Source organism: Mustelus asterias, chromosome 4 (genome assembly GCF_964213995.1).
Source record: "Mustelus asterias chromosome 4, sMusAst1.hap1.1, whole genome shotgun sequence".
NCBI lineage: Eukaryota > Metazoa > Chordata > Chondrichthyes > Carcharhiniformes > Triakidae > Mustelus > Mustelus asterias.
This window is the reverse complement of record NC_135804.1, coordinates 119,393,394-119,537,572: the sequence shown is the minus strand read 5'-3', so window position 1 is coordinate 119,537,572 and position 144,179 is coordinate 119,393,394.

The following is a 144,179-nucleotide window of genomic DNA, read 5'->3' as shown; positions in this document are numbered from 1 at the left end:
GATAATCACTTATTACAGGTAATTAATTAATCATAACTTTCATAACTGTAATCATTTGTCATAAAACAAATTACCTATTTGACATTATAGTCTATTAATTTGCCTGTAAACAACACCTGTATGATCTAATCTGTATGAAGGAACATTTGGAGATATGTTGCATGTTGATTATAATTTAAGCTGCATGAGGGAGTTGATGCATGGATTATGTAAGCCTCAAGTACTGTACACCCTGAGGGGGTTTGTGTAAATATTTTATGTGGCTGAACAAAAAAAACATATTTTATAACTGAAGCAGCATCCATGTTCTCAGAAGAACTCTACTGGAATGATGGAAAATAGATTCATCAAGGTTCATGATTCCGACACCAGAATCTTTACAGTGAGGGAGGTTGAGTAGCCAATCTGTAGCCCACCTTCCCTCATTCTGTCAGACAGACTGCATTGAACATATTTTTTCATGACTTGTGGTGGAATTATCCAATGTGTATCGTGTTTCCGTGCTATTGCCATTCTGAAAAATATGCTTCATTTTTCTAGAAAACCTATTTTGACTGTGATTGCTGCGGCTTTGTGAATTAATCTGCTGGTGAGCACAGCCACCCATGTTGAAAACAAGTAAGTAAACCAATTAACAGATAGAAAGAGTTAAATTAAGCCCTGTAATGATTGTATATCACTTTTTTTTCCACAAGTGCTCAGTCAATTCCTCTGCTTTTCAGAAAAACGTCTCGTCGCGAATTTGCCATAAATCATCTTGTTATTTTTGAAAGTACTGTGATTTGTGGAACTATTGGAATCCATTAGTAATGACTGTGATGTAGTGACAGTTATAGAATTTCTAAACAATGCTTGCTTCGTACAAATTTCATAGAATCATTGTTATATTACATTGTCCTTGAAGACCCCAAAGTAGATTAGTGTCCTTTGCTGCCAAAGTGACTGCTTGTCCAATATTAAGTCTTGGATAAGCTGAAATTTCCTGGCTAATATTTGCAAATCTGAAGCCTTTCTCTTTGTTGTGGGTATTTGGAATGATGACCAAGTGTAGTCTTTAAGTGAATGATAAGGGGGTGAGCAAGGTCTTGTGGCACAGTGGGTGGTACCCCTGCCTCTGAGTGAAAGGTTCTGTGTTCAAGTTCAACTCCAGGAGCTGATGACCAAGGAAGCTGCCTTGATCAGGCGGCCAAACAGGAAGAGTGGCACTCTGCAAATCCTTCATATGCCAATAACTGGCAGTAAGAGTGGGAGATGTTGCTGGTCATCCATATAATGGAAAGAAAATTAAGGTCTCTACCATCACTATTTATAGCTCTGAACTAAGTTGCCACCAATTCTTGCAGTCCTTGAGGCAGACAGTTAGTTTGGTTGACGAGATGGCAGGTGTGAATGGCAGCAGTGGATTTTATCCCCTTTCTGGTTGGGTTGATTTGGGATCTGCATCCCTCTTCTATCTGTGGTAGAGATTGTGGCACTGTGGGCCGGACCTATCTCCGAGCAGAGAACTGAAGAAGAAGCAGAAGGGAGATAATTGGATCAGGACAGCAAATATAATGATATCCTTATATTAATGTCATGTGTCCTGGTTTATTTGGTGTATTTTTTCATTATAAATTCCCAAGTCTACATTTATATCGAAAACGCACTTTATAAACTTATTGGCTGGGATCCTCCGACCTCGTCCATGGCTGGGCCCATTGCAAGCAAGTACGGAAAAATTGACATTCTAGACGAAACTCCAATCACTGTTAGCAGCACCGGAAAATCCCAGCCACCAATGAGGACAGAAGATTTCAGCCGTTGCATTTTTGTTACACTTTACTGCCACTGGCAGCTCTGCAGTACCTCCACTGTAAGAAGTCTCACAACACCAGGTTAAAGTCCAACAGATTTATTTGGTAGCAAATACCATAAGCTTTCGGAGCACTGCTCCTTCATCAGATGGAGTGGAAATGTGCTCTCAAACAGTGCACAGACACAGAAATCAAGTTACAGAATACTAATTAGAATGCAAATCTCTACAGCCAATGTGGGTGGAGGGAGCATTCAACACAGGTTAAAGAGATGTGTATTGTCTCCAGACAGAACAGCCAGTGAGATTCTGCAAGACCAGGGGCAAGCTGTGGGGGTTACTGATAATGTGACATAAATCCAACATCCCGGTTTGGGCCGTCCTCATGTGTGCGGAACTTGGCTATCAGTTTCTGCTCAGCGACTCTCCGCTGTCGTGTGTCATGAAGGCCGCCTTGGAGAACGCTTACCTGAAGATCCAAGGCTGAATGCCCGTGACCTGTACCTTTAAGACCTGGCTGGCTGTAGAGATTTGCATTCTAATTAGTATTCTGTAACTTGATTTCTGTGTCTGTGCCCTGTTTGAGAGCACATTTCCACTCCATCTGATGAAGGAGCAGTGCTCCGAAAGCTTATGGTATTTGCTACCAAATAAATCTGTTGGACTTTAACCTGGTGTTGTGAGACTTCTTACTGTGTTTACCCCAGTCCAACGCCGGCATCTCTACATCATGAGTACCTCTACTGATCAGACAATACAACACATCGGAATGTTACTGCTGTTCGTGCCGGCGGGATTTTCCCATCCTGCTGCAGTGAACAGAGATTTGGCTGGGCGCCAAATTCTCAGATATCGCTGCAGCGGGAGCAAGGCATGAGCGGTCGGTAAGATCATGCCCATCAAGTTTACGTCTGCTTCTACGACAGGGATTTATAATGGAAATGTTGAATGGAAGCACATGCAGATACAACATTTAATTATATTTGGCATAGATTTCTGCTTGCATACCAGTATCTGTGGTTTTTCCTTTAATAGTGGGGCCGATTTTACCAAATCGGCTCTAAGTGCCGGGTGCGGTCGTAAATCAGACCCGCGCCCGGCAGCCACGCTCCAGCGCCCCCATACGTCTTTTTTCGGTGGGGGTCCAGTGGGTGGGGCCTAGAGCATTTGCATCTGTCGGAGCACCGAACTGCGCATGCGCAGTTCGAAGTCGACAGCACTCAGCGCACCCGAGCGCGAAAGTCAAAGGCAGCGCAGACAGCACTGGTGGTGGTGGTGGTGGTGGTGGTGGGGGGGGTAAGGGGGGGTGGGATGTGATGTGACGTCTCTTCCCTGGGGGGGGGGGGGGGGGGGGGATGGGGGGGATCTGACATCTCTTCCTTGAAGGGGGGGGTGGGGGGGGGTGGGGGGGGGGGATGTGACGTCTCTTCCCTGAGGGGGGGGTAAGGGGGGATCTGACATATCTTCCCTGAGGGGAAGGGGGGGATAGGGGGATGTGTGACATCTCTTCCCTGAGGGGGGGTGGGTAGGGGGGGGGATGTGATGTCTCTTCCCTGGGGGGGGGCGGGCAGGGGGGGGATATGACGTCTCTTCCCTGAGGGAGGTAGGGGGATATGTGACGTCTCTGCCCCTCCGTCACATTCCCCCCCCCTCAGGGAAGAGACGTCATATCCCCCCTGCCCCCCCCCCCCCCAGGGAAGAGACATCACATCCCCCCCCTACCCACCCCCCCTCAGGGAAGAGATGTCACATCCCCCCCTACCCCGCGCCCCCCACAGGGAAGAGACATCATCCTACCCATCAGGACCCCCGGAGCAAGGCCAGGATCCAGGATCGCAAGATGCTTTCGACGGACCCCAGCGATAAAGGTAGGTTGAGGGCCCGGAGGTCCGATCCCGGTGGGGATGGGGATGGGGGGGGGGTGCTGCTGGCGGGGCCTGCGTCCCAGGGTGGTCCGATCGGGGTGGGGGGGGGGGGGGTTCGCAGAGGCGGTCCGCGAAGGGTGGTCGGGGGCGGTTCAGTGGTTCAGTTGCTGAGTTGAACCCCTATCGGACTTGAATTCAGCAACACGGTAAATGCGTGGGCGCCGATCGGATCGGAGCCTCGTAAAGTGGGAATCCTTGGGTAAGTTGGGCGTGCGCTTCATTATGCCGATTTAAATGCATGCAAATGCATTTAATCAGCCTGCTGGCCGATTTGGGCGTGCGCCGGAATGGCGCCCGGATCGGCCGTTGGTAAAGGCGCGATTGGCCTTGGGTCGGGTCTGGACCGCGTTTTAGGCCCGATGCCCAACTTTACCACGGTTTCATGCCCAAAAACGGGCGCAAAATTTTGGTAAAATCGGGCCCAGTATCTTGCATGCTGTTCTATCTTTGTCGCCATTCAGAATCAGTTAATTCATTTTACAGTGTTAACTGATTGATTTGCACAATTAAACCTCGCTTTCTGTTGGATGGCGAAACGACCACAGACAGTAAATCTAGATGTAGAAATGTAGTAAATTGCCCACTGCTACTTGGTTTCTTACTGAATATTTAACTCAAAAGTGTATTGTGGATACAAACAAAAGATAGGATTCTAAGATTAACTGAAGAGTGCACTTATTTTGTATCTGTTTGATACCTGTAAAATGAGTTGCAAATTTAGTGGTATTGAACAAAAAAAAATCTCTCAGCAACTTCAATGTTTCTCCTATTTGGCGAAAGCTCAGTACATGTATCTTACAATGCATGTGCCAAGTTCTGCCTTGGACAGGACAATTAGAATGCAAGCCAGACTGGAGTCAAGTAACAGACTGGTTGAAACCCAAACTGTAACTCCTCATTTGAGAGGGAATGCTAGAATATAAAATAAAACCTTGTTGATTCACGAAGCAGTGTTTTATGTTATAGATTTCTTCCCTCCAATGTTCATCATTAAATGGTTTTATGTATTCCTGTAAATCTCTAGTACTTTGCACAAGTGATCTTCCCTCTTGAATGAGTTCAGACGGTGAATTTTCAAAGGCATTTTAACCATGGTATCCAAAATAGCAATGCCCTCATTGAGCAATCACACACAATCCCTACGTTAAAGTTCACCAGACAACAGACAGGATCAGAAACCCATGGCAGATTGTAAAACCTGGGTGGTGAGGCTAATTATAGCTTCCACACTAAGTTGAGATAACTTTGCACACATTGGGACTTGGACAGGCTCCTTCTAGACTGCATAGCATGATGCGTGTGCAGCACGGTAGCACAGTGGTTAGCACTGCTGCTTCACAGCTCCAGGGTCCCGGGTTCGATTCCGGCTCGGGTCACTGTCTGTGTGGAGTTTGCACATTCTCCTCGTGTCTGCGTGGGTTTCCTCCGGGTGCTCTGGTTTCCTCCCACAGTCCAAAGATGTGCGGGTTAGGTTGATTGGCCAGGTTAAAAAGTTGCTCCTTAGAGTCCTGGGATGTGTAGATTAGCGGGTAAAATATGTGGGGGTAGGGCCTGGGTGGGATTGTGGTCGGTGCAGACTCGATGGGCCGAATAGCCTCCTTCTGCACTGTCGGGTTTCTATGATTAGAAATTATCTTTACCAAATTAACCACTGGGGAGACAATGGTGCTCTTCTGAATTTTATTTGTACCTTGTTGCCCAGTTTTAGGAACAATTTCAGGCTATGATTTTCCTCATTAGGTACCCAAGTACCCACTGGAAGTTGCAACTGGTTAACAGAAACTCTAATTATATTTTAGAGAGTTTCCACAAATCTATTGTCTTCTGACTAGAAAAAGGAACCATCTTGTAAATACAGAAGGTTTGGAAATCATAGAATCCCTACAGTGCAGAAGGAGACCATTTGGCCCATCGAGCCTGTACCTACAACAATCCCATCCATGCCTTACCTCCGTAACCCCAAGTATTTACTCTGCTAATCCCCCTGACACGAAGGGGCAATTTAGCCTGGCCAATCAATCTAATCCACACATCTTTGGAGTGTAGGAGGAAACTGGAGCACCCAGAGGAAACCTACACAAACATGGGGAGAACGTGCAAACTCCACACAGTCACCCAAGGCTGGAATTGAACACGAGTCCCTGGCACTGTGAGGCAGCAATGCTAAACACTTTGCTACCCTGCCGTCGTATCCTGTGTTTGAATACCTGTGTAACAATGCATACAGTGAGAGTAGCTGGTCACATGCCCTGTAGCATACGACTATGAAAATGGTAACATTGGTTTTTGGTATTAACCTTGTAACATCAAGGTCCATATGAAGATTTTATTTGCTGTGGAATGTCACAAGAGAGAACCATACATCTGATCCAGGTTCACACTAGGACTTCATTAGGCGAAAAATAGAGGGAAATAGAAAAGTTATTTTTAAGTCTTTTCCTTCATCTTTAGAGATAACATCAAAGAGAAAGCTTTTTTGTGCACCAAAAGTATTATGCTTTATCTTTGCTCTTTTCCCAGAAGCACAACAACTCACACGCTTGAGTTAACTTTTATTATTCTTGGTTAAGAGAAAACATTTCATTGCATTTCCCAGGTGGCACTTTATGTGTATGTAAAAACACAACCGGAGAGAAAGTGGCAACATTCAGTGACCATAAAAATAGAGGTTACGTACAGTGGCTTTGAGCCTCATTGAAAAAAATAAGCCGGAATGACATTTTACCATACAGGACAAGTGCCTGAAGCATTAGTAAATTATGTGGGCCAGCTCAAGCGGCAGTTCATTTTTCCTCAAACCAGTAAGTCTTGTATCCTTTGTTTAATCACAAGTAGCCTCGGTTCAACCTTTCTGAAGAAAAATATTCTTTTTTAAATCTGATTTTTAAAAATTCTCTACTTGGAAATCCTTTGAGCTCTGGATAGTATTGGCCCGCACTCAGTTGATCTTGTGTGAGAGTTATCGAGGATTCTCATCCAGGTCAGACTGTAATAGGCATTAAGTTGTGAAGAAATGGCAACCTGGTTAAATAGAAGAAGTGATGTGGAGCTGCCGTCCCATTGTATTGGGCAATGGGACCCTGTGCGAGAACCTCTCCGGCTATGTCGAGGGCATCCTGAAACCCATTGTACAAAGAACCCCCAGCTTTTGTCGCGACACGACGGACTTCCTACAGAAACTCGGCACACATGGAGCAGTTGAACCAGGAGCACTCCTCGTCACAATGGATGTCTCGGCACTCTACACCAGCATCCCCCATGACGATGGCATTGCTGCAACGGCCTCAGTGCTCAGCGCCGACAACTGCCAGTTTCCAGATGCAATTTACAACTCATCCGCTTCATCCTGGACCACAATATCTTCACCTTCAACAACCAGTTCTTCACCCAGACACACGGAACAGCCCTGGGGACCAAATTCACACCTCAATATGCCAACATCTTTATGCACAGGTTTGAACAAGACTTCTTCACCGCACGGGACCTTCAAACGATGCTATACACTAGATACATCGATGACATTTTCTTCCTTTGGACTCATGGTGAACAATCACTGAAACAACTCTATGATGACATCAACAAGTTCCATCCCACCATCAGACTCACCATGGACTACTCTCCGGAATTGGTTGCATTCTTGGACACACGCATCTCCATTAAGGACGGTCACCTCAGCACCTCACTGTACCGCAAGCCCACGGATAACCTCACGATGCCCCACTTCTCCAGCTTCCACCCTAAACACGTTAAAGAAGCCATCCCCTACGGACAAGCCCTCCGAAAACACAGGATCTGCTCGGATGAGGAGGATCGCAACAGACACCTCCAGACGCTGAAAGATGCCCTCATAAGAACAGGATATAGCGCGCAACTCATTGATCAACAGTTCCAACGCGCCACAGCGAAAAACCGCACCAACCTCCCCAGAAGAAAAACACGGGACACAGTGGACAGAGTACCCTTCGTCGTCCAGTACTTCCCCGGAGCGGAGAAGCTACGGCATCTCCTCCGGAGCCTTCAATATGTCATTGATGAAGACGAACATCTCGCCAAGGCCATCCCCACACCCCCACTTCTTGCCTTCAAACAACCGCACAACCTCAAACAGACCATTGTCCGCAGCAAACTACCCAGCCTTCAGGAGAACAGTGCCCACGACATCACACAACCCTGCCACAGCAACCTCTGCAAGACGTGCCGGATCATCGACACAGGTGCCATAATCTCACGTGAGAACACCATCCACCAGGTACACGGTACATACTCTTGCAACTCGGCCAACATTGTCTACCTGATACGCTGCAGGAAAGGATGTCCCAAGGCATGGTACATTGGGGAAACTATGCAGACGCTGCGACAACGGATGAATGAACACCGCTCGACAATCACCAGGCAAGACTGTTCTCTTCCTGTTGGGGAGCACTTCAGCGGTCACGGGCATTCGGCCTCTGATATTCGGGTAAGCGTTCTCCAAGGCGGCCTTCATGACACACGACGGCGCAGAGTCGCTGAGCAGAAACTGAGAGCCAAGTTCCGCACACACGAGGACGGCCTCAACCGGGATATTGGGTTCATGTCACACTATTTGTAACCCCCACAGCTTGCCTGGACCTGCAGAGTTTCACTGGCTGTCTTGTCTGGAGACAATACACATCTTTTTAGCCTGTCTTGATGCTCTCTCCACTCACGTTGTTTGTATCTTAAAGATTTGATTAGCTGTAAGTATTCGCATTCCAACCATTATTCATGTAAATTGAGTTTGTGTCTTTATATGCCCTGTTTGTGAACAGAATTCCCACTCACCTGAAGAAGGGGCTTGGAGTTCCGAAAACTTGTGTGGCTTTTGCTACCAAATAAACCTGTTGGACTTTAACCTGGTGTTGTTAAACTTCTTACTAAATAGAAGAATGCAGATTACAAAAGAATGAACAAATATAATGATTTAGCACCTGAGGACTTACAACCTAATATCAAGAGAGAGAAAAGATAACAGCAAAAGAAAAGATATGTGATGGCCGAGATAGTGCAATAATGGACAGTTTCACCTGTGATAGCAGTAAAATTTGGTATCATGACAGTGTACAGGGAAGAGTAACTATTCAACTCAGGAGTAAGTTGATAGCTGGGTATAGAACTTCATTCGGCGAAAAATAGATGTCCCCATTGGGAAAAAACATCTTTAAAAGTTACTGCCAACTCCATGGATAATTCCTTTCTTTCCTATACTCATTTGCTCTTTTTATTGCTCTTGCTTTGAAAGAAAAAAGATAATTCTGAGATGTTTGAATTGTTGGCTGTGTCAGGATGTGTCTATTTAGGCAGTGGAGAAGAATAAAAGGCAGAGATGGACAGAACACTTGTCCTCAAGTATTCTACTTCTTCGGTGTTATTCGTGGTCAGTGAACTATGTGTAAGAACTGACTATTGGGATTACGCTCATCGCAGCAACATAGATATGCAAAGGTCTGGAAATCATATTTAACCTTAACAGTTGTTGGCGCTATAATCCCAAAAACTGAAAAAATAGATTTCAGCGTTTGGAAAGGGGTGAACAATTTTTTCTTCCAATTCCACCATTTTAAGTAATTATATCTTTTTAAATGTTGACTTCTTCTTCCAGGTGATTGGAGTAAATCTATAAGAGAAGGCATGCTTTTGTGAAGTGGGGTATGTCAAGGTAACCTTTGGGTTACTGACAACCTGGTTGATCTGTTGAAGATCCAAATGTCACTTAATGTCACCGGCAAGTTTGATTAACAATGGAAGCACATTACGCACTCAAATTCATCATTTTACTCTCAGCTTCATGACTGCAGACATTTCAGTTGAAATAGGTACAGAAAAGTTGGAAGAAAAATTTAAGTATCTCATGAATTTATATTTGACCACATATAATGCAAAAAATTGATAACGCTATCAGTTATTGTGTCTGAGTTGAAATATGATGTGCTCTTTTAAAACAATCATAATGAATATGGTACTATTAATACAAAATTATCTCTTTGTTCTGCTTATTAACTTCTTATGGATGAACGGTTTCTGTTAGCTAGAATGCATGCAAACCAGCCCCTTATCTTCCTTTGGACTCCTGCCGTTACTGAGTGAAGTGCTAAGTTGCCTAATGGTTTCATAAAGAACAATCAACTGTCACCCCAGTGGAAATTGCATTGAGCAGATTTTGGGAAGGAGGGACAGTACATCTTTTTTTTTTAACAAAAGTGGAGTTTGCACATTCTCCCTGTGTCTGCGTGGGTTTCCTCTGGATTTCCTCAGATTAGTCAAGTAAAAACAATGACAAAAACTTGTATTTATATAGTCCCTTTAATATAGTAAAGCATTCCAAGTTGCTCCACAGGGGTATTATCAAACTGAATTTGATACCAATCCATTTAAGGTAATTTTAGGACTGATGACAAAAGGCTTGACGAAATATGCACCTGAAAGTGAGAAAGAGAGATGCAAAGGTTTTGGAGAGATTTCCAGAGCTTAGGGCTTGACAACCTGTAACATAATGGCCCAGTATATCCCACACTCTATCATTGCCATCAAGCCAGATGATCAACTGGGGTTCAATGGAGAATCTTGAATAGCCTGCACTTGAAAATGAAGTCACAACCTATCTAGTCCTACAACACAGGACTACATACATGTCAAACAGTGGAAACAACATGTTATAAGCAGAGCTGAAGAATCTGTACAACAAACACATCAGGTCAAAGCAGTGCAGTCCTGTCATCTTCACTTGTGAATGGTGGTCAGCAATTCTACAGATAGCCAGGGGAGGAGGTTCCATGAACATCCTCTGTTCTAATCCTGAAAGAAGCCTAATCGTTGGAGAAAATCTCCATTACAAAGGAGGAAGTGTTAGGTTTGTTAGAGAATATAAAGACTGACAAATCCCCAGGGCCTGATGGAATCTATCCAAGGCTGCTCAGGGAGGCGAGAAGTGAAATCGTTGGGTCTCTGACGCAAATCTTTGTCTCGTCACTGGACACGGGTGAGGTCCCAGAGGATTGGAGGATAGCCAATGTGGTCCCGTTATTTAAAAAGGGTAGGAAGGATAACCCGGGTAATTATAGGCCGGTGAGCTTGACGTCCGTGGTGGGGAAGTTGTTGGAGAAGATTCTTAAAGATAGGATGTATGCGCATTTAGAAAGGAATAAACTCATTAACGATAGTCAACATGGTTTTGTGAGAGGGAGGTCATGCCTCACTAACCTGGTGGTGTTTTTTGAAGAAGTGACCAAAATGGTTGACGAAGGAAGGGTCGTGGATGTTGTCTATATGGACTTTAGTAAAGCGTTTGACAAAGTCCCTCATGGTAGGCTAGTGAAAAAGGTTGGATCCCATGGGATAAAGGGGGAGGTGGCTAGATGGGTGGAGAACTGGCTTGGTCATAGAAGACAGAGGGTGGTAGTGGAAGGGTCTTTTTCCGGCTGGAGGCCTGTGACTAGTGGTGTACCGCAGGGCTCTGTATTGGGACCTCTGCTGTTTGTGATTTATATAAATGATCTGGAAGAAGGAGTAACTGGGGTGATCAGTAAGTTTGCGGACGACACAAAACTGGCAGGACTTGCAGACAATGAGGAACATAGTCAGAGGCTACAGAAGGATATAGATAGGCTGGAAATTTGGGCAAGGAAATGGCAGATGGAGTTCAATCCTGATAAATGCGAAGTGATGCATTTTGGTGGGAATAATGTAGGGAGGAGCTACACGATAAATGGAAGAACCATAAAGGGTGTAGAGACGCAGAGGGACCTGGGTGTGCAAGTCCACAGATCTTTGAAGGTGACGTCACAGGTGGAGAAGGTGGTGAAGAAGGCATATGGCATGCTTGCCTTTATAGGACGGGGCATAGAGTATAAAAGTTGGGGTCTGATGTTGCAGATGTATAGAACGTTGGTTCGGCCGCATTTGGAATACTGCGTCCAGTTCTGGTCGCCACACTACCAGAAGGACGTGGAGGCTTTGGAGAGAGTACAGAGGAGGTTTACCAGGATGTTGCCTGGTATGGAGGGGCTTGGTTATGAGGAGAGATTGGGGAAACTGGGGTTGTTCTCCTTGGAAAGACGGAGGATGAGGGGAGACTTAATAGAGGTGTATAAAATTATGAAAGGCATGGATAGGGTGAACGGTGGGAAGCTTTTCCCCGGGTCGGTGGTGAAATTCACGAGGGGTCATAGGTTCAAGGTGAAGGGGGGGAGGTTTAACACAGATATCAGAAGGACATATTTCACACAGAGGGTCGTGGGGGCCTGGAATGTGTTGCCGGGCAAGGTGGTGGAGGCGGACACACTGGGAACGTTTAAGACTTATCTAGACAGCTATATGAACGGAGTGGGAATGGAGGGATACAAAAGAGTTGTCTAGTTTGGACCAGGGAGCGGCGCGGGCTAATTGTTCCTTGTTTCTCGTTTTAAGGCTTCATTCTATGATCATCTTGCTGGTGCCAGTACAGAGCGAGACTGCGGATAGTTGGGAACCTGTCTCGGGGGCAAGGAATTCATATGGTGATCGTGGAAGTGGAAATGACTAGGGTTGGGAAGCATTTTCCGATCAGGGCCATTGTGATCTCCTGGACTCGTTTCGATCGCCTCAGGGGGTCGGAGAGGAATTTCCCAGATTTTTTTTTCCCCATATTGGCCCTGGGGTTTTTCACTCTGGGTTTTCGCCTCTCCCTGGAGATCACATGGTCTGGAATGGGGGGGTGGGGGTGAGTTAATAGGTGTAATGAACAAAGCATCGTAGCTGTGAGGGACAGCTCGGTGGATAGGATATTGGTATGTAGATAGGCTGGAAAATTGGGCGGGGATCCTGGATTCAGGATTCATTCCTGGACCGGGGAGCGGCGCGGGCTTGGAGGGCCGAAGGGCCTGTTCCTGTGCTGTATTGTTCTTTGTTCTTTGTTAAAGAAACCATCCCCTACGGACAAGCCCTCCGAATACACAGGATCTGCTCGGATGAGGAGGATCGCAACAGACACCTCCAGACGCTGAAAGATGCCCTCATAAGAACAAGATATGGCGCTCGACTCATCGATCGACAGCTCCGACGCGCCACAGCGAAAAACCGCATCGACCTCCTCAGAAGACAAACACGGGACACGGTGGACAGAGTACCCTTCGTCGTCCAGTACTTCCCCGGAGCGGAGAAGCTACAGCATCTCCTCCGGAGCCTACAACATGTCATTGATGAAGATGAACATCTCGCCAAGGCCATCCCCACACCCCCACTTTTTGCCTTCAAACAACCGCACAACCTCAAACAGACCATTGTCCGCAGCAAACTACCCAGCCTTCAGGAGAACAGTGACCACGACACCACACAACCCTGCCACAGCAACCTCTGCAAGACGTGCCGGATCATTGACACAGATGCCATCATCTCACGTGAGAACACCATCCACCAGGTACACGGTACATACTCTTGCAACTCAGCCAACGTTGTCTACCTGATACGCTTCAGGAAAGGATGTCCCGAGGCATGGTACATTGGGGAAACTATGCAGACGCTGCGACAACGGATGAATGAACACCGCTCGACAATCACCAGGCAAGACTGTTCTCTTCCTGTTGGGGAGCACTTCAGCGGTCACGTGCATTCGGCCTCTGATATTCGGGTAAGCGTTCTCCAAGGCGGCCTTCACGACACACGACGGCGCAGAGTCGCTGAGCAGAAACTGATAGCCAAGTTCCGCACACATGAGGACAGCCCTCAACCGGGATATTGGGTTCATGTCACACTATCTGTAACCCCCACAGCTTGTCTGGACTTGCAGAGTCTCACTGGCTGTCCTGTCTGGAGACAATACACATCTCTTTAACCTGTCTTAGTGCTCTCTCCACTTACATTGTTTGTACCTTAAAGACTTGATTTGCTGTAAGTATTCGCATTCCAACCATTATTCTGTAAATTGAGTCTGTGTCTTTATATGCCCTGTTTGTGAACAGAATTCCCACTCACCTGAAGAAGGAGCTTAAGGCTCCGAAAGCTTGTGTGGCTTTTGCTACCAAATAAACCTGTTGGGCTTTAACCTGGTATTGTTAAACTTCTTACTGTGCTAATCCTGAAAGCCAGTTCGTGAAGGATAAAATCAGAGCCAAACTTTGCACACTTCTATATTTATTTATGGATTTATATGTTGCAAGCATAAACCTCCAGTCCAACAACATTGTTTGAAATTGTGTCTGTTGAAGTAGGGTTGAAGTGAATCCCCAGTTTATGCCCACAACCTGCATACAATTAAACACAATTATTCTACATTATTATCCCATCCTCAACAATGAAGCCCAGCACTTCATTGCAAATTATTAGGCTGAAGAGTTCACAGCCATCTTCAAACAAGATGGATAGATGAACCATCCAGGCCTCCACCTGAACATCTAGATAACAAAGATACCTATGTCAGACTCCTATTTATCGACCACAGTTCAGTCTTCAACACCATTATTCCTACAAAACTCATCTCCAAACTCCATGGCCTGGGGCTCAGCTCCTCCCTCTGCGACTGGATCCTGAACTTCCTAACCCACAGACTGCAATCAGTAAGGATAGGCAACAACACCTCCTCCATGATCAGCCTCAACAGCGGTGCCTCATAAGGCTGTGTCCTCAGCCCCCTACTGTACTCCTTATACACCTATGATTGTGTGGCTAAATTCCGCTGCAACTCGATTTTCAGTTTTGCTGATGACACAACCAAAGTGAGTTGGATCTCAAACAATGATGAGTCGGATTACAGGAAAGGGATAGAGAATCTGGTGAACTGGTGTGATGACAAAAATCTCTCCCTCAATGTCAACAAAATGAAGAAGATAGTCATCGACTTCAGGAAGTGTAGTGTAGGACATGCCACATGTCTCCATCAATGGGGACAAAGTAGAAATGGTCGAGAGCTTCCAGTTTTTAGGTGTCCAGATCATCAACAATCTGTTCTGGTCCCTCCATGCCGATGCTATAGTTAAGAAAGAGCACCAACATCTCTACTTTCTCAGAAATCTAAGGAAATTTGGCATGTCCGCTATGACTCTCACCAACCTTTACAGATGCACCATAGAAAGCATTCTTTCTGGTTGTATCACAGCTTGGGATGGCTCCTACTCTGTCCAAGACCGCAAGAAACTACAAAAAGTTGTGAACGAAGCCCAGTCCAATCACTCAAACCAGCTTACCACTGATTGACACTTTCAACACTTCCCGCTGCCTCGGGAAAACAGCCACGCACCCCAGGCATACTCTCTTCCACCTTCTTCCATCGGGAAAGAGATACAAAGGTTTGAGGACACGTATCAACCGACTCAAGAACAGCTTCTTCCCTGCTGCCATCTGACATTTGAATGGACCAACCTCACATTAAGTTGATCTTTCTCTACACCCTGGCTCTGACTGTATCACTACATTCTGCACTCTCTCCTTTACTTCTCTATGTATGGTATGCTTTGTCTGTATAGCGTGCAAGAAACAATACTTTTCACTGTATACTAATACATCTGATAATAATAAATCAAATCCAATCAAATCAAATCAGGTCCCAACCATCAGAGAATACAATTTTCAGCTAATTTCGATTCACTGCATGTTATATCAAGAAAGATTGAGAACATTGGGTACAATAAATGCTATGAGCCTGAACACCACCCCAGCTATAGTGTGTTGAGGATTTCTGCTGTTGAACTAGCTTCACTTCCAGCTAAGCTGTTACAATGCAACTACAACATTGGCACCTAATCAACAAACTAGGGGATTGCCCAGATATGTCGGCCAAAATTCTCCAGCTGGCAGGATTCTCCGGTCCCGCAGGCAGCGCACCCCCACCCGTGGGTTTCCCGCCAGTGTGGGGGTGACGTCAATGGGAATTCCCACTGATAGTGGCGGGACCAGAAAATCCCGTTGCCAGCCAAACAACGTGCCATTTCCCACCGGCAGGAAACACGTGATTGGGAAGCGGGACAATCTCGCCCGTTCTGTCTGGAAAAAACAGGATTAGTCCAAACAGCCAATTAGCATCTCATCAACTTACTCTCAATCATCAGTAAAGCAATGGAACGTGTTGTTGACAGTGTTATCAAGTAACACTTACTTATCAATAACCTGCTTCCTGCTGCCCAGTTTGGATTCCATTCAGTCTGAGACCAATAGCCTCACCTCACCTCACCCTCACATATTTCACATTGCTGCAAGCCTCTCACCCACATCTCACAGTTCGCTATCCAACCTGCATAGCCACTTCACCCAAACATGTTTCACCACACTCACTGGCACACTTTTTTAGTGATTCTTTCCTGATTTCTAAAATCTGTCCAATTTTCAGGCTTACAGAATCTTCTCTGTGTGGTAAAGTCAAAGTTAAAATTTATTTATTAGTCACAAGTAGGCTTGCATTCACACTGTGATGAAGTTACTGTGAAAATCCCCTAGTCGCCACACTCTGGCGCCTGTTAGGGTACACTGAGGGAGAATTTAGCATGGTCAATCCACCTAACCTGCACATCTTTGGACTGTGGGAGGAAACCGGAGTACCCGGAGATAATACACACATACAGGGGGCGAGAATGTACAAACTCCACACAGACAGTGACCCAAGCCAGGAATCGAACCCAGGTCTCTGGTGCTGCGAGGCAGCTTTGCTAACCACTGTGCCACCGTGCTGCCCCGACACTTTTTTCTTTCAATTTGATCCTGTGCTTAACTTCCTTAATTAGCCATGGATGGTGCATCCTTCTCACAGAGCATTTCTTTCTTAATTGAATATATATTTGTTGGCAATTACAAAATGTCTGCTTTATAGTCTGCCACAGCTGCTCTGCTGTCCTATCTTTAACGGGTTTTTTTTGCCAGTTGGCTTTATCCAGCTTTGCCTTCATACCCTTGCAATTGTCTTCATTTGAGCTTCAGACACATGGGAGACAGGAACAAAGTGGTAATATCAGTTTATTGGTAATCTAGTGACCCTGGCTAATATTCTGGAGACATGAGATTAAATCAAAACATGCAACTGATGGAATTTAAATTCAACTAATAAAACTGGAGTTTGACGTATGATTGACTTGGCATAATTTGAAAGGAGCCCAAAGTTGGCTGAATAGAGTATGACCCAGATTCGTAGAGCTCGTGGTAATGTACAGCAGGATAAGACAGAAGAAAATGGAATGAAGAATGAGGAAGAAAAACAGAAGAAGGTAGAGGGAAGTATTTTCGCAAGCACAGGGTCTATTGAATACCCTTTCAAGCTGGAGTTGTAAAGCATCATGAAATACTGGGCAGAATTCTCCCGTTTTCAGACTAAGTGCCTACACTGGTGGGAAAACGGGAGTGTTTCCCATTGGTGTTGGCAGTATCTGTCAGGCTGGATTCACCCACCTGAAAGATACTAATGAGCGCATCTTGGGAAACCTGCTATCCAGCCCCGCTGTTCAGACATGGGGGTGCCATTTTTCACCCGATCGCTGTGCTTGGAGAAAGCTCCCCCCCCCCAAAATGGTGCCTCCCCAACCCCTCACCCCACTGACCAGGGGGGTTGGTGGCCTATGATTTGAGTGGTGGGGGGAAAGGAAGACCCTCTATTCTGAGGGAGTTGGTGGTGTTCCTCTAGACACTCGGGGTCCAGCAAGCCCTGTCCCCGCTTGTAATTAGCAACATCAAAGCCCACTGGTGTTGTTCCTGCTGAGTGCATTGTGGGCAGTTGGTGAATGGGCCATCAAATCCACTAATTGTGTTACGAATCGCGGGTTTGCATAATTATTGGGTTGCCACCCAGTCTGGGCAGGAACCCAATTGGGGCTGGCGAACGGATCGGGCGAATGCGGATTGTCTTGACACCTGTCGGGAATCCAGAATTTTGGCCAACACCCCATTCTGCTAGGCATCAGGATTCCAGTGGGCCGTCTGCCGAGATTGGAGAATCCTGCCCAGTGCATTTCTATCAGAATTCATCAGACATTTTCAATCATTTTTTCAATAAGTCCATAAGAACATCAGAAATCAGAGCCTTCAAACCTGCTCCACCATCAATAAGTTCATGGTTGATCTGGACATGGCCTCAACTCAACATTCCTGCTTCCACCCTTTTCTCCCACCCCACTATAATCAAAAATCAGGGATCAAAAATCTGGTTAACTGAACCCATTAACCAATTGAAATCCTACCTGTATTGCTGTTTCTATGTAACATGCTACAAAGATAATCCTGCACCTTTGGGTAGCTGACATTGTCTTGCAGGAATTGGGACATGTTTCTGGGAGCATGTTTGTATTTGAGGACATCTCAGAGATGTGGCAGTAGTTTGAATAGTTTGCAACATTCAAACACTTTGAACACCATTGCTTTGTGCATTGCGATACAGCAGTTATATCTATATTTCATGAAAAACTGAGTGATGTATAAACATTTACACCTACAGCAGCCATTTGAGTAGAATCAGACAAATGCCTGGTGCATTGAGGAAGTCCATATGCTGCAAATAAAATCATAATACGCAGATTGTTAAAATAATGAAATAGCTACTACATAACAACTCCAACAGTGGTACAAAATAGCTTTGTTAGTAGAATCACTTGGTCACTGTGATCAGTCAGGGTATGTTTTTTGTCCATCGTCGTCGATGAAGACCTCGACACCCTTAGTCATTATGAGGCTGGATGCGGTGTGTCCGAAGATGACTGATCAGGCCAATTCAGGCACGGAATGTCCTGGCACATATTGGGCAAACTTGTGCAGGCACTGTAGTTGTTGCGCTGGTGGCTCTGGACTTGCGCAGCTCGCGCTTAAGTTGTGCTTCAGCATTGCACCTTGCTTCGTAAGCTTGACAGTCCTTGTGGATGAGGCAGCGCCAGGTTGGGTGGTTTTGTGCCAGCGTTTCCCAGGTGGTCGTGTCAATGTCAAGCGACTTCAGGGAGGCCTTGAGTGTGTCTTTGTAACATTTCTTCTGCCCTCCATGCGAGCGTCTTCCAGCAGAGAGTTCCCCAAAAAGGAGCTGCTTGGGTATGCGCTCGTCTGGCATACGGATGACATGACCTGCCCACCGGGTCTGTGCTCACATCAGCAGTGTGTGGACTGATGGTAGACTTGCTCTAGAGAGAACTTCAGTGTCTGGTACTTTGTCTTGCCATCTGATGCGTAATATTCAGCAAAGACAAGTCATGTGGAAATGATTGAGCTGTCTTGCATGCCTTCGATACACAGTCCACGTTTCACAGGCATACAGGAGGGTAGTGAGTACCACGGCGCTGTAGACCTTCAGTTTTGTTGCTGGGCTGATTCCTCGATGTTCCCATACAGTGGAACGCAGTCTACCGAAAGCAGAACTTGCCTTTGCTATTCTGCAGTTAACTTCTATATCAATAGTCACTGCTCGGGAGAGAGTGCTGCCAAGATAAGTGAACTGGTCCACTGCCTGTAGTTTCTGCCTTTTGATTGTGATTATGGGTTCTGTGTACGGTTCATGAGGAGCAGGCTGGTGCATGACTTTGGTCTTTTTACAGTTGATGGTTAGTTGTCACAAGCCTTGGAAAATTTGTCCATACCGACTTGCATCTCTGGCTCTGAGCCTGTATACAGGGCACAGTCATCAGCAAAGAGGAAGTCTCTCAGAACAATTTCCTTCACTTTGGTAATAGCTTGAAGTCTCCTCAGGTTGAAGAGCTTCCCATCCACTCTGTATTGAAGGCTGATTCCAGCAACACTGTCCTGGAAGGCATCATTCAGCATGGCAGTAAACATCATGCTGAACAGTGTGGGTGCGAGCACACAACCCTGTTTGACACCATTGGTGACTGGGAATGCCTCAGAGGATTCTCTGCCGTCCAGTACTCTGGCCATCTTGCCATCATGGAACTGGCGTACCATCTGAATGAATTTGGGGGGGGCAGCCAAACTTTGACATGATCCTCCACAGGCCTTGTCGGCTGACAGTGTCGAAGGCTTTTACACCTACAGCAGCCATTTGAGTAGAATCAGACAAATGCCTGATGCATTGAGGAAGTCCATATGCTACAAATAAAATCATAATACGCAGATTGTTAAAATAATGAAATACCTGCTACATAATAACTCCAACAGTGGTACAAAATAGCTTAGTTAGTAGAATCACTTGGTCACTGTGATCAGTCAGGGTATAAATACCAGCTGGACAGCTTCTTTAACTTTAAGGTCTAGATATGTGGTGTCTCAGGGAAAACAACTTATTTGCCTGAAGCAGTTACAAACAAGTTATTTTTCTGCCCTCTGTTTTGTGCTTATACACACCATGGTAAAAATTGAACCCAACTGTGCTTTGTATCCACGGCCAGCTGATACCACATAAATCCTATCCAAAGGATTGCAACCTATTTTCACAAACACCTCCTCACTTCCAATACAGCACTGATTTCAGTGAGCATTTCCTGCCTCTCAAATCCACTGTCTGTCTGCGCTCAGCATGCTACGTTCAGTCACCAAAAAGATTTAGGGCAATTTTGTGCCGCAGGCAGATTCATTCTCTGCGCTTAAACACAGCAGTCAGCCTGCACCTCAAGCTGAGATCCTGCAAGCCCCCCTCTAATAAGGCTTACTGATAACTTCAGCAAGCGTGTTTATACCAGTTATAAAAATTGTTATCTAATTGCCATTTAAATAGAATCCTTTCAGCATCTCAAAAACATCCTGTTTGAGTCATTAATGCAGAGGCCACCTATCAAGTGAAATGTAACTTGTGTATAGTCAGGCTAGCAGGAATCCTCAGTACAATTTACTTTGGCCACCCATGATTTACGAATGATGGCAGATAGATTCCAAGACCTTTTTATGTTGTGCCCAATCTATAATAGTTTCTGATGGGAAATTACAGCCACTTCTAAAGTTGTTTTCACGAACCAACAATTTTAAAGCCGATGTATTTTGACTTTTTGGGAACAATTAATAGCTAGATTGTTATGAATAAAGCATAGAATCATAGAAGCCATTCAGCCTATCATGCCTGTGCCAGCTCTTTGAAAGAGCTTACTTCTATTTGTCTATTCTTTCTCCATGCATTTCCATTCAATTATTAATTCAATTCTCTTCATATTTTTGAAATAGCTTCCACCATCCTTTCAAACAGTACATTCCCAATCATAACAACTCATCATGACTTTTTTCCTTATGTTGCTTCTAATTATTTTGCTGATTATCTTAGTTCCATTTCCTTTCATCACCAACCCTTCACCACTGGAAATAGCTTTTTCTTATTTACTTTATCAAAAGGATTTATAATAGAAAAGTTTGAGATCCAAACTCCCCTCAACCACCTCTGCAGCTAAAAACTGAAAAACTCCAATTTCTTCAGACAAGAAGTTAAAATATGCACCCATTTCAGGAGAACAGTTATATAGTGACATTGTCTTTTTTTTACTCCTTTTAAAGGCCATCCCTCATTTATTCAATTTTGATGTGGGGATGGATAGGAGTCAGAAACACTGCAGCATGATGATTCAATTGATGATTCAATGTTTTTAAGGCAAGGATAGATACATTTTTGAACAGTAAAGGAATTAAGGGTTATGGTGAGCGGGCGGGTAAATGGAGCTGAGTCCACAAAAAGATCAGCCATGATCTTATTGAATGGCGGAGCAGGCTCGAAGGGCCAGATGGCCTACTCCTGCTCCTAGTTCTTATGTTCTTATGTTCTTAATTTGAAGGGCGCAATCTTACCGGCCTTTCAAGCCACGCTCCCGTTATAGCGAGGTCGGAGAATTTGGTGCCCAGCCAAATCTCCATTCACTGCAGCAGGATGGGAATATCCCACTGGCATGAACGGTCATAACATTCCACCCCAAATATCTTGTGCAATATGATGACCAAAAAAGCAAGAAAAGAAATTGTTATTCATTTTAAAGATGGTTCGGGGGGGAGGAGTGGGTCAGGGTGTTGACTGATGGAGGCATGTTGGCTAGGACAATGGGAGAACTTAATACTCTTTGTCAATATGAAATATTCACCGCACACTTTCAACCTTGTCCGCAGCTGGGTTTCTCCGGTGCCGCTGCAGTGAATGGAGTTTTGGCTGAGCGCCAAATTCTCCATTCTCACGGGCAGGGCGAACTGAATCGGAGAATCCCACCCATTATATTTTGAGTTAAATCACTGTCCAAATATTTTGTTCGAAGTATAAGATGTCAAGCAGTGAACCCTCGTGCAATATTGGAACTGCACAGCATCAGAGGTACATTGCTGAAATTCTGGTATCGGGCTTAAATCCACAAACTTTGACTCAGAGGTAAGGGTGCTATTATTGAGCCCATCTAGCACTGGATAATTACTCAGTACTGCTATCACATTTGAGTGGCGTAGACAGAATATTGGCCAATAACATGACATCATTGCAAACTAAAGAAAGCTGGAGAACATGAAGATTATGAGATAACTTTACTCAGTAAAATATTTCTAATAAACAGAAACAATATAACTTTTATGCATTTTTTAGGGCCACACCAACCCAAGCTACTTTGGCTTCTGTTACAGACAGTAATGCCCTTTTCTGGATCTCCCATTGCCATGATCAGTTATGTAAGGAACGAGAGGGTAAACAGCACAACTTCTGCAGTGGTGGAAAAAAGGAAGCAACTACTAAAAACAACGAGCACTAACATTTTCTGTGTTATTCCCTGAAGTGAGTTAATTTAAAGGCATCATTCACTATTGAGAAACAAGCTTGTTGTACGATTATTCATTTTAGAAGAAGTTTTGCAATGGGCTGACTTACCAGTCTATTTTAATATAGAACACATGCTAGGATTAAAAAAACAATATCCTCTGGTAGATGCTTTTGAAATAGTAAAACAAAATTCGAAATGACGGGATTCATACAATCCACTACGAAGCATCTATTTCGTAAATAGCTATCAGGCACAATAAATAGCACCTAACTAGCATTTGAACCTACCGACAGCAATTAAGCATCAATACTGGAGTTTTATTTGAAGGCATATCAATATGACAGCACATTATGTGCATGTACTTAAACAGAGTCAATAATACTGGATGTCTCATATCTCTGGTACAACTTATACAACATGGGCTGAATTTTCCCAGTCCTTTGGAGCTGGGTTGGCAGACAGGAAAGCTGGCAATATGGTGGGGGAAGGTAGCAAGAGGGGAGCCAGATATCCTCTCACCATCATGACATATTGCCAGGGGTAGAAGCCTCAGGAATGCACCAGTCTGCCAGGTGACCAACTGAGGCAATGAATTCCCAACTAATGGCCATCACCCACTGTGTCAGTATTTTGTCCATGTTTGGAGAGTCCTCCTCCACTTCATGAGGAAACCACCCAGTGAACCAGGTGAAGGGGTTTTCCTTGGGCCAAGGGCTGCTCCCATGCTCAAAGCAATGCCGCCAGCATAGCTCCCCACCCCCCATCATTGGAGCCTGCCTGCTTGGTAACTCCTTTAAAGGATCTCTTCACTCATCATCAAGGCCGTCTCAGCATTTAGACCCTTCTCCTTCATGCAGCCTCAGTAGATGCCATCGTTTGTGATGATGGTGCTGCCAAGGCTGCTGAGCTGCTAGCCATCTGATTGGACTGGCAAATCTTGCGGCGTGGGGTGGAGTGTGGAATTCCATCTTAAATTAACAGGCCCTTGCTGGCAAAATGCTGGTCCAGTGACTCCATGCCCACCCAGAATGAGGGATTGGGGGAGGGTTTGCGAGGGCTGGTTCCTGCTCCTGCTTTTGGCCCCAATCACCAGACCAGATCCCTTGTGAAAAATTCACCCCGATATTTCTGTATATCAAATTTACAAAATCATTCATTTGGTTCCCATAAATCATTCAAAAACATCAAACTTTTTCATTGTGAACGCTGATCTAATTGTGTTTTATAAAGGGTAGAGGTAAAGGAAAATTGGATATTCAAGCTACATGGATGCAGTAACTAGCCCATTAGAAACGGGTTGGAAAAACTGGAAAAATAGTGGTGAGATGCATTGGTAGGGGTGTCCTATATCTTTCCATAACCACGGGATATTACCAGAAACAGAAGTGGCCAATTAAGCCAGTTAGATGCCTAACCAAGGGCCATTTCGCTCCATCAGCAATTTACTAGCATCAGGAAGTACTGCCACTGCCTGGGGATGGTAAATGCTGACAGCCTTCCAATAGGTTCATGGTGAGCAAAGGTCCCTCCTATATGGCCCATAAGGGACTCCCTGGCAGCAATGACCGCCTACCCCAGCAGCTGCATTGCCACTTATGAAGGTTGTAACACCCCCTCCCCCCCAACAACCCCCAACCATCTAATACCCACCCCACTCTGCACTTAAATTGGCAGGGCCTGCCTGTCTGACCCATCACAATAGTTTAAACAATTTCAAAAGTATCTATTCATGTAGATGCCCTCAACCTCTTCCTGCAGCATTTGGAATGGTCAGCTCTATGGGTGGTGCTTTCTTGTAAATAGTCTTCACTGGTAAAATGGATGCCAGGCTCCCGTTAACAGTCCGTGCTGTCAAATTCTGCTTTCAGTCCTGATGGTGGGACTATTTACTTCTTGAGTAAATTCAGACCACAGCATCTGTCACAGAAATCACTTTCCCTTTATGATGAAAGATGTGGTGAAAATATCTGTCAGACATGAAGGTATGAAACGATGCATCATATCTCCCTGGCAATGATACAAAGATAGTTTGTTATATCATCGGTGAGGCTACATCGAGAGATCAAATGGTTCTCCTAATCTAACTGATGGAATCCGATAAGCTGGTTTCCAATTAACCATGAAGGCACTCTGTTTCATTTTAACTATTTCACTGTTCAGCACCCAATTTAACCATTGAATGTATAAGCTGTAGGAGGCATGTTATTTAATGTAATTGAACATAATCTAATCATACTGATATTTAGTTACAGAGTTCAATTATCCAACTGTGAGTGTGTGTGTTTTTGACCTGGTCTTTGTCATGGAGCAGTTTGATGACTTAACTGGGGATTTTACCAAGTTAATAGTCTCAGAAAACAAATGAGTTAAGTATTTTACAGATTTACTCAATTATCGTCATCTTAAAAGCCAGTCAAATGGTTGAACATTATCATTTGTCGCAGGGTTTCTTCCAACTAATGAGCCACTGATAAGAGACAGAGGTAATAATTGGCAGCATTCATGATATATTTTGTAAACTACATACAATTATAATCTAGAGAATGAGGGAAATTAGTGGATGCAGTCTATTTGCATTTTCAAAGCAAGTTGATAAAATTCCTTCTGGGGTCCAGAAAGGAAAACTAAAGTTCAAGCAATAGTTAACAAAATGTTTGGACAATTGAGACCTTACTTATTAGCAATAAGCAGAGGGTGGTTTTCCATGAAAAACAACCATGGAGTTCCAGAGCAATCTATTCTCGTACTTCTGCTGTTTATAATATTTGTGAATTGTATGGAATAGGGTGTCTTTAAGTTAGCATTAAATTTGTTGATAATGTAAAATTATATGGATACATGAAAGGACATTGAATGTACCCTTTTGAAAGAATCTAGAGGTCAAAGAGCAGACTTGGTGATGAAGGGAGAAATCATTTTAACAATTTAAAATGATTTAACAATTCATTTTTGAACAATTCATTTGTGGCGTCACTGGTTAGCCCAGCATTTATTGCCCATCACTAACTGCCCTTGAAAATCTGGTGGTGTGTTGCCTTCTTGAACCCTATGGTGTTGGTACACCCATAGTGTTGTTAGGGAGGGAGTTCCAAGATAATGATAAATAAACAAATAGTGGAGACTTTATGGGTAAAACTTTAAAAAATACAGTAAAACATTTAAGATTAATAGGAGTTGTGTATCGGCCCCTCATGAAATTTGCGAAGTGGTAGATTGCATAATACAGAGATTAGGCAAGCATACAGCTGTTGGAGTGAAGTCAAAGTAAAGGACACAAAATGGTTACCTGGCACAAAATGGACTCTGGGAAAGGACATTAAGAGTCACTGACTTTGGGCACAGACATTACATAAAGAGTTAAAACCTGTAGTGTTTAAATTACTGCAGGAAACAGGTCAGACCTTGAGGCACCTTAAATTTGAGATAAAAGCAGACCCAAAACAATGAGTTTGATAACGAGATCAGCCACTGATGGGGTACATAAATGCATAAATGTATATAACAAGATCAACCATTGATAGGGGACATAACTGCATAAATGTATCTACTCTATGTACAATGATGTGATAACTGTCGATGTCCGTACTTGTCTACTCAACTTGTAATGATGTGCTAACAGCTAATGTCCATACTGTCTATTATCTAACAATGTATAAAAGATGCTCAACTACCATTGTGTAGTTGAGAAGGTGACTGCCTGTACTGCGGAGTGCCAGCGCTTCTCCCAAAGCTTTGTCCAAATAAAACTGTTTGTTGAACCTCCAAGTCTGACTCCAAAGTGGTGACTTTCCCACAACACAGCAATGGCAGGATTTTAACTTTCACATGGATTGAGATACACAGATTAGATCATATTAGGAAGGTCGTGATTTTCTTAAGTGTGTCCAAGATGGTTTTCTGCAACAATAAGTTTTAAAGTTAACAAGGGAACAGGGCACATTAGATACAGTAATAATTAATGAACCAAATTTATTTAAGAGTCTACCAGTGTGTTTATCATTGATCGATTGGCAATCATATAATCAAGTTGAATGTGTTGAAAGGAAGGAATATGGAGCAGCTGCTAAACTTTAGATTCAAGCAAGGCTGAATTTAATGGGATGAGCCTGTCCACAGCATACTGGTGAATCTGTCATTGGGTAAATTGACAGAAAGTCAGCGAGAAGTTGTTCAAAAACTAATTTCAAGTGATGCAAAACCGGTTTATGTCTTTAAGGTGCAAGAACTCTACTTGCTAAAAATAGATAGCAACTAAAGAGGTGAGAGACAATCCAGAGTTAAAAGAAAAATCAAGCACAAATTCACAAAGAAACTGGTAACTGTGAAAGATAAAACAAAGCAACAAAAGATAACAAAATAGACAGAGGGAAATTCGAGAGATTTGCGTGCAAGTGGGATATTAAATTACCTTAAAAATGACATTGGGATGAGGATCCTAACATCTGCTTTAACCTTCAATTCTGGATTTCCCAGCTAGGGCAGTTGTTTCCTGACCTGTCAGCAACTTGCCAGTGTCACCAAGGTGAGTGCATAGCAGGAAGAGCCTTTTCAGTGAAAGTGACAAGTTGGGAAGGCTTTGGTTAGTGAAAGTGAAGAGCTCAACCCTTGGGCATTGAGAGTTTGCTGTTCAAAACATGTCTTCCTTCAGAGAGTGATATCACTGCGCGACAGGTGATGGCCAACTCCTTGAATGTCAGCGCATTTGATTAGCACTTCAATCACCTTCAGCTGCACTTCTCTGCTGCCTATCTTAAACAGTGCATGTGAGCACCACTGCCAAAACCTCCAGTATCAAAAGAAACATCACCACCAGCTGTCTTCCCTCAACTATCTGCACTCCAAAGGTCAGAAAGGATGGGCAAAAAGGCCCGAATGGCAGGAAGTGAGGTCATAAATATAGGGTCCACGAGCAGAGCATCACCTGAGCATCAGTGCCTCAAGACATTTAGGATCTCATGGCTGATTAGGCAGCTTAGAACTAGGGAAACAATCTAGAAATTAGATCCAAGCCTTTCAGGAGTGAGGTGCGGGAACACTTTTGCACACAAAATGGTGGTAGAAGTCTGTACCCATTTTGGCAAACAGCAATTGATGCAAGCTCAATTGTTAATTTTCATTCAGAGATTGTTAGATTTAATCATCCAAAAATACTGAAGGATAGGGAGGAAAGGTGGGTTAGGTCATTAATCAGCCACAATCTGATGATTGCAGAGAGAACAGACTCAAGGGACTAAATGGCAGTGTCCTATTTCTATTTTTCGCAAGAGAAAATAGCAGAGGCTCCAACTTCAATTTTCAAATCTTACTTGTAGAATTCTTTGATCACTTTAAATATCTTGATTAGAGCATCCCACAATCTTTTAAATTCAAGAGAATACAAGCCAAATGGTGAATCAGCTCTGTACCAATTGCCCAGGTCAATGTATCTTTCTCAAAACTGAGTGAAGTACCCAAGATGGGGTCTAAACACCGCTCTTTATATCGGGCCATTATTTCTTTTTGAATTCCAACACCATTCATATCAAGGCCAAAGTCCCACTTAGTCTTTTTGGCTATGTTTTGTATCTGTGGAGTAACTTTCAGTGATTCGTGGACACCTAAAACTTCTCCAAAGTTCCTAGTGTATCCATTAATAAAATATTCCAATCTGACTTTCTCAAATCCAAATGAGAAGCCAATACTCTGTCCCTCACTGAACTCCATCTTCTGTTGTTTAACCTACTTCCTTTGTCTGTTTACTTTTTAATTTTCCTCTTTTCCCATTCACACAGCTTACAGTTCTCCTAACTTTTGTTTACAAAGGACAAATTGAATGTGAAAAAAAATCAAGATTATGGGAAGACATCAAGTTACTGGCATGAATTTGGATTGTTCAAGTAAATGACAACCTCAAATTTGATGGGTCAAATAGCTACCATCTATGGTGTAGATGCATATAATTCTATGACTATTTTCCCCACAATAGCCTGATTAGGTAGAACAATTCTGAGATAAATGGCTCTGAGTAAGCTATTTTCGAAATGGTGATTCTCACTACAGGAAAGAAGATCAACTTAGCATCAATAACAATGTGTGCAGCTCATTCAACATATTTAGGGTGAATTCCAGAGAACCTTGAAATAAATTAAGAATCTCAAATGGTACATATTGGCATGAAGAGACACAGATTATCTCATATAAATTAGTACGTAAGCTTTTACTTGACCTTGAATGGTGTATTATTGCTGCACCAGACTGTGGGATCAGTTCTCCCAATACCATTTCTCTCCATATGTCCTATAAATTCCTCTATTTGCTTTGTGAAAGAAAAAATGCTGATATAAATGGGAAACTTTTCCTTATACTTAAGCTGACTTGTGTTGCTCAAATAGTAGCAAATGTTGCAAATATCTGTCTCCACCTTATATATTCTGGAGTTTGGTGATCAATACTTTATAATTTCCCATCTCTTCCTACATACATCATATCAGCCCACAGTGTTGCACATTCTACTTAGTCATGTTTTCCATTGGATGCCTCTAGATCAATTAATGTCAATTATTTTAGAGAATAATAACTTCAACTATTTTCCCCGTATCTCATGAATAATCGACCCGCACTATGTAATCTTCTTGTCATAATCAGCCTTATAAGTTCTCTCTTTTCTTGTTGTAGTTCAAAGATCCTGCCATTAGTCATTGTTCTTGTCTTAATAATGTTCAGCATGTGTCTTTATTATTGTATCTTAATTGTTCCCAGAAATCCTCTTACTTCAGTGTAGTGGGTCCAATTTTCACATTAGATATTGAGGATAAGAACAAAGCATTATATTTCCAATCATCATTTGATGCATGGTTATGACAAAGTTTCTTCATGGTGTTCAACTCCTTTTTTGCAATTAATAAGCCATTTAACCAGTTTTTCAGCCATCAATAGAGATGCTAAGTAAATATTTTTATCTACCTGCTCAATTCATTGTACTTACTTGAAGGTCAATATTTAGAAAATTACCATTGCCATCATCATTCTTCGCTTTTATGTTTAATCAATGTTTCAAATTTATTTGATATATATTCATCTTCACAAAAATCTCTTGGAATCTCATTTTCACTGCAATCATTGCTGTATTTTTGATGTGGCTCAGTTTGGCTATCAACTTTGCATTATTCATTGATAGAGATGAAAGACTGGCTCTTGGGATTACTTCAACATTTCTGAGTGGTACTTTGGAGAACCTTGGAATAGAGGTGACCTCTTTCTGAGACTATTCGAGTTATATCATTATCCTTGGATACATATTTCCCAAATGCCTCATTCTAATCAGCATATTGTACATTTTTCGATCGAAAAATACCTTAAGTAGGATTGATCAAAACTTTCTTTGACCCTTCAGCACCCCACTGATGCACGACCAAGTGCTCACTATCTCAGTGCTAGCAGGTAAGTGTGGGTGGGCTGAAAGGAGGAAGATGGATAAAGGGGACTTAGAAGAGGGGACTTGGCTCAGCACTCATTGGCTGCAATTTTACCAGCTCATCCCACCCATCGATGGTCGGAGCAAGACAGTAAAATCGTGCGAGAGCCGTGAAATCAGGATCATGCCCGGTTTCTCGGCTCTCGCGATCTTACCGGCACAGGATATCCATCGTGATCAGCCTCTCACCCATTTCCAGTGAGAGGCTGACTGCAACAGCAGAGGCCTGATAGGTCTCTCTCTGTCAGGCGTCTGCTGTTGCAATTATGCATCTGCTGTTTGATCCGCTGGCTGGCGAGTTAAGCCCCACCCACTGCCTCTAGTGGCTAGAAACAATCTAGCCCATTTTTTCATGCGTTAAGTGCATAAGATTGGAAGTAAAGACTCGCCCATGAATTGGATCTGAAACTCTCCCATTTTCATGCTAGCTGGACACTTAGGGGCAGATTTTCCCATTCCGCCCACCACGGGAATCAGAGTAGGTGAGAGGCAGACCATGGAAAGGTCCATTGACCTCGGGTGGGATTTCCAGTTTTGGGGCGAGCATGGCTGGAAAATCCCGCTCTGAGAATTTTTCTCGTAAAATCACTCCCATTGACCCCGTCCTCCCACCCTCAGTCAATGCGCAACAAGATTCCATGTCTCCCAATTGTAGAATCTGCCCTGCAGTGCAGGATGGGGCAGCCTTTGGTGGTGTCCTTACGGGCTTCAACAAAGAGAGAAATTTGGCTAAGAGCACCTGAAGAGTCAAAGCAGGAAAATGAATAGTCTGCCATTGGCACTGCTGAAATCACAGGGTGGTACCATGTAGGAACATCAGAAAAAAAAGAAAGTGACATGATGTAGTTGTACAAAGATATACACATGGGCATTGAGCACAATGTTTGATTGTTAAGTTTCAGTTCATTTTTTTGAGTTTGCACTATTTTCCCATATTGCTCATTTATGCTTATAGTCAGGCAAGTGACTTTTGTGCTTGTGATGAACACTTGAGGCTGAGCAATGTCTGTGAGAGGGATGCTTTGTTGATTGTAGCACTGCTTTGTGGCGGAGGAAGGGAAGGGTGCCAACCGGTACAAATGTGGCTTCCAGATGGGCGCAACCTGAGGACATCCCAAGAGTCCTGGACAGCAATGTACACCTCTGGTGGTGGCATGGCCACACCACGTAGTTCTTCATCCTTTTTCCTCAGCCTCCAATTTCTTCTCTCTGGTTGACAGACTGCAATATCCTGCAGATTTCTCCTGCAGATTTGTGGAAGGCACCAATGGTAATGAAATTAAAGGTGGCAATCAATTTGAATGCGACTGGCAAAGCACGGTTACCAAGTCCAATTGGCATCTTCCCAGAGTCCGCTAATGCTTGTGATGACCTGACAAGTTACCTTCCTGAGGCACTGATATTTAGACATGTCAAGGAAGCTGATCATCTACCGATGAACCCTGTATTGGAAGTATTACCTCCTGTGAACTGCACCTCTGTGAGCATCCCTCGCTCCTTGGAGCAGAAGGTTGGTGGGGAGAAGTTTGCTACTGTTTCTGTTGTTGTTGCTTGTGCTGTTGCTGCTGCTTAACCTGGTCCTCATCTGAAATAAAACAACATAAGGGACACCAAAGCTGATCTGATGCATGAGGGATGGAAAGTGGAAACCAGGCACTCAAACATCCAAAGTAGCGAAAGTGCCTCCATTGTAGTGAAAGCATAGTCTCAGCACAAATACTATGAGCCAAAGCTTTTCATTCAGGCAAGCTGGCAGCTTTGAGGTCCTTGTATGTATGAGAATTTCTGCCTGACATTTGTTCTTCTTTATCTTCCTCTACTTTTGGCTTCTCCCAGATTACTTGGGGTCACCATAATGCTGCTTGATCACCCTTCTCTATTGTCTCCTGTCAGTCATCCATCCTTCTTCCAATCCCATTGTGTTTAAGTCTCTAATCACCACATCTTTCCATCTGGTCTTCTAGGTCTTCCTCTTCCTGGCAGTCCCAACTTCGTCACTCACCTCACCACACTTCCTTGCTCTCTTTGCAACAGATGACCATACCATTTCAATCTCTTTTTTTTGCCTGAAATCTCTTCATTCCCCCTCAATCCTCACAGTGCTCTCACCTCGCTTTTTCTGGCAAGATCCAGGAAACATGGCAAACCAATGCACCTCCAGCTAAAGTTAAAAAAACACTATTAAGTGACTGTTAATGAGCTATTAACGTATTAAATTGGCAACCCAATTCTCCTGAAAAGGATGTTTGTATGCAGCTGAATGCACTGCAGTTAAATACAGAAACCAACTTCCTGATATGTTGTTGATTTTAGTGCTGTTAATTGCTCATTCTTTCCCAAACTTGAATGTGAGGTTGGCTGGCATTTATTAGTTAAAACTGTCCCGTCCCATTGTGTGCCTTCAGGAGGGACATTGAAAGGTTATCAAACATCTGGGGCGGGATTTTAACAGCTCCGAAAACGTAAGATCTCACCCGAGGTCAATGGACCTTTCCATGCTCCACCCCCGACCCGCCCTGATTCCTGGTATGGGTGAGGCGGTAAAATTCCAGCTCTGTTATTTTTGGGTCTATAACCTTGGGCACAATACCTGAACAGGCGCAATAGTTAGCACTGCCAGGCACCCAGGTTCAATTCCAGTCTCGGGTCACTGTCTGTGTGGAGTTTGCACATTCTCCCCTGATCAGTGTGGGTTTCCTTCAGGTGTTCCGGTTTCCTCCCACAGTCCAAAGATGTGCGGTTTAGGTTGATGGGCCATGCTAAATTGACCTTAGTGTCAAGAGGATTAGCAGGGTAAATATGTGGGGTTATGGGGATAGGGTCTGGGTGGGATTGTGGTCAGTGCAGACTCGATGGGCTGAATGGCCTCCTTCGGCACTGTAGGGATTCTATGATTCTATTCTATGCAGATCGTAGTTTAAGTTCAAGTTCATTTCTTAGTGTCAGAAGTAGGCTTACATTAACACTGCAATGAAGTTGCTGTGAAAGTCCCCTAGTCACCACACTCCGGCGCCTGTTCAGGTACACAGAATTTAGCATGGCCAATGCCCCTAACCAGCATGTCTTTCGGACTGTGGGAGGAAACTGGAGCACCAGAGGAAACCCATGCAGACACAGGGGGAACATGCAGACTCCACACAGACAGTGACCCAAGCCGAGAATCAAACCCAGGTCCCTGGCGCTGTGAGGCAGCAGTACTAACCAATGTGACACCGTGCTGCCCACAGAGAAATGCACATCATTTTCCAAGAGAGATTTAGAATAACAGAATTGAACAAAAGCCAAGATTTTGAAGTAATACGAGAACAGTATAGTCCCACATATTTATCAAGATCAATATGGTTGATCTGGGACAATAAGATTGCAGTTTTATTTCTGCTTTGCCTGATGATATTATAACAACAAAACAGAGTAGATCTTATGAAGGCTTGCTGCCTTTTACTACCTTATTCTCCAGCCAGAAATCACCTCAATATCTCGAGGTAGATACAAATAATTTTAAAATAATGGGGGTATTTTAAACTTTTAAGCCAAAGATAAATTGGGTAAGATTGTACATAGAACACCCAGAAGGAGGAACTTTCCCACGTGCTGTGGAGATTTAATCAGGGTGGTGGGGGTCCATTCCAGGTCAGAGGGTTTCCAAGGCTTTAGTGGGGGAGTGTGATTGGGATGGTCAGAGGCCTTAGACGAGGTGGGGGAGGGTTGGAAACCTCGGGGTGAGGGTTAGTGGATTGGGGGCCTTGCTAGAGGGAGGCAGAGGTCTTGGGTGGGAGAGAATTGAAGGCTATGGGGTGGACAATTCATAGGCTGTGTTATGGTAGGGGTTGAGGAATCAGAAGCTGAAGGCATTGGGGCAATGATTGGATGTTGAGGGCCTTGGAGGGGGTAATAGAGGGAGATTAGAGATATTGAGGGAGAGGTTATCTAATAAGGAGGAGGGTGTGCCAAAACTGGGGAAAAACTAGTCGTCCAGAGTGTAATTTAAAACGGCACATAAATATGAGGCTCATAGCCTCAGCATGAAATTGAAATTGCCTCTTGGGTGCACATTTGTAGCCTACCTCACGTCCTGCCTCCAGTAAAACCCAAAGTGGTTGGACATGTATTGGAATTGCAATTCAGCTTCTTAACACTTTAATCTTCCAAGTACCAAACCTACCTATTTTATTGGGGTTGAAATTCTGCCCAATGAAAGTGTAGATTGAGGAAGCTATAAAATGGTGGCAATGCGGCAATTGATTCTGCCTTCCCATAGGAATGCAAGAAACATCATGAAGTTGGTAAGGTCAAAATATTTAACATAATCTTCCATTTTGAAAATGTAACAATTTAAATACACTAAGGGATTACACTTGTTTTGTAATGAACACAGTATTTAATTTAAGTGCACATCTATTTTAATTTATATATTGTCAATACTAAAAGGTCAACATTGGAATTTTTCATGATCAATAATTGTGACAGTAATTGATGTCCTGAATATCCATGATGGTTTTTCATGTAAATGTGAACCGACAGTAATGTTCTACTGAGTACTATTATCTCAGATGCAGGATGCTGGATATTATGAAGATAGATAGCTGTTTTTACACACATCTGTAGTTTCTTTGTAAGCTGGTTAATGGAAACAAGTTCATCTGGTAGATGAAACAAATATCTCAGTCAAATAAATTACCTTCCTTCTTACTTCCTTCCGATCTCCTGAGTTGGAACAGAATAGGTGAATTTTGAGCACTACAAGAGGTCTTAGTTGCAAGCTGGTCAGAATTAATTTCTGGACTAACATTAGGAACCGTTTCTTCACACAGAATAGTGATCCATTTGGGAGACGGCACCTTGAATTATGAGCCAAGTAGTAATATATCTGGAATAGCTTGCACTCCTTAGGGAACATCAAGGCACTCCAGGGTTGAATAGTAACAAAGGTATTTATTGGTAAAGTGAAATTAGGTACAGGGCATGTGCAGCCCATGGCTACTTTGGGGCAGAGCCCAGTTCTTACATGATTACTACATGGCTGCTCGATGATTCTGCCCGAGAAAGAACTCCACCCCCTAGGGCAATCACCCGCTTTCTGTTCCCATTGGTCCCTCAAGCTAGGTGACCCTCTTCGGCTGTGCTATCTTAAAGAGACAGGCACCACAATCATCACAATCATGAAATGGAGCTCAAATGAGGAATGCTATTCGACCCAAAATACAAGGGCTGTACCTCACCTGGCAGCAGCTGGCAAAAGTCTAATGACCCTCAGCTGCTAATATCTTGAAATGGGGACTGCCGAGTAGGATTGTCACACAATCTTGCCAGTTTCCTGTCAGGAGATGACATTGCCTCTTCTGTGCTGCGAATCACGCGAGAGGAATAGAAACATGAGGTAGTATCCATGGTAAAAATCCATTGATTGGCAGCCTATCCACCAACATAAACATTCACCATCTCCACCACCGACACACAGTGGCAGCAGTGTGTAGATACACGGCAGCAACTCACCATGCTTCCTTCAAACTCACGACTTCTACTACTTGGATGGGAACACCACCATCTGTACATTTCCCTTCAAGTCACACATCATCCTAACTATATCATTGTTCTTTCACTGTCGCTGGGCCAAAATCCTGGAACTGCCTCGCTAACAGCACTGTAGGTGTACCCTCACCACGTGGACTGCAGCGGTTCAAAAAGGCACATTCTCAAGGGCAAGTTGGGATGGGCAATGAATCCAGATCTAACCAGTGATGCCTACATCCTGTGAATGAATATGGAAAAGAAAATAATCCAAACCAGGAGGAGTCCACACCTTCAGGAGGGGATAGGAAGCAGAGATACTTAGCAAAAAAAATAACCGAAATGGGTTAAAACACAAACACTAATTCCCAATGATATGACAGATCTATTATCATCTTAGCATGCATTTCTTTGCTACCTTCAGGAACTAATATTGAAAGCCTAAAGTGCTGTGAAATGTTCTCTATAGTATAAATAGAGTTTCAAATTGCTTTTGCTCCCCAATGGTAACTATTGATTTATTCAGGAATAGCAGGCAACACCCTGGGCACAGGGATTTCAAGATCTATGAATTATTCTCTTTCACTACGTACTGGAAAACCTATGACAAGATGAAAATGAGATTTCTTCGCTTTGTGCACCTGCACTTTGCTTCTGAAACCACTTGTGTCAACATACTGCATAAAATCTTGACAGCTGCTGCAAAGTTGGACTAACCTTCAAATAAACTGAAGCCTTTCCAGGGGAGGACTGCATTAATATCCTGTGTTTGCACAGGATTCAGCATAATTGCCAAAGACATTAGTTTGTTCTTTATTGCTGTAATAAAAGAAAAGGAAAAGGATAGTTGAAAAGTAAAAATAACGGGAAAGGATGCACAGTTTCCAACAAGAATAAACTTCTTGCTTTAACATTTAGTTGGTTGTATTTTGGGGCGAACTGCATGTGCCAAAGGTCTCCACCACCATCCTCCCTCCCACCCCCAAAAACCATCTGCCATGGTATTCCTCCACCACCCCTCGACCCCTCACTCACATGGGATTCCCCAACCTGTTAGCCAGACTCGAATGATTCTCATTTCCAAATCGAGACCCCAATCTGGCTGGATCACATCCCTCTCCCCACCTACCTGACCCCCTCAACACAACTGGACCCACCACACGACCTGACCCCCCATGCCGCGGACCCTATCCACCACCCTCCAACCAATGGCCTACACCCTCAGCTCTGCTGACATCTGACTCTCCACCCCCCTCCAATATCTGAACAACCCCCCACTCCCTGCACCTTAAGTCTCCTGATTCCCCCCGCCCCCCACCCCCCCCACCACCACCCCCCCCCCCAACCACCCCCCCCCCCCCCCCCCCCACGACCTCCGTTAATCCTATCCACTTATCTTAGAAACTCACCTCCTCCTTGCCTTGTCATTATCAATCAGGCCTTTAAACTTACCTGCTTTACGACAGCGAGTACAGTAAAAAAGGGAATGTGTCCTCCTTCATTCGGGTTCTGTCAGCCTTCAACACTGGGCTACTTAGTCAGCTGCGCTGCTTACATCTCAGCTGGCCTGAGTCAGCAAAGTCAGGAGAGATAAGTGTGAAAGACATTTGGGGCAGGTATGTGGGCATGGAGTGGCAATTCAATGATGATTGGCATTCTGAGGAAATGCCAATGGGCCCTGTTTTACCATTTTGATTCTAAGTGCTGGGCGGACTTGAAACTGGGGTGTTTCAGATCCGACTTTTAGACCCGTTCTCAGGTGCCCCCATACACACTCTGTCTGCAAAAATATAAGCGATTCCGAATTGCCCTGCAGAAGCCTTAATGCACCCGAAACCCTGCAGCTCCGATCGACTCCTCCAACTGCACATGCGCAGAAGCAAAATGATAGAATGCCACTCCCCTGCCACATCCCTCCTGGGCCAGATAATGCCTCTCCCTAGCCCCCACAGACATTGCCCCACCCCCACAACATTACTGACCCTCTTACCCCCCCCTTCCCCCCCACTGATCTCAGGTGCAGTGGCAGCGGACCCCCCTTATCCCCCCCACCAACTGATCTCAAGCAGAGAACCGTTGGATCCTAGGCACTCACCTCCTCACTAACTGGAGTGCCCAAATCAAACTTTTATGGAGTAGGTCTGTTTCGTGCCAATTCTGGATTGACGAATGTAGTGGTACAGGGGGAAGCACCAGTAAGGTTGGGTGTGCAGCCCATTAAGTCAATTTAAATGCAAGCAAATGTATTTAAATGGCCATCGCACCGGTTTCGGGTGTGGTCCCGATCGTGACAATTTTCGGGTCTTGGAAAGGGGGAACCAGCGTGGAGGCAGGCGGAGCATGCTACTCGCCTCACGCTTGACTTTACCCAATTTTTGCACCCAAAAATGGGTGCAACACGATGGTAAAATTGGGCCCCCGATGCTTCACGTTGATGACATTTCATACGAATGGACTTTAGGGTTCTGATTTTGCGCCTTTGTTTATCAATAAAGATTTCACTTCAAAATAAATTATATATTTCCCTGATTTTTAAAGTTTATTTATTAGTGTCACAAGTAAACATACATTAACACTGCAATGGAGTTACTGTGAAAATCCCCTAGTCACCACACTCCAATGCCTGTTTGGGTACACTGAGGGAGAATTTAGCATGGCCAATGCACCTAACCAGCACGTCTTTCAGACTTTGGGAGGAAACCAGAGCACCCAGAGGAAAGCCATGCAGACTCCGCACAGTGATCTAAGCCGGGAATCAAACCTGGCTCCCTGGTGCTGTGAGGCAACAATGCTAACCACTGTGCCTCTGTGTTGCATTGACCGCTCAATGTGTATTTGAGAAATATAATCCAGGAAAATCCCAAGTTCCAGCCCTGCCCTCTTTTGACTTTTAGCTGATCTCAGCCAGGTCGGTCGTAGTTGACGTTGTCGATTTGTCTGTGTGATTGTTGGGTTAGGGATGAAGTATTGTCCAGTCTTGCTGCTCTCGATTACTCTCCATCATCTGTTTCCTCTGGGTGAGCACTCTTGATGAGGATCATCAATTTTAAACTGTCACTATAGGAGGGAAGAGAAACATTTTTTTATAGCGAGCTGTTGGAGAATGAAACACTGTGATATCTATGGCAGAAAATGTGGCATAGTGATGTCTGTGGCAGAAACCAACATATCTATATGGGGAAAGTGGATAAACATTCAAAACTGAGGAACAGATGACCATTCAGAAAGGACAAGGTGGTGAGATTTTTGGATGCAGAGTGAGGAGATACTTGATTAAACTGTTTTTAAAAAAAGATAAAAATTGAGAAGCTGCGAGGAAAAGTTATATGGAATCAAAATGTTACTGTTTCCCTCTTCACAGATGCTGCCAGATCTGCTGAGTTTTTCCAGAATTTTCTGTTTTTTTGTTTTTAATTTGAGACTCACGTCTGCACCATTTTTCTCCATAAACTATGATAGATGGGGTTCTAGGTTTTGGACCTAGTCACAGTGAAAGAATAATCATATAAACCTAAGTCAGGAGGGTGTGTGGCTTGGAGGGGAACTTGCAGGTGACGAGTGTGGTATATGTCGGCTGGGGTGCGCACTGCCCTTTTAACAGTGTGGGTCAGGCTGACACCAGGGAGCTTGCTTCACCCAGGGTGGATCTTGGGGAGTCAGTCTAGGACTGGCTGTGAAGCTGTGGAGATCTTAAATATGGTGCTCCCTTGTTAAGTGCTACAGGTCTCCCTCGTGGTGTTTTCCACACCCCACAAAATGAGACTCAGACATAATAGTGGTGGTCCCATCTGCCTGCCACCCACATGGTAGAAGTAATGGATTTGGAAGGTGCTGTTGAAAGAGGCTTGATGCTGCCTTGCGCCTTGCAGATTTTATGCACTGCTGTTGGAAATTTACAACCCCTCCAGCTGGTGAGATTTTTCATTCCCGCAAAAATTAATGGAATTTTGAATGCCTGCCACATTTAACAGCCTCACCCTTGCCATAATGGAGCTGTAAAGGTGGTGTTGGGCTTCAAAATATGTTACACATCATATGGAGAATCTAACATTTTAAAGTGTTAATCCCAGGATTAGCAGCATCAAGTTGGCAACATAAAATGGTGGAATTGGCATTAAAAATTACCAACCTAAAATGGCTGGTAACCTGAATGTTTTGCCAGTGTACATATTAAACAAAAGGAGCCTTAAGACAGTGAGAAATTTGAATGCAGCCAGAGTAGACACCTGCACTTGGAGTTGATATCCTTTTTAAATAATTTTTTCTTTGAACATGAAATCACTTCAGATAACAATAATTAAAAGCATAGTCCAATAAACGACAGTTTGCTGATAGCCTTGAAGTAAATCTAACTTCTGGGAGGAAACCAATTTTCTTTTGGAAGGTAGCCAACCAGCCAGCCATTTCAAAGCACACAATTACACAGGTCAGAAAGAAAATACATGTCTTCACTAATTCTTGAATTGATAAGACTTATTCATAAATTAGACAATGGAAGTCTGTTTTTTTACTGAGGAGAGTTCCTTTAAAAACACACACATTGGCTGAGTGATTTCAGTCAGCCATTTTTGGAATGCAAGGGGTTGAGTTCCCTTTAAAGAATTCCTCCTGGTTTGAGACTGAATTACTTCAAATGCTAATACAACCATAGTGGATTTGTGAATATGATTTTTTGATGACTGTTCCAACAAAGTTTGCTGATGAGATGGAGTTAGAAATTTTGTGTACTTAGATTACTCTGAAATTCTCCCACCCTGGGACAAGTCAGGAACGTGGAGTGTTTCCTGATGTGGGGGCCGGCAGGAAAGCATGCCGAATTTTCCAGCCCTGATCTCATTCGTCATGCACCTGCGGGTTTTGCACCATTTTCCACAGTGGGGCTGGCCTGATGGTACATAGTCCACCATCCTGTCTGGGCATCATACTGAAGAGGAGTCCAACATCACTGCCCTGCTATTGAAGAAAGAAAGTGAACTTCCTGAATATGAAGATGGATCGCCAGGAACATCCTGAGGCTGGAAAATGGTCATCGTCCAGGACACCAAGGGGATGATTCTCCCAAAGGTGCTGAATTGGTGGGAAAACTGTTCGAGATCACGACTGTTTTTTCAGCGCAGCTTCAGACCTGTGCAATGCAGAGGTCACAATCGTGAATCTCATTAAAACCCGGGGTGGGGTGGTGGGACCGATTCACATCGGAGTCTGACAGCTCTGGAACTCTGCGCATGCGCAGTGGTCCCGATCTATCAGTCTTCCTGTTTGCTGGCCAGCTCAATCGCTGGCCAGCCAAGGACCACCACAGTGTTGCCCCACCAACCCCCCTCCCACGGCCCGATCATGGCCTCCACAACAATTCTCAGGCCAGCCCCGACCCCGTCCCGGAGCGCCCCGATGTCCAGCCCACCCCCCCCAACAGTGGCGATACCCCCACCCCCTTCTCCCTGGCAGACCGCCCCCCCCCCCCCCCCCCCCCCCCGCCGTGAACCCGAACTCCCCCCCCTGGGGTCAGACACCCCCCGAGGTCAGAACCGCTCCCCACCCCCCCCGCCCCCCTGCCCCCCTCCCGCCCCGGGAGGCAGACTCCCACCCCGTCAGACCACCCCCCATCCCGCCCCAATCACTGACCTCCCTCTAGCCCAGACCCATCCCAATGCAGAGTGGCAGCAGGACCCCACCCCCCCCACCGATTGCCCCGAGGACCCCTCCCACAATAGGCCCCCTTGACACTGCCCAATGCCCAATGGGCAGTGCCAAGGTGTCCCCGGGCATGGGCAGTTTGCCCCTTGGGCAGTGCCATAGGGCACAGGTTGGCACTGTCAGTGTGCCCATGGTAAGAGTTTTAACAACACCAGGTTAAAGTCCAACAGGTTTATTTGGTAGCAAATACCATTAGCTTTCGGAGCGCTGCTCCTTCGTCAGTTGGAGTGGAAATCTGCTCTCAAACAGGGCACAGAGACACAAACTCAAGTTACAGAATACCGTGCCCATGCCCAGGGGACACCATCCTCCTGCCGCCTGACCCCCTGGGGGGCCCCGATTGCCCCCCCTGCATTCTGGCAGGGTCTCCCGCTAGCTCCCCGAATGTGGGGAGCTACCCTAAACCCTGCCGAAATGTAATACTCCTGGAGGCGTGGGAGGTGCTATCGGGCCCAGCAAGTTCCGTGACAGGCCCAATAATCACATGTGAAATATATTTAAACTACATTAAAAAAGAATTCAAATTACTTACCTCTCTTCCCCCTGCCGGTTTCCAGCGCGGTCTCGATTGCAACTGTTCTCCGGCTCTGGGAGATGCGCGTGCATTCCCGATGCATGCGTGAATCCGGCGAAACAGCCGACACGCGATTCTCCTGACTGGACCCGCCAGAAAAGTTGTGGGTCGCAATGGGAGAATCGGGCCCCAAATGCGGAAGGACCACTTTCAGATGCTTTCCTCACTCACTGCTGTGGTATTCCGAGGTCCAGGGCTGTTGACAGTCTCTATCCTGCACTCCAGAGACAGCCCTATGCATTGCTTGGGTGAGTCCCAACATTTGCACACTACATCTTCCAAATGTGTTTTACACCGGCATGTTTTCCCACTGGCGCCACAGAGAATTGGGCATGCGTGCTCGGGCTTTCATTGACACCCCATTAAACAAGATGCAAATGAGTTTCATGCTGGTTTCCAACACTGGCGGCATCAGCAGAAGAACCTGCAGGAAGTTCACTCCAGCATAAAACCACATTTTTGGGGCTATCGCCAAAATCTTCCCTCCAACTGCCATTGAACCCACTGACAGGGGTTTGGGTTAATTCTGCCATACATTATTGACATGTTTTGATTAACTTTAGTTACAATTTATAACTTCATTTATAAGCTGTAACTTATAATGGGCTTCAATAAAATGTAGATATTTTTGAAGCACGTAGGACATGTCCTCTGAAATATTTATTACCTTGAGAATCCAGATAAGCATATTAACATGGACATCTCAGTGAGACTTCTAAGTGCTGATATTGGTGACCTTTTAAATAATTTGGTCTACTAATACGTGCCTCAATGTATATCCTTACCTAAGATAATTTTGTTGGCATTGAGACTCCTGGAAGAGAGGACTTGTAGTTGAGTACCCAATCTAAGACTATGTTCTTTGCTTAGAAATCTCATTTAGTTGAATCTTTAACAATGATTTTGAGGGAATTGGCTTACCTTGCTGGGGGGAGGGGTGGGAGCCAGCAAAGATATCAGAATCATTAATACTTGTGTTCTTGGAGCTGCAGTCATCCAGGCAAAGTGGAGAATATTCAGTTTAAAGTTTATTTATTCGTATCACAAGAAGGCTTACTGCAATGAAGTTGCTGTGAAAATTTCCTAGTTGCCACACTCCAGCACCTGTTCGGGTACACAGAGGGAGAATTTAGCTAACCAATGCACCTAACCAGCACGTCGTTTGGACTATGGGAGGAAACCGGAGCACCCGGAGGAAATCCACGCAGACACGGGGAGAACGTGCGGACTCCGCACAGACGGTGACCCAAGCCGGGAATCAAACCCAGGTCCCTGGCACTGTGAGGCAGCAGTGCTAACCACTGTGCCACCGTGTCACCCTAATTCTAACATACTCGTTACATCCATGTGTTCAGGCAGGGCTTCCCCAATTGTGGGTCCGCTTTGTGGAGCCGAAAAATGAGATTTTGTGGTTATGAGCTCAGAGGCAGCAATAGCTCCTGTGGAACTTGGAGTGAATGCTCAGGCTCAGGCCCCATTCCATCCTCACCTTTTTCTCTACATGTGGGTGTGGCCTAAAGGACAGATTTTTGAGGCTTGATTGCTGTTGCAAAAAATGCCAGTGAAAAGGCTGGCGTTCGTATTTATAACAATAGAACCTGTCTCACTATGCTGAATTTCTCCGCCAGCCCCTCCACCCCACTGACCTCACACCTTTGCTTAAGAGCTAACTCACCTCCCCCTACCCTTCCCTCGACTGAGTAGTTGAAGATAGCTACACTCCCCCAATGTCACATTAAAATGGGGTCACATGGGGATCAGGCTTGGCAAATGCCATCTTCAGGAACATCAACATTTCCCACATACATTGGAGGGAATTTTCCCATCACACTCGCCACTGCAATTGTAGCGGACAATGTGAGGGTCCATCGACAGTCAGGCCGGAATTTCTGACTTTTAGACTGGCGCGGCCGGAGAATTTCACCCATGATCTCCACAAGTGGCAAAGGTAGCAATACGTGAAACATCATCACCCTAACCCCAAACCCTCTGCTCCATACACCATCTAACTGGGACATATGCCCTGTTTCTTCATCATTGCTGAGTCGAATCCTGGAACTCCGCACAAGGCAGCACTGTGGGAGCATCATCACCACTTGTGCTGCAGTGATTCGAAAAGAGGACTCACCACTACCTTCTCAAAGGACACTAAATAAATGCTAGCCTTGTCAGTTATGCCCACATCCCAAGTATAAATATACATTATATATAGATCATATCCACACACCCACATATATATATATCATACATATCATGTATATTTAAATGTGGGAATCAATTGCTTCACCAACGTTTTTATAAATCAAAAACCTTCTTCATTAGAGCCTTGAAAGACTCCTAACTAGTTCATTTTGAAATGCTGAGCTTGGAGCAGGACCCCTACATATTTCAGGTGGAACTACCTAGACATTAGTGGCAGAATTTTCTGGTGCCACCCGCCCCAGGACTGGAAATTCCCACCCAAGGTCAATGGACCATTCAATGATCTGTCAAATTGTCTGTCCCTCCCGCGACGATTCCCGTAGTGGGCAGGACTGGAAAATTTATTCCTTATCTTCACCTCACAATCTGTGCAATTATCTATTCAGAAATTTGAAGGAAAGCAACAAGGGAATTAAAGATATGCTCACACACAAAAACAGAGTCCTGAGATGAGAGATATGACAAAAGCCTCTGTGAACGCACCCACGGTCAGGATTCTCCAGTGCTGCTGTACAGTTTTGGTTGAGCGCCAAATTTTTGCATTCTCACTAGCACCAGGGCAGCCACAGATGAGATCAGAGAATCCCACCTATTGGGCAGAATTCTCCGGCCGCGCTGGTCTAAAAGCTAGAAATTCCCACCTAATTATCATTGGGGTTTCACATTGTCTGCAACCTGCCCGCTAAAGTTCCAGTGATGGGCAGGATAGGAGAATTCCAGCCATTATCTCAGAATATAAACTAGCAGTAGAATAACTGGATTTAGTATCTTGAACAATGGAAAATGTGATAATGGGGAGTCTCCTATGCTTGATATTTTTATGTTAAAATGAAAATCTGGGTTAGCAACTCTATTCATTGGGAACAGCTACAAAATAGTTGCTGCTTTGGAAGCAAGTGCTAAGATCAAGTGTGTCTTCATCTGGAACTGACTGGAATAACATATTAAGTTATTTTGTTTGCCTCTGTTTGTGAAATTTCTCTCAGTTATATATGTATTTTCCAGGTAAAAGCCCCAGTACTGTGTTAATATTATTGACACCATCTAGGTACATGGGCAAAATGGAACTGGAGGATGAAGGAGCAGGTTGGAAATGTTTCTAACTCAAGGTGAGCCATTTTGTTTTTCACCAGGCTCCTTTTTCTTTACAAAGAATTATTAAATGTTGGCTGTAATAGGTTCATGAAAGCCTTTTGAGCTAAAGATGTGCTGAGGGATTCACCGGAATCACTGAGTGGTATTTAAAATGGATACTGTGGGATAGAGAAAATAAATCAGCTATTTTTGTGAGGGCACTTTTAATGGTGAGTGCTATCTGTAATGTGAAAAATTAGTCTTGGCCTGACCCCACCTTGGTTTGCAGCTTCAGATCCTTGCAACTTGGAGTAGTTTTCATGGCCTCCATGTGCTTCTGAAACAGATTTTCTCACTGACAGCATTGAGTAGTCAGGAGCAGGGGAGCAAAAAGTTGGACACCGTTTGAGGCTGACAGCAGCAGCAATGGCCGATGGTTCTTTAGGTTCTTTCAACAGTTGACAGAAAGTTTCTAACCACAGTCCCTGCCCTGGAATCCTGAGATAAATGCAGTGACTTTTCTTTTTGGGCCCTTTGGTTTTATTGCTTTTCTTGAGTCCAGCCTTTAAGCTGAGCTTACGCCACTTCTAAATCACTCCCATATAAACAAGTTTTCAGTAAGAAAATTCATCCAACCATTTAGAGGCCATTTTCAAGTCATTTTCATCAACTATTTTTTCTCACTGCCATTTAGGTTCTCATGAGCCATTGTACCATTTTTGTTGTTATGTCCAACATAACTGCGGGACATCAATGGGTTTCCTGTTGTGAATGTCCCTTATTGAGGAGCTTTTGATAGACAAAGATGACGATGCAAAGAGATAACAGGTGGACCAATGTGCAAAACTGATGTGCTGTGTCCACGCAACAATACCTAAACATGAAAACACATTTTGGCAGAAGATTAGTGTATGTAGAGACTTCAGGTGGATTATGACATCGGCCTAACAGGGGTACACATTAGGATCTTGCTAACTATGATGCCCCCAAACCATATTGGCTCAATCCTTTCTGTAAAAGTAAGAGTTTGCTAATGACACAGGGTGCTGTTAGCGCACAAATCACCTATCAATTTCAGAGGATGAAGAGATACGCCATGAGTTGTGCATCTCTGCCACTTGGTGGCCAATTCATCACAGAATGAAAGGATTGGTGGATAGCTAATGTGATCCCGTTATTTAAGAAGGGTAGGAAGGATAACCCGGGAAGTTATAGGCCAGTGAGCTTGACGTCCGTGGTAGGGAAGTTGTTGGAGAGGATTCTTAGATGTAGGATGTATGCGCATTGAGAAAGGAATGAACTCATTAACGATAGTCAGCATGGTTTTGTGAGAGGGAGGTCATGCCTCACTAACCTGGTGGAGTTTTTTGAAGAAGTGACTAGAATGGTTGACGAGAGAAGGGCTGTGGATGTCGTCTATATGGACTTTAGTAAAGCGTTTGACAAAGTCCCTCATGGTAGGTTGGTGCAAAAGGTTGGATCTCATGGGATAAAGGGGGAGGTGGCTAGATGGGTGGAGAACTGGCTTGGTCACAGAAGACAGAAGGTGGTAGTGGAAGGGTCTTTTTCCGGCTGGATGCCTGTGACTAGTGGTGTTCCGCAGGGCTCTGTATTGGGACTCTGCTGTTTGTGATTTATATAAATGATCTGGAAGAAGGTGTAACTGGGGTGATCAGTAAGTTTGCGGACGACACCAAAATGGCTGGACTTGCAGATAGTGAGGAACATTGTCAGAGGCTACAGAAGGATATAGATAGGCTGGAAATTTGGGCAACAAAATGGCAGATGGAGTTCAATCCTGATGAATGCAAAGTGATGCATTTTGGTAGAACTAACGTAGGGGAGAGCTATACGATAAATGGCAGAACCATAAAGGGTGTAGATACGCAGAGGGACCTGGGTGTGCAAGTCCACAGATCCTTGAAGGTGACGTCACAGGTGGAGAAGGTGGTGAATAGGGCATATGGCATGCTTGCCTTTATAGGACGGGGCATAGAGTATAAAAGTTGGGGTCTGATGTTGCAGTTGTATAGAACGTTGGTTCGGCCGCATTTGGAATACTGCGCCCAGTTCTGGTCGCCACACTACCAGAAGGATGTGGAGGCTTTGGAGAGAGTACAGAGGAGGTTTACCAGGATGTTGCCTGGTATGGAGGGGCTTAGTTATGAGGAGAGATTGGGTAAACTGGGGTTATTCTCACTGGAAAGACAGAGGATGAGGGGTGACCTAATAGAGGTGTATAAAATTATGAAAGGCATAGATAGGGTGAATGGTGGGAAGCTTTTTCCCAGATCGGTGGTGACGTTCACGAGGGGGGTCATAGGTTCAAGGTGAAAGGGGGGAGGTTTAACGCGGATATCAGAAGTACGTATTTTACACAGAGGGTGGTGGGGGCCTGGAATGCGCTGCCGGGCAAGGTGGTGGAGGCGGACACACTGGGAACGTTTAAGACTTATCTAGATAGCCACATGAATGGAGTGGGAATGGAGGGATACAAAAGAATGGTCTAGTTTGGACCAGGGAGTGGCACGGGCTTGGAGGGCCGAAGGGCCTGTTCCTGTGCTGTATTGTTCTTTGTTCTCTTTCTTAGAATCACAGAATTGTTACAGTGCAGAAGGAGGCCAGTTGGCCCATCGTGTCTGTACCAGCTCTCCAAATCCACTTAGTACCATTTTCCAACCTTAGCCCCACAACAGTCTAATTCCCTTCTGAATCTTTCAATTGAAGCTGCCTCCATCACATTCTCAGGCAGCACATTCCAGACCTTAACTCTTGCTGCATGAACAAGTTTTTCTTCCCCTATCACTTTTGCTTCTTGTGCCAATTACTTTGAATCTGTATTAATGTTCTTCCACTGTTTGCTTGCCATAAATGGAATCTCACTCTTCACCTCCACAAGGGGAAAGAGGAGAGCGCTGGAGTTTTGCGTTGAGATAGAGGATAAGCCATGATCACGTTGAAGCAGGTTCAAAAGGCCAAATGACCTTCTATTTTCTCTTTCTACGTTTCTACCCCCACTATTTTTAAGGATTTTCATATTCATGAAGCAACGAATAAACTGCAGTAAGTTGATTTGCATGATGGACCAAATGGTCTCTTTCTGCACTGTAACAATTCTGTGATCCTGTGATAAATTGGCCACCAAGTATCAAAGATTCACAACTCTCTGCATTCTCTGAAATTGATAGGTGGTTTGTGCACTAAGTCATAATTGACAATGCCAGTATGTTTTTTTTACAAAATTATGATTGCTAATGCAATGATAGTCAATCTCTCTGGTCCAGTACAGGAACATTTGAAACTGTTGGGGCACTTTTTTTGCATATGTAGTAATTATATATTTTGAGATTTTAAAAAATCTTGAACTTAAAGTATTTTTAATTTGCTTTTCCTATCTGACTCATTCGTACTGTCTCCCTTAATCTACCTTTTTCCCTCTATTTCTTTTTCTGCATCTGATTCGACTCCTTGGGGGCAATTGTCCCATTGCGACCCGCAGATTTTCAGGCGGGTCGGGTTGGGAGATGCACGTTCCGGTCATTTCGCGGGATTCCCGCATGCGTCGGAAAACAGGCGCAGTCAGGACCGCACTGGAAACCGGCAGGAAGACAGGTAAGTGATTATAATCGTTTTAAAATGTATTTTAAATCTATTTTAAATTATCAGGCCCGGTACAGAACTTGCCAGCTCTGATAGCATCTCCCACTCCGCCAGGAGCATCTCATTCCGGCGGGGTTTAGAGTAGCTCCCCACGTTCGGGGAACTAGCAAGAGACCCCGCACATGGGGCTCCCCAGGGGTCAGGCAGCGGGGAGGGCGGTGCCCCCTGGGCATGGGCACACTGGCAATGCCAGCCTGTGCCCCAGGCACTGCCCAAGGGGCAAAGTGCCCATGCCCAGGGGTCACCTTGGCACTGCCCAGCACGCATCGGGCAGTTCCAATGGGGATAAACCTATTTTGGGTGGGGCCTAGGGGGCAATCGGTGGGGGAGGGAGGGGTCCCGCTGCCACTCTGCATGGGGATCGATCTACGCTGGAGGGACGCCAGCAATCGGGGCGGGCTGGGGGTAGTGGTGGTCTTGCAGTGGGGTCTGCCTCCTGTCCGGGGGGGGGGGGGGTGGGGGGGGGGTTTGCCTCCGAGGGGAGGGATGGTCAGCAGCGGGGGGTCTGCCGGAGTGAGAGGGTTGGGGGGATCGCCACTGCTGGGTGCGGGGGGCTGGGCATCAGGGCGCTCCAGGATGGGTGGGGGGTTGGGGCCCAGGAATTCTCGTGGAGGCCGCAATCAGGCCATGGGAGTGCTGAAGGGGCAGGACTGCCAGGGTCCTGAGCTGGCCAGCGATCGAGTTGGCCAGCAAACAGGGAGACTGACAGATCGCGACCACAGCGCAGAGTTCCGGAGCTGTCAGACTCTGGCGTGAATAGAGCCCCTCCTCCCCGGGTTTTTAATGATATTCACAATTGTGACCTCTGCATTGCGCAGAGTGGGGAGATTCGAGTCTGAAGCTGCACTGAAAAAACAGTCGTGATCTAGACCAGTTTTCTCACCAATTCAGCACTTTTGGAAGAATTGCCCCTCCCTTAGCTCGAGACTTCGGGGACAGGTCTTAACAATGATGCTGTCTGTCGATGAAAATTTCAACAAGTATGTGGCAAGGATTATACCCTCAGGCATACCTGCTGCCTATTCCTCACCTCCTTAAGTTAATTAGTAGTGGTTGTGTTGTCATTTGCTGTCAAGAGCTTTCGACGAATAGGCTACTGTCGCTGAAAGAAAAGAATATTGGTGCCTACAATTTCTTAAAAGACTCCTTACCAACCACTTGCAGATGACTAACTTGAGGGGAAAAGAAAACGCATGAGCCAAAATATTTCAGTTTCAGTCAAGTGTTCCAATTCGATCTGCTGAAAATTGCGTTTTTAAAACCAGTTTCGAACAGTACACACAGCCGACCCAAATCATTTCATTCTCAAACAAATTGTAATTAAAAAATGTAAAATGTTCATTGTTTGTTCTCAAAGATGATAGTTGTTTCGAATTAATAGATGTTTGGTTGCTGTAACATCATTTGGGATTCCCTATCATTTTCATTGTCCAAAAACATCTGGCAAACAGTTGCAAAATTCAAAATCAACCACCCGTCCTGAATTGGAGCTGATTTCAGAGGAATCTATCAATACGTGAGGTAGTAAATAAAAAATTAATTACTTCTAAGTAAAGATGGTAAGAGAGAAACTAATGGAAAGAACAGACATCAGTATATTTTCCATTCTGTAGTTATTTTGCAAAGTAATTGGAGCATTTTAAGTGCAATCAGATGACATTCTTTTCTTACAGAAATCATTTGTTCAGGGATAAAGGGGCTAAATTGCAGTTTTGTTCTGAAATAATTGGTGAGCTTAATCCTCGAGAAAGAATAGTCTAAACACAATGATACTGTCAAATGGATCAATGCACTTAAAATGTTTGCATAATACGGTTCCCTTCTAAGTGCGGCAAATAAAAATAAATGGCTGCTCGGAATCTATAAAGAGACAGACCTGTGAATGCCTTCACCACAAGCACACTAAAATAATATAACATAGAAATATTAAATGAAAATCATCGCCACCCACGTGACAAGCTCCTTGCACCAACCTCTGCTGGTGAGCATTTCAGCAACTCCAGAACTGCAGTCATTTTGTTTCAGAGAGGTGGTCACTGCCATTATTGCAATGGGGCTTACCCAGAGGATTGGCAATGGACTCTCCACAAGCCTTCCCATCCCAAATTTCATACAGGGGGATAGTGGATGGGGGGAAGTGCAGGAAGGAAGGTGGTGGGATCTCCAACCTGCACTTTTCCACCCAATCACATGCTCTTTGCCACCAAAGTTGCCACCAGGAGGGCAATTAGATAATCCTTTGAGTACAACTTGAAACAAATGGCTTAATTAAACAATGAATGCATTCAATTAAAGTGATAGGCTCTTAAAGGGGTATCCCCTATTTGTATTATCTAAATAAACAAAAATATCAATAAATTAAACAGAAAAGACATGGGTGACGGTCCCTGGTGGAGCACTGTAACTGAAACAAAAGCTCAAAGGAAACTTAATTGACTAAATCGAAGTATCACTCCAGGGGGTCATGATGCACCCCAGTCCCTACGGCACAGAACGGTCACAGACAACTTTTCGGTGGACACCACGTGCTTCCTCTCCAGTGACGCCTGGCTGTGAATGTAGCCACAGGAGAGTAGCAGACAGTTGGGTCAGAAAACCCCTCTTGACTGCCCACTACCTAGACCTGTTAATAGGCAGCTTTGCCAGGGTCCAGAGTTTATGTATGCTTAATGTTGTTATACATTTTAAGGAAAGTACCAATGCAAATTAATATTCTTGTCGAATTCACTCAGCTCAAGTGATTTGCAAATTGCCAATTTGCAGAGAATTGGATTAAAGGAGCTTCAAGCTGTTTTATTTACCCACAAATAGGATAAGCACCACAGTACAACATTATCGATTTTACTTCCGACTACGCAGCTTTTCTTTCTACAATGCCCACACAACAGCAGGGAAAGAAATACCTATCAACTCCGAGTCAGTAGGAGATGGTAGCTCCATAATCGGACAATTATATCGCTTGTCATGAGACTTGGATGGGGCAGACAGCAGAAAATTAAGTCCAATACCAACAAGTCAAACCTTGTTTGTCAATGGAAAAAGTTGCACAGGACCTATTTGGTTTCTTGTTCATTTTAGATTCACCTCAACATCATTCAAGCATGCATGTCTCTTTGACTGTCTTGGGTGGTAGATTCTCCTGTCAGGTGAATATGTCCTTATCTCTGGTTGCTTGGGTCAACAGAGCAGCAACACCAAGATAGATGGATTCCCTGATGCACTGAGTTCATTGCGTATGTGTGGTTTTCAATCCACCTGTCAACAAAATAAACATCATTCAGCAAGTACTGCTTTTATGAATAGTAGAAATATGTAGGATGTCATGTTTGAATTCCTAGACTAACCCAATGGTGTATGGTGTGCAGGAGGTGAAGTATAGGACTGGAGCTTAATCTTGACACAATGTATGAGCTTTTACTGACAAAGATACATATTACAAACATGCAACTCCAAACCCAACCATCACAGTTTCAGCCTGTTCCTATATATAGGAATACCAGTTAATGCCCACCACTTTAATACAATGAAACACTCAATTAACATACAATTAACACTTCTGGTACATTTGTCCAATCTTTAGCTTTCTGTACTATGGATTGTGACATCTCCAGCTCCTGATTTATGCCTCTCACACACAGAGTCACTGTTAAATTTACTTTGAATGTCAAAACTTGAAGTCTGTTTTTGAACACTGGAGGCTGTTTGTTTCTCAATTTGGTTTGATTTGATTGAATTTATTATTATCACATGTATTAGCATACAGTGAAAAGTATTGTTTCTTGCGCACTATACACAGAGCATGCCATTCGTAGAGAAGGAAACGAGAGAGTGCAGAATGAAGTGTTACACTCATTGTTAGGGTGTAGAGAAAGATAAACTTAATGCAAGGCAGGTCTATTCAAAAGTCTGATAGCAGCAGAGAAGAAGCTGTTCTTGAGTTGGTTGATACATGACTTCAGACTTTTGTATCTTTTTCCCGAAGGAAGAAGGTGGAAGAGAGAATGTCCGGGGTGTGTTAGTCATTGTTTAGGTTTTTACGCTTTTGCCATATATTGTGCTCAGGATTACATACCACTCATTAAACAAGCCTCACTGCCTGCGAGTATTACCACAATACTGGGTTTGTAACATTGTCTGGGAGTCTAACAGAAACTCTTCCATTTGACATAGGCCCTGTCCTGATCATTCAAACAAGGTAGTGAGGAAATAAACACACCATCAGATGCAGCCTGGATTCCCTTCACCCCCACCCAACCCAGCGTATTTTCCTACAGCGAGATGGATCGCCATTAGTCCCCTGCCCACTTAAGGACTTCAACTGGCACACTGACAGGAGAGCCACCCGATGCAACCTTCATCACTGGTATTTGAATTTTTTGATGCCGTAACAGAGAAAGCTGGTGAATTAAATGCAATGAATGCTGTCTGTATTGATTTTAAGAAAGTGTTTGACAATGTAGTGCATAAAAGGTTGGTTAAGCAAATTAAGGCTCAGTGAATAGAAAGGTCAGTGTTTACTTGGATAAAGGAAATTGGCTGAAGGACATAAAACAGTGAGTCGTGATAAATGTCTGCTTTTCAGACTGGAGGTCTTGGACAATGGTGAATTCCAATGGGCTTTTCATGATATATATAAATGGCAGAGTGCAGAGCCGAGTGGGTTGATGGCAGGCTGGAAGGCTGCCCGCTGAATTTATACAAGCCCCCTTCTGCCTTCACTGTCTGTGTGGAGTTTGCACATTCTCCCCGTGTCTGAGTGGGTTTCCTCCGGGTGCTCTGGTTTCCTCCCACATTCTGAAAGACGTGCTAGTTAGGTGCATTGACCTGAACAGGCGCTGGACTGTGGCGATGAGGGGAAATTCACATTAACTTCATTGCAGTGTTAATGTAAGCCTTACTTGTGACTAATAAGTAAACTTTTTTAAAAATTCGCCAAAGGAGAGTGTAAAATCTAGCTCATAGAATCGTTGGAGCACACAAGGAGGCCTTTCAGTCCATCACATCATGTCCCATTCTGTAGAGTAATCTAGTCAGTCCCTCATAGCACCGTGCTCCTGCATATTTATTTCTTTCACAAGTTAATCTAATTTCCTTTTGAAATTATTGAATTGTTTCTGGTCACACCACCCTCACATCTCCCCTCTATCACTTGCCTAAAACATTAAATCTGTATCCTTAATCCTGAAACCATCAGCTAATGGGAACAATTTTTTCAGTCTGCCTCATCCAAACCTGATGTGGAGATGCCGGTGTTGGACTGGGGTAAACACAGTAAGAAGTCTCACAACACCAGGTTAAAGTCCAACAGGTTTATTTGGTATCATCCAAACCTGTCATAACCTGTACACCTCTATCATATCTCCTTCACTCTCCTTAGTCCAGGAGGACTACTCTCACTGCTCCAACCTAAACTTGCAGCTAAATTCCCTCATCCTTGGAACTATTTAATAAATTTTCCCTCAGGCACCTTCACATACTTCCAAAAGTGTGGCAAACAGAACTCAGTGCAATACTTTAATTTTAACCTAAGCAGAGTTTTACAAATGTTCAATGTATTTCCCTGATTTTGTACTCAATGGTCAGAATTTTAGTATGTTCCATTGCTTTCCATTTCCCTCTTGGTATTTGATAAGGTGTTTACCAAATCTTGCTTCCAGTCACATTTCCTTCCTCAGCGACTGTCTCCCATTATGCAATTACTAGCACCTTGGCACTGCCATTAATGCTTCCTCTGTCTCGTGTCCTACACACCTTTGTTGCAATCTCTTCAAGCTTCATCTATTTTGAACATCTACTCTGCTCCAGCTGCTACACCCCCTCTTTCACAGTATATAATTCATACAGTTCCATATGAATCTCCTTCAGAGTCTTTAACTCTGAAGGAGATTCATATGGAGTTGAAAGGCTAAGTCTATTTTCTCTCTCCACAGATGCTGCCAGACCTGCTGAGTTTTTCCGGCATTTTCTGTTTATTGTTTCAGATTCTGTGGTATGTTGCTTTTACTATAGCTGCATATTCAGTGCCAAATAACTCAAAGTCTGCCCACCACAAGTCAGGAGTTAATTGAATCCTCTCCACTTGCCTGGATGATTCCACCACCAACCACAGTCACGATGCTTGATGTCTTCCAGATAGGTTCTTGATTAAAAAGGGGATCAGGGGTAATAGGGAAAAGGCAGGAGAATGGGGATGAGAAAAATATCAGCCATGATTGAATGGTGGAGCAGACTCAATGAACCGAGTGGCCTAATTCTGCTCCTATGTCTTAAGTCTTACAAAACAATCTGCTTAATCGACACCCATTCACTACTGTGAACATTCACTGCTTCCACCTTCAGCTCATTGTGGTACCAGTATGTACTATATACAAGATGCACTACAGCAACACACCAAGCTTCCAGCAGCACCTTCCAAACCTACAATCCCTACCATCCAAAAGAACAAGGCCAGCCGATGTTTCAGAACATTATCACCAGTAAATCCCCTCTAAGGCGCACACCATACTGACTTGGAACCGTAACTGTTGCTCGATCAAAAACCTGGATCTCACTTCTTGTTGCGTAATGATGTGAATATATCTTTAAGGAGATGTATCTTAGACAGCTGTTAATCACTTCTACCCCGACAGGGTGGGATCTATTAGTCCCATTACTTAATTCAATCTACAGCAGCAGATGGTAGGAGTCAAACATGTATACTTAGCCTTCTAGTCAACAATAGTCTTGCCTCCAAATAAAGAACCCACATTATTGTTTTACCAATCCATGTCATATAATTGGTATGTTTATGTTGAATAGAAGAACATAACCCCTAACAGCACTCTTGGTGTACCTACACCAGATGGGTGGATCAGCTCCATCTTCTCATGGGCAATTTCGAAGGGGCAAAAAGTGCTGGCCAGTGATGCTCACATTCCATGAGAGAAATTTTTTAAAATGGAGGCTGATTGAATACTCCAGTAGCATCATCAAACTCTTCGTGCTTCTCAACTCTCACCAAATGGATTCTGTTCTTGCCCCATTCACGTTTCCAACATTACAATGTCTCCTCTCATTAATACTGCCACCTCACCTCCTATTTTTCCTTCTCCATTTTAGTTGAGCACTCTGTGTCAGTGAATCTTAAGAATCCATTCCTTACCATTTTAAAGCCATGTTTCTGTTGTTGTCATGATATTTTATTCTAACATGGATACCTATGCTTGCAGCTCAGCCATCCTTGTAGACCACACTTTATACATTGACATACATGCATTCTAAAGCTGTCTTTCTGTTGTCTCATAATCTTTCTTAAGCTGCTCCTTTCTGATATGGAACAATTTCCTTCTATCCAATGCTGTCACTCCTTTGTGCATCATATTTCTCTTTTCTACTTCTATCGGCTGGTGCTCACCCCTTATCAATTTAGTTTAAATCTTCCACAACCACACCAATGAACCACCCAGAAGGGCAGTGGTCCCAACCCTTTGAGGTACATCTGTCCATTTTGTATAGGTCCTTCCAAACCAGAACAGTTTTCAATGAGGCAAGAATCTCCCTCCTGCACCTTGTCACAAGACATGTATTGATCCCATCTACTTTTTTCTTATTCTCACTAACAGTTCGCACAGGAAGTATTTGAGAAGATCAGTATCTTCGAGCTCCTATGTTTTAACTTCCTTCCTAGCTCCTTAAAATGTTCCCTTGGGACCTCAACATCTGCCCTTTCTATGTTGTTAGTCCTGATGCCTGTCACAACTTCTTGTTCTTTTCCTTTCCTCAACAGAATAATCTGCATCCCCTCCCGACGTCCTTTATCCTGAAATGAGGGAGGCAAAGCACCATGCACATCTCACAATAACAGTTACAGAAATATCTGTCTGTCCTGTTGATGATTGAACCTCCTGTAACAGCTGTAATTCTACACCTTCCTTTTTCCTCCATGCATTCTGTTACCCATTGGTGCCAGGTTCTGACTGCACTCCTTCAAGATATTGGCACTCCCAGCAGCCCCTAACATTGTGTACCAGTCTGAGTGGCACATGCCACAAAGACTCCTACATTTCCTCTTCCTATTTTTCTGAATGCGTAGTTTGGTGAGTCCATCAGCAGAAGTCGCACTTTAGGATTATTGCATAATTCCCTCAAAGAGATGGACGTTTGGCAGGTCACAAAGGAGTCATTTGTAGTTCTTTTTTGATTTATTATTGTCACACATATTAGAATACAGTGAAAAGTATTGTTTCTTGCACGTTATACAGACAAAGCATACCACACATAGGGAAGGAAAGGAGGGAGTGAAGAACGTTGTGTTACAGTCATAGCTAGGGTGTAGAGAAGGATCAACTTAATATGAGGTAAGTCCATTCAAAAGTCTGATGGTGCCAAATCTGCAAGAGATTGAATTAAAGCAGAGTTTAAAAGAGGAAGAATAAAGTTTTAGAAGCATAGAATAAAAGTAAAAGATAGAATTAGAAGGAATGCTGGGCACGTCTTGCAAGAAGTCACCTCACTTTGGCGCCATCTCTTACCAGGAGGTCAGTCTATTTTGGTGTGTTTTGAAAAATGCACAAGCTGGAAAGATCTTTAAGATGTAAGAGTCTCCAGGATGTTAAAAGGCATTTGGCTGCTGCGGATGTTATCTGTAGACTGTGTTCTTATGTAGACTGGCCAGGTTGTATGTGATTCTTGGAATAATAGCTTTGCTATCTGGAGGTTGTTTTATTGTTTTAGTCACATGACAATTGCCATTGTTTACTCAGGATGATCTGGAAGTCTGAAACCATGACTGTGCAATGGGGTACTGGACGAGTTCTTCACATTTACTAAGAATGAATTGGTTTCTGCCAAGCGCTCATTATTAATGTTCAAACTCAGAGATATGGAGGCTGGATTTGTGTTTATGGGAAATTAACAAATAATAGCAAGTATAAATGCACAGATTGTAATTTTCTTGCCATTCAACGGGGAGTGCCCCATTCACAGACAGTCAAGTAGGAACTTTCTGGAAACCTGAGGTCATCTATGTGGAAATTATTGAAGTCACCTAACCCTCGGCAACAGTCTAGTTATTTTCCATATTTAAATTGAAAAAAAAACAGTTTGAGAAGAGTATGTAATGAATAGAGTCCACATTTCAAGCTATAAATCAGATGTTCCTTCACTGGGCATACCAATCTTAAGGAGCTATAGACAGTTCCTCGACACCTGCTCCCCTAAAGGAGATGAAGTGTCCTGAAGTTTCCTTATTGTGCAGAAATTTCAAATAATCTCTCACCTGTCCATTCACGATCAAAAACAATCTTGGACTATAAATTCCAAATTGCATCGGAAAGTGATGGCCCATGAAATTACCAAGAGTTTAAACTACACTTACCTGCTCTTGAGAACTTTGCTGAAAACTCCGATGGCTGGAGCTGCTTGGAGCCTGCAAGCCCCATCCTAGTCATAGAGTCAAAGAGTCAAAGAGGTTTACAGCATGGAAACAGGCCCTTCGGCCCAACTTGTCCATGCCGCCTTTTTTTTTAAATCCCTAAGCTAATCCCAATTGCCCACATTTGGCCCATATCCCTCCATACCCATCGTACCCATGTAACTATCTAAATGCTTTTTAAAAGACAAACTTGTACCCGCCTCTACTACTACCTCTGGCAGCTTGTTCCAGACACTCACCACCCTCTGTGTGAAAAAATTGCCCCTCTGGATACTTTTGTATCTCTCCCCTCTCACCTTAAACCTATGCCCTCTAGTTTTAGACTCCTTTACCTTTGGGAAAAGATAGTGACTATCTATCTGATCTATGCCCCTCGTTATTTTATAGACCTCTATAAGATCACCTCTCAGCCTCCTACGCTCCAGAGAAGGAAGTTCCAGTCTATCCAACCTCTCTTTATAACTCAATCTATCAAGTCCTGGTAGCATCTTAGTAAATCTTTTCTGCACTCTTTCTAGTTTAATAATATCCTTTCTATATTAGGGTGACCAGAATTGCACACAGTATTCCAAGTGTGGCCTTTCCAATGTCTTGTACAACTTCAACAAGACATTCCAACTCCTGTATTCAATGTTCTGACCAATGAAGTCAAGCATGCCAAATGCCTTCTTCACTATTCTGTCCACCTGTGACTCCACTTTCAAGGAGCTATGAACATGTACCCCTAGGTCTCTTTGTTCTGTAACTCTCCCCAATGCCCTACCATTAACTGAGTAAGTCCTGCCCTGGTTCAATCTACCAAAATGCATCACCTCTCATTTGTCTAAATTAAACTCCATCTGCCATTCGTCAGCCCACTGGCCCAATTGATCAAGATCCGGTTGCAATTGGAGATACCTTTCTTCATAGTGGAGATAGCTTTCTCCACTATGCCACCAATCTTAGTGTCATCTGCAAACTTACTAACCATGCCTCCTATATTCTCATCCAAATCATTAATATAAATGACAAATAACAGTGGACCCAGCACTGATCCCTGAGGCACACCGCTGGTCACAGGCCTCCAGTTTGAAAAACAATTCTCTACAACCACCCTCTGGCTTCTGTCAATGTATCCATTTAGATACCTCACTCTAGATCCGGTGAGATTTAACCTCATGCAACAACCTACCATGCGGTACCTTGTCAAAGGCCTTGCTAAAGTCCATGTAGACACCATCAACTGCATTGCCCTCATCTACTTTCTTGGTTACCCCTTCAAAAAACTCAATCAAATTTGTGAGACATGAGTTCCCACTCACAAAGCCATGCTGACTGTCCCTAATCAGTACTTGCATCCCTAAATGCCTGTAGATCCTGTCTCTCAAAATACCTTCCAACAATTTACCCACCACAGATGTGAGGCTCACTGGCCTGTAGTTCCCAGGCTTTTCCCTGCAGCCCCTTTTAAACAAAGGCACAACATTTGTCACTCTCCAATCTTCAGGCACCTCACCCATGGCTATCGATGATTCAAATATCTCGGCTAGGGGACCTGCAATTTCCTCCCTCGCCTCTCACAATGTCCTGGGATACACTTCATCAGGTCCCGGGGATTTATCTACCTTGATGCGCTTTAAGACTTCCAGCACCTCTTTCTCTGTAATATGTACACTCCTCAAGACATCGCTATTTATTTCCCCAAGTTCCCTAGCATCCATGCTTTTCTCAACAGTGAATGCTGATGAGAAATATTCATTAGGATCTCACCCATCTCTTTTGGATCTGCACATAGATGACCTTTTTGATCCTCAAGAGGCCCTACTCTCTCCCTTGTTACTTTTTTGCCCTTTATGTATTTGTAGAAGCCCTTTGGATTCTCCTTTGCCTTATCTGCCAAAACAATCTCGTGTCCCCTTTTTGCCCTCCTGATTTCTCTCTTAACTCTACTCCTATGCCCCCTATACTCTTCAAGGGATTCACTTGATCCCAGCTGCCTATGCATGTCATGTGCCTCTTTCTTCTTCTTGACCAGGGCCTCTATATCCCGAGTCATCCAGGGTTCCCTACTTCTGCCAGTCTTGCCCTTCACACTAAGAGGAATGTGTTTACCCTGAACCCTGGATAACACACTTTTGAAAGTGTGCCACTTACCAGACGTCCCTTTGTCTTCCCACAGACTCCCACAATTAACTTTTGAAAGTTCCTGCCTGATACCATTAAAATTGGCCTTGCCCCAATTTAGAATTTTAACTTTTGGGCCAGACCTATCATTCTCCATAGCTCTCTTAAAACCAATAAAATTATGGTCACTGATCCCAAAGTGATCCCTCACTAACACTTCTGTCACCTGCCCTTCCTTATTTCCCAACAGGAGGTCAAGTTTTGCCCCCTCTCTAGTCGGGCTATCCATATGCCGAATGGGAAATTCCTCCTGAATACACTCAACAAATTTCTCTCCATCCAACTCTCTAATCCTATGGCTGTCCCAGTCAATGTTGGGAAAGTTAAAATCTCCAACTATTACCACCCTATTTTTCTTGGAGCTATGTGTAACCTCTTCAAATATTTGCTCCTCAATTTCCCACCGACTATTTGGGGGCCTATAGCACAACCCTCTCAAAGTGATTTCCCCCTTCTTATTTCTCAGTTCTACCCATATAGACTCAATGGCTGAACCCTCGGATATATCCCTCTCAGTATGGCCGTGATGCTTTTCCTGATCAAAAGTGCAACTCCCCCTCCTCTCTTGCCTCCTGTTCTATCTTTCCTATAGCATCTGTACCTTGGAACATTGAGCTGCCAGTCCTGTCCCTCCCTTAGCCATGTTTCAGTAATTGCTATAATATCCCAGTCCCATGTACCCATCCATGCCCTGAGTTCATCTGTCTTGCCCGTCAGGCCTCTTGCATTGAAATAAATGCAGTTTAATCTGGACTTCCCTTGCTCTCTGTCCTGATTTTGCCTGATCTGTCTTGTACTAGGATTACTGACACTGCCTTTACTACCTAATATGCTCTCCTTAACTTCTGTGCTGTCCTCAAACTTCTCTTCTGTCTTCCTACTGCCTTGGATCCCAGTCCCCTGCCAAACTAGTTTAAACCCTCCCGAGTGGCTCTAGCAAATCTCCCCGCCAGAATGTTAGTCCCCCTCCAGTTCCGATATAACCCATCCCTCTTGAACAGGTCATCCCTTCCCCAGAAAAGATCCCAATGATCCAAAAATCTAAATCCCTGCCTTCTGCACCAGCTCTCAAGCCATGCATTCACCTACCTAATCTTCCTATTCCTATTCTCACTAGCACGTGGCAAAGATAGTAGTCCTGAAATTACTACTTTCGAGGTCCTGCACTTTAGCCTTCTGCCTAACTCTCTATATTCACACTTCAGGACCTCATCCCTTTTCCTACCTATGTCGCTGGTACCAATATGTACAACGACCTCTGGCTGCTCACGCTCCCCCTTAAGAGTGTCCTGCAAGCGCTCAGAGACGTCCTTGACCCTGGCACCAGGGAGGCAACACACCATCCTGGAGTCTCGATTGCGGCCACAGAAACGCCTGTCTGTGCCTCTAACTAGCGAGTCCCCTATTACTTTTGCTCGCTTGCTCTTTGCCCAACCCTGTCCCACTGCAGAACCAGCTGTGGTGTCACAGGCCTGGCTGCTGCCGGTATCTCCCCCTGACAGGCTATCCCCCTCAACAGTATCCAAAACGATATACCTGTTTGAAAGGGAGCAGCATCAAAGTTCAGCTGCATCGAACTCAGGGAGGCCACGTCCCTTTTTTTAAATGCACTAACTGGCATAAAGCAAGCAAGCTTAAAGGAGTCAGTAAGACTGACAAGAGAAAGTAAATGTCCAAGGTTTATAGATGGGATTTGGGTGATTGAGAAGGTTGGGGGCTGCCGGGGGTGGGAGGGGGGTGGAGGTGGGGTGGGGGGGGGCAGATGGGTGTCATGGGGGAGCATTGGGGTTTGTGGGGTGTGTCAGGGGCAGTGGGTGTTTGGCCGTCAGGCAAGTGGCATCGGTTGTGGTGGGTGGGTCAGTTGTCAATGGGATTTGGTTGTCAGATGGGGCTGTTGGTGGTGGGGAGGGGTCAGGACGGGGGAGAAACGGTAGAGACAGGCATGCAGGTTGGGGGGTGGAGGAGCCTTGTGCAGCTGGGGATGAGGGCATGTAGGGAATCCCATGGGCTTGAGGTGGGGGGTGGGAGAAATGGGGTAGGGATAGTGGGGAATTCAATGGGGACTGTGATTAGTCAGAGTTTGGGGAGTTCCCGGGGATCGGGAGTGCGGGGAGTGTCCCGTGTGAGGCTTGGTCTGGGTAATTAAAATAGATATGTTAAGAAGTGGTTTTAGTTCTTCGAAGTTTTTCAGACTATTAGTGTAACCCTGGCAAAACTATCTGAAGTTAGCGATTTGAATCACTTTGTCAGGTTGGTTCCCAGCCCAGCGCAATTGTCCAGGGAAAGTTAGCACTTCTGGACAATTGCCGGGTAAACCCTTCACTAGGAAATTCCGTGAGGGATTTCCTAACACATCTTTGACATATTCTCCAAACATTCTCTCCCATTGCTGGGGAGCCAAGAAGTTACCAGCCATTGAATTCCCCTTTTAGAATCTAGTTAATACTCATTTCAACTATTAATTTTAATTAACCTCTCTAGAACTCAGCTTTTGGGTCTCACTGTCTCCTGCCCCCCTCCTTCTTTTCTTCATAAATACCAGAACCTCTTCCCTCACTCCCAAATTGCCTCACTCACCAACTTCCCTAGGTTTAGGATTCGTCGGAGTAGTATTCCATAGAAATGTGTCAGCAAAAGCTTCTTGTATTTATACTTGCAAAAATTCTAAGGCCTTTTGAAGTTTATTTATTCGTCACAAGTAAGGCTTACATTAACACTGCAATGACGTTTTTTGGGAAATTCTCCTAGTCGCCACAGTCCGGAGCCTGTTCAGGTCAATGCACCTAACCGCACGTCTTTCAGACTGTGGGAGGAAACCGGAGCACCCGGAGGAAACCCACGCAGACACAGGGAGAACGTGCAAACTCCACACAGACAGTTACCCAAGCTGGGAATCGAACCCAGGTCCCTGGCGCTGTGAAGCAGCAGTGCTCACCACTGTGCTACCGTGCATCAGTTTCTATTAACAGCAATGACTAATTCTACTCTCAAACTTTACACCACTTAGAATTTTTACAGCTCACTTGCACAACCTGTCATTTATCTCACCTGTACTGTAATACAGAATGGAGAATTTGCTGTCCACACAACGTTTAAAAAAAAACTGTGCAGCTCAAGAGTGCAGCCAACGAATTGAAGAATGGTATGAGCTTTGCACTGAGTTGAATTTCACACACATCAGCTTTCTGGTTAGTTCCCTCTCTGAGGAAGGGATTGAACAGATGAGCTTCAGTGCATCTCAGAGAGCTTTTCGTCTGCCTTTAATGAATCATTCGAGATTAAATTTATTCTTCTAATCCGAACGTTTAATGAAACTACAGGATGGATGCGCCTGATGGATTTGGTTTCACCTATGGGGGGGAAAAGCAAAGAGCTTTTCCAGGATTACCAGCTCATCTCTGTAATAAATCTCAATTTAACTTCATTACGATGATCAGTTTGTATTTATTGAGAGCACCCTTGGTGTTTTACGCATGTGCTTTTGGCTTCAGCTACACCACTGGAAAGGTATTTTATATCGGCCATTTATTTCTTCCACTGCAAGTGCTTTGAAGTTACCTCGGAATTCTGAACTATGAACTATTGCTTCATCATCTTTCCAGGAGGTCTTGTGGTGCAGGGATAGAGGTTCTAGGTTCAGGTCCTGTACCAGTTTGTGGCTCAATGGGCTGATAATTGGCTTTGGAATCCTTCCAACCTGTTAAATTCTTTACGACTGAGAGGTATCCTCAACAACTCTCTCCACAGACAGGTGTCAGCGAAAACGGATATTTATTTCAGGTCTTACTCTGTCACACTCCAAACCACAACTTCTCTCTTCGGGTGGCTCCCGGGCAGATCACACCACACCCAGGGTCACCTGACCCATTCCCTTAAAGAGACTATGCACCAACACACATAATACAACCCACCCCTGCTGTTCCACAAAAAGGGGAAAATGTGTGCAAAGTTACTGTTAGGAAACTCAAAAATGCTTGCTTAAACTTGCTTTAAACTTGCTTAAACTTTGACTAGTGGGGTGAGGGGTAGAATTAGTAAGTTTGCGGATGACACAAACATTGGCGAGATGGTTAACAGTGAGGTTGAGTGTCATGGGCTACAGGAACATATAGGTTAAATGGACAGACAAGTGGCAAATGGAATTTAACCCTGAAAAGTGTGAGGTAATACATTTTGGAAGGAGTAATTTGACAAGGAAGTACTCAATGAATGGCATTACACTTGGAAGTTCAAAGGATCAAAGGGACCTTGACGTCTTTGTCCATAGATCTCTGAAGGTGAAAGGGAATGTTAGTGAGGTGGTGAAAAAGGCATATGGGACCTACCCTTTAACAATTGAAGCATACATTGCAAAAGAAAGGAGGTCGTGTTTTAGTTGTATAAAACCAGTTCTGGTTGCCACATTATAGGAAGTGATTGCACTATAGAGGGTAGAGAGGAGATTTACCAGAATGTTGCCTGGGATGGAACATTTAAGTTAGAAGAGAGGTTGGATAGGCTTGGGTTGTTTTCGTTGGATCAGAGAAGACTGAGAGGTGACCCAACTGAGGTGCACAAGATTATGAGGGGCATGGACAGTGTGGATATGGAGCAACTGTTCCCCTTAGTTGAAGGGTCAGTCACAAGGGGACACAGGTTCAAGGTGAGGGGTAGGAGGTTTAGGAGGATGTGAGGAAAATCTTTTTTACCCAAAAGATGGTCTGGAATGCGATGCCTGGGAGGGTGGTGGAAGTGTGTTGCTATTGGAGCTTTTTTCAGAGACTAAGCATTAAGCTAGCTCAGCTAATACAAAGACTCGCGGAGATAGTATTCTGGTTAAAGACATTACTTTATTTCTCAGGCTTGGTTCAATGCAGCGAAGGAGGGTGATTTTGGTGGCGATCCAAAATCACTCTAAAAGTACATCACTTTCAGAATTACAATTGTACAATTTTCAAAAGTCACTTGTCTGTCCTCTCTGCTCACCCCAGCAGGGTGAACCAATCATTATTCGCATGGATTATTTACCATGGCCAATAACGTTTACTCCCTGACAGCATGGGACGACGTGAGTTCTTGGATTTTGAAAGCCTTTCTCATAGTCTCCGAACAAATCCTTACTGAGAAACTGCATGCCCCATTCATTGATTTGTCTGGGATTGCTCAGACTGCCTGGAGTCCACACTGATAAGAGATACACTCAGTAGCTATATTGTTCCAAAGAATGTGGTTCTTTTCACTTGACTAAGTCCCATCATGCCTTAGTGTATTGTGCCTTTGGCCAAGGTATATGCTTATGATACAGAATATTCAGAAATACATGCTTAAATTCTCTAACAGTGGTTATATGTGTCTCTATGCAAACAGTACCTTTGTAAGATATATTCCAGGCACTATGTGACTTCGCTCTAAATTAATCTAGTCTGATTTGTTAGTCTTTTAGTCCCAGGTTATTCTGAACCCCCTCTTATATTTGCCTTATATCCTTTAAAAAGTACCTGGATGTGCACTTGGCACATCATAACATTATTGCTGGTTCTGATTACTTCCTGTCTTAAATAAAACCAGCCCCATATTTTCTCAAGACCTGGACAAAATTCTGAATTAAATGAAACAAATTGACTGGGGTCAGGCAGGAATATCATAATACTTCACGACTGAGAGTGGATGTACTTCACAGCATCATTCAACACATCATTGATGGGAGACTTCAAAGAGGCTCAATTTTAAATCTTTGCAAGTGGATGGAATTAAGTGGATTAAGATCACAGCCATTATATTTAATAAGAGGCATTGGCTAAACTTGTTTTTGATTTGATTTGATTTGATTTATTTTTGTCACATGTATTAGTATACAGTGAAAAGTATTATTTCTCATGCGCTGTACAGACCAAGCATACCGTTTGTAGAGAAGGAACCGAGAGAGTGCAGAATGTAGTGTTACAGTTATAGCTAGGGTGTAGAGAAAGATCAACTTAATAAGAGAGATAATATCCATGAATCTCCCATCTTACTGACATAGATCTTTGAGCTGAAGTGCACATCTGATATAAAAGGCAAGATTTGGTAACTTGCCTCAAGCTTTATGTTTCATATGGAAGCCAACATAATTTGTTAGCTTGCAAAAAGATGAAATCAAGTGGGTTTCTCCTGAAATTCTTACCACTCCACAATCTCTCAATCTCATATAAAGCCACACCTGCCCTTTGTATTACTCACATAAGTGAAATCTGGGCTGCAATTTTCCCACGAAAAAACACTAAGGCTGGAATTTTCCAACTGTTCACGTCGACGGGATTCTCTGGTCCTGCTGCAGTGAACGGAGATTTGGCTGAGAGCCAAATTCTCCACCCTCACTTGCAGTGGTGGCAGAGATGAATGGCCTGAAAATTCAGGCCTAAACATCGTAACGGTGAGAAAACCGAAGCGAACACGGTCTGGACCATAATCATCCCACAAATAGTCATTTTTTTCAAGAGTGATGAGTTGCGCATTTGTTTTGGGAGGGGCGGGGCCTAAACACACCAGTGAGCTCAGCTGAAAAGTGATTGGGCACCGTTCTAAAAGGGCACCCTGATCTCACAGTGCATGGGAATCCACCCCACCCCCATCCCCACAGACATTGGGACACCCCCCCCCCCCCCCCACCCTCATCGGCAGCATGTTTCCCTACCCCCACCCTGACATAGATTGGTGACATCGGGGCATGGGATCCTCACAAAGCGTGCCTCTTCATGACTCCAAACATGCCCCCCTCATGACCCCCGAAATGCCCCCCTTCATGCTCCACCCCTATGCACCTCTCCTCTGCACAACCTCCCTACATAGCCGCCCCGTCATAGCCCCCAGCATAATCCCCACCCCCCCTATCATAGTTCCTGTTATAGCCCCACTCAGCCCTGCACCTGCTCAGGCCGCACCCCTGCTCAGGCTCCACCCCCACTCAGGCCCCACCCTTTTGACACTGCCCCGGCCCAACTAGCACTGTCAGGATGCCTGGTGGGCATGCCAGCGTGCCAGGTAGGCATGGCCAGGTGGTGACTGCCAGATTGGCACTGCCCAGCCATGTCTCCAACCACCCGGAGCCTTCAATGGCCTCTGAACCCAGTAGAGATTCTCGCTGGGCTCGCACCACACCCAAGGGTCAGAAGATCCTGGGAGCTGGGAGAATCTGATATCAAACAGGCGAAGCACATTGAAATGCTCCTTTAAATATGGTAATTAGCCTCACACACTTTCTGAATGCCATCCAATTTGCACCGGGATGATTGCAAACCATTTGGCACTGGTTGCAAATTTGGTTTTTAAGCCCACACACTATTTTTCGGGATCAGCACAATCTGCACCAGACACGGCAAGGCCAGAAAATTCTCCCCAGGTCTATAGCTTTGTGAATACTCTGTGTGATTCTAACACATTAATTATGTATGCTGTTGCAATCTAAAACACTGCATTTAGACCAACATGAATTGTATTTGATGTGCGTGACAGTTTGTTGCTGGTCTCCTATCATATTGTTAAGTTGAAGCCTTTGGACAGTTCTACGCGACTTATCTGAAACGCCACACTGGAAGTGCTAGACAGAAAAATCATAGTCCTACTCATAGGGAACTACAGAACTAACTCTTCAATCACTCACACTGATCTCCCACCCAACCCCGACCACTCCCTCAAGCCCCCAACTACCCCCTAATCTCCCTAACTAACCCATTGCCCTTGACTATCCCCATCCTGAGACAGCAACCCCCAATCCCCCAACCACTCATCCATTCCGCAACAAGCCTGACTACTCCCGACCTGATTAGCCCCGGACATGTCTACTCTTCCTAATCAGACCCAACTACCCTTAACCCACCTGCCATCTGACTCACCTGCCTCCTTATCTACCTGCCACCTCACTCAACTGCTACCTGTCCAACATAGAAGGCTCCCAAATGCCACCCTACCCACCTACCACCCAAACGTCCAAAAGTCTTTCAGGGCTCAACAAGGTAGATGCAGGAAGGATGTTTCCCCTGACTTGAGTGTGTCGTGTGTAGAACCAGGGACACAGGGCGCGATCTTACTGGCCATTCAGAGAACACTCCCGCTGCAGCGAGGTCAAGGAATTTGCGGCGGGATGGGAAAATCCCATCAGTGTGAACGGTGGTAAGATTCCGGCCACAGTCTTAGAATAAGAGGTGGGCTATTTAGGGCTAAGATAAGGAGGAATTTCTTCACTCAGAAGGTCATGAATCTTTGGAATTCTCTCCTCCAGAGGTGTGTGGAGACTCAATCATTGAGTATATCCAAGACAGAGATCGAATGGTTTCCAAATATTAAAGACATCAAGGTTATAGTGCAGTAAAATGGCGCTGAGATGGAAAATCACCCGTGAGCTTGCTGAATGATGGAGTAGGCCGAATAACCTACTCGCACTCCAATTTCCCATGTTCCAACCCAATTCCAACATTGGAAGAGTTCATGCCAGCGCTGGCAAAGGCAATGGTTTTCAACAAGCTTGATGCCAGAAATGGCTACTGGAATGTGAAGTGCGATGTGAAACCTTTACTAGAATCATAGAATAGAATCATACAGTACAGAAGGAGGCCATTGAGCCCATCGATTCTGAAAGAACCACAATCCCACCCAGACCCCATCCCCACAACCCCATGCATTTACCTAGCTAGTATCCCTGACACTAAAGGACAATTTAGCATGGCCAATCCACCCAACCCGCACATCTTTGGACTGTGGGAGGAAACCAGAGAACCCGGAGGAAACCCATGCAGACACGGGGAGAATGTGCAGACTCCACACAAAGTGACCCAAGCCAGGTATTGAACTCGGGTCTCTGGCGCTGTGAGGCACTAGTGCTAACCACTGTGCCACCGTACCGCCTGGTTGACAAAATTGAACAAACTCTTTGGCCAGTAAAAATTCCTGTGTCTACATTTTGGCTTTAAAGTGAGCCAATGTTTTGTTCCAGCAGCAAGCAGATGAAATATACTAAGGATGTAAATCAGGAGTCAGCGTAGCTGAGAATATCCAGGTATATATATAACCAAAGCCATGGAGAGAACCAGGAAAGCTCGAATAAAGTAAATCACAGACAAATGCATTGTGAAGGTGACAGAATGCCAGCTCTTTGCAATGGTGTACACAGCTAATGGAGTCAAACCAAGTCCTGCACAAGGTAGAGCCAATTCTGAGATGGGCAAGAAAGTGTTGTGGAATTTCCTTGACTTGAACTAGCATATGAGTTCTTTCATCAAAAGAGAAAATGCTGGAAAATCTCAGCAGGTCTGGCCCCATCCGCAAGGAGAGAAAAGAGCTGACGTTTCAAGTCCAAATTACCCTTTGTCAAAGCTGAGAGAAAAGAGCTGACATTTCGAGTCCAGATGACCCTTTGTCATCTTATAGATACTGCCAGGCCTGCTGTGATTTTCCAGCATTTTCTCTTTTGGTTTCAGATTCCAGCTTCCGCAGTAACTTGTTTTATGAATTCTTTCATCCCTCACGTGTCAGGATACAAACAGAAAATCTACGAGAGGTGATGAAAGATGTTGTTGAGTGTTGTGTTATGTGCCTGCATGCCATTGTAATGTAAAGTTGTTTGACAGAGCAAGGATTAACATGGGATTGGAGAATCGTATTACCCAAAGTGTGATGTATAGAGTCACATGGTAAGGGACTCAGAGAGAACGCTTTGAAACTAGTCTGCATGGAGACAATAGCTCCATGCATGACCATAGCTTGGGTCTATAAATAGTTAAAGACGAACATTAAATAGTTGATGTGTAAACAAATAAGTTTCAAGACCTCCTCAAGAGCCCTGCCTGAGCTGTTGAAAGGACAAGCCGCACATGTACAGGATCCAATTATGAAAACCTGGAACCCAGCAAAAGGTGTTGTTGAAGCTGAGTCTCCAAGCACCTATATCAATGTGACTGATACCAGTAAACAAATGAGAAGGACCAGAATCCATATTCCACTGACACCTGAGTTGGAAAAGCAGAAAAGATCAACAAAACCAGCAACATCTCTAACCAATGAGACAAACAACATCAGCAGCATCATCATTAGGCAGAGCAACATCAACAACATCACCAGCAAGTGACACAACATTAGCTGCATCAAGCTCGATTCCTATGATACCAGGGACTACATGGACAACATTGTCTATGCAGCATGCCAACTCATCACGTAATGAGTTCCAAATCTACAAGATGGAGACACAACATATTACTACCAAAATAATACCATGAATAATATTTTTAGAAAGGAAAACAAGTATAAAAGACTCTTAAGGTGTTTAGTATATTTATAAATCTCTAGCGATTGATTCTCCCATCCTGCTGCACTAACTTTAAAGTGCAGTGGGCCAGGAGAATCTTGCGGTGGGCAATGCGTGGGATCCGCGCATACGTTCCTCCCCTGATAGAGTCTCCCACCGCCAGATTTCTGGTGGGATCAGCTCCGCCCCGGAAATTGGTAGGGAGGCATGGGAATTATTTCAATAATTATTTTAATATATTTTAAATGCAATTAGCAGGCCCAGGACTGAAGTCTCCGGCCTGCTAGCATTTCTTTCCCTCCTCCCTGTCCTCCTCTGCAGAGTGGTTCATTCCAGCAGGAATATACTAGCTCCCAACTAACAGGGAATGAGCGGATTGACCCCACTGGAGTTAAGGGGGGGCAATTTGGAGCCCCCAGGGGGTCAGGCCATGGGGAGGGGCACACCCTGGACATTGGTACCCTGGAAGTGCCAGCCTGTGCACCCTGGCACTGCCCAAGGGGCAAAGTGCCCATGCCCAGGGTGCACCTTGGCACTGTTGGGCAATGGGCAGTGCCAAGGGGATAGGGCATATGGGGGAGGGGGGCAGGGCCCAATGAGGTGAGGCCTGGTGGGGCAACCGGTGGGGATAGGGTGGGGCCTGGTGGGGCAATCAGTGGGGGTGGGGTGGAGGGGGTCCCGCTGCTACTCTTCAGGCAGGATCAGTGGGGGAAGGAGAGAGGCCAGCGATCGAAGAAGGCTGGGAGAGGGAGGGGGTGTTCAACCTGTGTGTGGGGGGGCGGGGTTCAGGACTATGGGGGGGGTCGGGGCTGCGGATGGGGTAACTATCATGGGGGGGCTGGAGATTAGGGTGGGCTGGGGACTTTTGGGGGGGGGGGCAGCCTGCTCGGGGGGGTCAGGACTGCGGGGGGGTGCGGGAAGTTGGGGCTGCAGGGGAGGTAACTATCACGGGGGTGGGGGCTGAAGATTGGAGTGGGCCAAATGGGGTGGAGGGGTCAGAGCTGGGCCTGGGAATGGTCGGCGGGCTAGCAATCGGATCGTGGGGGTGGTGGAGGGCTGCCGTTGCAGGGGTCACGGGACTTCCCAGCGATTGAGCTGGCCAGCAATTGGGAGGCCAGCAGTGCGGGGCCACTGCACATGCGTGGAACTCGGCATTGAGAGATCGCCACATGTGCAGTGGCTCGCTCAGCGCGATGCTGCCAGCCTCTCCAGTGGGCCCTGCCCCTGAATTATAATGATATACATGCTAGTGATCTCTGCAGTGCAGAGTGTGGGAGATTCTTCACTGAACTCCCACTGAAAAAAGCAGCATGAATTACTGCAGTTTTCACGTGAATTTGACACTTAGAATTTGTTTGGGAGAATTCCAGCCCTATTGTTAATTTTCTTTAGTTTAGAAAAAATAAGTTAATTATTGGAACTGTTATACTGATATAGAGGCATCACTAATAGAAGGATGTTATACAGTTAGATTGCTGGTAAAGAGCTAGGAACCACTTATGTGAATAAATATCCTGGAGTGCCATGTTCATGCTATAGTCATGTGCCAGTCATCTGGTACAGTTTCATCCATTCATTTAATCTATTACATTTCACTTAGAATTTTCTGCTCCTGTCTACACCACTTCTTCCTCTTGAGATCTCTCCAAACCACAGTGTCATGACTTCCATTGATTAGTGCAAAGAAGCTGGTCCAAAATGCGTTAAAATGGGGAATGAATCCTATACTGTTGGCACTAATCTGATACACACAGGCCATCCAGCATCTGAGCCAACCCGTACCACAAAGTGTCCCAATTTCCAATGGCCACATACAGTTTTAGATATATGTTGCAGCCTGGAGCTATGTATGGTGATAGTGATAGTAGCTGCTCCAATTTCGTTCCATCTCATAGTTGACCAGGAATCTCTCCCACTCCCATCACCTGCCATTGGCGTATCTAGATTGATAACTGATTGGCTGTGCTATGAATACAGCTTCCTCACCCATCAACTCCTGGAGTGGGTCTTGAATCTGAAGCTTCTGACTCAAGATGGTGATACTACTCCCTGTGCCACAAGACCTTCTTCTACATCACTTACTATAGCAGTAACCTTTGTTTCAGCAGTAAAATGTAGATATGTGTCTCTCTATTGAGTTATCTAAGTCATTGATAAATATAGTGATAGTTGAGGTTCCAATGTAGATCCTTCCAGAACACCACAGGATCCTTCCTTCCAATTTGAGTACACACATTATTCTGACTATCTGTCTTGTAGCCAGGTCAATAACTTGCCTTTAATTGTATGGACTCTAATTTTAGCTACCCATCTGTTATGTGGTACTATTTTGAACGTCTTCTGAAATCCACATAAACTACATCCATAAACATTCCCTATCTACTGCTATTTTTACTTTCTCATGAAATGTAATTAGGTCACAAGACATGAACCACCCTCTACAATTCTTCGTTGACTCTCTCTAATTAGCTCAAATTTCTCTGAAGCCTCAATGGCATTGTTCTGAATTATAGATTCCAACAACTTCCACATAAAGCTATTTTTAATTTCACTCTCTCACTTTTCTCAAATAATTTTAATTTCCAAATTTCCAAGTTAAAGAGACAAGCAATTTCCTCAAGTTCCTTCAAAACCTTGGAGTGGGAATCATCCGGTCCAAGGATTTGCCAGACTTTAATGGGATTATATTTTTCTCATACCTTTCTCTTATTAGATTTAACTTTAGTGAGTTCCAGTCATTAACTCATTATTAATTTCTTTAGAATGTCAGGTATATTATCCACTCTATTTTGAAGACTGACATTAATATATTATGCAGTAATTTTGCCATTTGCTTAATTTCATTTCCAGTATTACTTCTGTCAGTTTTTAAAGGGTCCAGAATACCTTTATCCTTTCTTTTCGAATATAATTGTTAAAACTATTTTTTTGTTCATCTTAATATCCCTTGTGACTTTTTTGATATTAATTTTTTGCAGCTCTTATTATTATTTCTGCCTTCCTTTGCTGTCCTTTATACGTCTGTCTCACATCCTCTGGATTTACATTATCCTTTCCATTATTTTATGGAATGATTTCACACACAGAATGAATTCAACAGGCAGCTGTAACACAAATATTGGTGGTAGAATAATGGGAGGTATATGCACAAGAAAGCACTCATTGCAATTGCAAAATTGGTTGGGTTATACCACAAGAGAAGGTTTCAGGAATAAGGGATGCCTAAACTATGGAGAAAATTAAGCAACTTCCACCATCATTTTATTAAGAAAAATTGAGGCACTAGAGGAAGTGCAAAAAAGATTTACAAGGAAGGTATGAGGAATGTGGGGGTATACCTATCAGGAGAAGGTGGGAACAGGCTGAGTCTTGAAAAGAAATTGCTAAAGCATAACCTAATGAAGGTCTTTAAAATAATGAAAGGTTTTGATAAGGTTAGATGGAGAGAGTTACCACTTGTGGGGAAGGGCAAAACTAGAGGCCATAAATCTAAAATCGTCAACAAGGAATTAAATAGGAAATTCAGAAGAAATCTGTTTATTATAGAGCTGTGACAATGTAGAGTTCGCTACCATAGGGAATGATAAGTGACTAGTATAGATGCATTTAAGGGGAGGCTAGACAACAATTTAAGGGAAAAGAAGAAAGAGAGTAATGCTGATTGAGTCAAATGAGGAAAGATGAGAGGAGGCTAGAGTGAAGCATACATGACAGCAATGACTGCTTGGGCTGAATGACCTGGCACAGTGCTGTATATCCTCTGTAATCCAATGCCATCCCTAATAGTTACTTAGACCTATCTTTTTTGATAGAGCTCTCCAAGTAGCTTCAGTGAAATTCAAATATTTTTACCCTTTAAATTATGCCTTCATATTTTCCCTCTTGTTTGAAATTGTTCCTCTGTCAGTTCTTCAGCTTAGTCAATTCTATTTACTTCAATCATAGAGTGTGTTGTTTAAAACTCCCAGTTGACTCAGGCTTATTATGACCATGAATTCAAGGTGATGTCTGCATTGTCTTCTTTCATTATGAGCCACTGAGCGGCTTTTCCCATGAGGCCTCCAATCTGTTTAAATGGATCAACTCTCCAGTGATCCAATGACATGTTCATTTTTAATGTTTTCATTTGGTGGAATTTGCAAATAAGACCAGATTTGCTTTTCCCTGGGTGGTAGTGAGTAATGCAAATGGTGTTTGTTTGTATTGTTTGCTTCATTATCCTTTCATTTAAATATTAATGTGGTGCAGCGCTCTGTGGATGGGTAGCACAGTGGAATAGAATTTTACTTTTACTTTAGACACGTAGGGGCAGGGTGCAGAAAAAAAAATGTTCCTTTCTTACATAGTTGCTGGAGGTGTCATACTGGATGAGTATATATACGACTATTGCCAAATTCATGGCATAGTAAGTTATAATCTCCGGTTTACTCCCACAGTCCAAATGTTTGCTGGTTAGGTGCATTGGTCATGTTAAATTCTCCCTCAGTGTACCCGAACAGGCGCCGGAGTATGGCGACTCAGGGATTTTCACAGTAACTTCATCACAGTGTTAATTGCAGTGGGGCGGCACGGTGACACAGTGGTTGGCACTGCTGCCTCACAGTGCCAGGGACATGGGGTTCGATTGCCAGCTTGGGTCACTGCCTGTGTGGCATTTGCATGTCCTCCCTGTGCCTGTGTGGGTTTCTTCCGGGTGTTCCGGTTTCCTCTCACAGTCTGAAAGATGTGCTGGTTAGGTGCATTGACCCAAACAGGTGCCAAAGTCTGGTGACTAGGGGAATTTCACAGTAACTTCATTGCAGTGTTAATGTAAGCCTACTTGTGTCTAATAAATAAACTTTAACTTTAATGTAAGCCTACTTGTGACACTAATAAAAAATAAATTTTAAAGTTACAACATTGTTTTTTTTAGTCTTTGGAACCTGCAATCAAAAGCCTAGGCCAGAACAATGAATATCACCATCTTAAAAGATTATAATATACTTGACCAAATTGAACTTCGGTTATGTTTTTTTCTTGATGGACTGTGGTTGATGGAAATAATCTTGCATTCATGTGTTGCCAATCTTCTACAATTGGTCACAAGCTAGGAATTCCTAGGCAGTTGTTATTTTCATCTCTCCACATAGTGTGAGCTAGTGGAAGGATGCACTGGCTATGGCATCAATGTTCCATCCAATTCCTATAAATGTACCAATGGATAGGATCATTAGTACTCATCAGTGGGAGGGTTTATTGGACCTCCACAAATGCCACATTGAAAATGGGCCACCCTCCCCCACCAAGTGCATATATCCATTCTGGATGTCAAACCTGATTATGGAGCCAGAGTTTTCAGTCTTCACTTGCCAAGATGATTGGTTCAAGCCCTGAATGTTTCACATCCAAGGAAGGAATATTACTGCGAAAGCCAATTCCACTTTGACAATCTCCCTTTGAGAATCCATTAGAGTATCTGGGGCCATATTCTCTTTTCCCAAATTGGAGCAGAATGAAGGTAGGTTGGCAAAATAAATATGTGCTGGTCTACTGACTGTACTAATGTACCTTTAAGAGAGAGCAGCATTCCATTATAGTATAAGAGTGTTCAACACAGCAAAGCTTAATGCGGGACTGGAGAGCAGTTCTACTCAATGTATGGTGGAGAGAGTCACACAATAGTAACCTGTGGAATAGTAGAATCTAGAAGGAGATGACAAGGGCGATTCTCCCAGCCCACTGCGCTGTCTTTGTCGTGCAGTGGGCCAGGAGATTCTAGTGGAAGCCGTTTCATGGGTTCCCCACTGGGTGCCACGGCCTCCGCACATCTCCAGCACTCGGATTTTGGGCACTGTCATTAAATTATTCAAAAGGGGATTTTAATGTATTTGAATATCATTAGCATCAGGCATGTCAGCTAGCCTCTCCTCCTCCGCCAGGAGTGGTTCACTCCAGCAAGGTTTACTATAGCTCCCCGCTTGCAGAGAGTTGGTATCCTGATTCCATTGGAGTGAAGGGGGGGCAATCAAGGCCCCCCAGAGGGTCAGGTGCTGGGGGGGGGGGGGGTGCCCCCTGGGCATTGCCACCTTGGCAGTGCCAGTCTGGGCCCCCTGGCATCATTGCAATTGAAACATGATGTAGTACAATTACTTAGTGGAAGTACACAGTACTAACATTCCTGTCCATTCAATGACCAGCAATTATTGAAACTTATTTTTCCCTTCCACTCTAGCCAAATTTCACACTGAGCACTCTTTCTGGTCGCCTAGAAAGAACAAACAATAGTGATAGTGCAAAGAAGAGCAAGAGGACTGATCCCTAATGAGTTATGCAGTAGGATTGAAGCAACTTGAGCTCTTCAATCTATAAAGAAGGTGGTCTTTTAGAAGTCTATAATGTTGTTAAGGGAATAGCTAAAGTGCATCTCGATATCACTTTATGTTACATTCTCAAAATAGAACAAGGCGACATAGGTTAAAGCTAGAAAAAGGTTAAATTTAACCTTGATGCCAAAATATTCTTCTTCATGAACTACCAGCATGTAGAAAATACTTCCAATTGAGCAGCAGAAACAAAAACCATTATTACTTAAGGAACAATTGGATACTACAAGGGGGACCTTTGCTGTGCTTCAGGATGCATGATTTAAGAATCACTTTCTTTACTAATAATTATCTTGTGATCACAGAGGCAATTTATGTTGGCCAGCCATTCACCTGTGAAGGACACGACAGGCAAGCCTGATTGCCCACTTGAGTGACCCACACACATACATTCCAATACGGGTCACTGGATTTTAATCAAGAGAGGAAATCCTGACTGATTTCCCTCTTCCTGGCCTCGGGCACTGCACAGTATAGCTGAGATCAGCTAACTTAGCATAGACCAACAATGAAAGCTACAAGATCAGCAACAGTCCATTTAATTCATGCTGCGCTGTCAGTCTGCTACATTATTTGAGGCTTGGTTTCAGTCTCATCAAAATGATTTTCAGAGTTCAGCACGTCCTGTATTTTTAAGATACTGATTATTTTTTATTGCAGCAGGAACAGTAGGAAAGCTCTGCTACGTATCGCGATTTAATTTTACCATGCTGCTAACTTCATAGCTCCCTTCATCTCACTTTCAGTTCAGAGCCAAACTCAAACTTAGAGATTGACAGGTCTGAGAAATGAGAACACAGAAGTAAACCAGAATTTAAAACCACATTCCACTGATTATTATATTGAATAATGAGGGATATAATTCACTCAGTGGGAGGAATCTGTGGAAAATTAGTTTAAAATCAGCTGAGACTTGCAGTAAAATATGCAGGACAATGCAGACAACATACTCTCAACAAGCAGCAACCCCTTGAGCGGCACTTTACAAAGCAAATACAACGTATCATAAATATATTTTTAATTAGCATTAATTCTTTAAACTTTGCAAAGATATTCATTATTAATTTTTCTAGCTTATGATCCCAGTGAGAGGAAATCAGGAGACTTCTTTTTTCTTGTCCTCCAGTATATTGTATCATTACATTAAATACTTTCATTAGGGTAGATCATCATTATAAAGGAATGACTTTGAATTTGCTCTCATTTTATTGATGATTGTGTGCTGGAGTCATCTGTTCGTGGAATATTGGAAAAGTCACTTAATGCAGATATTTACTGTTTTACGTTGTACTTTTGTCTCTATGGGTGGGATTTTACGGCCTCTCCTGTCCCAAAACTGTAAACTCCACCCCCCCAAGGTCAAAAAACCTTCCCATTGTCCGCCCCTTGTCCGCTCTGATTCCCGTGGCGGGCGAGACAGTAAAATTCCGGCCTATGGGTGGGATTTCCCATCCGCGCTGGCCCCGAGACCGGAAAATCCCACCTGAGGTCAATGGACCTTTGCATTGTCCATGTCCTACGATTCCCATGGCAGGCGGAACAGGAAAATTCCACACTAAGTCCCAAATCACATCTAATATTAACCACAGGTGCAATGCATAGGTATACTGTAGTGCAAAATGTCTAATTGTTCAGGAGAAAAACTGAGATCTCAAATGCCAATGTTGTTCATGAATGATTTGGCATGAAACAGTTGATGAATGACGAGAGAAAAAAGATGGACGATAAGATATTTCACGAAGCAAAAACCAATTGCAATTGTCCCTTGATACAATATGCTGGCTTTGATGCAACATTATTTTTGTTCAGGCTTTCATCATGTTCACTACAACTTACTTAAACTGCTTTTCAGCTTTCAAATGTAAAATCAATAACAATAAATAGCTTTATTTATGTGTGGGTGTATTTGTTACTGAATGCCATAATTCATCAGTTACAATGGGTACTTAATTGTCCACTTCTGGTTTGAAAACCACGCTTTAAAACTTCAACTCTGCTGGCAATTGTCTTGCAGGAATGCAGAAAGTATTAAAATCAGTCATCCATTTTATGTAAGAAAGTGAATTGCTAATTACCAACATGTCTTTCAATACCTTGAAAACTGATGCTGATTTCAGTTTTAAAAAAGCCTGATTTACATTGAAACATACCACTTACAGTTTTATTAATTCAACTGTTCACTTACATGAGCAGTTACTGGTCAGGAGCATGCTTTCCTTGCTTTTGCAAGCAGTTTCTCCAACTCAATGCTCTTTTCCTGCCTGAGTACATTCCACCCATCAAATATTAACTTTGACAGATGAACAGTGAAGAAAGTGACATGCAAATGAAAGACCACTGATTCTAAAAACCACTGGCTCACATTGCACCTTTCTGTGCATTCTAAAATGGTGGCTCAGATCGTGAAGATTGGGTAGTAACTATCCATTATATACAAAGTCTCCCTCAACAAGCAAAACCCGTAAATTCAGAAATGCACATGCATTAAATGAAAGCAAAAATGGATGGGATTGTAAATAAAATTGTCAAAATATGTTGATCAGGATGGTTGGTGGCAATTAATAAGCACCCTTTACTTGCAGTCTGTACTTTAGCCAGTGAGTTGGCCTGTGCAACAGTATAAATTAAGCCATGCATTTCAAATGCAATTCTGATTCATGGAAAGAAGTTACAGCTTCTGTACATGACACTACTTTTCATTAACTCCTCAACAGAGCATTACCACAAGGGTCAGCTTTCCAATTCCAATTCTCTACTCACACCCAGTGTTGCACTAGCTGTTAATTCCCGGAACAGGTCACTAGTCTGTTGCCAGGGGGTTATGGCTTGAGGGGCACCACTGTCCATCAAGCGTGACTGACCAGGAGTCTCTCACACTCTGACCACCCGCCAGTGGCGTGTTGGAATGGTTTGCAGGTTGACACTCAACCTGTTTAACAACATGATGAATGTACTTTCCTTGGCCATCAAGTCCTGGGTTGGGACTCAAACTTGGAGCTTCCGGCTGAGAGACAGGGACGCTACCTACTGCACCACAAAACCTCCTGACGGGCAGCTTTATTGGGTATCTACCCTTGTGCACTGCTGATACTCATCTAGGTTCACTGGAGAGGTTCTAATTAACTTAATGGACGGAATTTTTCCATCCCGCCCACCATGGGGATCATAGCCGGTGGGAGCAGACCATGCCTTGGGGCGAGCGCGGCTGGAAAATGCTGCCCAATGCCCAAGTTAGCAAGGAATGAGCTGAAAAAGGGGCTTAGGAGAGCTAGGAGGGGACATGAGAAGTCCTTGGCGGGTCGGATCAAGGAAAACCCGAAGGCTTTTTACTCTTATGTGAGGGATAAAAGAATGACCAGGGTGAGGTTAGGGCCGGTCAAGGACAGTAGTGGGAACTTGTGTATGGAGTCAGTAGAGATAGGCGAGGTGATGAATGAATACTTTTCTTCAGTGTTCACCAAGTAGAGGGGCCATGTTTTTGAGGAAGAGAAGGTGTTACAGGCTAATAGGCTGGAGGAAATAGATGTTCGGAGGGAGTTTGTACTGGCAGTTTTGAATAAACTGAAGGTCAATAAGTCCCCTAGGCCTGATGAAATATATCCTAGGATTCTTTGGGAGGCAAGGGATGAGATCGCAGAGCCTTTGGCTTTGATCTTTGGGTCCTCGCTGTCCACGGGGATGGTGCCAGAGGACTGGAGAGTGGCAAATGTTGTTCCTCTGTTTAAGAAAGGGAATAGAAATGACCCTGGTAATTATAGACTGGTTAGTCTTACTTCGGTGGTTGGTAAATTGATGGAACAGGTCCTTAGGGATGGGATTTACGACCATTTAGAAAGACGCGGATTAATCCGGGATAGTCAGCACGGATTCGTGAAGGGCAAGTCGTGCCTCACAAATTTGATAGAACTTTTTGAGGAGGTGACTAAGTGTGTTGATGAAGGTAGGGCAGTTGATGTCATATACATGGATTTTAGTAAGGCGTTTGATAAGGTCCCCCATGGTCGGCTTATGATGAAAGTGAGGAGGTGTGGGATAGAGGGAAAGTTGGCCGATTGGATAGGTAACTGGCTGTCTGATCGAAGACAGAGGGTGGTGGTGGCTGGAAAGTTTTCGGTTTGGAGGCAGGTTGCTAGCGGAGTGCCACAGGGATCAGTGCTTGGTCCTCTGCTCTTTGTGATTTTTATTAATGACTTAGAGGAGGGGGCTGAAGGGTGGATCAGTAAATTTGCTGATTACACCAAGATTGGTGGAGTAGTGGATGAGGTGGAGGGCTGTTGTAGGCTGCAAAGAGACATAGATAGGATGCAAAGCTGGGCTGAAAAATGGCAAAAGGAGTTTAATCCTGATAAATGTGAGGTGATTCATTTTGGTAGGACTAATTTAAACGTGGATTACAGGGTCAAAGGTAGGGTTCTGAAGACTGTGGAGGAACAGAGAGATCTTGGGGTCCATATCCACAGATCTCTAAAGGTTGTCACTCAAGTGGATAGAGCTGTGAAGAAGGCCTATAGTGTGTTAGCTTTTATGAACAGGGGGTTGGAGTTTAAGAGCCGTGGGGTTATGCTGCAACTGTACAGGACCTTGGTGAGACCACATTTGGAATATTGTGTGCAGTTCTGGTCACCTCACTATAAGAAGGATGTGGAAGCGCTGGAAAGAGTGCAGAGGAGATTTACCAGGATGCTGCCTGGTTTGGAGGGTAGGTCTTATGAGGAAAGGTTGAGGGAGCTAGGGCTGTTCTCTCTGGAGCGGAGGAAGCTGAGGGGAGACTTAATCGAGGTTTATAAAATAATGAAGGGGATAGATAGAGTGAACGTTGAAAGACTATTTCCTCGGGTGGATGGAGCTATTACAAGGGGACATAACTATAGGGTTCGTGGTGGGAGATATAGGAAGGATATCAGAGGTAGGTTCTTTACGCAGAGAGTGGTTGAGGTGTGGAATGGACTGCCTGCAGTGATAGTGGAGTCAGACACTTTAGGGACATTTAAGCGGTTATTGGATAGGCACATGGAGCACACCAGGATGACAGGGAGTGGGATAGCTTGATCTTGGTTTCAGATAAAGCTCGGCACAACATCGTGGGCCGAAGGGTCTGTTCTGTGCTGTACTGTTCTATGTTCTATAATGCGCCGTAAGTTGCACTTAAAACTGCTAACTGTAAATATAGATAATCTGCGATTATCCAATGTATTGTAAACTATCAACTCTTTACAAACACTATGATATAGTTTTGCAGGTCTCTCCCACTATGTCCAATTCTACACATGCAGTCATTGTCACAATGCTCAAGGGATTCACAAATAATAATCATCTTAAACCAACCAACAGTTAATTTCTCTGCAAAGATGGCTTGGTAATGATACTTGGTGCCATGAACTGCATTTATGTGCAGGGCATTGATGCTCAGAATATTATTTACATATGTTTAAGTTCAATATTTATTTCATCTACTCTGCCTCACACTGCTGAGCTTAGAACATTTGTGAAAAATGATCGTGTACGTGCATAGCTACCATGACAATATAAATGTGGAATTGAGTCACAGAGAAGGAATTCACTGCATAAGCTTTATTGTTAAGTACTTGCAAAGACTTTGTGGAGTAAGTGTCCTGAAACCACACCTTCTGATGGTCGGTGAAACATATTTTTCACGCTGACAATATATTTCAATTCTTTTTGACAGATTGAGAGGTGCTTTTCAGGACACTCGGCAATGGCTGTTTAAATTTTCTTGTTGAGTGCTATTTACCGCTTTATATGCCCATAGAGTATAGAATCTCTTTGATCTGTTTGAGAATAGATTGTGCGTTTTTTCAGTGTTGGCAGCTTAACAATATATTTTTAGAGGCAAAGTAGCAATAAAACACCATTCCAAAGACCTTGTTCCTCTGAATAAAAAAAAACATAGGATTGGATTTTATGCTCTCCCTCAGTGGTTTGAAGGTTTGGGGACAAATAAAATCCAGTGAATGGCCTTTCCACCATCTGCACACCCTGCCTGAACCTGACTGAAATTTTACATGGCTCGGGGATGTGCTGGATGGCTTGCCTGCCCTTGGGCTTATTGAGACTCTTAAGTGGCCAATTAATGGCCACTGAAGAATCTCATACCATCATTGCTGGTATTTTACCCATGGGGAGTTATGACCCAAGCCATGCAGGATGTCTCGCTTTAGCTGTTGTGACAGGCAAGTGGGAACATGGCAGCCTCTTCTACTGTTTCTCCAGGTATCCCTTCACCCAAAGTCACCCCTCTTCAGCCCTCCCTTTTGCCTCTTGAACCTAGCTCCTAACCTCTCCTCACTCCCTTGCTGAGGTGCCTGATGGTAGACTTGGACTGCTTGTAGTTCCAGCCATGGCCACCGCACCCAGCTGGAGCTACTGGGAATAAAGATCTGCCAGCTTGTTGATTGGCCAACAGACTTTTTCCCTAGAAAGGGGCGAAAGTATCACCCTAAAACAATTAATGCTGTTCCCAATGTTAAATTGCCTTGGGGCAGCTGTCAGAATCGTGGACGGGTTTCCCCCCAATGTTTCAAGTGAAATTCAGCAGATCATACAATTGTAAACATTCTTTCAAGATTTCTCATGAAGACTACTTCATTTCTAACCTCTGAGTTACCTGTGAACTACTTTCCATACACAAATGGCCTACCAGAGAAAATAGTGAAGAGACTGCCGAAGATGCGGTGCTCAGTAAAGTGCTCAGTTATGTCATGATCAGCTGGGTGTGATGAGAGAAATTGCTGAAGTACTTCACACATAAGAATGAACTAAGTGTGGATCAAAACTGTCTCCTATATTGTTTAAGAGTCATTATTCTGCCAATGTTTAGAGGTTGTTAGAAGAACTTCATCAAGAGCAGACAAGGATAGTCCATATGAACTTATGTACAGACAAATGAAATAGGCCCTGAAGCCTGATCTGCCATTTTGTAAGATCATGGCTGATCTGTTTCTGTTTCAAGTTCCACGTTCCCATCTACTCTGCGATAACCTTTGATTCCCTTGTCTAACAAGAATTTATCTATCTCTGTCTTAAAAATATTCAAAGACCCTGCCTCCACTGCCTTCTAAGGCAGAGAATTCAAATTCTTATCTCTGTCCTAAAAGGGTGACACAAATTTTAAAACAGTGCCTAGAAGTTTTGAACACACCCACAAGAGGAAACATCCTTTCCAAGTTCAGCTTATGAAGACAATTCAGGATCTTATATACTTCAGTCAAGTCACCCCTCGCTCGTCTAAACTCCAGTGGAAACAAGCCCAGTCAGCCCAACCTATCCTTATAATATAACCCGGTCATTCCAAGCATCAATATAGGAAACCACCTCTGAACCGCCTCCAACAAATTTGCATCCTTCCTTAAATAAGGAGAAAAATACTGCACAATATTCAAGGTGTGGTCTCTCCATTGAATCACAACAGTGCCGAAGGAGGCCATTCGGCCCATTGAGTCTGCATCAACTCTCTGAAAGTGCATTTTACCCATGCCAAAACCCCACCCTACGCCTGCACATTTACCATATCTAATCCACTTAAACTGTAACTTTTTGGACTGTGAGATGAAACCAGAGCACCCAAAGGAAACCCATGCAGACAGGGGAAAATGTACAAACTCCACACAGACTGTCACCCAAGACCGGAATCGAACCCGGGTCCCTGGCGCTGTGAGGCAGCAGTGTGCCATTGTGCCATCCAATGCTGTGTATAACTGAAGCATAACATCCTTACAATTGTAACAGCCAATTCTGCAGATGTTGGAACCTGAAACAGAAAATGCTGGAAAACCTCAGCAGGTCTGACAGTATCTGTGGAGAGAGAATAGAGCCAACATTTCAAATCAGATGATGAGTCATCCCGATTCGAAACATTGGCTCTGTTCTTTCTCCACAGATGTTGTCAAACCTGCTGAGATTTTCTGCATTTTCTGTTTTTGATCCTTACTTTTATGTTCAATTCATTTCATAATAAAGAACAACAATCCATTAGCCTTCTTAATTACATGCTTAAGTACCTGCATACTAACTTTTTGTGACTCAAGCACTGGAAAACAGCCTCCTTATGTGTCCTCTTCACTACATAGCAGCTCAAAGCTATTTTTGATAACCAAAGGTAGAGATGCTGAAGAATTGAGTGTAAAGTTGTACAATGTGCCTCAGAATGAGAAATGATCCAACCAAGGTTCTTTTCATTCCATGGTCAAACACAAGAAAGCTTGTGGCTTTTGCGACCAAATAAACCTGTAGGACTTTAACCTGGTATTGTTAAACTTCTTACTGTGTTTACCCCAGTCCAACGCCGGCATCTCCACATCAAACACAAGAAAACAGTGGGGGTCAGTACACACTGATTTCTTTCAAGTGGAAGGGAAAGAATAATTTGATCCTTCCTATTACTCATGGCAAGTGACAGGATGTATCATCATATTCTATCCTAATGCGAATTTCACTGAACACTGGAATCCTGCTATTGGAATAACTAGTCAATTTCACACCTGTTTTCCGGAGGGAAATGTGACATAGGAATTTTTGTACTCTTCTTGAGTAAGATACCCTTGGGTAAGATAGTTGTCTTGAGTGTATTTAAGACAGAGATAGATAGGTTCTTGATTAATAAGGAGATCAGGGGTTATGGGGAAATGGCAGGAGAATGGGGATCAGAAAAATATCAGCCATGATTGAATGGAGAAGCAGACTTGGTGGGCCGAGTGGCGTAATTCTGCTCCTATGATTTATGATGTGGAGTTGCCGGTATTGGATTGGGGTAGGCACAAAAAGTAGTCTCACAACACCAAGTTAAAGTCCAATAGGTTTATTTGGTAGCACGAGCTTTTGGAGTGCAGCAGCGCTCTGAAAGCTCATGCTGCCAAATAAACCTGTTGGACTTTAACCTGGTGTTGTGAGGTTACTTACCGTGCCTATGATTTATGGTCGTATGGTCTTCTTATGAGATAACAGGTGCTGCTGCAGCAACAGCAGTGATGAAAGTGAGTTAGAACATAGAACATAGAAAAAATACAGCACAAACAGGCCCTTCAGCCCACAAGTTGCGCCGGTCATGTCCCTACCTACCTAGGCTTATATATAGGCTTACTTATAACCCTCAATCCTATTAAGTCCCATGTACTCATCCAGAAGTCTCTTAAAAGACCCTATCGAGTTTGCCTCCACCACCATTGACGGCAGCCAATTCCACTCACCCATCACCCTCTGAGTGAAAAACTTACCCCTGACATCTCCTCTGTACCTATTCCCCAGCACCTCAAACCTGTGTCCTCTCGTAGCAGCCATTTCAGCCCTGGGAAAAAGCATCCGAGAATCCACCCAATCTATACCTCTCAACATCTTGTACACCTCTCTCAGGTCACCTCTCATCCTTCGTCTCTCCAAGGAGAAAAGACCGAGCTCCCTCAACGTAAGGCATGCCAACCAATCCAGGCAACATCCTTGTAAATCTTCTCTGCACCCTTTCAATAATTTCCACATCCTTCCTGTAATGAGGCGACCAGAACTGAGCACAGTACTCCAAGTGGGGTCTGACGAGGGTCCTATAAAGCTGCATCATTATCTCCCGACTCCTAAACTCAATCCCTTGATTGATGGAGGCCAGCACCCCATACGCCTTCTTAACCACCTCCTCTACCTGCGAGGCCAATTTAAGAGTCTTATGGACCCGGACCCCAAGGTCCTTCTGATCCTCTATACTGCTAAGAATCTTACCCTTGATATTATACTCCTTCATCCCATTTGACCTGCCAAAATGGACCACTGCACATTTATCCGGGTTGAAGTCCATCTGCCACTTCTCCGCCCAGTCTTGCATCCTATCTATGTCACGCTGCAGCTTCTGACATCCCTCCAAACTATCCAAAACACCACCAACCTTCATGTCGTCGGCAAACTTACCAACCCATCCCTCCACTTCCTCATCCAGGTCATTTATGAAAATGACAAACATCAAGGGTTCCAGAACAGATCCCTGGGGCACTCCACTGGTGACCGACCTCCATTCAGAAAAAGACCCATCCCCAACCACTCTCTGCCTTCTGCAGGCAAGCCAGTTCTGGATCCACAAGGCAACAGCCCCTTGGATCCCATGCCCTCTCACTTTCTCGAGAAGTCTTGCATGGGGGACTTTATCGAATGCCTCGCTGAAGTCCATGTAAACCACATCTACTGCTTTTCCTTCGTCAATGAAGGAAAATCCAAAGAGCTTCTATAGGTATGTTAGGAGCAAAAGGATAGTGAGGGATCAAATTGGTCCTCTTGAAGACCAGAGTGGTAGACTGTGTATGGAACCAAAAGAGATGGGGGAGATACTAAATGGTTTTTTTGCATCCGTATTTACTGAGGAAACGGGCATGGAGTCTACGGAAATAGGGCAAACAGGTAGGGAGGTCATGGAACCTTTACAGATTAAAGGGGAGGAGGTGCTCGCTGTCTTGAGGCAAATCAGAGTGGATAAATCCCCAGGACCAGACAGGGTATTCCCACGGACCTTGATGGAAGCTAGTGTTGAACTTGCAGGGGCCTTGGCAGACATATTTAAAATGTCAGTATTCACGGGGTCGGTGCCGGATGATTGGAGGGTGGTTCATGTTGTTTCGTTGTTTAAAAAAGGTTCCAAAAGAAATCCGGAAAATTATAGGCCAGTAAGTTTGACGTCGGTGGTGGGCAAGTTATTGGAAGGTGTGATAAGGGATAGGATCTACAAATATTTGGATAGACAGGGACTTATTAGGGAGAGTCAACGTGGCTTTGTGCATGGTAGGTCATGTTTGACCAATCTATTAGAGTTTTTCGAGGAGGTTACCAGGAAAGTGGATGAAGGGAAGGCGGTGTATGTTGTCTACCTGGATTTCAGTAAGGCCTTTGACAAGGTCCCTCACGGAAGGTTAGTCGCTAGGTATACATGGGGAGGTAGTAAATTGGATTAGACATTGGCTCAATGGAAAAAGCCAGAGAGTGGTTGTGGAGGAATGCTTCTCTGAGTGGAGGCCTGTGACTAGTGGTGTGCATGATGTGGAGATGCCGGCGTTGGACTGGGGTAAATACAGTAAGAAGTTTAACAACACCAGGTTAAATTCCAACAGGTTCATTTGGTAGCAAAAGCCACACAAGCTTTCGGAGCTCCAAGCCCCTTCTTCCTGGCGAAGCCCCTGAAGAAGGGGCTTGGAGTTCCGAAAGCTTGTGTGGCTTTTGCTACCAAATAAACCTGTTGGACTTTAACCTGGTGTTGTTAAACCTCTTACTAGTGGTGTGCCGCAGGGATCGGTGTTGGGTCCATTGTTGTTTGTCATCTATATCAATGATCTGGATGATAATGTGGTAAATTGGATCAGCAAGTTTGCTGATGATACAAAGATTGAAGGTGTAGTGGACAGTGAGGAAGGTTTTCAAAGCTTGCAGAGGGATTTGGACCAACTAGAAAAATGGGCTGAAAAATGGCAAATGGAATTTAACGCAGACAAGTGTGAGATATTGCACATTGGAAGGACAAACCAAAGTAGAACGTACAGGATAAATGGTAGGATTCTGAAGAGTGCAGTTGAACAGAGGGATCTGGGAATACAGGTACAGAATTCCCTAAAAGTGACATCACAGGTGGATAGGGTCGTAAAGAGTGCCTTTGGTACATTGGCCTTTATAAATCGGAGTATCGAGTATAAAAGTTGGAGTGTTATGGTAAGGTTATATAACAGTAAGAAGTCTCACAACACCAGGTTAAAGTCCAACAGGTTTATTTGGTAGCAAATACCATAAGCTTTCGGAGCACAGCTCCTTCGTCAGATGGGGTGGATATCTGTTCTCCAACAGTGCACAGACACGGAAATATTCTGTAACTTGATTTCTGTGTCTGTGCACTGTTGGAGAACAGATATCCACCCCATCTGACGAAGGAGCTGTGCTCCGAAAGCTTATGGTATTTGCTACCAAATAAACCTGTTGGACTTTAACCTGGTGTTGTGAGACTTCTTACTGTGCTTACCCCAGTCCAACGCCGGCATCTCCACATCAAGGTTATATAAGGCATTGGTGAGGCCGAATTTGGAGTATTGTGTACAGTTTTGGTCACCTAGTTACAGGAAGGATGTAAATAAGGTTGAAAGAGTGCAGAGAAGGTTCACAAGGATGTTGCCGGGACTTGAGAAGCTGAGTTACAGAGAGAGATTGAATAGGTTGGGACTTTATTCCCTGGAGCGTAGAAGATTGAGGGGAGATTTGATAGAGGTGTACAAGATTTTGATGGAAATAGATAGAGTGAATGCAAGCAGGCTTTCTCCGCTGAGGCTAGGGGAGAAAAAAAACCAGAGGGCATGGGTTAAGGGTGAAAGGAAAAATGTTTAAAGGGAATATTAGGGGGGGCTTCTTCAAGCAGAGAGTGGTGGGAGTGTGCAATGAGCTGCGGGATAAAGTGGTAAATGCGGGGTCACTTTTAACATTTAAGAAAAACTTGGATGAGAGGGGTGTGGAGGGATATGGTCCAAGTGCAGGTAGGTCAGTGGGACTAGGCAAAAAATGGTTCGGCACAGACAAGAAGGGCCAAAAGGCCTGTTTCTGAGCTGTAATTTTCTATGGTTCTATGGTTCTAATGTGTTTAGTCACATTTTCAAAGAACTCCACCAGGCTCGTAAGGCACGATTTACCTTTGACAAAGCTGTGCTGACTACTTTTGAGCATACTAAACTTCTCTAAATGTTCATAAATCCTATCCCTCAGGATCTTCTCCATCAACTTACCAACCACTGAGGTTAGACTCACCGGTCTGTAATTTCCTGGGCTATCCCTATTCCCTTTCTTGAATATAGAAACCACATCCGCAATCCTCCAATCCTCCGGAACTTCTCCCGTCTCCTCAACGATGCAAAGATCATCGCCAGAGGCTCTGCAATCTCTTCCCTCACCTCCCACAGTAACCTGGGGTACATCCCATCCGGTCCCGGCGACTTATCTACCTTGATGCTATTCAAAATTTCCAACACATCCTCTTTCTTAATGTCCACATACTCAATCTGTTCAGTCCGCCGCAATCTTGTAGTACAACCACCCAGGTCTTTTTCCACCGTGAATACCGAGGTAAAGTATTCTTTAAGCACCTCTGCTATTTCTTCCGGTTCTGTACATTGTGAATGTCTGACTTTCATTTCTATGGTGGATACATCATCTTCCATGATTGTGCTGGATTTTTGTTCTGTGACAGAGTGCAACTTATGATCTTCTTGTTTGATATCCTCAACTCCTGTTTCCACATCTATTGTATGCAGAACTCTGCTTAAGATTTACCTCGACCCCATTCTGGTGTATGACAATAAATTGGGGTTTTACTATGATCTGCAGTATTACTGTTTCCTCTCCACTTGTATGTGTCTAAGTGTGACTGACTAACACAGGTTGGAAATTTGATTGGACTTTGATTGGAAATTGAAGCATTTAAATGGTTGTGGTGATCATGGCAATGGTAACATCTAAATTTCTGATTCTGAGACTTCACTTGGCGGTTGTAGCCCGGTTTGTGTTGAAATCCTGTCTGCTCAGGAAATGAAGTTTCCGTGAAAATTTGCAACTATGACTGAATTCTTGTCCTCGCGCTGGGCGTCCCGAAGTCAGGCTCAGAAATGCTCAGAACTTCCGTTCATAGGTGGGATGGCTGTCCACGTGCAATCTTGCAGCGGCCAGCCGAGTAGATATTTATGATTGAGGTTTTTCTTGTGGCGGGAGGTAGTGCGCCGTTCGCCAGTGACGGGATCTTCTGGTCTCACCACTGTCAATGGGATTTTCCGTTGATTGCACCCATGCTGCCCGGAAACCTGTGGCGGGGGTGCGCCGTCGGCTGGACCAGAATATCCCGCCGGCACAAACAGCCAGAGAATTTCAGCCAGTAAAAAGGGGGAAATAAGAACACTGGTCCAAACTGGTCTTACATATTTTAAAATGGAACACAAGTAAGAATAGGAATACTGGTCCGAACCATTTATTCCTTTTGGGTAGTTTATACTCTATCCGTCCATCACCTTGTTGCCCATTCACTTAACATATCTATATTTCTATGTAGCACTTTTGTATCCACCTTACTGCTTATATTCCCACCTCGCTTTGTACCGTCAGCAAACCTGGGTTCATTATTCCCAGTCTCTTCACATATGACATTAGCATAGATTGTAAATAGTTGAGGCTTGATCTTTGCAATATTCCACTTGTTAAGACCTGCCACATGGTAGCACTGAATAGGCCCTTTGCCTCTGGCACTGAAGATTCCGCCCATGTAGCACCACCTGAAGAGTTTTGAAAACTACAGATGCCAGGTGTTCTGCATATGGTTATAGCTGGTGATCAGATTAATTCTGCAGAGATTTTATTTAAGTTTCTAAGTTTTTAAAAAGTTTTTATTTACTATTGTCACAAGTAGGCTTACATTAACACTGTCACGAAGTTATTGTGAAAATCCTCTCGTCGCCAAACCCTGCCTGTTCGGGTACACTGAGGAAGAATTTGGCATGGTCAATGCACCTAACCTCTTTGAACTTGAGGATGCCTTTTCATCATTGAGTAGATTCTATGAATTTGTGACTAAAGGTTGCCCTATATATTGTAGCATGCCTAATCCTATGAAATGTTCTCTCCAATTTTCTCTTTCAAGGAAATATTGTTTGCTGCCTGACCCTCCTCCCCTACGCACACCAATGTGGAACTTCAAATGTATAATGCATCAAACAGGCATCATAGGCTAACACTGGATGAACAATTTTAGTTCTCAAATTTGCATAAATTCATATCAGCACTGAATCCATGACAAGCCTTCTGCATGGAGATTAACTGGCATTCCATCAAATATCAACTGAGAGCTGTGTTTGAGTCCCTCGCTGTGTACAATATATATTACAAGGGGATGCACTAATGCATTCAAGGCGAAGCTGGACAAGCAGGGTAAAAATAAATAACAAAGGACACCTATGTCAGACTCCTATTTATTGACTACAGCTCAGCCTTCAACACCATTATTCCCACGAAACTCATCTCCAAACTCCGTGGCCTGGGCCTCGGCACTGCCCTCTGTGACTGGATCCTGAACTTCCTAACCCACATGCCACAATCAGTAAGGATAGGCAACAACACCTCCTCCACAATCATCCTCAACACCGGTGTTCCACAGGCTGTGTTCTCAGCCCCCTACTACACCCCTTATACATCCATGACTGTGTGGCCAAATTCCCCTCCAATTCGATTTTCAAGTTTGTTGATGACACCACTGTAGTCGTCAAACTCGTCAAACAATGACGAGACAGAGTACAGAGATAGAGAATCTGGTGAACTGGTGCGGCAACAATAATCTCTCCCTCAATGTCAACAAAACGACGGAGATTGTCATCGACTTCAGGAAGCGTAGAGGAGAACATGCCCCTGTCTACATCACTGAGGACGAAGTAGAAAGGGTCGAGAGCTTCAGGTTTTTAGGTGTCCAGATCACCAACAACCTGTCCTGGTCCCCCCCATGCCGACACTATAGTGAAAGCCCACCAACGCCTCTGCTTTCTCGGAAGACTAAAGAAATTTGGCATGTCAGCTACGACTCTCACCAACTTTTACAGATGTACCACAGAAAGCATTCTTCCTGGCTGTATCACTGCTTGGTATGGCTCCTGCTCTGCCCAAGACCACAAGAAACTACAAAAGATCATGAATGTAGCCCAATCTGATCGAGGCGGGCCGGTGGGTGGGTTGGAGGGGCAGCGATGTGGGGTCGTGGGCTGGCCAACGATTGGGAGGCCAGCAGTGTGGGGCTACTGCGCATGCGCTGACCTCAGCACTGAAAGATCAGCGCATGCGCAGTGGCCCGCTCAGCTATGCTGCCGTCCGCTCCAACAGGAATAGGCCCCGCCCACTGATTTTTCACATGATTCATGCTTGAACTCTCTGTGATGCAGAGACTGTGGGAGATTCATTTTGGAAGTTTGGCTTAAAAGAAACAATGAAATTCACTCCAGTTTTTACGCAAATTTGACACTTCGAATTTTTTTGGGAGAATCCTACCCATCGTTTCTGATGCCTATGTTAATGCTGAGTGGTCTGTCTGGTTTCATTCCTTTTTATTGACTTATTAGTGGTTTGATACAACTGAGTGGGTTGCTAGGCCATTTAAAAGGGCATTTACATGTCAACCGCATTGCTGTGGGTCGAGAGTCACATGGAGACCAGACCAGGTAAGAATGGCAGATTTATTACCTAAAGGACATTAGTGAACTAGATGGGTTTTTACAATAATCGACAATGATTTCATGCCATCATTAGATTTTTAGTTCCAGATTTTGAATTCAAATTTCACCATCTGCCTTGGTGGGATTACACAGGGTCTCTGGATCACTATTCCAGTGACAATACTACTATGATGCCACCTCCACCCTATATGTTGCTTGCGGATGTGTAATGTCTTCAGAGAGAGGAATGAGTTGTCCCTGCATGGTGTTGTTCAGAGGAATGCCGTGCAGGAGAATGCTGGGATGATCAGAGAGCAGGATTTTCCCAAAATCAGGTGTCAATTCCGGCGCAAAAACTGGTGCAAGTCCCATCAGCCCCATCAGCACAGTCCAGACCACAATTATTAGGCATGTTGTGTAAAAAGAAATTCCCATGTGTAAAACACTGTATCTGGGGCACGACATGTCTGAATTGCTGAAGCTATCAAAAGGCTGCCGATCTAGTCCCTGCAGTTCACAGGGGCAAAATTCAGGAATTTCCACTCTGCGATGTGAGGCAGTGATCAAGTGTGGATTATATATCATTATTGAAGAGCAAAATCTTTTCGTTTGCTTGGGTTGGTTGCCTGGGAGCTTTTCAATAGTCAGAGTGGGATATCAGAGAAGGATTTTCTAAAAGATCAGAATATATCACTGCAAAAATACAGAACAAACACTTGCTGTGGTCAGACCATTCCCAGTGAAAGGTTTGAATGTAATTCTGATGCCAAAATGTCCTTCCTCTGTCTTAGAGGTGAAATGATAGTTCTTTTTTGATGCTCTCTTTATGGAAATTTTTGAAATTGTCAGCTTGCATTTTAAAAATAAAATAATGATATACATTTGCCAATGAAAGCTGTTTCGCAGAGAAGTGTTTTCTTTTTGCAGTTCCTTCATCCTGTTATGAGGTAAATGAAAGGGCTGCAAGGAACTTAAGCGATATTTTCAAAAGTGACACCGAAGCACATAATTTACATTTAAATAGTGCGTGTCAAAGAAGAGGTTGTACATTTTTATTATTTGTTAAATAAAGTATGCCGCCGCATGTAACAATTGTTCCATAGCAGGGGTTAGAAGACTACAAATGATAATTTTGATACATTTTGTGGAACGGTCATTGTCATAATGATTTGCATTTAAATTGCTGTACGCGGAGGTATTTTCGCTGAACATATTCGCCGTCGATAACCCTATTATCAAAGCGGATTTGTATATCTCTTTGATGACATGGTATTTTATTTGATGGGATATTATACTTGTATACCACTAACAGGAACGGCGATGGCGAATTAACATCAGCATTCACAAGCGTTCTGTTTCCCTATGGAAGTGCACAAGTCCGTAGGAAGATTTAAATGCTGAATTGATGGCCAGGTCTGCACAATACTATCTCTTCACTTATGCTTCCATTTGTCTCAATCAGTGCGCTATTCAATTTGGAGAAAAAAAAGTAATTATTTTAATACAATCTTATTACCATTTTTGTATTAGGCATATGGCTGACCTGTACACGCAGGCTGAGACATATTTCTTAAGTAATACAACAAAAAGGGAAAGTGAAGGTGACATTCATGTTCAAATTAGTGAAGAAATGAAATTTGCTGTGTTGTTACTCCACGCCACTCCACTTTGTAGTCGGAGATTATTCAGAATACATGATTGCTTGATTATTTTAAGTAATCAGCAGGCATAAACAATGCATCTAAGTTGTCTGAACAATCTAATTTGCTCACTGTGTATAAACGTCTTTTTAATGAGTGCAAAGAACCAAGACCTACCCTATGTTCAAGGAATTCTGCACATGTAAAAATGATCTAGAAATGCTTTGATTGATTGGAGTCTGTGCATATATTGGGGTAAATTTAATTCGACCCTTGGGAGAGAGTTGATAGGTGGGGAGAGCTGGGGGGAGGTGGTGGGGAGTGGGCAGACAGATGGTGGTGGGAGGCAGTTGGTAGAATCAGGAGGGGAGGTCCGAGTTTGGACAGCCTGTCATTTTCCTGACTGCCTGATTCGGTCAAGGGTGCAGAAGGTTTTCCTGCCTGGAGGCCAACTGAGGCCCTCAAGGACTCAATTAATGGCCAAATATCACCTCATCCTATCTCTGCTGTATGACAGATAGGTCCTACACTATGCTGGCCTCCATCTGATGTTTTAAAATTCATTCATGGGATGTGGGTTTCACTGGTTGGATCAGCATTTATTGGCCATCCCTTCTAGCCTATGAATTTCAGAGAGCAGTAAGAGTCAGCCACATTATTGTAGGTCTGGAGTCACATGTAGGCCAGACCAGGTCAGGATGGCAGATTTCCTTCCCTAAAGGAAAACGTTAAAAGTTTATTGATTAGTCACAAGTAGGCTTACATTAACACTGCAATGAAGTTACTGTGAAAATCCCCCAGTCGCCACACTCCGGTGCTTGTTCAGGTACACTGAAGGAGAATTTAGTGTGGCCAATTCACCTAACCTGCCCATCTTTGGACTGTGAGAGGAAACAGGAGCACCAGGAGGAAACCCACGCAGACACAGGGAGAATGTGCAAACTCCACACAGACAGTGACTCAAGCCAGGAATTGAACATGGGTCCCTAGTGCTGTGAGGCAGCAGTGCCAACCACTGTGCCACCGTGTCACCCCACCAGGAGAATTGACAATGGTTTCATGGTCATCATTAGACTTGAAATTCCAGATTTTTATTTAGTTCACATGTCACCATCTGCAAGTGTGGGATTTGAATCCGGGTTCCCTGAGCATTACCCTGGGTCTCTGGATTGCTAGCTCAGTGATAATACCATTGCAACACTGCCACAAACCCTCCACCCCACCGCAGCCTCAAGTGACCCCCCTTCCCCCCTCCATCCATAAGATCCAGCCCACCCTCAGCAATGAACACCTGCTAGCCCACTTACTTGACTGGCTTAGCTGAGCTCAACCAATTCACTTGGGTCTTTCATGCATCTTCCATGATGCTGGTCCAGACCATCTTCAGGACCAGCCATAGCCATCATTCCTGATGATGCGGCTGGGACTGAAGAGCTACCAGCCTCCTGATTAGCCAACAACTCTTGGGAACAGGATCTCTGCCCTTAAAGGGATGAAAGCCTCAATGCCAGATTGGGGATGGTAGAACCCAGCCAATGCAGTCAGAAGGCAAGTCATGATTCATGTCTGCCAACACTGTCATTTATGGTAGATGACATTGCGTATGTGAGGAATTTTGGTAATGAGACAAGTTGGATCGCTGGAATTATTGTCTGTAAAATTGGACCCCTGTCTTATCAAGCGGATGTAGGAAGTAGGGTTGTCTGATAATATACTGAACATTTGAGACTCAGGAGCCAGTTTTGTCATCAGGAAGTATGTTGTCATCAGGAAATGTTGCCGAATGTTTTAACACTGAAGTATCTGCTCGTCCTGTAGCAAGCACAACTAATGTCTCCATGGAAATAAATAGAACTGAACTGCCTGTGTCTGAGGAGGGACCTGTCACTGTGGTTTCTACTGACAGCAATCCTGTGAAAGTGTCTCAGACAGAGGAGTTCTATCATTCCACAAGGCTTCAGAAACCCTTGAAAAACTTTGTATATGAAATTAGTAAATTATAAATAAAATGTATAATTATCTTGGACTGTGTAAATTAAGTATTGACATTTGTATCAAGGACTCAGAGGGGGAGGGATGTGGTGATTAACCCTTTGAGGTTTGATCTGCAGAGTAAGGATTACACGCTCGCCTTTATAGGCTGGGGCATTGAGTTTAAAAATTAGCAAGCCAAGTTGCAGGTTTATAGAAGCTTAGTTAGTCCGCCTTTGGAATATAGTGTTCAATTCTGGTCGCCACACTACCAGAAGGATGTGGAGGCTTTGGAGGGGGTACAGGAATGATCTACTAGGATGTTGCCTCGTATGGAGGGCATTAGCTATGAGGAGAGGTTGGAGAAACTTGGTTTGTTCTCACTGGGGTGGCACAGTAGCACAGTGGTTAGCACAGCTGCTTCATAGCGCCAGGGACCTGGGTTCAATTCCTGCTTGGGTTACTGTCTGTGTGGAGTTTGCAGGTTCTCCCCGTGTCTGCATGGGTTTCCTCCGGGTGCTCCAGTTTCCTCCCACAGTCTGAAAGATGTGCTGGTTAGGTGCATTGACCCGAACAGGTGTCAGACTGTGGCGACTAGGGGAATTTCACAGTAACTTCATTGCAGTGTTAATGTAAGCCTTACTTGTGACTAATAAATAAACTTTACTTTCACTTTTGGAACGACGGAGGTTGAGAAGCAACCTGATAGAATGCTACAAGATTATGAGGGCCAGGGACAGAGTGGACAGTCAGAAGATTTTTCCCAGAGTGGAAGAGTCAATTGCTCGGGGGCAAAGGTTTAAAGTGCGAGGGGCAAGGTTTAAAGGAGATGTACGAGGCAAATTTTTTACACAGAGGGTGGTGGGTGCATGGAACTTGCTGCCGGGGGAGGTAGTGGAAGCAGATACGATAGTGACTTTTAAGGGGCATCTTGACAAATACATGAATAGGATGGGAATGGAGGGATATGGTCCCCAGAAGGGTAGGGTGTTTTAGTTCAGTCGGTCAGTATGGTCGGTGCAGGCTTGGAGGGCCGAAGGGCCCATTCCTGTGCTGTAATTTTCTTTGTTCTTTGACCTGGGGAACTAATCGGGGAGCAGGATGGGGGATCACTTTGGTAAGCGTGGGCTTTCCTACTTGGAGTCATTTTGGGAGCTGATTGCAGTCATGAGGCTCCAAGTCTCTGTGTAGTTTTCATCCGTAAATAAACAAGTTGTGTTTTCCCTAATCTGGTGAATGAGTAGCTTTACACTGGACCAGATTAAATAACATCACAGAATCCTTCAGGAAATTGCCAATGAAATCAAAGAAGCTCCATTAACATCTTCAGAAATTCCATCAATATTGGCATAGCTGAAAATACGATGGTGGATAATACAAACTGGATACTAAGAAAAGGAATGACAATTAATTGGGGAATCATAGTCCATTTTGTGTAAAATTGCTAATAAGAAAAATGCTTCAGAGTATTTTACAATGTGGTGTTAATGTTCATCTAGAAACACAGAAATCATAAAGGGCAATAAGCATGCTATTTGGTTGCAGTAGGTCATATCTCATGAATCTGAGTGGAATTCATAGAGTAGGCCATTAAATTAGTAAATGAGCTATCTGTACCATATAATTTATGTGTACTTTTCAGGGGATGCCTAATAATGTTCCAAAACTGAGGCTTTAAAGACCATGACGGCAGCTAAAATTAATGACCCGTTAAGTTGTGAGATTGAAATTTGGCTTGACAATAGATGGCAGACGATAAATAGAAAGACATTCCTGGAAATTGATTGACTACTGGAAGATTTTGCTCTAGATCCCCCACTGCTTAAACTATAAATGGTTTATAAAGTTCCAAAAATGCTGAAACTTTTCTAGTGGATGAAAAAACACTTTGCTTCCTTCGGGTAGACTGCATAGATTTTATGGCCATGCAGAGCTATAGAACCTAAAGAATGATTGCTGTGTTTGTCAAGGTGCATGTTGCTTGCCATGATTTATCTTCTAGATTGTGCATGCAGTCAGGGCTGGGTTTGGACTTTTTTTATTTTCAAAAGGTAAGTTGTAGCCCCTTCCGTAACCCTTTCGTTTTCAGTGGGTTTGAGTGACTTTAAGCAGAAGAAAAGTACATTTGATGAATTTCTGAACCTTGTTCATATTTTGATATGTCCCTTTTCGAAATTATGGCTTGAATTTCTGAAGGGGAGATTGAAAAGGGAACAAGATCAGACATGAATAAGATGATTTTCTTTGATTATAATAAAGTTCTTGCCATCTTTGATCAATTCAAAAAATTATTTATTACAAATTACATCCTCTATGGAAGCTCAATGTCTTTTTAAAAAATCAATTTACAGAAAAGCACTTGTGTAGACCACTAAAATTCTGAGAACATTACTCTGTGAATAGAACTCTGCTGATTAGAATTTTATGAAAGATAAATCTGAGAAAAATATATTGGCTTACATATTATGGGATTTGATGATTGTATACTGAAATCATCCTGTTTGTGGAATATTGGAAAAGTCACTTAATGTAGATATTTACTGTTTTAAGTTTTACTTTTGACACTATAAGTGCCAGATCACATTTTACACGAACCACAGATGAAATGTGTTGGTGTACAGCAGTGCAAAGTGGCTAATTGTTAAGGAGAAAAGCTCTCAAACAGGGTGGCATGATGAGCACTGCTGCCTCACAGCGCCAAGGAACGGCTTGGCCACTCTCTGTGTGGAGTCTGCACAGTTTCCCCGTACATGTGTGGGTTTCCTCTGGGTGCTCCGGTTTCCTCCTACAGTCCAAAAGACGAGCTGGTTAGGTTCATTGGCTATGCTAAATTCTCCCTCAGTGTACCCGAACAGGCGCCGGAGTGTGGCAACTGGGGCATTTTCACTGTAACTTCATTGCAGTGTTAATGTAAGCCTATTTGTGACATTAATAAAATAAAATCTGGTTGTGTTTCAAGAACAGCCCATTTTCAGTTGATTGAATAAGAAATGTTGAATAGATATGTTACACTATCCTCCGTCATATGATGCTATACCATGGGCTGAATTTAACAGTTCCCTGGTGGTGTGTTGGAAGGTAAGGGCTCATAAAATGTAATGCCATGGTCTGCCCACTGCCTACGCTCCTGCCCCCAAACAGTCATTTTCCTGGGCAGTGAAGGTGTTGAGTAGCAAGCCCTGCCTTGTGCCAATTAAGGCCCTTAAATTGTCAATTAATGTCTTAAGGACCCCTTTGCTATTCTACCCACAGCATGTGGAGGCCCATGTCTAACAGGTGCCTAGTAGCAAGGGTCAGGGTTCTTAAAACTGATTGCTGCCCATCAGAAGCACCACCTGCATGATTATAGCTCTCCTTAACCCACTCCCCCCCTCACCAACCTCTCAAACCTGACACCCCACCTCCTTGCTGGAGCCCACCAATTAGGCCCCACAGCCTGGACTTACTTTCAGCCCAGCCTCAATAGCCTCCTCTTCTTTGGGACAAGCTGCAATTCAAACACTGACCACCATGCAAACCTGGCGCTGCTGTAGCTACAGAGCTGCTGGCCAATTAGATTGACTGGCAGCTCTCTGTGGCAGGATTTCCTCCCCAGATGGGGCAGAAGTCTGGTCTTTAGCCAATACAAACCAACAAACACCCCCCAAATGTCAAATGTTAGCTCTGTTAACAGCGAGATCAGCACAGTAGTGAGAAATGATCTGTGTTTGAAGGTTCAAAATCTAGGCAAGGACTTTCCATTCCCCCTCCACGATGTGTTTTCCATCGGCAGGGGATGCCCACCATTGGCCGGCAGTGGCATCTTCAGGTCCCACCAATGTCTATGAGACTTTGAAGTGGCTTGTCTCCTCTGCCCTCAAGGAACCCACCATGGGTTTATTGCGGGGGGAGCGGGGGGGGGGGGTTGGTTTCACCATCAGTAGCACTGGAAGATCCAGCCAGTGGAAAAGGCTGGAAAATTCCACCGTGGAATCAGTTTAGGTAGAGATAACAGATAGTAAGCCTCTGGTGGAGATGGTTTACAGATCCCTGAAAGTAACTACGCTGCAGGATAGATACTAATTCAAGAAATCATGTGGATTTGTGAGAAAGGAACTGCAATAATCATGGGAGATTTTTATCTTCATATTCTTTTGATAAATCATATTAGCACAGGTAGCCTGGAGGATGAGTTCATAGAGTGTCCTCAGGGCAGTTTCTTAGAACAATATGGGGGTGATTCTCCCAGCCCACTGCGCTGCTTTTGTAGTGCCTCCTATGTTTTGGAAGTAAAGGGGGAATAGTCTCTTTTAGACCAGACAATGCCCAATGGGATTAAAAAATAGTCCCAAGTATATTTAATTTTGTTTTTATACATAGTGAAGTCAAGTTAAACAGCCTACAGCTTTCTAAACCATCCGTTTACTTAATCTAAATCATGAGAACACTGATGATTATGTTACTTCTTCAGCATTTTTTCCAAGGTGGGTCACATCTTTCTCGATAATTTCAGGTTTTTTGGCCAACCATTATCAGGGTTGGCCACCTTTATTTATTTTTCTTTACTAATACCTGGCTATTCTACATATGGTTACATTGTTGGAATAATGGAATAGAATCATAGAAGTTTTATGGCACAGAAAGTAGCTACTTGACTCATCATGCCTGCACCAGTTGCAAAATGAGCCACCCAGTTATTTACATATTCAGAACTAGGAATTACCTCACAAATCCTTTGCAAAAAACAATGTGAGAATTGCAGAAATGGTCACCTGGTATAGGTGTCACCTGCAGATTTGTGTACAGCATTAACCATTAATCAAAGCATGTCAATAAAATAAGTTGATATCCCCTAATTTCTTTAGCTAGCCCTTTAACATCTCTCCGACAGGTCTATTATTTTACTTCAGTATATCTTTTTTTCAACCACGGTCCTTTTTCCAATTGACCCAAAAGTGCAGATGCATTTTACATCTTCACAGAATTGTTAAAGAATCATAGAATTGTTATGGGGTAGAAAGAGGCCATTTGGCCAATTGTGCCTTTACCGGCTGTACCTGCTGCTTCTGGTTGAACATCAGCAGCGATGGGATGCGACCCTTGCATTAATTGTTCACTTAAGAGTTTCAATTGGTGGGAAAACCATCATGAGCGTTGCTGTCCTGGACTTAATCAGGGCAGCGGTGGTGGGGGGAGTGTGGGCTTCTCATTTGGCAACTTCCCAGTTCATTGAATACACCTCCGACCCAAAACTCACCTGGAGGATTGGGATTAAGTTCTGCTTATTAAGTGTATTGCCTGCATGGAGGCTGGTTAAAATAGCTGGAAGCCAACACAGAACAAACATGCAGTCATGTTTGTGTGGTTAATATATTCTCAGATGGCTGGTTATGATTCTCACAACAATAGCCAATCTCACCAACACTGGAGCCATGTTTCCGGTACGGTAGCATGGTGGATTTGTGCCTGCACACACAAGCCAGTTGTATCAAAAAATCTGTCCATCTGAAGCTAGCATGGTAAAAAAGGAATGTGAGAGCTCTGAGACTGGAATACAAAGTGAGCTGGTTCCCTACTGCCCTCCAAGGAAGACAGTCTGACAGTCAGGCGCACAGGTCATCCATTTGCCAGAAATTTACTTGACGGTTCTCTTGGTGAGCTACCATAAATTTGTCAGAGATCCTGCCAAGAGGTGAAAATTTTCACCCAAACTTGGAGCAACCTCAAGGAATTTCCCAGTGTGAATCGTTGACCTTTATCATATTCTTAAATGTGTCACGGGGCTATGCAAATCAGCTCAGCAAACTAATCAGTGAAAGCACAATTCCTCCAAGCTGATGTTTCACCATCGGCTTGTCAGCACAGCTGGGGATGGGAAACAGATGCGGCCTTGCCAGCCTTCTGAGAATAAATACAAAAAATAATTAATTTGTCAATAATGCTGGTGCTATTATTGAACTATGGAGCTGAAGAAAGGACAATTGGGAAGAAACGATAATGTTTTTCAGAAATCCGTGATTTGTATACTGCCCTTTGCTGAGCAGATTGTGCTAGAAATAGGAAGCACTCCAGTTTGCAAAGGACAGCACAAATGGGGCTTGAATAACTGTGGGAATTAATCATTATCCCTCAATACTCCTTCAATGCTGAGCTATCAACACTGCTCCAAATCTGCTTTTTCCTTTCACAGCATGATTACTGATCCTAGTAATCCCATGGCTGCATGAAGATAAATTTTATTCTTCCACTGTGCTCAAACTTGTTGATGGAGAACAAATCCAAATCCTTCCAGTTAGTGTCTGTCATCTTTAGATTCATGCAGTCAGGAAGTCAGAGCTGGTACGCCTCCAGTTGCCCATTCATAATCCATGGTGTGAAGAACTAATCAGTGAAATATAACCTGGTCTTAATACTCCTGTAACACGTACAAATAGAATTAGGCTCTCGGGAAACTAGGGCAAAGTACAGCCATAATGGAACAAAAAGGTTGTTTTCAAAGTTGGTTTGTACTTAAATGTTTTGGCAAGACTCATGGCGACAGAGCCTAATGGATATTACTGTTACAAACTCATTCCACGTGTTGCTTTCTCAGACCCATGAAAGTGAAATTTGTGCTTAACAGTTGGGTGGCAGCATGTAAATTTAATAATAAGATGAAATATTAGTTTGACCTTGGGCTCTGAATTCAAGCCAGTTTCGCTTTACATTGATATAAATGCAGCTTTCAATACTAATACTGATACCAATTACTTTGTCAGTGTGAATCTTCTCATTTTCATTGATGTTTGATTATATTTCAGTATTGCTGAAAACAGGAATATTGTCGAAGCTTTTCACCTTGTACTCATCAGGACACTTTTGATTGATTTATTATTGTCACATGTAATGGTATATAGTGAAAAGTATTGTTTCTTGCGCACTGTATAGACAAAGCATACCGTACATAGAGAAGGAAAGGAGAGGGTGCAGAATGTAATGTTACAGACATAGCTAGGGTGTAGAGAAAGATCAACTTAATATAAGGTAGCTCCATACAAACGTCTGATGGCAGCAGGGAAGAAGCTGTTCTTGAGTCAGTTGGTATGTAATCTCAGACTTTTGTATCTGTTTCTCGAAGGAAGAAGGTGGAAGAGAGAATGTCCAGGGTGTGTGGTGTCCTTGATTATGCTAGCTGCTTTTCCGAGGCAGCAGGAAGTGTAGACAGAATCAATGGAAGGGAGGTTGGTTTACGTTATGGACAGGGTTACGTTCACAACCCTTTATAGTTTCTTGAGGTCTTGGTCAGAGCAGGAGCCATACCAAGCTGTGATACATTCAGAAAGGATGCTTTCAATGGTGCAAAGAATACCAATATAAAGGGAAAACAACAATTTATACTGTATAAAAGGAGAGTGCTGATTGGTTGACAAGTGGACTCTGAACACCTACCAATCAGAGTCCACTTACCAACCAATCAGCACTTTCTTCTCATACAGTATAAATTGTTATTTTCCCCCTATACTGGTGTTCTTGTGAAGTGTCCTGATGAATGCAAGATGAAAAGCTTTGACATGTCTCTTTTTCTCAGATATTCTCAAGTAGGGAACTCAAGTTCCCAACTACCAAACAACTCATTGCATTTCATTGTACAGAGAAGATTGTGATATGGAATGCACAGATCAAGCATCCTGGATCTGGAATCTTTGGGACCAATTGCACTTCTGATTTCAGATAATTTTGGTTTTTGGATGCCACATATAAACTTACATTACAGCAGCCTAAGCTGAGGCTAACTGTAGTCTAAAATAAATTAAATGGCTTGAAAAGTAAGGTGTATCACAGAATAATAAATACAGGGTATCTGTAACAAGTTTCTATTTGACACGTTCACCACAAAAATCGCAAGGTTAAAAAGTACAGAAAAACAACTAGACTTCCCATGCTAAAGGTCGATGAGGTTCAAAATAGGTACGGTTTTTGGATGTGTTCGGTTTTCGGATTTACAAGGAAAGGATACTTGACCTGTACAAATATCTTGCTCTTCCATGAAAGTTCCACCCCATTTTTGCTATCTGAATGGTGAACTTGTGCGGTAAATACTTTGAAAATGAATGATACATCTTAAGCTTAAAGTTACAAAATCTCTGTTCAGTACCCTTGCCTCCTGTTTGCGGTTGGCGCAGGTAAAATCAGGTAAAATGCAAATTGATGAGCCAGTGATTGATTGTTATCATAGAACTGTTTTTGTTCGTCAAAGGGATTGGTAGAGTGACAAGTGGCCAAACATTAGTTAAGATACTTAAAACAAATTAAGTGATGTGAAAATGTGATGTGTTAGTGGCATTGTTATGCCAATTATTCAAAGTAGTGTTGTGAATTGAATGGTACATTCTTGGGAGTAACACTGGAAAAGATTAGCCCTTTGTGTTATTTGGAATTAAATTGTAGGCTTAATCTGTATAAACCGGCTTTCAATTTTACAGTGGAAACATTATAAATTTTAGCAATGGTCTTGGTCTAACTCCATCATTTTTCTTTGTGCGTGATTTGATTCCTGAAAAAACAAATGCTATGATTGGAATGGCAATAGCTCCGTGCTGCAGGGAGGTTCAGTTATTCCAAGGTGGTGAGCTGATAATACAATCTGCAGTGTCGGTAGCCCTGCTGCACATCAGATCCCATCATTCTCCATTATCACAGGCATGTCAAACACATGTGTTAGCACCTCAGTTACTCAATTTGGACATGTCCCTACACCATCACGAGTGTGCGTGTGTGTGTGTAGGCCAGACTATTATATCAAGACATGTCTGAAGGTATCTGCATATACAGACAAACATTCCAAAGAGATGATACCTGTTTCTAGTCAGAGCTGATAGCCACGTCCACAGTGTGGCAGCCCAATCCATAGTTGTCAAGGTTAGAGCCCCATTGAACTTTTACAAAGCAAACTTACCTTTGGTTGACCTCTGATGTGTCTCCCAACCTTCATGCTGATCACTTGATGATTATTTGCCAAAGTCTCTAAATTCATCGCTCCCATTTCCAAAGTACCAGCTGCAAAAATGAGGCCATCGCTTGCACCATGTGGCAGGATGTCCCAGAATGAGAGTGATACTCTCATAGGTGCTCCATTCATGAAGGAAACAAACACAACCACTCCATGAATATTCCGCTGATTCACAGGGATACAAACAATATTGCACAGGCAATATGTGATACATATGTTACATTGACAATTGTCATGATTTCTTTGTTGCGTGGCAGTCTACTAGGTTATTGAAAGTATACTGAGGGATTGATCATACAACTGGCCATGGCTGATGGCAAAACTAGATAACCCAAGGAAAAGACATGAATGAACAGAATTACAATACTGCACATTTTTATATCTGGACCTTAGTCAAGCGCTCCAGAGTCATCTTCGAGCTGCAGATCAGGAAAGGTGTCATCCTGCCAGCATCTCAAAAGCTATTGTAGGCTGCACAACTTTCACTGCAAAACTCTAATGATATGGAGCAGGCTGGAGAGGAAATGCAGCAGCAACCAGGGTATAGTGAGGGGCTGCATTCTTCAGGTCTTTGGAGATGGGTACGGGTGGGGAGGAGGGCAAACAATTCTGAAAAAGAAAGGCATGGACCAGTTTGTCAATGGGTTCTTGCCTCTGGCTGATTTTTGCTGGAGTGGGCTGGATCCAAAGCTTGCAGTCCATGTGTCAGTGCCCAATTAAGGTTGTTGAGTAACTAATTATTGGCAATTATTTCACAACAGATGGCAATTTTGTCAATGTCATGCAGGCCCGCAGCTGTGTCAGCACCCCAACATTAGGCTGCACGGTGGGAGGTTGGAGCTGCGTGAGAACTGAAGGTGTATTCATGGTTACTGCAAGAAAACGGTAAGGCACAGCCTTGAAAGAGGATTTCCTGGAGTTGGATATCTCTGATTGTCACAGAATTGATGCACAGCAAGTTAAAGTCCAACAGATGGGAAATAATGGTATTTCCAATCCCTCTTGCTGCTTAACCTCAGCAGCACTCTCACTGGTGACACAATCAGAACTGCTGGCCTCTCTTACAATACTCACCTCCTGTTTCCAGAACTCATCTGTCATCCATACTTAAGTACAGAGGTGACCTGTTAATTGGCCATCCCCCAGAATATTAAACTGACCAGAATGCTGTGACAGGGAGTGGGGTCACTATCCAGAAATGGTCCTGCTTCCCAAAAAGCCTCAAAGCTGGGGAAACTCAGTCCAATGACTCCAATCTTGAAACAGAAAATCAGACCTGTTTCTCAGGCAGCAAGAAACATCATTTTAGGTCTAACCAACCAAACCCTTTCGGAATCATCTCGTACCTTTTGTACAAAATTCAAATTTACTGAACGCCTTTGAACTGACCTGGACTGTGAGGACACATTCCAGCATCAGTCAGTCCAATACTAATAAACCTTACATTGTGTAGAACAGTGCTTTGCCCCGGTCTTTTCCCCGAATGACCATGTTTGATATGTGTCTCCTGTTTCCAAAATGATCCCCAGGAGGAGGTAGTGATGTGGATGTTAGTGTCTGTATCTAGGGACAGTATTTATGCTGGATCAGAAAATGATGATGCTATTGCAAGCACCATAAAATACTGAAGAATGATGCATGCTAGTTCAGTGGCACTGAGCAGCATGAATATGACATCTCAATGATGACTCCGGCATCCAAACCAGCTTCTTTTCTGAAACAAAATCATTGATGTAAATTAAAGGATAAATGTCAACACAAATCCTTTGGCCATTCCACGCAATAATTCCCCACTTTTTGCATCACTCTCCCATCATGTACCCGCTGCTCCCTTCCTTTAAGCAAGATTGTATTCATTCCAGACTTTTCATTAAATGTTATTTTTTGCTGTTTCAAATGACAGTGGTTGAGTTCTAAACAGAAGAATCATCTTAGCTGCTGCCTACATTTATCTGATAATGCAGTTATCTCACTGCAGCACTGAACAGAGCTAATCTTGCAATTATTATTCAGATAATTGTTAAATACGCTGATATTTGAGATTTACTGATGGAAATAAAGTACAAACACTTACAATGTTTTTTTTTTTGCTTAACCCTGAATCAATAAAAGACACTAAAGTAATTCTCAGTCAATTCATTTGCATTCCCGAATGTTTTTAATTTACAACATTTCTCCAGGAAAATGTTTTGATGAGTTTTAGAGCTATTACATTTCTTAGAAGTAAAATTAATTCTATGAACAAATAGGGGTAATTAATCCCAATCCACCAAACACTTGCCAGCTTGATTGCTCTGTGCAACAATGAATTGACTAATGATGCAATTTAGCACTTCAACAAACAAAACAGTATTCAATTAGAGTGAATACAACAAAAATATTTATAACTACCAATACTCTGAAATACTAATAACAAATTGAACAGAATGCATTTAGTCTCAATCAAATTCCAAACAGAATTTATTGTAGTATTTCAATGCATAAAACATGAAACATTTGTTAAAATTAAACACGTTTAACAGCCGTGTTACTATCCCAGTTGATGTTATTACTGGACAGGATGATCCCAAAATGAAACCTTGGCTCAAAGGAGAATAATGTTTACTCTTTGTAGAAAACATGAATGAATATGGTCACAGGACTGCCAATCAGCTTTCATAACAGAAAAAAAATTATTAAACACAAAAAGTTTGACTATAATACAGTGCTCCTTCACTCCCACTTATACTGTAAATGGCAGAACCCTTAGGAACATTAACATACAGAGGGATCTGGGTATGCAGGTCCACAGTTCCCTAACAGTGACAACACAGGTGGCCATGGTGATTAAGAAGGCATATGGCATGCTTCCCTTCATCGGCTGGAGTACAAGAGTTGGAAAATCATGTTGTGGCTATATAAAACCTTGGGGAGGCCGCATTTGGAGTATTGCATGCAATTCTGGTCACCACAATACCAGAAGGATGTGGAGGCTTTGGAGAAAGTGCAAAGAAGGTCCACCAGAATGTTGCCTGGTCTCGAGGGTGTTGGCTATGAGGAGAGGTTAAATAAACTAGGATTGTTTTCACTGGAAAGACGGAGGCTGAGGGGAGACCTGATAGAGATCTACAAAACTTTGAGAGGCATAGACAGGATGGATAGTCAGAAGCTTTTTCCCAGGGTGGAAGTGTCCATTACAAGGGGGCACAGGTTCAAGGTGAGAGGGGGAAAGTTTAAGGGAGATGTGTGGGGGGAAGTTTTTCAGGCAGAGAGTGGTGGGTGCCTGGAACATGCTGCCAGAGGAGGCGGTGGAAGCAGGCACATTAGAAACATTTAAGAGGCATCTGAATGAGTACATGAATATGGAGGGAAGAGAGGGATACGTTCCGAGTAAGGGCAGAAGGTTTTTTTTAGTTTAGTTCTGGCATCATGTCAGCATAGGCTTGGAGTGCCGAAGGGCCTGTTCCTGTGCTGTACTTTTCTTTGTTCTTTGTTCATACATGTACACAAATTTTAAAGATAGCACAGGGTACAAAGTATAATGTTCTCAGTATACACACAAGCCATGATCTTAAGAGTTAGTCACGCCGGTCGATCACTGTGGCGAGCCGATAAGCCAGGGCGAAAAGCAATAAATTAGGATCGCGCTTGGTTTTTCACCTCTAGCGATCTTACTGGCACTGATTTGCCGGTGAAATTGGCTTTGCGCCCAGATAGGGCACGAAGCCGATTTCAATATTCATGACGTTATCTAAATGTAATTAGTGATTCACGAACGCTATCGTCTGAACTCACTTGTACTTACCCCCTCACCGGTCCAGGTCCACATCGCCGAGTATCACTTATGATCCCCAACAATGAGACGTGATGGCCTCGCTGGTGGGACCGGAGACCATTGAAGGCCCCCCGGGTGGTCAGGGCAGGGCCGGGCACTGCCTGCCTGGCACACTGGCGCCAAGGGCATTGCCAAGGGAGAGGGCAAGAACATGGGGCCTGAAGAGGGTGGTGCCTGAGAAGGGATGGGGCCATGACGGGGAAGTGGGGGGATGAGCCGTAAGGGGTGAAAGGGAGGGAGACTCTGCAGCGAGAGGGGTTGACCTGTGGAGAAGGCCATCGGTGGGGGGGTGGGGGGGGGGTTGTCGAACAGGTGGGTGGGTTTTGATCTACAGGGGCAGCAATTGGAGGATGGGGGCCGATTCCTGGGATGGCGATTGGGGGAGGTGGAACTCTGCTGGGGTGGAGATCGGCAGTGGGGGGCTCTTTTCTTTTATTAAGTGCCGTACATTTGTGACTGGAAACTCATCCGAAAAATCAGCGAGAGTCACTCCTGTTTTCATGCTCATTCAGCGCTCAGAATTTTCTCATAAAATTCCGCTGACAGTCCCTGTAGCCCAACAGCCTAACTGTGGTGAGACAACACCCCACTCTGAAACCAAGAGGTAGGTGTCACCCAAATGAATTTCTGTGGATTTCTCCTCAAATTTCCCTCGATGATTATCACACAAAGGTTTCCAAACTCCGCTCTCAAAAGACAAACGTTGGCTCTTCTTACAAACGATGCTTTCCCTCAGCTGTTTTCAGAAAGAATCCACTTCCAGGATTTCCAACCCCCCTTTCAGTATTCCTTGGTCTTGAATGACCACATGCACACTTCCACACATAGGGGCGATCTTACCGGCTCATCACGCCAGTCGTTCGGCCTGGTAAGATGGTAAGAATGAGCGAGAGGTGAAAAAGCAGGCTCGCGCCTGGTTTCTCACCTCTCATGATGTTACCAGCCTCGGTGTAATCAGACTTGCATCTAGGAAGGGCGCGAGGCTGATATAAGTATTTATGAGGTTATTTTAATATGAGTAGTGAGCCCTGGAACCAATTGCCCGGGCTCACTTGCCTTAATGACCTCGTCGATGGAGGTCCCCTTATGGTCCCAACCAATGGGGCCCTGATGTGACAGCATTGTGGTTGGGGTTTGTTAAAGGTCATTAAAGCCCTCCAGTTGGCCAGGGACAGGGGCAGGCAGTGCCGTTTTGGTGTGCCAGCCTGATTGTGCCAGCTGGGCACCCTGACATTGCAAACTGGACACTGGGCAGTGCAACGTTGATGAGGCCTAAGATGTGGGGTGAAAGGTGGGCCCCATGATGGAGGTGGAGGCTGGATGGGGAAGTAGGGGGGTCGGCTGGGGTGGCAATCATCCGGTGGTAGGATACTCTGCAATCGGGGATTGACTGGGTGGCAATCAGCTGGAGGGGGGGTGCGGGATGATACTTTACATCGAGGAATGGCCAAGGCAGAGATTGGCCAGGGGATAGATTGGGAGGAGGGTGATATCCGAGGTGAGCGGTCGGGGAGGGAGATGATATTTGGGGGAGGGGGTCAGGGGAGTGACAGATCTCCCACTGCACTGTCCACATTGGGGCCGATTTTACCAAATCAGGACTAAGTGCCGGGTCCAGTCGTCAAACGGATCCGCACCCGGCAGCCGCGCTCCAGCGCGCCCATACGCCTTTTTTCGGCATCGGTCTATTGGGAGGGGCTTAGCGCTGTTGGAGCAGCCGGAGCTCCAACTGCGCATGTGCAGTTCGGAACAAACCGCAGGCAGTGCGCCCGGGCGCGAAAGGCAAAGCAGCACAGACAGCAGAGAGGATGAAAGGAATTCCCTTTGGAGGATAATGTCCAAATCACAGGAACTAAAAACCTGACAGTCCAAAATCTGGGATAATATTACAGGACAGGGATGGGGGGAATATACATTTTGAAATGTTATCCCAGATTTTGGACTGTCAGGTTTTTAGTTCCTGTGATTTGGACATTATCCTCCAAAGGGAATTCCTTTCATCCTCTCTGCTGTCTGTGCTGCTTTGTCTTTCCCTGGGGGGGGAGGGGATGGAGAAGGGGAGTGACGTGTCTGCCCCTGGGGGGGGGGGATCCCTCCTCCGGTAGGGAGGCGGGATCGGCCGCAGACTGGCAGCGGCCCCACCCACCCTCAGGGGAGACACGTCACTCCCCTTCTCCATCCCCCCCCCCCTCCCCCAGGGAAAGGCAGAGCAAGGCCAGGAACGTGCAGGAGGCTGTCGACGGACTGCAGATCGGAAGGATGGTGGAGGGAGACCAGCGATCAAGCTAGGTCGGGGGTGTGCCTCCCAGGGGGGTCCGATCCCGGGGCGGGGGGGGGGGGGGGGGGTGGGTGGGCTGCCGGGGTGGTTCACGGTGGGGGGGGTCTGCGAAGGATGGTCGGGGGGGGATTGGCTTCGGCAGTTCCCCTGCTGAATTGGAGTCCCATTCGGACTTTTATTTAGCAGGTCATTTAATGCGCGGACGCAAAATGGGCCGCAACCTGGTAAAGTCGGATTCGTCGGTAAAGTTGGGCATGAACTTCATTAAGTCGATTTAAATGTCGCGCCGGCCGATTCGGGCGCGCGCCAGACCCGCGCCCGGATCGGGGCTCAGTAAAGACGCGATCTGTCATGAGTCGGGTGCAGATCGCGTTTTAGGCCCGACGCCCAACTTTACCGCGATTCCGCGCCCGTTTGGTAAAATCGGGCCCATTGTGTACACAGTGCACAGGGAGATCATGCACCTGCACAATGGCACCCCTACAGCTCATTAGTCAGCTTTTCAGTGTGAATAGACTCCATCCATTCCCCCTACTCATGAGAATCACACTTTGCCTCATTATTTTTAAAATTTGATTTGATTTGATTTATTATGGTCACATGTATTAGCATACAGTGGAAAACATTGTTTCTTGTGCGCTATACAGACAAAGCATACTGTTCATAGAGAAGGAGACGAGAGAGTGCAGAATGTAATGTTACAGTCATAGCCAGGGTGTAGAGAAAGATCAATTGAGTGCAAGGTAGGTCAATACAAATGTCTGACAGCAGCAGGGAAGAAGTTGTTCATGAGTCGGTTGGTACCTGACCTCAGACTTTTGTATGCTTTTCCCAACAGAAAAAGGTGGAAGAGAGAATGTTCGGGGTGCGTGGGGTCTGTAATTATGCTGGCTGCTTTTCCAATGCAGTGGGAAGTGTAGACAGAGTCAATGGATGGGAAGCTGGCTTGCGAGGTGGATTGGGCTACATTCACAACCTTTTGTAGTTTCTTGTGGTCTTGGGCAGAGCAGGAGCCATACCAAGCTGTGATACAACCAGAAAGAATGCTTTCTATGGTGCATCTGTAAAAGTTGGTGAGAGTCGTCGCTGACATGCCAAATTTCCTTAGTCTTCTGAGAAAGTAGAGGTGTTAGTGTGCTTTCTTAACTATTGTGTCGGCATGGAGGGAACAGGACAGGTTGTTGGTGATCTGGACACCGAAAAACTTGAAGCTCTCGACCATTTCTACTTCATCCCTGTTGATGCTGACAGGGGCATATTCTTCACTATGCTTCCCGAAGTCGATGACAATCTCCTTCATTTTGTTGACATTGAGGGAAAGATTATTATCACCATACCAGTTCACCAGATTCTCTATCTCATTCCTGTACTCTGTGTCATCATTTTTTGAGATCTGACCCACTACGGTTGTGTCGTCAGCAAACTTGAAAATTGAGTTTTCTAAGTAAAATAGAATTGCGTCTGGGACTCACCCAAAAAATCAACGTGTTTTCTCCCGTTTTCAAGCTTGTTCAGCATCTTGTAAGATCGTCCCCATAATCTCTCAGGTACTCAGTCCCAACCAAATACTATTGCTCCAAAGACTGGAATAAGGACACCAATCTTAAAATTGCTTCAGATATCTCTGCTTCTCATTAGCCTACTTCACATGGTCTGAAGTTTTGAGCTCTGACTTTAACTTTAATGGGCCTGTTCCAATTTGAGTTCCTCTTTATTCCTTTGACATCAAACTTGCTCGGCTTCTCCTTTCATTCCCTGGTTTCTAGTATTAGCTGTCCTTTAGTTTCTGGGACTTGTGTTCTTGCCCATTACTCCATTGCTCTGCTTTTGCTTCTGACAGAGCTGAGAGAACTGTTCTCTCTCGAGCTGCTAAGCTCCTTTTACCTCCATCCAATAAAGCTAAAAAACACCAGGTCTGTTCCTTAAAGGTGGCTCCTGGTTGCTAAGGAACAGCTCATTCTTTCTCCAAGCTCATGTTTCCCTTTCACATTGTGAACTCTCCACACACAATAGAGGTACATTTTAAAATGAAACCAAAAACGCCCCGTATATACAAACACCTTTGTTTGACATGAATTTAACCAGAGTTTTACCTTCTCACACAGAAACACTAAACCAATCTCACTTAAATCTACACCTTATTTCTAACATCCAACAATACAAGTATAGATCACTCAAAACTACCTCTGTTTCCTGAGATCAGTGGGAAATATTTTGTAGAATAATGATGATTGTTTGGTAACAATGGGGCGAATTTTCCCATTCTTCCTGCCATGGGAATCGTAGCGGGCGAGACGCAGACCATGGAAAAGTTCATTGATATCAAGCAGGACTTTTTGGTTTCAGGCGAGCACGGCCAGAAAATCCCAACCAATACGTCCATAAAGTTTCCTTATTAACATTAATAATGATGAAATTGATATTTTGAGAGATTTTGGAGTGGACTGGTTAAAAACCTCTCTTTGTATTTAGTTTAATAAATGTCTCCCAGATCTCTGCTTAAGACTGTTGTCTTCTTCTTTCAGTGCACTTTAACTGCCTAAGGTCTTCATTAATTACACTATAGCTTGGCAGACTTTATGATGGAAGTTAAAGGAGGAACCATGCTTATTATAATAAATTAATATTGGTAGTACACTTTAATGTAATAACAATCAATGAAAACAGGTCACAACGGAATATAAATTACATGATTTGTTTCAAAGATTGTGAAATAAATTCAGATATCGAATTTCAATTATTCAAGATAGTTTATTATTGATGTGCACTTTAATTGATTTGATATAAAAAGAAACATCCAATTTATTTTCCCTGATTTGGATTATCAACATCTCTCCAATGCTGCATTGGCAGACATATCCCTCTGTTGGGGATGGAAATTATAGATTTCCAACCCTCCTTTCTGCCAAAGCTTTTGGAGAAGCTGATTAATTGAGAAGGTTAGTGCCCTTAAACAGGCTTCAGAAAAAATCAGGAGACCTTGTATATTGGAGTACTGTGTGCAGTTTTGGTCCCCTTACCTCAGAAAGGATATTATTGCAATAGAGGGAGGGCAACAAAGGTTCACCAGATTATTCTGGGGATGGCAGGACTGTCCCATTCAGAGAGATTGAGCAAACTGGGCCTGTATTTTCTAGAGTTTGGAAGAGTGAGAGGTGATCTTATTGAAACCTACAAAATACTTAAAGGAATAGATAGGGGAGGCAGTGGTTAGGCTATTAATCCAGAAACTCAGCTAATGTTCTGGGGACCCGGGTTCGAATCCCACCATGGCAGGATGGAATTTAAACTCAATAAAAACAAATCTGGAATTAAACATCTACTGATGACCATGAAACCATTATCGATTGTCAGAAAAACCCATCTGGTTCACCAATGTCCTTTAAAGAAGGAAATCTGCCATCCTTACCTGGTCTGGCCTGCATGTGACTCCAGAGCCACAGCAATGTGGTTGACTCTCAACTGCTCTCTGAACAAGGGCAACTATGGATGGGCAATAAATGCTGGCCAACCAGCGCTGAGTCTAAACAAGGGGCACAATTTCAAAATAAGGGAGATGCTACTTAGGACCGAGATGAGGAGAAATGTTGAACCACAGAGGGTTGCAAATCTTTGGAATTCTCTATCACAGCTGTGGAAGCTCAGTCATTGAGTATGTTTAAAACAGAGATTGCCATATTTCTAACTAACAATAACGTAAAGGGTTATGGGGATAGTGGCCGGAACTTTACCGTCCCACCCTCCATGGGAATTGGATAGAGTGAGGGGCGGACAATAGAAAAGTCCATTAACCTCAGGCAGGACTTTATGGTTTTGGGATGAGTGAGGCCATAAAATCTCACCCAACATATGTAAAAGGCATTGAAGTGTCTGATCAGTCATGATTATATTAAATGGCAGAGACGGTTTGATGGACTGAATGATCTACTCCTGTTCCTATGGTGCTATGTTCCTAGCACTGTATTTGACATCTTTATTCAGAGTGATGGTAATTTCAAAGATTACAATGGCCTGCAACCAGGGCCACTGTCAGAAAACTGTTCAAAGAACCATCACAAGATGATACACGGGATTTAATGGCTTTGCTCAGCCCAAAACCATAAAACCCCTCTCAAGGCCAACAGACCTTTCCATGTTCCGCCCCCTCACCAGCTCTGATTCCGATGGCAGGTGGGGCGGCAAAATTCTGGCTGATATGTTTATTCACTGGTCATAGGACAACCGAGGGAATATATGATCAATTGGGTGACCACAAGGAGACCTTGGGGGAATAGGACCACTCTCTTCTTATACAAAACATGGTTTGATGATATTTAAAGCCAGGAACAAAACAAATGGTTCTTGTCATTGGTAACAATTTTACTTCATTTTGTAAATGGACTAAATGCCATTGGCATCCATTTTAAAGCTGTTGACATTAAAGGAAATAAATAGCGCAAATAAAAAGTGCATCAATAAATGACAAATTTAATGAATCATCTTAAAATCAAGAAGAAATCCTCAGGTGTAACAATAAAGCTAGCTTTATAGTTGTGGCTTTTGGCAAAGGTTACACTACTGCAAGCCACAGTGAATGAATAGAAGATGTCCTGATAATGTAATAAATGCAAGCACCTATCTTGTCTCCAAGCCATTTGACTCATCCCTACTAACTTTCACTCTGAGACACACAAAAGCAAACTAAATTCAATGGATCATTGGAGCTCAAATAAAGCTCTTTCAACCATTTTATAACTGAAAAATGATGAATGAGGCTGGTGATCCCCTTGAGGATATTGTGTTTAAAGAATTGAAAGATGTTTGGGAGCAAAATATTTATTTTCCTCCGAACTAATGTTGTTCTCAGGATACATAATGCTCACACATACAGCTTTGCAGCATTCTCAGCATAAATGGATGGGTTCATCCACTTTCCCATTACATGTAAACTAGTTTTAATATACACAGTACAAATTAGCACCTGATACATATTGGCTTATTTTCAAAGTGGAAAAGGTTAATAGGGAAGGATTTTAAAACAGGGGAGTGGGGTGGATTGTACAATTGTGATTGGGTGCTTCAAAATGTCTATAAGACCATAAGACCATATGACATAGGAGCAGAATTAGGCCACTCGTCCCAGCGAGTCTGCTTCACCATTCAATCATGGCTGATATTTTTCTCATCTCCATTCTTCTGCCTTGCCCCATAACCCCTGATATTCTTATTAATCAAGAACCTATCTATCTCTGTCTTAAAGACACTCAGTGACCTGGCCTTCGCAGTCTTCTGCGGCAAAGAGTTCCACAGGTTCACCACTTTCTGGCTGAAGAAATTCCTCCTCATCTCTGTTCTAAAGGATCGTCCTTTTAGCCTGAGGTTATGCCCTTGGTTCTAGTTTTTCCTACTAGTGGAAACATCCTCTCCACATCCACTTCATCCAGGCCTTGCAGTATCCTGTAAATTTCAATAAGATCCCCCCTCATCCTTCTAAACTCCAACGAGTACAGACCTAGAGTCCTGAACCATTCCTCATACGACAAGCTCTTAATTCCAGGGATCATTCTTGTGATCCTCCTCTGGACCCTTTCCAAGGCCAACACATCCTTCCTCAGATATGGAGCCCAAAACTGCTCACAATACTCCAAATGGGGTCTGACCAGAGCCTTACATAGCCTCAGAAGTACATCCCTGCTCTGGTATTCCAGATCTCTCGACATGAATGCTAAATGTCATTGTATCGGAAACTCAACATGATTCTGGCCATATCCACTTCTTAACTGGGCATGTTCCAATAAAAGAAGTTAAATCCAGGGACCTGTCGGGTCATTCATTTGAATATTTAAAAATAAAGATAATTAAGCCTTTAATCTAGAGCTCTGGATTTAGCAGCCAGCCAATAGTTTTCTGGAGTTGAGTGTAACTCATTAGTATCAGCAAAACAAAAGCAGTGACTGACTGATCTGTGAAACAGACAGGCTGGAAAACCTTTAAACATTGAAACTGAATAGCCACTGCCCTGCCCGTATGAAAGGTCAATGCTCACAAGTCTCCAGGAGTGTGATTTCACCACTTCAGAGATCTGCAAACTCTGTTTAAATAATATTCTGCTTTTCTATTCTTCCTGCCAAAGTGAATAAGTTCACATTTTCCCACGTGTGAGGTGCTGTACTTTAGTTAATGGCAGGACTCTGAACAGCACTGATCTACAGAGGGATCTTGAGGTTCAAGTCCACAGCTCCCTGAAAGTGCCCACACAAGTAGATAGGATGGTAAAGAAGGCATATAGCATGCTTGTCTTTATTGGTTGGGGCATTGTGTACAAGAGTCAGGATGTCATGTTGCAGCTTTTTAAAACTTTGGTTAAGCTGCACTTAAGAGTATTGCATTCAACTCTGGTCAACTCCACGTTACAGGAATGATGTGGAAGCTTTGGAGAGGGTGCAGAAAAGATTTACTCGGATTCTGCCTGAATTGGAGGATATGAGCTGTAAGAAGAGGCTGGACAAATTTGGGTTGTTTTCTCTGGAGCAGCGGAGGCTGAGGGGAGACCTGATAGAAGTCTATAAAAGTGTGAGAGGCATAAATGGAATTTTTTTACCAGAGTTGAAATGTCTGATACTAGGGAACATGCACTTAAGGTGAAAGGGGGAAAGTTCAAAGGAGATGCGAGGGGCAAGATTTTACACAGAGAGTGGTAAGTGTCTAGAACATGCTGCCATGGATGGTGGTGCAGGTAGATACGATTGGCGTGTTTAAAAGGCTGTTAGATAAGCTCATGGATATGCAAGGAATAGAGGGGTATGGACCAAGGGCAGAAGGAAGAGATTAGTTTAATTAGTCATTTTGGCACATCATCGTGGGATGAAGGGCCTGTTCCTGTGCTGTACTGTTCTATGTTCTATATTCCATCTACCAATTTTTTGCCCACTCATTTGACCTATCTAAATCCCTCTGTAGACTCTTTATGTACCCCTGCAAAGTTACTTTCCTAGCTATCAATGTGCCATCAGCAAATTTAACTACCGTACATTCGGTCCCTTTATTGAAGCCATTGATAAAAATTATAAATAGTTGAGGCCCTGGCACTGATCCCTGTGGCTCCACTGGTTACAGTTTGGCATGCACCACTTAACTCAACCACCACCCCATGAGTACCTCTTTATATCTGTTCAAGTGAAACCCAAATTAATACCCTTCACCTGCATATAATGAAACACATATGTAATTAATATTGCAGGGGGAGGAAGGTGCAGATTGGCCAGCATCCTTCAAAGAGGGTGATTAGAGTGCCTGTAACCACAACACTGGCTGCTGCATAAACCCATGATGGGCTCTTACAGACACTTCAGATAACGTGAGTGTTTGAAGCCATTTGGTGTTCACGGTAAATATTCTACCCTACTCCACCCCAAGGCAAATCATTCCCACAATCATAAATCCTTCTATCATGTTGTAATCATTTCAAGGACAAGTGATCACAATCAGTATAATGAACCAATACTGTTTATTTACAAGCAGATAAATATACAGAGTACTTTCACGATGTTAAGACTTCCAACTCTAAGATCTATTCTGGCTCCAAAAGCCCGCACTCTGCAACAAGATCCCCGTGCTCATTTCCCATTAGGCAATCAGCTCATATGACCCTCCTGATGTACAGTCCTTAAAGGGGCCAACTACTTCATAAAATAATACCCTTTGTTTATCCTCCATTCTGACCATGTCATTTTCCTGAAGGTTAATATGCATTTGGAATAAGGAATACAACAATGGGAATGGCAGGACAATGGAGAGTTCAGATAAATTATTGGACTCATTAATCATCCCACATACATAAGGACTTTGAGATTGTTATAAACACCCAAGTGAATATTTTTGCTTCGCTAAGAAGTCTTTCTCTTCCCCTTTCCATTACTCCAATGTGGTGCCACTCCTGTGACTTCAGTACAGCTTAAGACAGGTTGCTTGTTCCACAAATACTATCAGCTGGAATCTTCTTGGATGACATCCTCTGGGTTTTGAATCTCCTGATGGACCCACCAAAGTCTGCTCCAATTGTAGCTGTGTGGGAGCAGACTCAGCCATTGAGGAAGGTGGCAGCATGTGGGACCCTGTCTCCAGGGGGTCTAGAGAATGTTTGCTGCATTTCAGTGAGCTGTTGAATGACCAATGCAAAACTTCCCTTCTTCCTGTTTGAAGTGTCAAACTGGTTTACAGGCTTTTGTTGAGGGTAAACATTCGCTCCATTACCTGCCACATTTAATGATGGTGGTCACTAGGATGGCTACATTTTGCGTGGAGATGGTCATCAGCACAAAGACTTGAGACATCACAGCACTTACGGGACTCCTCCAATTCCTCTCCAAGGATGCACATTTCCTCTGGAAATATTGGTCAGATCATACACAGACTGTCCTCTTCAGTGACTAGTGGTGTGCCTCAGGGATCAGTGTTGGGACCGCAATTGTTTACGATTTACATAGATGATTTGGAATTGGGGACCAAGTGCAGTGTGTCAAAATTCGCAGATGACACTAAGATGGGTGGAAGAGCAAAGTGTGCAGAGGACGCTGAAAGTCTGCAAAGGGACATAGATAGTCTAAATGAGTGGGCGAGGGTCTGGCAGATGGAGTACAATGTTGGTAAATGTGAGGTCATCCGTTTTGATAGGAATAACAGCAAAATGGACGATTATTTAAATGGTAAAAAATTGCAGCATGCTGCTGTGCAGAGGGACCTGGGTGTCCTTGTGCAGGAATCTCAAGGAGTTGATTTGCAGGTGCAGCAGATAATTAAGAAGGCAAATGGAATTTTGTCCTTCATTGCTAGAGGGATGGAGTTTAAAAACAGCGAGATTATGTTGCAACTGTATAAAGTGCTGGTGAGGCCACATCTGGTGTACTGTGTATAGTTTTGGTCTCCTTACTTGAGAAAGGACATACTGGCATTGGAGGGGGTGCAGAGGAGATTCACTAGGTTGATTCCGGAGTTGAGAGGATTGGCTTATGAGGAAAGACTGAGTAGACTGGGGCTATACTCATTGGAATTCAGAAGAATGAGGTGAGATCTTATAGAAACATATAAGATTATGAAGGGAATAGATAAGATAGAAGCAGGGAAGTTGTTTCCATTGGCGGGTGAAACTAGAACTAGGGGGCATAGCCTCAAAATAAGGGGAAGCATATTTAGGACTGAGTTGAGGAGGAGCTTCTTCACACAAAGGGTTGTGAATCTGTGGAATTCTCTGCTCAGTGAAGCAGTTGAGGCTACCTCATTGAATGTTTTTAAGGCAAGGATAGATAAATTTTTGAACAGTAAAGGAATTAAGGGTTATGGTGAGTGCGCGGGTAAGTGGAGCTGAGCCCACAAAAAGATCAGCCATGATCTTATTGAATGGCGGAGCAGGCCCGAGGGGCCAGATGGCCTACTCCTGCTCCTAGTTTTTATGTTCTTACGTTATTCCTGAGACTCTGCATCTGCTGAGCAGAGCTTGGAATGTTCTGCACCTTCCAGAAAGGATTGTTCACTGCTGTACCTGTCTCCAGCAGCTGGGCTGCTCATATGAGATGTGCGCCTCACCATGTGGCAACCTAGTTATCTCTATTGGACTCTCTTTGAAGTGTGTGTTTCTGCATTGGAGGAGCATGCAAATGAGCAGTATGATGGTGCTCCCTCAAAGTGCACACACTCCTCTGAGGACCCTTTTGTCTCCTCCTACATCAGTTCATCCATCATCCTTTTAAGGACCTGTAAGAGATGAAAGACATAAGTTCGAACTGATGTGCAGAAAAATTTCAAAGTCTATTTTGCGTAGACCTTCACATTTCTGTTATTGGTGGGAACAATTCACCAACTCAATGAGAAATTGTGATGTGACATCTAATTCTGTCATTAGGAATGATGGAGTCCCCTACATCATCTCTGCCCATTGGCTCTGCCACTCTGCCTATTTCCAAAGCTTCTTCTGGAGTGCTTCGGATGGCTGCGGCTGCAGGGCTACTGCTGGTTCTTTGCTTCCCTCAGGAGTTGTGCAGTCTCTTTCCCTGCAATGAGAAAAAGGCAGAAATTTGTGAGTGTGACAATTGGAATTGATGCAATTGGATGCAATTGGAAGAAATAATAGCAAACTGGATTATTATCTAAATGCTCAAAGAAATTACAACATGCTGCTGTGCAGAGGGACCTGGGGGTCCTTGTGCATGAGACGCAAAAACCCAGTCTGCAGGTGCAACAGGTGATCAAGAAGGCAAATGGGATGTTGGCCTATATCGCAAGGGGGATAGAATATAAAAGCAGAGATGTCTTGCTGCATCTGTACAGGGCATTGGTGAGGCCGCAGCTGGAATACTGTGTGCAGTATTGGTCCCCTTATTTGCGGAAGGATATATTGGCCTTGGAGGGAGTGCAGAGAAGGTTCACCAGGTTGATACCAGAGATGAGGGGTGTTGACTATGAGGAGAGACTGAGTAGATTGGGTTTGTGTTCATTGGAATTTAGAAGGCTGAGGGAGGATCTTATAGAGATCTATAAGATAATGAAGGGGCTGGATAGGGTAGAGATGGAGAGATTCTTTCCACTTAGAAAGGAAACTAGAACTAGAGGGCACAGCCTCAAAATAAAGGGGGGTCAGTTTAGGACAGAGTTGAGGAGGAACTTCTTCTCTCAGAGGGTGGTGAATCTCTGGAATTCTCTGCCCACTGAAGTGGTGGAGGCTACCTTGTTGAATATGTTTAAATCACGGATAGATGGATTCCTGATCGGTAAGGGAATTAGGGGTTATGGGGATCAGGCGGGTAAGTGGAACTGATCCACTTCAGATCAGCCATGATCTTATTGAATGGCGGGGCAGGCTCGAGCGGCTAGATGGCCTACTCCTGCTCCTATTTCTTATGTTCTTATGTTCTTAATGCTTAGAAAGAATGGCTTGATAGGAATTGTGAGGTCTGACGGCAAAGGATGAGTGAAAGATGGCACAAAGATGAGGGTGGATCTCAGTTTTGGGTATCCAGTTGGACATGAGGAGGTGCTGAGGTGTACAGTGTGTTGTTTAGAGGAATACCTTGCATGAGAATGTTGGGGAAGTCAGAGTCTTGGAGTTGGCACATGAGGGTAGGATGCTACTCACCATTCCTGCTTCCAAGTGGTCATCAAACCTTTTGCAGCCCTCAATTCATATTCTCAGGACTACATTCTGGCACAGCTTCTTAGTTTGGGTCATTTGCTCCTTATCCTTGCCTATGGGAAACAACACATCTCCTCAGTCCCCATTGCCTCTGGCAACTCCTCAAGGCAAGAGCCAGAGAACCAGGGGACAGTCTTCCTATGTTTCACTTCCTGAACTGTTCAGATCCAATACAAGGTGACCACTAAGCCCAGGTTTTCTGCACCATTTCTAATTTGAGATACAAACCCTGCATCCCTGGTTTTATATATCTGGGAAGCTACTTGCAATCTTCTAAATTCACTCATGAGCCGTGATCACTATTCTCTCCCCTCGGCCTGCTCCCACAAGCTTACCACACCCCCATTTATACCGCTACCTCCACTCCCACAGGATCACCACCTTCCCCCCTCTGAACCCATCCTCCAAACCCCACCCCGGCTTGGACGTCAAAATGTCTCTTAATTTATACTCTGACAGCTGGTCACCCTGATTCTGACCCCTGCCAAGGTCCCTTTAAACATGAGTCCCCTCCTTGACAGAGTGCAGATCATCATCAAGTCCAGACTCTGTGACTGGTCGGGAAACCTGAAAGGTGGTGCTAACATCATTGTTGATTTAAACAACTAGGGTAACACCCGTTGCTGCAATAATTGGGTTCCTCACTCTTTGGTGACCCTCCAACTGCGAGCGGGTTAGTTTGGTTCTGTTAACATGCGGCACGGTAACACAGTGGTTAGCACTGCTGCTTCACAGCTCCAGGGTCCCGGGTTCGATTCCTGGCTTGGGTCACTGTCTGTGTGGAGTTTGCACATTCTCCTCGTGTCTGCGTGGGTTTCCTCCGGGTGCTCCGGTTTCCTCCCACAGTCCAAAGATGTGCGGGTTAGGTTGATTGGCCAGGTTAAAAAAAAAAAATTGCCCCTTAGAGTCCTGGGATGTGTAGGTTAGAGGGATTAGCTCGTAAATATGTGGGGGTAGGGCCTGGGTGGGATTATGGTCGGTGCAGATTCGATGGGCCGAATGGCCTCCTATGCACTGTAGGGTTTCTATGATTTCTATGATTTCCCTCACTCTGAGGGTTGTTTATTCTGACACTATCACATTATGAAAGAACATAGGTTTTAATACTTGCTTCTTACCAAAGAGTAGAGTGAATTAGTGTCATAGAGCAGGGATAACAGTTGCTGATAACTGGCAAGTTTAATGAGGATGTGGAGATGCCGGCGTTGGACTGGGGTAAGCACAGTAAGAAGTCTCACAACACCAGGTTAAAGTCCAACAGGTTTATTTGGTAGCAAATACCATAAGCTTTCGGAGCTTGCTGCTCCTTCGTCAGATGGAGTGGTCTCTGTTCTTAACAGCACTGTTGGAGAACAGAGACCACTCCATCTTATGGAAGCTTATGGTATTTGCTACCAAATAAACCTGTTGGACTTTAACCTGGCGTTGTGAGACTTCTTACTAAGTTTAATGAGGACAGTGAATAAGGTGAATTCCGACCACAGGAGTTGCATTTCAGATTAGTGTAGGCCACAAGTCATCAAACTGGGATTTACAGGGCTTTTGATAGCAAGTTCAGGAGTTAGCGGAAGCACGGATTAACATGGAAATTCTGAAGTTGTGTTCCAACACTTGCTGTTTTTCCATGGACTCCACTCTGGATACTGCACCTCCCTGCAACCTATCCCTCCTCAATTCCTAGAAGATCCCACCAGCTGGAAAAGCCAGAAAATTCCACCTAAGGTCGCTGTGTCCTCTGTTTGAAGTATTTCTCTGACTCCCTTCTCCTCCACCACAGTTCTGTAAGTTTTCCCTTACAGAAATATGTTCAACTCCCTTTTGAAATGTATTACTGAACCTACTTTCATTACCCTAATACAGATTAACATGAATCATTGCATTAAAGAAAGCACTTCTCCTCATTTCCCCTCTGGTTGTTTTGTCAATGATCTTAAATTTGTGCCATCTGGGCACTGACTCTTTTGCCAGTAAAACAAATTCTCCTTATTTGGCTTGTCAAAATATCTCAAGGTCGATGATTTTTTTCATGAATACTCATCATATTCCAACCTAACATGCTTCTTAACTTAATAGAATTGAATCCCTACGGTGCAGAAAGAGGCTATTTGGAGCATCGAGTCTGCACCGACACTCCAACAGAGCATCTTACCCAGGCCTGCCCCCTGCCCTATCCCCGTAACCCCAAACACTTATCCCACTAATCCCCCTAACCCACTCAAATTTGGACACTAAGGGGCAATTTAGCATGGCCAATCCACCTGACCTGCACATCTTTGGACTGTGGAAGGAAACCAAAGCTCCCGGAGGAAACCCACGCAGACACAGAAAAAGTGTGCAAACTCCGGACAAACAGGCACCCGAGGCTGAAATCAAACCCGGGTCTCTGGCACTGTGAGGCAGCAATGCTGACTACTGTGCCACCGTGCCACCCTCTTTTCCATTCATGCATTATGATCCCTATTACCAAGATATTAAGATGTATCATTCTCTTTCCTTTATTGCCATTGCTTAATGTTCACATCTTATATTATAATATCTGTGTCCAAAAGAATAAAGACTCATAGGAGAGTTCTTCAGCTGGATTGCACTTGTGTGCTTGGGCAAAAACCCAGGAAAATCGCTCCTTGCATCTCACACGAAAGTTTTACCTTTCTGTTTCTGAATACACTTAATTTAGAAAATATTGAGGGACCACAGGAAGCAACAAATCCACAATTCCTTTTTATTTTAGCAATCGTGATGTACTTAAATCTACCTTGAAACCAGTAATAGTTTAATAGAGTTGGTCAGCTTCATCAAGTGCAAATCACAGCCATACTCGCTGCCTTGGCAGGAATCCAGTTCAGAAACTATAGGATCAGTGAGCAAAGTCTTTTATCGGTAATTACAGAAAGATGAAGCAGTATCTGTCTTCATTTGTAGCCCCTCCATTGGTTGGTGAAATTACTGAACTACTCCAGAGAATGCAAGTAAAATGTGACTTGCGTTATAGGTGAAGCATTTTGGTTGTAATTTGTATTGTGAGAAAATATAACAGATAATAATTTGAAAGGGGCCCCAGACCTTTAAATCAATACATTGAATGATTTCCCCTGTCTTTCTATTTGCCAACCACAGTGAAGTGATTCAGTATGTTGTTCTTCCCTTTATACGTCAACTTGATTTGTAACTTATTGTTGAAGTTCTTCAAGATTCTCAAGCCAAACAATAATAGAAACAAATAACTCTGAAAGAGTGAGGTGTTTTTGTTAAAGCAAAGATGTTGTCTGAAGGAAAAGATGAAAAAAGCCAAGATAGGTTTCTCCTCTCTTTGTCCACCAGTTATGAAAGGTAAAAGGTGGCAGAAAGGCAAGTGGAGACTCTTAACAATGGATCCCAGCCAGCACGGTGGCACAGTAGTCAACACTGCTACCTTACAGCACCAGGGACCCAGGTTTGATTCTCAGCTTGGGTCACTGTCTGTGTGGAGTTTGCACATTCTCCCCATGTCTGCGTGGGTTTCCTCCAGATGCTCCGGTTTCCTCCCACACTCCAAAGATGTGCGGGTTAGGTGGATTAGCCATAAAATTGCCCCTTCGTGTCAGGGGGACTGGCTAGGGTAAATGCATGGGGTTTGTGGGGATAGGGCCTGGGTGGGACTGTGGTCGGTGCAGACTCAATGGGCTGAATGGCCTCCTTCTGCACTGTAGGGATTCTATGATTCTATGCTAAATGCAAAATCTGATTTTGTTTGTTTTATGGTTCTAGTATTTCATTATTCAATAACTCCTTTTAAATCCGACTTCAATTCATTTATACAGAACAAAAAAGTTTACAAATAATGCATAACACCTTTATATTCCAATTGCAATGGGATATGAGTCTATGTTACCATTTTTGCAAGTTTCAGACAGAATGAGAAGCATACAATCAAAACGAGATTCATTGTATGTGTTATTTTGTGATATAAAGGTATAAAATAGAGCTTTCAGAAGCAAAGGAGGTTCTGTTGGATGTGGAAATAATAGGGGAGCTCTAAGGTATGTAATAGAGAAGGCTGACACAGGAAAAGAATAACGCAAGAGGCAGGAATGTCAGGGCCTTAAAGTGTAGTTGCTTGTTGGTGGCAGGTGGCAGGTTGGAATGTGCTGTTCCAGTGAACATTATTTTTCAAGTGCTGAGAAATCAGCAGCAACTTTGGAACAGTTGACTTTGCTCATCTCTTCCTGGTAATGCAATAAAAGGTTAAAATATTTTGGACATATTGTTCTGGAGAGCTTTGTGGCTCAAGCATCTTGGAGCATTCGGTCAACAAACATTGACTTCCCAGGATCTGGCAACTGACTTCACTTGACCCATATCTTGGTACATATGAGCAAGCCCAAATATCATACAGCAAATTCATAGCGCTGTGTTTTAGCTAGCATGATATTATTTATTTTCACACGTTGAAAGGTGACAACTGGCAGATTTATTATTAAACTGTAATTGGAGTGTTGAGCTGAAGCAATGACACATTATAGAATTGACACTCGATGTAAGCTTAATTACCTCTCATCGAGTTGATTAAAAATAACAAATAGTCACATCTGCTCCACTAAATTGAAATCTAAATATTAAAAGTGATCTTTATTGCTCACGTTCCAGCATCCCTCTGGCTTATCCACCTCTCATTGATGGTTTCAGCTAAACCACATAATCTGAAAAATACTGTTTAAAATAATGACCTGGATTAAAGAAATTAAATTTTTTTTTTACACGCCTTGTTTTGGATCCAAAATGTATCACAAAAGCCAACTCCAAGAGAAATCATAGACACCAATATTTTATTTTAGCACAATACGGTTCTAACAGCAATTACATAATTATCTGTAACTTGATAATGAGTTTCTTTTCTTGTTCATTACTCCTTTTTCTCTTGTATTTGACAAAGATGAAGAAAACCTGGAAGAGACAGAAAGATATAGAACATAGAACATTACAGCGCAGTACAGGCCCTTCGGCCCTCGATGTTGCGCCGACCAGTGGAACCAATCTAAAGCCCCTCTAATCTACACTATTCCAATATCATCCATATGTTTATCCAATGACCATTTGAATGCTCTTAATGTTGACTATGAAAGGCAAGGATCTAGAAGAAGATGCCACAATCTGGATGACTGTTGTTTTTGACTTTTATACCTTGAATTCCCTTGGACTTTCTGTCATGACGCTGCTGTAATTTTGTCATGGGTGGCACGGTGGCACAGTGTTTAGCACTGCTGCCTCACAGCGCCAGGGACCCAGGTTTGATGCCCGTCCTAGACCACTGTCTGTGCAGAGTCTGCACGTTCTCCCCATGTCTGCATGAGCCAAATGGCCTCCTTCTGCACTGTAGGATTGTATGTATCAATGGATGGTCGCTGCACTTCCTATGGAACAGGATTTTGCAGATGAAGGTGTTTCCCACTCCTCCATTGAAAAAGTCACTGGAGAACACCCTCCCTACATTCCCAGTCACTGCCCTGCACTCATTTCACACTCTGTGGAGCATTAATTGACTAGAGTTTTTCAACCCCCATCTAAGAAGGAAAAGTCCTGCCTCAGAGAGTGGGTGTATGGTTCCAAAGTGCATGTGTGTGTGTGTGTGTGTCAGGTGGGGGTGGTGGAAGGGAGGAATATGTTGGTCTGTTTGATGGGGAAGAGGAGGGGGGTTGGGGAAGGGGCTCCAGATATCAAGCTGCAAATAATGACAGGGCAAGAATCAGCAGGTAAATGACCAAGAATTGTCACCTTAGGGGCCTCAGTTGAAACAAGGGCAGGAGAGATGCCCTGTGCCTTGCCAGACCCATGTTAAATCCTGACCAAGTTGGGGAGGGCAGGGCACAGGCAGAATTTTATATGTTGCCCCTGCCTGCAAACCTGCCAATGGAGCATGTGAAATTGTACCCATAGAGTTACAATAATGCAGTGACAGAAAGTCAGAGCCAATTTAAGACTTTTCCTATCACAGCGTCTTGTTTTGTTACTGCGTATCTAATATTATGCTGCACTGACTGATTATCTCCTCCGGTATGTAATTCCGATCTCGTGGAAATTAATTTTCAATTCCAACCTCACCTTTTTCAATCTTAAAATTGTTATGCAAATGCAAAACAGTGGAGGTTTAATTACATTGTCACTGCTCCAAATATGGATTTAAGAACATAAGAACATAAGAAATAGGAGCAGGAGTAGGCCATCTGGCCCTTCGAGCCTGCCCCGCCATTCAACACGATCATGGCTGATCTGAAGCGAATCAGTTCCACTTACCCGCCTGCTCCCCATATCCCCTAATTCCCTTATCGATCAGAAAACTATCTACCCGTGATTTAAACATATTCAACGAGGAAGCCTCCACCACTTCAATGGGCAGAGAATTCCAGAGATTTACTACCCTCTGAGAGAAGAAGTTCCCCCTCAACTCTGTTCTGAACCGGCCCCCCCTTATTTTGAGGCTGTGCCCTCTAGTTCTGGTTTCCCTTCTAAGTGGAAAGAATTTCTCCACCTCTACCCTATCCAGCCCCTTCATTATCTTATATGTCTCTATAAGATCACCCCTCATCCTTCTAAACTCCAACGAGTACAGACCCAATCTGTTTAATCTCTCCTCATAAGCTACACCCCTCATCTCCGGTATCAACCTGGTGAACCTTCTCTGCACTCCCTCCGAGGCGAATATATCCTTTCGCAAATAAGGGGACCAAAACTGCACACAGTACTCCAGTTGCGGCCTCACCAGTGCCTTGTACAGTTGCAGCAAGACCTCCCTGCTTTTATATTCTATCCCCCTCGTGATAAAGGCCAACATTCCATTCGCCTTCTTGATCACCTGCTGCACCTGCAGACTGAGTTTTTGCGATTCGTGCACAAGGACCCCCAGGTCCCTCTGCACAGTCGCACAATGTAATTTTTCTCCATTTAAATAATATTCCAATTTACTATTATTTCTTCCAAAGTGGATAACCTCACATTTGCTAACGTTATATTCCATCTGCCAGATCCTCGCCCACTCGCTCAGCCTATCCAAATCTCTCTGCAGACTTTCCGCGTCCTCCACGCAATTCGCTTTCCCACTCACCTTCGTGTCATCAGCAAACTTGAATACCCTAGATTCAGTCCCCTCCTCCAGATCATCTATGTAAATGGTAAACAATTGAGGCCCCAGCACCGATCCCTGCGGCACGCCACTGGTCACCAACTGCCAACCAGAAAAGCACCCATTTATCCCAACTCTCTGCTTCCTGTTAGATAGCCAATCCCCAATCCACGCCAACACCTTACCCCTAACTCCGTGTACCCCAATCTTCTGCAGCAACCTTTTGTGAGGCACCTTATCGAACGCCTTCTGGAAATCCAAAAACACCACATCCACCGGTTCCCCTCTGTCAACCGCACTAGTGACATCTTCATAAAAGTCCAGTAGATTCGTCAAACACGACTTTCACTTCATGAATCCATGCTGCGTCTGCTTGATTGAACCATTCTTATTCAGGTGCTCTGTTATTTCCTCTTTAATAATGGACTCTAGCATCTTCCCAACTACGGACGTTAAGCTAACCGGCCTATAGTTACCCGCCTTTTGTCTACTTCCTTTTTTAAACAGCGGCGTAACAGTAGCTGTTTTCCAGTCAGCCGGCACTACCCCAGAGTCCAGCGAATTTTGATAAATTACTACTAACGCATCTGCTATTACCTCAGCCATTTCTTTCAGTACCCTGGGATGCATTCCATCCGGGCCCGGGGACTTGTCTACCTTCAGTCCTATTAGTCTACCAAGCACCACCTCCTTACTACAGTAATTGTATTAAGGACCTCCCCTCCCACCAACTCTCGATCTCTAATATTCGGAAAACTATTTGTGTCTTCCACCGTGAAGACCGACACAAAGAACTTATTTAAAGTCTCAGCCAATTCCTCGTTTTCCACTATTAAATCCCCCCTCTCATCTTCCAAGGGTCCAACATTCACTCTAGCCACTCTATTCCTTTTTATATACTTGTAAAAACTTTTACTATCATTTTTTATATTTTGAGCTAGTTTAGTTTCATAATCTATCTTTCCTTTCTTAATCGCTTTCTTAGTCGTTCTTTGTTTTTCTTTAAAGCTTTCCCAATCCACTAATTCTCCACTATTTTTGGCCACTCTGTACGCATCTGATTTTATTTTAATACACTCCTTTATTTCCTTTGTTATCCACGTCCGGTTATCCTTGTTCTTACAGTCCTTCTTTATCACTGGAATATATTTTTGCTGAGTACTTAAAAAAATCTCCTTAAAAATCCTCCACTGTTCCTCAGCTGTCCTACCTATCAGTCTGCTCGCCCAGTCTACATTAGCCAATTCCACCCTCATCCTATCGTACTCCCCTCTGTTCAAGCAGAGGACACTGGTTTGGGACCCTACTTTCTCACCCTCCATCTGTATCAGAAATTCCACCATATTATGATCACTCATCCCAAGAGGATCCTTCACAAGAAGATCCTTAATCCTACCTGTCTCATTGCACAGAACCAGATCCAAGATAGCTCGCTGTCTCGTAGGTTCTGTAACATACTGTTCAATGAAACAATCCCGACAGCATTCCAAGAACTCTTCCTCAAGCCCTCCACGTCCAATTTGAGTCGACCAATCAATATGTAGGTTAAAATCCCCCATGATTATTGCCGTTCCACTTTTGCACGCATCCATTATTTGCTTGTTTATAGCCCTCCCCACCTCTAAGTTATTATTTGGGGGCCTATAGACCACACCTACCAGTGTCTTTCTCCCCCTACTATTCCTTATCTCCACCCACAACGATTCCACGTTTTGCTCCTTAGAGCCTATGTCGTCTCTCACTACCGTCCTGATATTATCCTTTATTAACAAAGCTACCCCACCTCCTTGTTCTACCTGTCTATCCTTCCTAAATGCCTGATAACCCTGTATATTCAGTTCCCAGTCCTGGTCACTCTGCAACCACGTTTCTGTGATGGACTCTAGATCATATTCATTTGTATGGATTTGTGCCATCAACTCATTTACTTTGTTTCGAATGCTTCGTGCATTCAGGCAAAGTGTCTTTATGCCAGCCTTTATCTGGACCCGGTTTGTTGAAGCGCTACTAACATCTCCCAAGCCCTCTCCTCCTTTAGCTAGTTGTTTATTCACTATACTCCTGGCATTAGAGTAGACACCTCTCAATCCTACGGTCTGACCTCTCCCCTTCTCTGTTCCCAGTCCACCTGCCCTCTTGCACTGCCTATAACCCTTCTCTGCTTGCGAGCTACCTTCCTCACTCTCAGCCACGTCGCTTTGATCCCCTCCCCCCAACCTATCTAGTTTAAACTCTCCCCAGTAGCCTTAGCCAACCTTCCTGCCAGGATATTGGTCCCCCTGGGATTCAAGTGCCACCCGTTTTTAGTATACAGGTCACACCTGCCCCTAAAGAGGTCCCAATGGTCCAGGAACCTGAATCCCTGCCCCCTGCACCATTCCCTCAGCCACACATTCATCCTCCACCTCACTCCATTCCTTTCCTCACCTTCCCGTGGCACAGGCAGCAATCCCGAGATTACTACCTTTGCTTTCCTCCTTCTCAGCTGTCTCCCTAATTCCCTATACTCTTTTTTCATGTTCCCTTCCCCCTTCTTACCCACATCAGCGGTACCAATATGTACCGCTACCTCCGGCTCCTCTCCCTCCCACCTCAGGATTTCTGGGACTCGCCCAGCGACATCCTGGATCCCAGCCCCAGGGAGGCAGACCACCATGCGAGACTCCCGCCTGCCTCCGCAAAATCGCCTGTCCGTCCCCCTGACTGTCGAGTCCCCGATTAATACCGCCTTCCTCCTCCTTTCCTTAGCCCTCTGAGTTACAGGGCCGGACTCCACCCCGGAGACACGGCCACTGCTGCTTCCCCCAGATGGGCTGTCCCCCCAACAGTACTCAGACAGGAGTACTTGTTATGTAGGGGCACTTCCACCGGGGTGCTCTCAATCACCCGTGTTTTACCCTTCCTGGCTGTCACCCACTTGGCCTCCTCCCGTGGCCCTGGTGTGACCACCTGATGATAGCTCTTGTCTATCACCTCCTCATTCTCCCTCACCTGCCTAAGATCGTCAAGCTGCAGTTCCAGCTCCCTAACACGGGCCCTCAGGAACCGCAGCTCGACGCACCCCTCACAGATGTGGATGTCCGGGAGGCCAGGTGCCTCCAGGACCTCCCACATACTGCACTGCGAGCACCACACTGGCTTAACACTCATATTTCACCCTTTCTTCCAAGGTACACAGAGAAAAGTAAATTATAAATTTTTTAAAAATAAGAAACTCACCCCTGCTCACCCTTTCTGCCTCAGCCCGATGAGCCAAAGCCCCTCAGTTCTCACTCAGCTCCCTCTCACTCCGCTGCCTGCTCCCAACGCTGCCCGTTAGATAGTGGGGCCTGCCTTTTAAACCTCCCGTGCACTAAAAAAAACTCAAAAAAAACCAGTAAACCCCGCGGCCACTGCCGGTTTCGCGCCAAAATTTAAAAATAATTAAATAAATAACTAACACCCGCGAAAAAGTACTTTAAATTAAATCTTACCCCAAAAATCCTGTCACCAGTCACACCTCTGCCTTTCTCCAAAGCAACAAAGAGGCCCACCAATGCAATTGTGGGTGAGAATGTATTTTATTCTATTCATGGGTGGGATTTTCTGGCCCCTCTGTGGAGCATTCTCCAGCAGTGGAAACAGTCCAGTCCTGCCAATGTCTATAGGGTTGTGCATGCCTCGCACCCTCCTCTGCTGGGAAATGTGGGGTGGGATGGGGGTGGTTGGTCACCATCGGCAGGACTGGAAAATCCTACCACAGGGAAGGGCTAGTAAATTTCGGCCTATGTATAAAACTAAGTTGTCACTGGTAAGGTGCTGCAGTATGCTTCTCTATATTTGACCCATATTGAGTGGTGAATCGCAGAAGGCTGTGGAGGCCAAGTCACTGAGTGTCTTTAAGACAGAGATATATATATGTTCTTGTTTAATAAGGGAATCGGGGGTTATGGGGAAAAGGCAGGAAAATGGGGATGAGAAAAATATCAGCCATGATTGAATGGTGGAGCAGACTCAATGGGCCGAGTGGCCTAATTCTGCTCCTATGTCTTATGGTCTTATGATCTTATGATGCCTGGAATTTAAAAATATTGCATTGGAGTTATCTTGAATTAAATTATTTTTACATAAATACTAAAAGTACCTTCCATTTTTTGTTTCAACACTTTGTGAACAAAGTAAGTCTTGTAGTTTGTAAAATGGACATTATAAAACTATTTATAATGTTTGCTATGCAAAGATAATCAGAAAAATCACCCTTCAACATTTGTTTCAATTATGACTTCTGGCACAATTTACGGGGAGGCGATGGCCTAATGGTATTATCACTAGACTATTAATCCAGGAACTCAGCTAATGTTCTGGGGACCTGGGTTCGAATCCTGCCACAGCAGATGGTGGAATTTGAATTCAATTTTAAAAAATTAAGAATCTACTGATGACCATGAACCCATTGTCGATTGTCGGAAAAGCCTATCTGGTTCTCTAATGTCCTTTAGGGAAGGAAATCTGTTGTCGTTACCTGGTCTGGACGGAGCCTTAGCTGTTTAAGTACAGAGCCACAGCAATGTGGTTGACTCTCAACTGCCCTCAGGCAACTATGGATGGGCAATAAATGCTGGCCAGCCAGCGACGCCCTTGCCCTGCGAATGAATTTAAAAACAAAATTCTGACCAAATATTTGGAGTTTAAAACTAATTTTTCTCTTTTGCAAATGCTGATTCATTCAGTAGACAGCGAGGATTCACCTCCAAGCATATGAACAGCAGTCAATATTGAAAATCCAACTGGATGGTTATTACCCTGAATCGTTCACACTGCAATATATTTCTGTACTTATTTTCATTTATTTATCTTTTCCAATTCCTTTCTTCCTCGCAACCCATGCACAACCTCTCTTTCATACACACCACAACGCAGATGGAGCAACATAAAGAAATCCAACAAAACCCTATAAATATTAAATAAACTTGAAAGTGACATTGTCACATTTATTGAATTATAAGCGTGAGAAATTCACCAATTCCTCTAAAGGGATTTTGACTTTTCATCAGTTTAAATGTCATGTAGCTTTGCAGAATTAGTGTATTTCCTTCGTTCTTTGACATTTACATTCCACCAGTTGCTGCATTTTCTTAACTGCCTTTCCCCATCATAGTTTGATATTACTATTGAGATGCATTGGGAACAGGAGAGGTGGGGGGTAAATTCTCTAATATTGTGTGGGAAACCCAGTTTTAATTTCAGCATGACTGTCTGTGGCATGTTGGTGCCGCCACCTCAGTATAATTTCCCTTTTGGGCTTGGTGCCAAGTTGTTCATCTGCAGGTATGATGATGCCAAGCAGCATGATGCCAACTCAATGCCGGTAACTCACAGGCCAATCCACAGATAGAACTTGGAGGAGTTTTGACCATAGTTGAAGAATATGGGTTCAGGATGCTCAAATGTTTTGTCACTCAATAATGAAGTCTCAACTTGATGTATTGTTGGGTTCAGTGAGGAACCAAAGACAGATAAGCTTCCCGAGCATCGGGAGAAAGAAACCTGCTTCTGCCACAAAGAGGGTTGTATGTCATTCAGGAAGTCAACAGTAGGAACATTGTGCCACACTGCTGGTTTCAGTACAAGGAGTGTTTTAATGACCTAACCAGCTAAGGAAAGATGAGAAGTGTTGCATATTCATCTGTATCCTAAGTTTTGAGTTTAAGTTTATTTTTATTTGTCACAAGTAGGCTTACATTAACACCGCAATGAAGTTATTGTGAAAATCCCTCGTCGCCACACTCCGGCACCTGTTCGAGTACACTAAGGGAGAATTTAGCATGGCCAATGCACTTAACCAGCACATCTTTTGGACTGTGGGAGGAACCCCATACAGACACGGTGAGAACCTGCAAACTCCGCACGGATAGTGACCCAAGCCAGGAATCGAACCTGGGTCCCTGGTGCTGTGAGGCAGCAGTGCTAACCACTGTGCTGCCCAATCCTGCTGTATATATTATTATCCACCACTTAAATATACAGGAAGGAAATATCATGACAGCTTTCTGGGAATCTGGTGCACATTCGAATAAACCTTTTCTTGTGGTTGCAAACCAACTGACCATTGATCGAATGAAGACTCTCATGTTTTACAATACTTCCCAGTAGATGAGTATGAGCGTGGATTGCCACATGTAAAAGTTGATGATGTTTTGCAGCTGTGACAGGGAGGCCGGGGATGCTAACGAGAGCACCCGGTCATACTGGGTATTATCACCACAGAGGAAGTTGATATAATTGCTAGTCATGGTAAACGTCCCATCAGACACTTGCCTCATGTATTTGTGTGCAACCGACTGGGAGGTTTTTGAACATGTCCTCAGCGGAGCCCAACTTTAATAGCCGTTGGCAATGCATGACCTCCAGATTCAGCAGGTAGCAGGTCTTCTGAAAGCTGCTCCTGGAGGTCGCCACATGATTGACAGTCTCAACCTCCGGAGCATTTCTTTTCCAAAAGGTCAAAAACACTGTGCCACTGTCTGAACTCCCTGTTTCATGAGTGGAGTCTCCAGTGAGCTTGACTTTTCTGCTGCTCTGCCCTCTGCTCTCGTTTCTTCACAGAAGATGGTTCTTCCATTTTCATCCTTGGCCAAGATCCACTTTAAGATCATAAAAGTGCCACCCATTCTGATATGAGTCTCAAATGTCCAAAGTGTAGAAACTAACCACTCACTGTAAGTGCTATGAACAAATCTTTTCCCAATGATAGATAAGAAATGTTGCGCACTAAACATTTGTCGTAATATTTGAATGAATTTTAATGAGCCTGATAAATATCCTTTCTTTGAATGCGGAGTTTTTGGGAACCTAGGAACCCCATGGATGCATTGTTAAATTTATAATGAGGTTGTAGTATCGCTCCAAGGGAGCAACTTACATATATAAATTGGTAACTCTACCTCTCCCATGAGGGATGTGTGTAACCAGCCCAACCTGCCTGAGTTAAAACCGCAAGTTGGTGAGTTGGAGTCTGCTTCTGAATACAATGCTATTTTTACCAAAATTAAACCCTCAACTGCACCCAAACTCATATACTTACTCACAGTAAAACTCCCACCCACCTAAGATTTTCCCTTCTATATGTTTCCAAGCAATTAAGATGAATCTCTACAATTACCTTTTTGATGATGTGGAGTTGTTTTGATGAATTTCAATTTAAATGTGACTGTCTTACTCAGAATCCTACTCAACGCACTAAAGCCCTGAGGTGTGAGGCCTTCTCACACCAATTTGTGTTGCCAAAGTGAAAGATATATATTTAACTTCACAGTTCACCCAGTAATACTGGAGTTCCATTATAAGTTCTTATTATGATCCTTGGTCAGACGTGGGGGAAATCTGGTTAGCAACAAAAAAAAATTGTTTTAAGGAGATAAAGTTTGAGATTCATGACGCTTACTCGCGAATAAAGCCAGAATATTCCAGAGGTTTTGAACAAGCAATAATAAACTTAATTATACAAGTTTAGAAAGATGAAACAATTTACAATATCTGTCTTTAATATTCAGGATAAGTATGAGATATATGGGAATTAACAGACAAACTGTGATTGACGCGCCATACTACACAATAGATGGCAGATGCGACCAAACACAATTCAATGGATTTCTCAGCAATCCACCCAGATGTTTGTCACATGGTGAGCCAAACATTCTCACTAAAAATTTTGTCTTTCTCACGAGGGTTTCCAGTTTCCCTCTTTGAAGATCTCACCTTAGAATTTTTCTGCAAAAGTTGCTCCCACTCAGACAGTTTGAACAGTGACAAACCTTTTAGGTTTCAATCATGCCTTTCAAGATTCCCTTCCCCTGGGATCTCCGAGTACACTCAAGCTTCACCTTTCAAGCACAATTTCAGATCTTCGGTCATGCCAGGCAGAAAACCACTGCTCCAAAGGGGTACCACTGCTCCTAACGGAGTCACCAACTTCAGCTGTCTTACTGGATCTTCCAGTCTCCTCTCATACCCACTTCACTAAACATCTGCTTCCTGAAACTCTTTCTTGAATTTGGATCCTATTAATCTGCTCCCTCCTTTAACTTCACTTAATGGGACCAATTTCTGTTGCCTATCTTCATTCCTTACCTTGGACTACATTTTTTCCTTCTCCCTGGTTTGGAACCTTCTACCTGTCCTCCATCTGTGTCCTGCTCCCTGAGAAACCTACTAGATAATGGAACTCCATACAAGGTCATCTGACCTGCCTTTTTGAGCTTTTTTGTTTCCTTTCCCTTTCCTCTGTATATGTACACAGGGTTGGTCCCTGGCCTGAAGAGCAGAAAAAAACCCAACTGTGCATGTGGGGCCATTTCCCCACCGATGCATGTGCAGAAGGCCCAAGACTCCTCAGGAACCGAAATTCCCAATCTATAAACTAAAGAAGGTAAGGCTTTGAGTTTCTTAACATCAGACAAAACCAGTTTAGGCAAGTTTTACTGGTGCCCTTCATTTCCAAGTTTTACTGTTTTTTGTTGCCTTTTGGGAAATATTTTCACATTACTCATATCTCTGAATTATCCATATAAAGAACAAAGAAAATTACAGTGCAGGAACAGGCCCTTTGGCCCTCCAAGCCTGCACCGACCATGCTACCCGACTTAACTGAAACCCCCTACCCTTCTGGGGACCATATCCCTCTATTCCCTTCCTATTCATGTATTTGTCAAAACGCCCCTTAAAAGTCACAATCTTTGAGATTGTTCTTCATTTTATGTGGTATCACATTAGTATCTCCCTTTCCACTTTGTGTCTCTGAATGACCTCTATCTTGTTACATTCCTGCATATTTTATTCCATATAAAAAATACTCTCCCCCCTGTCCATATTGGAACTTCAAATCCCACAAGTTTCCCCATTTTATTTGTACTCAATGTCATAAAATTAATAGCCTTCCCTTCCTTTCATTCCTGCTGTGACTGTCTGTCACCAGTGCATCAGTACCCAGCTGATATAAACTCTGTTGGTATTACTACCGGACTAAGGTCCCAGAACAGAATCCTGACTCAGAAAACCATAACGCTTTACTACTCAGAAAAGGGGGAAAAACTCATCAAAAACCTTCCTGCTGTAAAGGTGCCCCTGGCTGCTAAGCAACAACTTCTCTCTTCTCCAAGTTTGTTTACTTCTCCTGACGTAGCCTCTTTAAGCACAATAGAAGCACAATTTGAACTGACCCAAAACTCCCACACATCTAAACACTTTTGTCCAACATGATTCTAACTAGAGTCTTATTCTTCTTGCACAGAATCATTAAATCAAATCCACTTAAATCCATACCTTATTTATAATTTTTAACAGTACATATATACATTCTTAAAAATGCCTCTGTTTTCCTGACACAGCAGGCAATCCAAAAGTAGGTCATACAGTGCAGAAGGGGGCCATTCGGCCTAGTCTGCAGCGACCACAATCACACCCAGGGCCTAGTCCCCCTGACACTAAGGGGCAATTTAGCATGGCCAATCCATGTAACTTGCACATCTTTGGACTGTGGGAGGAAACCGGAGCATCTGGAGGAAACCCATGCAGATATGGGGAGAGCGTGCAGACTCCACACACAGTGACCCAAGCTGGGAATCGAACCCAGGTCCCTGGCACTGTGAGGCAGCAATGGCTAACCAGTGTGCCACCGTGCCACCCTTAGGGCTAATGTAGCATTGAATGAAGTGAAAAAGCTGATTGCTTTCACCTGTATTCAATTTACTTCAAAATTTAGGGACCAAGAAAGACAGGAAACGTAAGAAAGGGTCCAGTTGAGACATGCTTTGGGCCGAGTGCAATGCAGAGACACGTACTAAGTAAGTTAGGAACAGAACAAAAATTATTTTGAACCTGACACGGGCTGGAGTGAGTCAGATGTCTGCGGCTTCAAACTTTAAAAGGCAATGATGTTTTCGAGTCAATGTACCATCCAAAATATTATTAGGGAACTGTGTCTGAAATTGAAACTTAACATCAGTTGTGGACCTTTTCACTGGGCCCCACAAATGCCTTGTATACATAAGCACTGGAAGAAAAAAAGACCGAAAGAATATGATAACTTTCCCAATTGCACTGAAATGAATAATCCATTGGATAAGGACTATGCCACATACAAAGGGAGCTGTCGAAATTACGTTTCAGAAGAAGTGCTTCAGGAGATTTTGGGATTCTCAACATGGAAGGTTACATGTTAAACATTAAATGGTAGGTTAAAAAATGAGAAAATACAAGTGTTAGACTTAGGTATGGTAAGAATTTACTGTAAGTATTAACTGCATGTAATTCTTTAATTTTTTTATGTCATTGTCACACGTAGGCTTACATCAACACTGAGGGGGCGGCACCGTGGTTAGCACTGCTGCCTCACAGCACCAGGATCAATTCTGGCCTCGGATGACTGTCTGTGTGGAGTTTGCACGTTCTCCCCGTGTCTGTGTGGGTTTCCTCTGGGTGCTTCGGTTTCCCCCCACAGTCCATAGGTGTGCGGGTTAGGTTGGTTGGCCATGTTAAATTGACTCCAGTGTCTGGGGGATTAGTAGGGTAAATGCATCGTGTTACGGGAATAGGGCCTGGTTGGGATTGTGGTTGATACAAACTCGATGGGCCGAATGGACTCCTTCTGTACTGTAGGGAGTCTATGATTAACACTGCAATGAAGTTACTGTGAAAATCCCCTAGTTGCCACACTCCAGCATCTGTTTGGGTGTACTGAGGGAGAATTTAGCATAGCTAAAGCACCTAACCTGCACGTCTTTTGGACTATGGGAGGAAACCAGAGCATCCGGAGGAAACCCACACAGGCACAGGGAGAACATGCTGACTCCACGCAGACAATGACCCAAGCTGGGAATCGAACCTGTGTCTCTCGTACTGTGAGGCAGCAGTGCTAATCACTGTGCCACCGTGTCACCCAGGGATTAGCAGAGAATACAATTGAAGTATAATATGCTGCAGTAAAGGCAATGGCCACTAATTTCTGCCTTGGTGCATTCGCAAATTCAGGTGCAAACTGCACTCAGAATTACGCTAGTCTTCGGAAAGCTTCTTTTGGTCAATTTTCTGCTCAAATTTATTTGCATATTGGTGAATATTAAATCTATGAACAAATGCAATTGGGTAATGTTTTAAAAGATTTAAAAAATATGTATTTGCATTGTGAAATATTCCTTGATATACTTAAGACTGTAAAACTGATGTAGTTTTATTAATGCAGCTGAAAATTGTTTCACCACAAAAAGAACATTTTAATCAGTGTCTAGACCACCATCTGTGAGTAACCTGATTCTAAATAACTGAAAATACTTAAAAAAATATACAGGACAATTCACTAATTATCTTCATGGACAGTAATTAGTTTCTTAGTAAATTAAACAAAAAAATGCTCTTGTGCATAATAACTAAAGTTTTATTTTACCAGCCGACTTGAAGGCTAGAAACCAGGAACAACTGGCAAAAGAAAACCATCATTTGATCTGTGGATGTGGCCAGCTTTGTTGTTGGGGCCAGCTTCTATCATTGTTTTCGTTAAGCTAGTAATCCAGAGACCCAAAGTAATGGTCTGGAGACCTGGGTTCAAATCCCACTACAGCAGATGGTGGAATTCAATAAAACATCTGGAATTAAACGACTAATGATAACCATGAAACCACTGTCGATTGTTGTAAAAACCCCATCTGGTTCACTAATGTTAGGGAAGGGAATGTGCAGTCGTCACATGGTCTGGCCTATTTGTGACAGTAAGAAGTTTAACAACACCAGGTTAAAGTCCAACAGGTTTATTTGGTAGCAAAAGCCACACAAGCTTTCAGAGCTCCAAGCCCCTTCTTCAGGTGAGTGGGAATTCTGTTCACAAACAGGGCATATAAAGACACAAACTCAATTTACATGAATAATGGTTGGAATGCGAATTCTTACAACTAATCAAGTCTTTAAGAAACAAAACAACGTGAGTTTTGTTTCTTAAAGACTTGATTAGTTGTAAGTATTCGCATTCCAACCATTATTCATGTAAATTGAGTTTGTGTCTTTATATGCCCTGTTTGTGAACAGAATTCCCACTCACCTGAAGAAGGGGCTTGGAGCTCCGAAAGCTTGTGTGGCTTTTGCTACCAAATAAACCTGTTGGACTTTAACCTGGTGTTGTTAAACTTCTTACTGTGTTTACCCCAGTCCAATGCCGGCATCTCCACATCATGACTATTTGTGACTCCAGACTCATCCTTGGGTCTTGGTAATAGTTTCCCAGATATAGTTGCTCTTGCACCTTTGACACCATTTAATATTGTAAGTGCCAGAAAAGCTCCTTAATAATGGTTAGCTCAGTGAACTACAATTCTTTGTCTGGAATCCTATTTTGGAAGCCAATCTATAAAAGATCTCAACTTTGCAATATCTAGTTGGGAAATGTAATTTTATTATAAATTAACTGTAAGAGTATTACCAGTGGCCCCTAAAGGGAATAAAATCTTCTTTATGAAATCTTCATTGTATAGATATTATTGAGATTTATAATTCACTATATCAGGACTGGATAATGTCTGCATTTTAATTATATCCTTGTTGAACTTGGCACTGTGTTATTTATCATAAGGATAGAAAGATAAAATCAGAATCTAATTATTTCCAATGCGGGATTTGTTTTTACTGATACCTAATGAGCAAAGCAATCATAAGTGCAGCTTGAGCTGGCTGTTAAGTTAACCGTTTGAGACAAATGTGTTTGTCAATTACATGGTAACAGGCATGTTCACCTGACTACCGACAACTGGTCAAAAATGACCATTCCTCAAGAAGAGATGTCTAATATTGTATATGACAGTTGTGTTCAGATATTTTCTAAATGTAATACGAATTGTTCACTGTAATATTACGTGCTTGATAAATGATTTAATACTCACTTTTTAACAATGCTGCATTGGGAATGACTATGCTACCCAAAGCTTTGTATAAATCTACAATGCCACAGTCTATATGAATCTATGTAGTCCATGTAAAATTGCATGAATACAGTTAAATGTATAATTTATGTGCAAAACCTTTATGACACACTGTTTAAAATCGATCGCTGTTTTACCATGCCTGTACTTCCCAAAGGTGCTCTTGCTAACATTTATTTCAGACATTCCGGTGAGCGCTATCGAGTATTGGGGTTTCCAGGAAGGTTTTGAACGTCTCCATTAGTGTTTAGATATTGCCACAGGTCATTGGACGAAATGATGAACAGGAGTCTAAAATCCCTCTTTTATGTCAGGGAGCAGCAGATTGATGAGTACACGGCAGGACTAACTCTGCAGTAAACACAAGTCCCTCCTCTGACTCTCACCGAGAGACACAGACAAAGCAGGCTCCTGTGCATGACCCTGAAAAAGCACTCAAGTAGATAATTGCTTGGCAAGGAAAACTAACATTGCACAAATAAGTGGGGCTGGTCACCTTCAAAAAGTTTCACTTTTTATTTGTTCCTCCATGTCCTCATGTATCCTTTGTCAGAATGCGAGATCCAATGAGTCGGTCTCTGATAATATATATATTCTCAAATGGTAATTAAACATTTTCTGTCTGCAGTACCTTGCCTATAAAATCTTACATTCTGTTGCCATTTTTTGTTGACCTTCCTCCATTGTAAATTCCTGAACCTACTTAATTCTAAAGCTGAATTTGTACTTGCTGTTTTCTTAAGAGGAAAATGTTCATAAATGTGGCTTGAAACTAGCTGTTAACCCTTTGAGACAATTTTTCAAAAGCCACTTTCAAGGCAACAGGCCGACTGCATAAAATTTAACAGCTATTACCGCTTTTCAAAGCAAGATCACTTACATCTATATGAATAAAAGCCATGTACTGTGCGGATGCTGGATGCTGGCACAGTGGCACAGCGGTTAGCACTGCTGCCTCACAGCGCCAAGGACCTGGGTTCGATTCCTGGCTTGGATCACTGTCTGTGCGGAAGCTGCATGTTCTCCCCCCGTGTCTGCGTGGGTTTCCTCCTGTTTCCTCCCAAAGTCCGAAAAACATGCTGGTTATCGGTGCATCGGCCATGCTAAATTCTCCATCAGTGTACCCAAACAGGCGCTGGAGTGTGGTGACTAGCGGATTTTCACAGTAGTCATTGCAGTGTTAATGTAAGCCTACTTGTGATGCTAATAAATGAACTTAAACTGAAGTAAAGACAGAAAATGTTGGAAAAATTCAGCGGGCCTGGCAGCATCTGTGAACAGAGAGACAGGGTTAATGCTTTAAGTCCAATCTGACTCTTCTTCAGAGCTCATTTATATTGGTCGTGCCCTGAATGTGTTCTGCTGTCATTACACAATCTGGCCACCGGGTGGTGGTACAAAGCCAATCTCTGAACTGTTTTAG